Source organism: Mesoplodon densirostris, chromosome 16 (genome assembly GCF_025265405.1).
Source record: "Mesoplodon densirostris isolate mMesDen1 chromosome 16, mMesDen1 primary haplotype, whole genome shotgun sequence".
Classification (NCBI taxonomy): domain Eukaryota; kingdom Metazoa; phylum Chordata; class Mammalia; order Artiodactyla; family Ziphiidae; genus Mesoplodon; species Mesoplodon densirostris.
Window position 1 is genome coordinate 44,779,087 of NC_082676.1, and position 124,934 is coordinate 44,904,020.

The following is a 124,934-nucleotide window of genomic DNA, read 5'->3' on the forward strand; positions in this document are numbered from 1 at the left end:
TGGTCTATTCATACAGTGGAATATTATTCAGTCATTAAAAAAAGAATGGAGTATTGGTACATTCTACAATGTTTGTCCATGGACAAACCTTGAAAACCATGATAAGTGAAACAAGTCAGGCACAAAAGGTCAGATATTGTATGATTGCATTTACATGAAATGTCCAGAATAGGCAAATCTATAGAGACAGAAAATTGATGAGTGGTTGTCAGGATGGGGGGAGTGGAGAATGTGGAGTGACTGCTCTTGGGTATAGAGATTTTTTTTGGAGTGATGAAATGTTCTGCACAACTTTCTGAATATATTTTTAAAAAACACTAAATGGTATGTGATTTATATCTGGAAAAAAAAGAAAGAAAAATGGAAGTTGAAATTATGGGTGTGTTTGTAAAAAAAAAAATCTGAAAGGACACACAACCAAACTCCAAACAGTGATTACCTCTGCAGAATACGAATTACACATTTCTGCATTATCTGGAAGAGGGTGTATAACTTGGGTAATTAAAAAAAATAAAAATATTAAAAATACAACAGAATAGAGGAAGTGTATTTGTTTATGGGAAAGCAATACTGATACACTTCATATTCTCTCTGTTGTGAGGAAATCCTGCTCAACCTGCAAGGCCACTTCCAGTGTCACCGCCCTGGAGAAGGCTTTTGCAGTCAGATTACCCATAATCTACTGCCAGGCAGTTACAACTTGACAAGCTGACTCTTGATAATTAGATGATATTAAACAGTCTTTTTCAAATTCAGTTAAAATCAGGTAAGTCAGACTGATTTCTTTGATTCTCCGTACAGCAGTTTCAATTTAGAGCTAACCAAATTCTTTTGTTTTGTTCTAAAATTTAAAAAAGAATATACATTTTTTAAAATTTAATTTAATTTTTTTATTAGTTTCTGCTTTATAACAAAGTGAATCCGTTATACATAAACATCTGTTCCCTTCCCTCTAAAAGAATATACATTTTAAAATTCAAACATCACAGAAGTGTATAAAGTAAAAGGATAAAAACTCTAGAATAACCACGGTTACCAGTTTGGAGCCATACGTTCTTCATGACAAAAAATTATTAGTTCTAGTAGTTAACCATACAGGTTTTATCTGTTTGGAAAAATTATAATTCTCCTCTCACCACGGAACATCTAATCCAGAATTAATAGTCAAATTAGCCACCTCCAGTGTGAAGGTTTTCCTTTACACCAGCTTCAAATTTTAGATGCTTGAGTTAGGGCTTAAGTTTATAGGAACTTTAAGTGTATCAGTAGCAACGAATAGAACACCTGGGATGAAAGGATTCAGGAAACAATCTCAGAGTCTCCATTGCTTGCATTATATTAGTTTATGTGTATGTTTCAGCAGGTGGGTATACTCATTTGTGTATTTATCATGTTCTGGTTTTCAGTTTAAAAAAACAAAAGAATTATACATATATATAATATATATATATATATTTTTCCCCACTTCTTTTCAAGGTTTATAAGGCTGAGGAACTATAAAGTACAAGTAAGCTCCAAAGAGTCTAGGAAGTCAGGGGCCCAATGCAGGAGAGAGCAGGTGATTCTCCTGAAGAGCTGGGCTGCAAAGATCTCAGGCTGGGACCACATGGGGAAGGCCTGAGGGGCAGGATGCACCTTACACACACATACACACACACACACACCCCTTCTTCCCTAGTCATGTTCGCCAGCTGCCTTCATCATAACTGAGACTGTCAGTTCTCTGAGGGCCCAGATCCTCTGAACTGTCTCTCCATTCCATCCCTTCTGTTAGAACCTCCATCAGTTTTCACCTGAACAATTTATTGCCACTGCAGCTCTTCTTTCCCTCAGTCCCCTCCCCCTAGAGAACCCTCAGTCCCCTCCCCCTAGAGAAGGTTCTACCTCCCAGGTACTACCACAGTAGCCTTGAGAAACCTGAGCACGTCTCTCTCACGCTTTTAAACCTCTGAGGATTCCCCTTTTGCACACACAAGATCGAGTCCGAGTTCCTTGGTATGGCTTTCAGGGGCCTTGTTGCCTCTCTGTGCCCCATGGTCTAACCTACCGAATGTCTCCTCAGTGGGCAAACAGAACAAGCATCTAGAGAAAAGTTTATGAAACACAAAGTGCTGGCCATACTCACACCCCTTTCTGAGGAAAGCAGCTTCAGTAGGTGGTTTTTGTATGATGTCGTATTGGCTGCATCAGATGAACAGTGTGAAACAGATTCTGTTGGCGTGGTGATGGCTGACTGGACCTGAGGTGATGCCTGGGGCAAAGATGGCCACGGATAGACTGGCCCCAACAGATGCAGCTCTCTCCAGGATGGCTTGGTTGTTCCATTTATGAATTATTCCACACAGGGTCATGAAAATGGACTCAAACATATCACGTCACAGAGGAGTGACAAATGAGATCTCAGATTGGGAAGTTCCAGATTACACACAACCCATGCAACTAAGACTGAGCCAGTGGGCTGGATGCCTCAAGTCTGTGTGTCCTCTGTGGGGTAAAATGATCTTAATGATGTCTTATTTTTCCGTAGGTTCATCTGAAAACGACGAGAGAGAATTTTCTCTTGCTCCACTCAAGAGAGCAAACAGGACTTTGTATCACACTTTTTGGTATCTTCATCACTGCTCATTCCATGGTCCAAGCCATCACCATCTTGTGCCCAGATTTTTTTTTTTGCATCAGATTATTTTATATTTTTTATAAATATATCAATGCAAATAATACTGTAATCCATGTTCCCTTCTCCTCGTGCCCTAGAAGCAATAATTACAATTGTTTGAGTGTAATGATGTTTTTATATTTTAGTATGTATAAGTATCACAATATATATATCTATATATGTGTGATATTTATGACTTTTAATTGACATAAAATGATTTCAAAACTGTATAAAATGTTCTGCACTTTGGTAACTCAATATTATGTCTATGAGATCAATCAAAGTGAATATATATAATTCTGGTTTATTCATTTTGATAGCTGTATAATATTCCATTGTTTGGATATGCTCATATGCAGTCTTCCTTTTCTGATAGATGTTGAGTTGCAATGTTTCAGTAAAAATCCCAGTATATGTCTTTTTGTATATTCTTTATAAATTCCCTTATGGTATACCTCCAAGGATAAATTTTAAGTCATAAGGCATACACATCTTCAAAGACAATATATAATAATACCTGATAATAAATTGTCTTTCAGAGTAGTTATGGCAATTCTACCAATTCTCCTTTTCTTTATTTGTCAATATCTCACTTTTTTTTCCCTTGATGATGTTGTTGACTGAAAAAACACTGCACACAGTAAAAGCAGTGAGTTTTAGTTTTTGGGGTTTTAAAAATTTATTTATTTATTTATTTATTTATTTATTTAGGCTGTGTTGGTCTTCGTTTCTGTGTGTGGGCTTTCTCTAGTTGCGGCGAGTGGGGTTACTCTTCATCGCGGTGCGTGGGCCTCTCACTGTCACGGCCTCTCTTGTTGCGGAGCACAGGCTCCAGACGCGCAGCCTCAGTAGTTGTGGCACACGGGCCTAGTTACTCCGCGGCATGTGGGATCTTCCCAGACCAGGGCTCGAACCCGTGTCCCCTGCATTGGCAGGCAGATTCTCAACCACTGTGCCACCAGGGAAGCCCAAGTTTCAGTTTTATTGGCGGATCTTATTGAGAACTATGGCCCAGGAGACAGTCTTTCAGATTGCTCTGAAGAGGTAGGGGAGGAGCCAGTATATATGTGATTTTTTTGCCTGGGAAAGACATGTAGTCAAGCATACATCTTGGTAAAAGATTACTAATCTAATCATAAAACCCAGATATCTCAAGTTAATGATCTTAGTATTTTCTATGTCTGGGAAGATGCAAGAATCTGGGGTCACTGACATTCTCCCTTAGATATGCATCTTAATTATCTATATCCAAAACACAGAAAGCTCCACCTTACTTTTCTCCTTCTGGAATTCCCTTCCAGGTGCACTGTCTGTGGGCAACTGCAGTGGGTTGCAACTTAACCCTTATAGAACTGGAATGGTGGGGGGCAACATTCTTTGTTTACCTTGTAATGTCCAGTTTTGTCTATTAAGCCATATATGTAAATATATATATATATATATGTCTTATTAACTTAATTTCCCTTCTCTGATAGACCTAGTGGCAGGGCAGGAATAAAGATGCAGATGTAGAGAATGGACTTGAGGACAAGGTGGGGGAAGGGGAGGCTGGGACGTAGTGAGAGAGCGGCATGGACATATACACACTACCAAATGTAAAATAGATAGCTAGTGGGAAGCTGCTGCAAAGCACAGAGAGATCAGCTCGATGTATTGTGACCACCTAGAGGGGTGGGATAGGGAGGGTGGGAGGGAGGCTCAAGAAGGAGAGGATATGGGGATATATGTATACATATAGCTGATTCACTTTGTTGTACAGCAGAAACTAACACAACATTGTAAAGCAATTATACTCCAATAAAGATGTATAAAAAATTTCCCTTCTTTTACAAAGTTATAACAGATGATAAAGTAGGAGATTTAGATCACTGGCTTATTATAAAAAGCTATAGTTCAGGAACAGTCAGATGGAAAAATTGCACAGGGGAGGGTATGAGGAGAGAGTTTCCCTGCCCTCTCCAGGCACCTCCACATGTTCACCAAACCAGAAGCCCCTTGTGCCCAGATTTTGTGGCAGTTTCCTAACTAATGGGTCCTGCTTCCAACCTTGCCTCTGCTACAGTCAGAGGGGTCCTTTAAAAATATGTCAGATCACGTCACTTTCTTGCTCAAAACCTTCCAGTGGTTCTTCATGTCACTCAGAATACCAGCCAAAGTTCTCACCATGTCCCACAAAGGCTTAACTCATCAGACATCTCATCATCTGTTTGAGCTCATCTCCCTCCAGCTTACTCCTTTCCTGGCCTCACTGCTGTCCCGGCCCTTTGATCATCCATCACTCCTTTGCCTCAGGGCACTTGTTCTCCTGCAGGCTCCTTCCCTCATCTCCTTTGCACTTATAAACTGCTTCTACTATCTAATTTCCTTATTCATCCAGTTTATTGTCCATCTTCCCTACTGGAATGTAAACTCCACTTAGGCTGTTGTTGTTTACTGCTGTACGCCCAGTACCTAGAACAGTGCTTGGAGCAGAGTGGATAAATATTGAATCAGTAAATGTTTACTGAATGAATGAATGCTCGGGGCTGCCCTTGTCCCTAAGGATAGTTAAGAGGCTTTTGCTTTCCAAGGTCTAGGCTCTCAGAAGCAAAAAGCTGTATCATCCAAAACAGAGAGGTTGAAGGAGTTGAAAGAAGAGGGCTGGGGGCTTCCCTGGTGGCACAGTGGTTAAGAATCTGCCTGCCAATGAAGGGGACATAGGTTCGAGCCCTGGTCCGGGAAGATCCCACATGCCACGGAGCAACTAGGCCCGTGTGCCACAACTACTGAGCTTGTGCTCTAGAGCCCAAGAGCCACAACTACTGAGCCCCCACGCTTAGAGCCCATGCTCTGCAACAAGAGAAGCCACCGCAATGAGAAGCCTGCACACTGCAGCAAGAGTAGCCCCCGCTCACTACAACTAGAGAAAGCCCGTGGACAGCAACGGAAAACCAACACAGCCAAAAATAAATAAATAAAATAAATAAATAGGTTTCAAAAAATCTATTTGTTTTCATTTCAGGATGTTAATATCTATTTTTAAAAAAGAAAGAAGACGGCTTCCCTGGTGGCGCAGTGGTTGAGAGTCCGCCTGCCGATGCAGGGGACACAGGTTCGTGCCCCGGTCTGGGAAGATCCCACATGCCACGGAGCGGCTGGGCCCGTGAGCCATGGCCACTGAGCCTGCGCGTTCGGAGCCTGTGCTCCACAACGGGAGGGGCCACAGCAGTGAGAAGCCCGTGTACCACCACCACCACAACAACAACAACAAAAAACCAAACAAACAAAAAAAAAGAGGGCTGAGTTCCCAGAGCCAGGAATTTATTTAATGACTATATAGAATGACATAATACACTGGGGGCAGGTAAGCAATCTGTTGGCTCCTTCCAAACTGTGAACTGGAGAATAGAGAGAGAATTGGCCAGTTATAAGAGAGGGGAGGGCAGTTCAGACATTCATAGAAATATGTGTCATGAGAGATATAAATATGAGCTCCGTGAATGAGGAACAACAATAACTTGGAGGGCGGCATCCATTCCTAATGGCCTCTCTAGCCCCAGTCCACATGGACTCTCACGCTGAAACTTTTCTCTCCTGTGGCTCTTGGATGAATAAAATATTGACTAGGCAAGGGTGTGGCAGCAGGAAGCTTCTGGGCGCTCAGGGACCAGCGGGCCTCTGGCTGATGTAATTGGCATCAGGAAATACAGGCTGGGGCCTCCCAGCCTCCCACATGAATCCACCAGGCCCAACTGCCTCGAAACCCAAGACAAATCAGGGCAAAGTTCTCTTTTCAGATTCACACAGAAGATCCACTGGTGCAAATGCTGCTGGCTGCCATCAGCTGCTGTCTCCCGGCCCAGGCTCCTCACCCACGACTTCCTCTTGGGTGTATCAACACAAGCTGCTTTGGTCAGGATGGTTCTGACACAAGTATCTGGGTCACCGCAGGGCTCTTTCCCCTTCTTCCCACCTGCCAGGAGGTTAGGAGGAGAAACTCTCCAGAGGACGAGTTGAAGCCTCAGGGGAGAGGAGGTCACTAAGGCCACCACCCTATTCCAAGGCCCTTATGATCTCATGGCTAGGTGGGAAGGCCACCACCCTATTCCAAGGCCCTTATGATCTCATGGCTAACCTCATTCTAAGGTTCTAGAAACTCTACCTGGGTTTTCCCTTTACCTGGAGGGAGGGTTGAGCTGAACACACCACAGGTAGGGATCTTCTAAGGATGGCACCCCTTGGACATTCACCTGTAGTCCATGGGGCCCCCCATTGTCCCTGATTGACCTCACTTCGAGGGCTCCATTTCCAGCATCTGGGTGTGGGGTTCATTTTTGTGGCCAACAGAGCATGCAGTTCAGGGCCAGCAATCTGGGAATCAGTTCTGGGCCGTATTGTCTTGCTACGTTGTGCCAGTGAATCTCTTCACCTCTCTGGGCCTTGGTTCCTTCTTCTGTACATCGCCCAGACTTCCATGGGACTCACCAATCTGTGAGCTCAAATAGGATCATATTCATCTTCATACCCCCATGTTGTTGCTCTATGACCCCCACCTGCTAGTACAAGATCTCCAGCTTCCTGCAAATCTTCTGTGCTATTTCAGAAAGTCTCATTCCCTGGCGTGTAAGCTGCTCCAGGCTTCATACCTTGGCTGCTATAACCTAGATAATAGCCACTGTGTATAAGAAGGATCTCTACTCCCCTCTGACAGCTAAGACTTCATTCCTGGGTCAAGCTCATTGGCGTATGAGTCTCCCTCCACCTTCAGGAAGCTCCTCTGTTCCCTCTTGAAAAGGTCTTCTATAGGGTCACCTCAGAAGTTTTCCAGGCATGCCCGGTCATTCTTGAACTTCCAAAGTGGCCACAACCCAAGTTTGGCCTGTTTTGTGTACAATGAAGATATCAGTAACGCCTGCCTGATAAAATTTTTTCCAACAAGGAAAAATTTGTTAAAACAAGGAAAATGACTCCCTGCCATCACTATACCTCAGTGGGAAAAAAGAAAACATTTCCCATCTTCTCACTGGGTAGCTTGAGTCCATCTAGAAAATAGGTCAAGAGAATTCCCTGGTGGTACAGTGGTTAGGACTCCGCGCCTTCACTCCTGGGGGTCCAGGTTTGATCTCTGGTCGGGGAACTAAGATCCCACAAGCCGTGCCGCATGGCCAAAAAAAAAGAAAAAAGAGAAACAGAACCTGGAAGACTGGTTATTGTAGGATGTGTTTGCACTGTCTGAAGTGTTTGGGGGAATATCTAAATCATCAGGAAGGCCTCCTCCTAGGTCTCACGACCAATCAGACTCTCCTCAACCCCTTCTGCCGCCCCTCCTCCAGCTGAATATTCCTGAACCTCCTTCAGAAACTATGGGCGACTCCCTTCAAGGCTTCGGATGACTCCTTATGAATTTGGAGGGTCTTGGCCAAATCTCACATTGTGGTAAGTAATAGGAGCCCACTTGAACTGGCTAAAATTAAAAGAATAAATTTGTTTAAAGAATATCACAAAACCCTTAGGGGAACCCCCCAAAACAACTGGGTCTTCTGGGTAGCTGGAGAGGGCACCCCATCTTCCCCCATTCTTCCCTTCCTCTCTGCAGGCCACCATTCTCCGCATCTTCAACAAAGCTCGAAAAAGTTTGCCCTTTATTGACCAGCTCATCCCAACTTTATATATAGTTAATCGAAAAGACCATGGGGGCTAAGATCTCTGAATTTCCACGCTTTTAGGAGGGTGAATCTGATTGACCCAGCTAGAGTCAAATGTCAACCCCACAGTAACCAGCTGAGGCCAAGGGAACAGAGTCACATCCTAAATATAAACCAGCATCTGGCCACCTCCTCCTCAATCCCTGGGTGGGGAAGTAGTCCTCAAGCAGAGGTTGTGGGGCTAGGGTGAGGGAGAAACGCCGAAAGTTCTTTGTTTCTTGGGGTAAATTTCAGTCTTACAACATAATTGGCTCAAACTTTCTTTAGCCTCATGTCCCACTTTTTCTTCCTCTATCTCTCATCAGCCTATCCCACTTGCCTGAAATGTGCATTCCCCATCACCACGTGTCAAAATCTGCCCAAGATCTTCTCTAAGCCTTTAAAATAAATAAATAAATAAATTTGGGCTTCTCTGGTGCAGCGTTTGAGAGTCCGCCTGCCGATGCAGGGGACACGGGTTCATGCCCCGGTCCGGGAAGATCCCACATGCCGTGGAGCGGCTAGGCCCGTGAACCGTGGCCGCTGAGCTTGCGCGTCCGGAGCCTGTGCTCCGCAACGGGAGAGGCCACAACAATGAGAGGCCCGCGTACCGCAAAATAAATAAATAAATAAATTTATTTATTTATTTTTGGCTGTGTTGGGTCTTCGTTGCTGCGCACAGGTTTTCTCTAGTTGCGGCGAGCGGAGGCTACTCTTCATCGTGGTGCGCGGGCTTCTCATTGCGGTGGCTTCTCTTTGTTGTGGAGCACGGGCTCTAGGCGTGCGGGTTTCAGTAGTTGTGGCTCGCAGTCTCTAGAGCGCAGGCTCAGTAGTTGTGGCGCATGACAGGTTTAGTTGCTCTGCAGCATGTGGGATCTTCCCAGATCAGGGCTCAAACCTGTGTCCCCTGCATTGGCAGGCAGATTCTTACCCACTGCACCACCAGGGAAGCCTTTCTCTAAGGCTTTATGCCAACTTCTCCATGCCATACTTTATGATAGTTTCCACTAGAAGTGTAGTAAAAACAATTTCAGATTTGAAAGATCTCCTGAATATCACCTAATTCAACCCTCCCTCGCCTCACACAAGTCCCTTATGTATTACCTCCCACTAAATCTTCAACCAGGCCCCGCTCACACACCTCCAGAGCTGGGGTGCTCACGACTTCTCAAAGAGATCCATTGTGTCTCCGGCGTCTCTGCCTGTAGGAAAACGCTTTCTTGTATTACATGCCAATTTGCCTTCCTGTGACTTCCATGCTTTAGACTTGGTTCTGCCCTGTGGAAATGCCTAGGACTAATCTTTTCACCTTTCCACCCGGAAAGCCCTCAGAAATTTGGATATGGCTCATGTCAACCCTTAGTCTTCTCTCTTCCAGGCTGAACATCCTCAGTTATGTCCAATATTCCCCATAAAACAGTCTCAAGTCCTCTGACCATTCCAGGAGGAGCACATTTCAACTACCCTCCTAAAATCTGGTGCCTCAAAATAAATACAACAGGGATATTCAAGGAAATCTTTAAATTAAAAAAGAAGGAAGAAAATAAATTAAATCTCCAACATAATAAGAATTTGGTTATATCGATTAAACAAATCGATTTTAAACAATACTATGCAGCCTTTATCAAAATATGGTAGATTTACATATACTAGCATAGAAAGATTGTCATGGTAGGAAAAAAGCAAGTTATAGAGCAGTGTGTGTTACATCTTATTTGTCTGCTAGGCAGGAAGTCTGTCTTTCTCAGCTTCTCTCTCCCCCATCTCTCTGCCTCTTAAACATTTCTTTTTTTCGTGTATATATAAAACAAATTGGGGGGAAGATAATGACTGAACTCTGCATAGTTATTTCTAAATTCTAGAGATGTCTTGAGTTATTTCTAGAATATAGAGGATAAGGGATCTTTCATGCTATGATTGTTATGTCTGTAATGTTTTTTTGTTTTTCTTTTTGTAAAGAACACATATTACTTTCATAACCAGAAAACAACAACAACACTAATAAAGGATCTGCAATGCTTTGGTGAGCTCTGAATATCAGGGTGTTGATCTATTTCCTCCTTCACATTCTTTTCATTTATTCATTCAACCAACGCTCTCTAAGGCCTTCTCTGTGCCAGACCTGGTGCTGGGCCTTGGGCTCTTAGAGGCTAGTGATGTGTAATTCCACCTGTGAGAAGCTCATAGATGTCAGAGAAAACCTAGCATGATAAATGCTAGAACAGAGGAAATCACAGAGCTGAGGGATCAGAGTGGGGGGACTTCCTGGAGTCTTGAAGATAATAGTGTTTGTTGGCCATAAAGGGCTTTTGGGTGATTGAGAGCAGCCTTGCAAAGGCCTGGAGGCAGGGAGAGCTGTGCTGTCGTCCGTCCACCCCCTCCACCTTCTTCCCTCTAGTCCAAGCCACCACCATCCCTCACCATCCTCTGCAGCATTCTTCCCCTCCAGTCTATTCAACCTAGCAGCCAGAGTAATCTTTCAAAAACACAAAGGCAACCATGTCATCCCCCTGCTCAAAACTAATCTTGTGGCTTCCTCTTTCTATTAGGAGAAAAAGTCCAAAAATCCTCCACATGACCCATGACCCAGATCTTGCACTCAAGCCATCAGGAAATCTGTTGGTTTCAAAACATACCTTGACTCTGACTGCCTCTTACCATCTTCACTGTAGCCACTGGTGCAAACCACCATTGTCTCTCTCCTGGGAATGACCTGCAGGAGCCTTCTCACTGTCCCTCTGATTCCACCTCCCGAGCCCATCTGCCCTCACCTTAGGCAGAGTCATCATGTCAGTCCTCCAGTCTAAACCTTCCAGTGGCTCCTATCTCACCCAGAGCCAAAGCTAAAGGCCTTATAGTGGCCCACAGGCCCTGCATATCAGGCGTTTCATTGCCCCTCTGACATCACCTCTTCCAGCCCTTCTCTCGCCCAGCCACTGGCCTCCTTACTCTTTCGCCATCACATCAGGCGTGCTGTGTCTTGGGGCCTTTGCTCTGGGTGTTTCTCTGTTTGGAATGCTGTTCCCCCAGATGATCACATGACTCCCTCCCTCCTCATCTTCAAAACAGCTCTGGTGATCTCTATCTCTGCCTCAGAATCCTCCATTCCCCAAGTTCTGCCCTCACCCCGAGTCTCTTTCTCTCTCTGGGTCTTACGGCAGGAGTTCACTCACTAGGGTTTCTCACATTTGCCCCAGATACAAAGATGAAACTTCCTGGCATTTGGGATGGTGAAAGGTGGTTAAGAGTGTGAGAGCTGTGGCCATGAGTGTCATTTCTGAAGTCTTCTGAGGCAGAGCCTGTTGCTAGAAATCCCATGAGGCAAGTCCAGGAGAGGTGGGAGTTGGGAACTAGGGCTGAACCTGGCCTGGGTCAGGTCCAAGGCAGGGACCACCAATGGGGACACTGACCTGGGTGTCAGGCCAGAGCGGTGGGGACTCAGGCCGACAGGAAAAGTTTTGGACCTTTGGGGTTTGACTGCAGACTCAAAACCATAACAAAGTTAGATTATGTCAATCCTACAATGACCTGTGAAGCACTATGTCCTGTGCTACCTCCTCCTTACCCTGTGCCACATCTGTCTGACTTCATTACCTTTAACACTCCCTACTCACTATGCAGCAGTCACCCTGACCGCCTTGTTGTTCCTAGACCACCCCAGGTACACTCCTTCCTGCCCCAGGACCTTTGAACTTGCCAGTCTCTCTGTCTGAAACACTCTTTCCCAAATATCTGAATCCTTATTCCTATCTTCAGTCAGGCCTTTATTTCAAAGTCACCTTCTCAGTGAGGCCTTCCCTGACCACAATCACACAATACACACTCACATACAAGAATTCTTACCTCCTTCTCTCCAGACTTTATTTTTTCTCCTTAATATCTATCCCTAACCAACAAAGGATTGCTCTTATCTAGTGCTATCTCTCTCTTCATTAACATGTCAGCTCCACGAGGACAGGGATTGCTGTCTGTTGTGTCCACTGATATAGCTCCAATATCCAGTGCAGTGGCTACCACAAAGGAGGTCTTCTATACATATTTGTGAATGAACCCAGGGAGAGTCTCCAGCATCTATTACATGCCAGATATTTTTCAGCCATTATTTTATTTCTTACTAGAAATAAATGGGATGATCCCATTTTTGTTAAAAAAAAAAAAAAGTGTATATAATACACAGAGCACACACTATGTCGCTCCATACAGCCTGGAGGGAATGGCTGGGCGCCCCCTGGGGCCCATTGTGAGGTGGTGGCCCTCCATATAGCATGGGAAGAAAAATGTCTGAACTTAGCCCTGCTCCACTAAGGTGTCAGTAGCAATTCTCTCCGGGAGGAGGGATTTCAAGTGATTTTAACTTTTTTCCTTTTTACGAAGTTGCATTTTGTGATTTTTCTACAATGACAAGACAATGATTTTGTAACAAGTAAAATTTTTAATGGAGAGTGTACTGAGACTACTGAAGTATTTTCAGTGTACTGAAAATGCACTAAATGTATATTTTCAGGAATTCTCTGGTGGTCCAGTTGTTAGGACTCCGTGCTTCCACTGCAGGGGGCGCAGGTTCTGTTCCTGGTCGGGGAACTAAGATCCCACATGCCTGGAGGTGCGGGGCAGGCCCCCTCCCCAAAAAAGTGTACTGAACCCTAAAGTGTAGTGTTATAATTCTGAATGATTATCATAATGGAAAAAAGCCCCAAGGCTTTTGTTGTATGTGAAAATCAAATGGGGGTGGGTGAGGGGTGAGATAGGAGTAGGTGATTAAGAGGTACAAACTACTATGTATAAAATAAGTAAGCTACAGGATGTATTGTACAGCACAGGGAATATAGCCAATATTTTATAATAACTTTATTTTTTAAATTATTTATTTATTTATTTATTTATTTATTTTCGCTGCACCGGGTCTTAGTTGTGGCACACTGGATATTTGTAGCGGCGTGCAGGATCTTTAGTTGCGGCATGTGGACTCTTAGTTGCAGCATGCGTGAAGTATCTAGTTCCTTGACCAGGGATTGAACCTGGGTCCCCTGCATTGGGAGCACCGAGTCTTAGCCACTGCACCACCAAGGAAGTCCCCAAAATAACTTTAAATGGAGTAAATCTATGAAAGTTTTGAATCACAATGCTGTACACTTGAAACTAATATATTGTAAATCAACTATACCTCAGATTCTCTTATTCTTTCTCCCGTTGCGGAGCACAGGCTCCGGACGCGCAGGCTCAGAGGCCATGGCTCATGGGCCCAGCTGCTCTGTGGCATCTTCCCGGACCGGGGCACGAACCCGCGTCCCCTGCATCGGCAGGTGGACTCTCAGCCACTGCGCCACCAGGGAAGCCCTCTCTTATTCTTTAAAACCCTCTTTCTTCCCCTTTGCCTGCTCTCCCAACCCCACCTCCAGGCTTTTACCTTTGCAATCTTTGACCCAAATGGTAAATGTAGTTCAATGAATCTCTCAGTGAAAAAATAAGAAAAAGATAAAAAGGATGCTTTCGAAAGCTCATGATGCGGTCACAAGGATCCACCCAGGTGGATGGCCTGCACAAAGGCAGTTGAACTTGTCTTTCTGGCCCAGTAGGTTGGTCACTGGCCAAGGAAAATTCATGACTTTTTTTGCACTGGCCCAGGTGAACATTGCTCCCAGGTAGAAGTGACAGGGAGGGATATGGATGCAAATCTTCCCCCAAAAGAGTCCTGCTTCCTTGAGGGGCGTGGTAAGGGTTGTTAGTATTATCAAGGGGACCCCCGGAATGAGGGGTAGAGCACCAGCCTTCAGGTCAGACAGACTTGGGTTTGCAGTTCTCACTAGGTTGATTCCCAGCTGGTGCAAGACTCCTAACCTATCAGGGACCTCAGTTTCTGCATCTGTAAAATGCAGATAAGAAAACCAATTTCCTGGGGCTGCTCTGAGGAGGAAATGAGGAGATAAATAAATGCAAAATGCTCAGCACCATCATATGGCTCATCATATGTGCTCAGCAAACTGTATTGTATAAAATGATGTATTCATTCAACAAATGTTATTGCCATGTAAAGTGCTAGGGTGGATGAAACAGAGCAGCCCCTGCTCTGTGGAGCTTACAGACTAGTGGAACAGATAGTCATGGTGTAATCACACGAATAAAGAATTACAATTGCGCTAAATACTGAGAAGGAAAAGTCCAAAGAACTAAGAGAGCATATAACCAGGGGCAACTGATCTAGCCACTTTTTAACCCAGAAGAGGTGACTACAGACAAACTAGAATGTTTTTGTTTTTCCCTTAATGATAAGAGAATCCTTCACATATACAGTATGCTGAACGTTTTGCAAAGAACTTTTCGTAGATGAGATTTTCATATGATCCAAAGCAGAGATGATGACCCTCATTTTACAGAAGTGGAAACTAAGGTGTAGAGAGGTTATATAACTTCCTTAAGGCCAGACAGCTTATTGATAGCACACCCAGAGATCAGACAAAACCCAGAAGTCCTTTGCTTCCACATCTGTTGCTTTTTCAGTATATCATTTTTTTTAAATTCTGAAATACAGCATACTTTCTTCTTTTTAAAATGTTGAAATATAGTTTACTTACAAAAAGCATGGGGAAGTATATGTGTATGGTTTAAGGAATACCTATGTAACTACCACCCAGCCCAAGGAACAGAATTTAACATAGCTCAGAAGTCCCCTTATATACCCTTCCCCAGAAGTAACCCCTATGCTAAATTTTGTTAATCATTCATTCTCTTACCTTTTAAAAGAGTTTTTATCGGGGCTTCCCTGGTGGCGCAGTGGTTGGGAGTCCGCCTGCCGATGCAAGGGACGCGGGTTCGTGCCCGGGAGGGTCCCACCTGCTGCGGAGCGGCTGGGCCCCTGAGCCATGGCCACTGAGCCTGCGTGTCCAGAACCTGTGCTCCGTAGCGGGAGAGGCCACAGCGGCGGAAGGCCCACGTACCACAAAAAAAAAAAAAAAAAGGAGTTTTTATCATTTATGCATCTCAGTGATATATTATTGCTATTTATAAATGGCATCTTAGTTTATGTTTTCTATAGCTCTCTTCTTACTCCCAATGTTTTGTTTTTGAGATTATTCATGTTGATGATGCCTATATCTCATTTTTACAAATAAATAATATTCCATTGTGTGATTACACCACAATTTATTTGTGCACTCCCCTGCTAACAGACATTTGGATCATTTCCAGTGTTTTACCATTATAGATAGCTCTTCTTTTTCCTTTGGGAGATAAATGAATTTGTTTTTATAAAAAACTTTTGAAGATGTTATACGTTTTGTGAATTTAAAGTCCAGTCCCTACACCCACATTATCAGTACTGTATGATAGTAGGTTCTATCATTTATTTTGAGTTTACCATCAGCCAGGAACTGTGTTAGGAGATTTACACACATTTTAAAAATTTAATTCTCTTAACATTCTTATTTGATATGTATTATTATCTTCAGGTGAAAGGACTGTTTGTTTTTTGTTTTTTTGCAGTACACGGGCCTCTCACTGTTGTGGCCTCTCCCGTTGCGGAGCACAGGCTCCGGACGCACAGGCTCAGCGGCCATGGCTCACGGGCCCAGCTGCTCCGTGGCATGTGGGATCTTCCTGGACCGGGACACGAACCCGTGTCCCCTGCATCGGCAGGCGGACTCTCAACCACTGCGCCACCAGGGAAGCCCTAAAAAAATTATTTTAAGTTCCAATGTTAAAAGAACAAAAAGACAATACAGTGAAAAAATCTCCTGTCCCCTAACCACCTCATTCTCTCCCCAGAGGCAATCAAAATTACCTATTACTTATATAATAATTATTATAAGGTCTTTATGAGAATTAAATTAGTTAATATATGTAAAGTATTTAGAATCCTGCCTATTAGAACTGTAACTACTATCAGGATAATCACATCGATGTTTTCTCATTCTTTTTTACAGTTGCCTGATAGTCTATTATATAAATGTATCACTATTTTAATCATAGTTGATAAACATTTAAGTTGTTCCTGTATGTTTATAGCACAGCAGTAAATAACTATTATTTCCCACTCACATAGGTGAGTACATCTAAAGGATAAAGTTCTGCAACTGGAACTGCTGGGTCAAAGGTATTTAACACAGTTATAATTTTAATAGATATTGGCAAACTGCCCTTCATGAATACATCACAGATTCTCATATATATTAACTTAAAGAGATAGAAACTTTGGAATAGAATAAACCTAGGTAAGCTACTTTGTTGTTCAGATGAGTCAGCTGATGCACGGGAGAGGGAAAATGACTGGCACAGGCAGTTAGTAGTGGAAACAGCACCAGAACCCATGCAGATGTCTGGACTTCGGGTCTTAAATGCTTTAAAGTCCATGTTAACATTTCATTATTATTATTATTATTTTTAACATTTCATTATTTTGATGCTGCAGCTTGCTTATATAATAGTAGTAACTTAATAATTAATTTCTCACTATTCTTTCCGATTTTTCCCTGGGCTATTTTCCTACCCTGGATTGATCATGCGCGCTGTCTTGGACAATTCTGACCGGCTTGAGGTTTGCCAAGTGACCCATCTGCCCTCGTCTTCGAAAATGCTGGATTTGGTAAACTGCGTCTAGGGAAACAGAGCTCCGCCAGCCACTCCCAAGAGATCATTTAAATTACATCAAGGGAAATGAACCAAGGTATTTGTTCTGTAATGTCTCAGAGGTCAATTTCCCAAGCTGGTGGTTGATTAGTAATACATCTTTTAGACCAAAGGAAGCCCGCCTCTCGAGGGCAAAGTCATCATTGGTTGGTACGGCTGTCAATCACCAGGGGTATAAATAGGGGTTGCCGGCGGCTCCTCCTCCCGGACGGCCAGGAGCGCGTGGAGTGACGGCAGTCAGGCTGCGCGAGTCGTGCCGGGGAGGCGCTTTGCGGTAATATCTGACTGTTACTACTTAATAACTGGAGTGGAAAGTAAAAAGGACCTCTGCTCCTCTCTCCTCTTTTCCCCTCCCTGCCGGGCAGGCGTGATGGCGGAAGCCGCGGCGACGGTTGCCGGCGGAGAGGCGATGGCGGCGGTGGCGGCGGGGGAAGGCTCCTCGGGCCCGACAGGCTTGCCTCTAGGCCGGGGCTTCTCGAGCTACCGGCCCTTCGAGCCCCAGGCGTTGGGCCTCAGCCCGAGCTGGCGGCTGACCGGCTTCTCCGGCATGAAGGGCTGAGGCTGCAAGGTCCCGCAGGAGACGCTGCTCAAACTCCTGGCGGGACTGACGCGGCTGGAGGTGCGGCCTCCGCCGGGCCGGGGCCTGGTCGGAGGCCGTGAAGAGACGGCCCAGGAACCCGGCCTGCCGGTTAGGGCGGAACCCAGCCCAACCTTACCAACCCTCGGCATTGGGATGGACTCCTGCGTCATACCCCTGAGGCACGGAGGCTTGTCCCTGGTGCAGACCACCGACTTCTTTTACCCCTTGGTGGAAGATCCCTACATGACGGGGCGCATAGCTTGTGCCAATGTGCTGAGTGATCTGTACGCCATGGGCATTACTGAATGTGACAACATGTTGATGCTACTCAGCGTCAGCCAGAGTATGACTGAGGAGGAACGAGAAAAGATAACACCACTCATGATCAAAGGCTTTCGGGATGCTGCAGAGGAAGGAGGGACTGCAGTGACTGGTGGGCAAACAGTGGTAAACCCTTGGATTATCGTCGGTGGAGTTGCCACCGTGGTGTGTCAACCAAATGAATTCATAATGCCTGACAGTGCCGTTGTTGGGGATGTGCTTGTGTTAACCAAACCCTTAGGAACCCAAGTTGCTGTCAATGCCCACCAATGGCTGGATAATCCTGAAAGATGGAATAAAATAAAGATGGTGGTCTCCAGAGAAGAGGTAGAGCTGGCCTATCAGGAAGCCATGTTCAACATGGCTACCCTAAATAGAATTGCTGCTGGATTAATGCACACGTTTAATGCCCATGCAGCCACAGATATCACAGGCTTTGGCATTCTGGGTCACTCTCAGAACCTTGCAAAACAACAAAGAAATGAGGTGTCCTTTGTCATTCATAATCTGCCAATCATTGCCAAGATGGCTGCCATCAGCAAGGCCAGCGGGCGCTTCGGGCTCCTTCAAGGAACCTCAGCAGAAACTTCTGGGGGGTTACTGATTTGTCTGCCAAGAGAACAGGCAGCTCGCTTTTGTTCGGAAATCAAATCTTCAAAGTATGGAGAGGGCCACCAAGCCTGGATTGTTGGCATTGTGGAAAAGGGAAACCGGACAGCCCGGATCATTGACAAGCCTCGAGTTATTGAGGTCCTGCCTCGAGGATCCTCTGCTACCGCTCTTGCTCCTGAGAATTCCAGTACCTCCTCTGAGCCTAGCTTGTGAGATGGAATAGGGGAAGTTGTTTGGACTGTAGAGCCTTTGTACAGAATCATGGACAATTCTCAAGAGTTGATTTTAGGAAATTTCCAAAGAAGGCTGCCTGCATAATAGTTCCAGCTGCCCTTTGTAGGTGATTTGAATCAGCCCATCAAAAGCTTCACATTCCAAGGCCAGAAGTAACATTTTGGACTTTTGGGGGGTAGGTTTGTTAATCTCTTGAGTGGAAAAAGAGCAGAAAACCCTCTGTTTCCTCTTTCCAAGAGCAAGATGAGGCTACTCAGGTTTGAGAGATTTTTCTCAGCACAGGGTTCATTGATTTCTGCCCAGGGAGTGAGATTATTTAAAATTACATAGACACCAAAAATAAGTTGCAAGAAGAAAAACATTTAGATCAGAAGCAAATAAGTTTGGACCAGTACTGTTGATAAATCTAAATTGTTAAGGGAGATGAAAATGCAATGTCAAATTCTTTTTAGATTACTCTGAAATACTGGCTCTTTCCTACTCTGGACAAGAATTGAGCAGCTTGTCCAATGACTGGGAAAGGAGGACCTCCAACCACCTTACTTGGTCTCTGTTAATGACGTCTCTCCCTCTAAACCCCTTTAAGGACTGGGAGAGGCAGAGCAAGCCCCAGAGCCCAGGCCTTGGTGGACATTAAGATGTTAAATTCTTGTGCTGAAAATTCCTGGTGATTTAATCAATAAAGTGATTTCTAGTGAAATAAAGAGGATTTGGTTGAAAAATTCTTCTGGCTAATGTTTGTATCCTTGGAATTCTGAATGTTTTACAGTCTTATAAAATGAACCAACTGATACATTTAGCGTTGACAGTAAAGGACTCAAGAACAGGCATAAATCCCAAGGACTAGAGGGTGGGAAAGGAAATAGGTAAAGAAAGGTGTCAACAAATCTTGGAACATGGAAAGTAGGTGGAAGAGGGGTAACTGACTTAGAAGAACAGAGGAAGCCGAAGTATAAATGCCTTCAGAGTTGGGGAACACTAACAGGAAGCAAGGAGATAAGCTCTGAATGTACTAAGGAAGGTGGGGTCAAAGGGTGGGGATGAAAACGGAGATACTGGTTAAAAATTAATGCACAGGGCAATTAGATCTTTGCAGTTCTCAATCTTCTCCCCTGTGTCATACAACCAGGTGACTGCCTCTCACCTGTGTAGGTAAACGGAGGTTTGTTTTCTGGAAAATGTGAATTTAAAAAATACTGTAGGGCCTCCCTGGTGGCGCAGTGGTTAAGAGTCCGCCTGCCAATGCAGGGGATACGGGTTCGTGCCCCGGTCTGGGAGGATCCCATATGCCGCGGAGCGGCTGGGCCCGTGAGCCATGGCCGCTGGGCCTGCGCATCCGGAGCCTGTGCTCCGCAACGGGAGAGGCCACAACAGTGAGAGGCCCGCATACCGCAAAAAGAAAAAAAAAAAAAAATACTGTAAAGTCAGGGGCACCAGGCAGAGCAGAGGACAGGGAACCTCACCAAAAACAAGAATAAAGACAAAAATGAGATTGCCCAGCCCCCTCCCTCAGCTTAGCTATTAGAAACACTGTCCAGGAAGCTTATACCGCCCCTGCCTGGAGCAGGTGGAATATACTCCTCTGGAGAATATAAACCTGCCCAGAAAAAAGACCTATAAATACAAACATTTAGGGAGTCCCCGGTGAAAATTCCTGTACTGGGAAGCCTCCCAGTTGAAAAGCTTCACTCAAGCACATTCTTTTTAATGCCTCATTCTCAAATATGAGCAGGCAAGGATCACCAGATATTTGAGGCAAGCCTCCAACTTGAAAGGAGTCAAAGCAAACAAACTCAAGAAAGAGACAATACAGGGAGCAAAAGAATAAAAAGAGCAGAAATAAAAGAAGATAAAGTATCCATTAAAAGATAATAAGAGAGCAAAGCACTTAGAATATAAAAATTAGCTACGATCTTAAAATTCAGTAGATTTAGAAGGTAAAGTTGACATTTATCAGAAAGGAGACAAACAAAAAGATGCACGATAGGGAAAAAAAGTAGGAAAATCAGAGATGAACCAGGAGGTTCAACATCTGAGAAGAGTCCCAGAAAGAGGTAATAAAGCAGATGGAAGAAAGAAAACGATCAAAAAATAATACAAGAAAGTTTTCTAAAGTTTAAAATTGAGACTGTCACATGCCTTTTGAATTCCCAGCATTGTGAGTGGAAAAAGGCCTACACTCATTTTATTGTTAAATTTTAAAATGCCAGGGATAAAGAGACCCTAATAATAACAATAGCAAATTCTTACCTGGTACATAGTCTTTGCCAGGCACTGTTCTAAGTGCTTTTATATGTATTAACTCCTGTAAATTTCCAACCACCCCATTTTGCAAATGAGGAAGCTGAGGTGCACAGGAGATTGAGAAATTTATCCAAGGTTTCCCTGGCAGTCTCCTAAACAGCCTGGTTCCAAAGTCCATGCTTCTAATCATTGTGCTCTCCTAAATCTTCTGGGGGGAGGGGGAGATCACAAACAAAGGTTTGGTATCAGACTTCTCAACAGTGAATTGGAGGCTAAAAGACAATAAAGCGATGCTTTCAAAATTTTGAGGGTAAATGATCTTCTCTGTGTAATTCTATATTTAGCTACATTTTTCAAACAAATAGTATAAGGATATTTTTTAGACATGGAAGGTATCAAAGTGGTTTCATCCCATTCACTCTTTCTCAAGAAACTACTGGAAGATGTGCTCCAGAAAAACAAGGGAGCAAACGGAGAAAGAGAAAAACATGGGGTCCAGGAAACCCAACCCAGCACAGGTGGAAGGTGAAGGGAGCTCTCAAGGTAATAGCGGTCCAGCAGGCATAGGGAAGAACCAGCCCATGCTGGAGCAGAAGCCTGGAAGGCTTCCAGGAAAAGGAAAATGGAACTGATAGAGGACTGGTATGTTTAATTGTGTGATAAACTGTATTGGAAGGTTATCAGAAGATGTAAATAGAATTAGTGATAATTACATAGAAAATTAGCCCCCAAAAAAGAATGAGGCAGTTATCGACTCCAGCCAAAAATAAAACCTTGAAAAATAAACAAAATGTAATCTAACGACAACAACAAATAAATAATAAATAGATAAATTCAATCGGGTTTTCTCCTGCTCAGAGCTCAAAGCTCTCAAATAGCTTTCTACAAAATCCCTGCTTCGTCTTGTGACACTTCATCTCACGCACTCTCCCTACCTCTCTCACTAAACTCTAGCCCATTAGCCTTTCCATGGTGCTTCAAACAAATCAAGATCCTTTGTTCTCCGCCTGGAACCTCACCTCTATGCAGCTGGCTCACTCTTAGTCCTAATTCAGCTCAAATAAAACCTCTTCATAAAAGCCCTCTCTGACCTCAGCCAACACCCAGCTACTCTCCCAACTCATCATCGTATTTACTGGCTTCATAGCTTTTATCCTAATCTGTAATTATCTTGAAATTTTCTTAGTTTACTTTATAATTGTCCCTTTCTGCTTGTATGTAAGCTCCAGGATGGAAGAGGATGTTCTATATCCTAGCACTGGAACAGTGTCTGGCCCCCAGTTAGTGTTCAGAATATACTGAATCAGTGATTGAGTGAGGTATACACTGGGGACCCCAGCACCCTCTGTTTTCACACTTTCCTTGCTCTTGGTGTCTCCTAGTGGTGGAAGTTGGTACCACCAATCTCTTAAGACAAGGCTTTGGAGAAGAAATTTGGGCCTTGGTTCTGCTTATCAATTTACACAGCTCTCTAACTGGTTTATTTTCTTGCTTGGGGTGGGCAGTAGAAAAGGGCAGGAAAATGACTGGATGCTTCCCTGGCCTGGGTCCTCTTAGTTAACCTAGAAAGGGTTAGGGGTTGGAAGCAAGGTAGGCAACAAACTATTCCTTGGGGAGGGGCTGGGCAGCAAAATGGAGGTAGCAGGTAGTGGAGGTGACAGGCCACGGGTGGAAATCAGAACAGAATCACAGGTATAAACAGAGGTAAGAAAGGTGATGGAGGAAAAGAAAGAGGAAGAAAAGGAAAAGGGAGCCAAAGGAAGAAAAGAAAAAGGAGAGGAAATTGAAGGTAGAGAAAGAGAGAGAGGAGGATGAAAAGAAAGGACAGAAAGGCAGAAGGAAAGGCAGTGGCAAGGTGACCTCAGCAGATACCCAAGCACATGTGAGCTGCCTCCTTTACTCCTTTGTGGGGAGACATCTTTCAGTTGCTGAAAAGCACTGGGGAGTGCTGGTGAGCTTCAGCCTTCGCCTTTCTGGGTGATCTCAGACAAATCTCCTGACCTCTCTGGGTCTCAGTTTCCTCATCTGTAAAATAGGTGCAGCCATACCCACCTATGGCAGGCAAGTCATGGAGAGGATCCCATGAGACCTGCTCCTCTAAATTAATATTTATTAGATCGACTCAAGTACCAGGTCCCGAGGAAACAAAAGCCGGACACTGCTTTTGTTCTCCAGGAGACCCGGTCTAGGGGGAGATCTAGAACAGGAACACCAATCAGCCCCAAATTAAGGCAAGAAGTGGTAAGTGCCACGAGAGTGAGAGTGAATGAAGTGCTTTATAAAACCAAATTATGTCCTGGGAATTCCCTGGCGGTCCAGTGGTTAGGACTCTGTGCTTTCACTGACGAGGGAGCGGGTTCAATCCCTGGTCGGGAACTAACGTGGCCAAAAATAAATAAATAATAAAATAAAATAAAACCAAATTATGTCTTTTTGGAGGAAGTTTAGGAAGGCTTCCCGGAGAAGGTGGCTTTGAAGCAGGGCTCTACAGGATGGGTGGAATTTGGATTTGGCTATGCAGAGAAGGGGGATGGTCATTGCAGATGGAGGGAACTATGTGAGCAAAGGCAGGGAGAGTGGGGAACACCTGCTCAGCATGTGTGTGGGGGGATACAGCTGGATAAGTAGGTTGGGGAAGGACCTTTAAGGGTGTTGGGGACTCCCTGGCCTGACTGAGCTAGGCTAGAGGTTCCTAAAAGCCTCTGTCATGACTCCTCCTGAAAATTTTAAGAAGAAATATTTTTAATTATAGCAGCACCCTTTCTGCTGTCCCCCAGTTCAAAACCAACAAGGCCTGTGGATCTACCTCGAATAAGAACAGCGCTGCAGTAGATTCTTGGGATCCAGCCATGAACAAAATACATATTGTTCTGGTCCTCCTAGCACAGTTGTGGAGGGTCCTTGGAGGCCACCTAGGCCAGACCCCCATTATATAGAGAAATTGAGGCTCAGAGAAGAGAAACAATCTTCCCAAGAGCATTGGTAGATAGGTTCCCAATCACCTGACTCCTAGTTTCCCATCACACTCTGTTGTCTCTGGGACCTCCGAGTGGCCCAGTTTCCCCCACCCTGATACCACCTACCCAGCTTATGGGCTTCTGTTATTTTGCTCTCCAGCTGCTGTTGACACTTCTACTCCAGGGTTTCCCAAAGAGCCTTACTGGAACCAGTTGCATCTGTTTGGCTGTAGTGGGGAAGGTGGCCAAACTCCTGAGTACCAGAAGGGCATATGTGTGCATTTACACATTTGCCTGTTCCAGCCCGTCCACCCTGTCATTAAACATTTATTAGCATGCACTGGGGAAACACCTTTGGTTTGAAAAGACTAGGGCACCTAGTCTCTGGGGGGATAGGCTTCTAAAGGGCTAATCACAAATGTGGACCAAAAAGCAAGACCAAGTACACTGAGGCCCTAACTAAAGCAGAGAAGTCTGGTTGCCTAGATGTGACTGAGGAGAATGGAGGAAACTAACAGGATGTGGGGTGAAGGTTCAGGAAGAGCCTGGGATGAGAAGTCCAGATGATGGGGCCAATCATATGTTCATGTCTGTTCCTTCTCCCTCATGAAGGTCTCCCCCGTCCCCACCCCCAACTCCATGCCGTGCTGATGCTGAGTTTGGTTGGTCTTTAGAGGATGATGCCATTGGAGCAAAGAACTTGGATGTCCCTGCAGGATGCTTTGCAAGAGCTTTACAACTCAGCCAGGGAATCTTCTAGGGGAGATGGGCAGAGGCAGTCTCAGAGAAAGTGCCTCCTCCTTCAGGTCCGTCTCCAAGGACCATCTGACCTGGGAACTCTAGAAGTCCTGGAAACCTGACTCTTCAAAAATCTGAGATGCAGAGGATTCCTGAGAAAACTGCTCTCCAAGTGGTGTTTCATATTCCAGTAAGAGTTTGGGTTCTGGTCTGGAGAAGCTTAGCAAACACCAGGGAAGGTGCTAGGGGTGGTACTTGGTTCCTGAAACTTTCAGTACCCAGATCCATAAGGCAGTTCAATGCTCTGAACTTCAGACCTGTCTGTCCACCTGCCTGCTGGACATCATCTGGATGTTCTAGAGTCATCTCGGACTCGACGTGTTCCAAACTAAAATTCGTTATCTTCCCTTCTACCCCAACTCCCAGGTCTTCTGTGTCCTCATTTCAGCAAATGACAAAACTATCCATCCATTTACTCAAGCCAGAAACAAAGGAGTTACCCAGGACTCCCTCTTATCTCCCACACCCTATATCCAACTCCCATGTTGCCTAATCTAGCAAATCCTGTGCTCTCATTTTACCCAGCAGCTCAGCCGCATCAGACGTGCACTCGTTCTGGAACACTTTCCTCTCTTAGGCTCCGTAACTTCACACTCTGTCAATTTTTCTCCTACCTCACCTTTCTCTTCTGCTCAACTGCCAAATGTTGGAGTACCCCAAATGTTGGTCTCGTCTACCTAGATTCTTGTGCTAGTTATTCTTCTCCAATTCCCTGACTTTAGGAACTGTTTAAATGACTGAGACTACCAAATCTGAATCTCTAGCCCTGATCTCTCCTCTAAACCTTAGGCTCATAAATCTACCTGCCAATTCAATACGCGTCTTCAACTTGCTTTGTCCTAAAACACGCTTCTGATGCCTCATGTGTTCAATCCTGAACCTCATCTTCCACATCCCAGTATGAGTCACCATCCATCCACCAATTTGCTCAACACTCAAAACTTGTAAGCCATGCTTGATTCTACCCTTTCTCCCATCTCACTAGTTCAAAACCACCAAAGCCTACAGATCTATCTCCAAAATATGCATCCACCTCTCTTCATTTTCACCCGCCATCAGCAGTCCAAAGCACCAACATCTGTTGCTGGAAAACTGCAGTAACTCATCTCTCTGCTTCAACTCTTGCCCTCTTCAGTTCATTCTTTTTTTTTAAATATAAGGTCAAATTACATAGAATGCTACACTTTTTAAAAATATTTAGTTATTTATTTGGTTGCACTGGGTCTTAGTTGTGGCAGGCGGGTTCCTTAGTTGCAGCACGTGGGATGGAACCCGGGCCCCTGCATTGGGAGCGTGGAGTCTTATCCACTACGCCACCAGGGAAGTCCCCCCTTCAGTTCATTCTTAACACAGCAGTCAGAGGGCTCAGAAATACAACACATGATCATACGGCTCCCCTGCCTAAAATCCTCCAAAGGGTTCCCGTAATAGTTAAAATCCAAAATAAAATAAAATATGAAATAAAATCCATGGTTGATTGATCTGATCTAGCCTCTTTTTACTTCTCCAACACCATATCCCACCATTCTCCCCCTTGCTCACTGCATTCCTGCCATGCTGGAATTCTTTTTGCCTTTAGAACATGCCAAGCCTTTCCTGCTTTAAGCACTGGTGTTCTCTCTACCTAGTACTCTTGATTTTTCCCCTTGACTTTTACTCAGCTTAAATATCACTTTCTCAAAGACGAGTAACAACAACAAAAAAACCCAAAACAAACAAACAAAAACCCCTAAAAGTGGCTTGACCAATCAAGCAATTTAAAATTATTTATTTATTTATTTATTTGGCTGTGCCAGGTTTTAGTTGTGGCGTGCAGGATCTTCAGTTTGCAGCATGCGGGATCTAGTTCCCTGACCAGGGATTGAAGCCGGGCCCCCTGCACTGGGAGCATGGAGTCTTAACCACTGGACCACCAGGGAAGTCCCCCAATAAAGTGATTTATTATCTTATATAACCAGAGTCCTAAATCAGGGCATCTCTGTAACTTGTAAAAGTAAGTGGCTCAGCAATGTTATCAAGGATCCAGGTCCTTTCTGTCTTGCTACCTACCAGTCCCAGATTCTTTTTTCATCGTACTTATCACCATTTGAGACAATATGACGTAGGGGTTAACACAGACTCTGAAGCCAAACTGCCTGAATTTGAAACCTGGCTACCACTTTACTAGGTGTTAAGTTAAACTACTCAATCTCTCAGTTTCCGTATCTCTAAACTGTGGATGATTATTGTAGTATTACCTACCTCAAAGGGCTGACTTGAGGATTGAATGAGTTGCTGTGAGGATTAAATATGTAAAATGCTTAAGCAACCTAAATGCCCATTGACAAGACAAATGGATAAGGAAGATGCGGTACATATGTACAATGGAATATTACTGAGCCATAAAAAGGAACGAAATTGGGTCATTTGTAGAGACGTGGATGGACCTAGAGACTGTCATACAGAGTGAAGTAAGTCAGAAAGAGAAAAACAAATATCGTATGTTAATGCATATATGTGGAATCTAGAAAAATGGTACAGACGAACTGGTTTGCAAGGCAGAAATAGAGACACAGATGTAGAGAACAAACGTATGGACACCAAGGGGGGAAAGCGGCGCGGGGGGGCGGTATGAATTGGGAAATTGGGATTGACACATATACACTAATATGTAAAAAATAGATAAGTAATAAGAACTTGCTGTATAAAAAAAATAAAAATCAAAAAAGAAAAAAACTATAGATTTAGCAGGGCCTCCAAAAAATAAATAAATATGTAAAATGCTTGAAACAGCTACCCTACTTCTAGTTCATTCCTCAGGCTCAGCTGTATCCTGGAGACATTCCTGTATCCTTTTAATAAATTCCCCTTTCTCGTTTAAACCCTTCATTGCTGGGGTTCTCCACGGGGCTCCCCGCCATCATTTTGCTTTGGCGCCATCTGGCGCCCAAAAGGGAAGTGATGCGCCTGCGCTCTCCACTCTCTGCCTTTTGTCTCTTCCCTTGGTCGAATCTGGCACCTATACCTTTAAGATGCTTGGTCAAGACTGAAGGCTTCGGGGGCCGGCGCCACGGAACGCAAGCATGAAGTCCTCTTAGGTTGGTCCTGTCCGGGTAAGGGGCGGGCTGTAGCAAACTCCACGTAAGAAATTGGTCTTTCCTTCGGCTCCGCCCCCGTGAAGCAATCACGAACGCCTGTGATTGGTCAGGCGCTCTGGAGGCGGGGGCTCCGAGCTTGGCTCCAGGTTCTTCAGCAAGTCAGGGCTGCGGCGCGGTGGGCGGTATGTCCGCGGGTGGGGAGACGCGTGGGGATGCTGGAGGAGAGGGCACTGCTGCTGCCGCCCCCTTCAGCTTCAGCTCGGAACCAACGCTCGAGGACATGTAAGCCGTCCTTGCCCAGGCTGGGCTGGGGAGATCGCCCCCTTTCTCCCTCCGTTTGGGGAGGGTCCCTCCACGTGGTCGGGAAGAAGGCTAGCAGCTGTGCTCAGGTCCTAGCTCTGCTGGCTGACCCCCGCAGGCGAGCCTTCTAACCTCCTCCTCTGTAAAATGGGCTTAACAATGCACACCTGAAGCAGGGGACATACCGGAGTACGATGCTGCTTCTGCCCTGTCTCTGCCCTCCAGGAGCGGGAGGTAGGACGGTGGTAAATGTAGTGTTGAGAGGTGGGAGGCATTTCTTGCTGGAGGAAATCAAAGAGGGCTTCTTAGGGGAAGTGTCCTGGAGCTGTATTCTGTAAAATCAATAGGATTTAGATATACAGAGATAGGGATATTCCAGATGGAGGAAAACTGCAGAAGCAGCAGCAGGAGGTGGAAAAATGAAAAAGAAGGTATTATTAGATTTCGATAATTTAGGGTCTGTGTAAGGTCCCACCCATTTTATAGATGAGGAAACCAAGTCCCCTAAAGAGGAAACGACTTGCTTAGGCCACCCAAGGAATTAGTTGCAGAATCCCCCCTGATACCCATGCCCCCATTACATATCACTGAGGTACCTGCCAGGGCCCCGCATCTCCTCCCCCATCCCCTAACCTTGGGACCTGGACTTCCACCCCTTTCTCCTATTCCAGCCGCCGCCTCCATGCTGAGTTTGCTGCTGAACGAGACTGGGACCAGTTCCACCAACCTCGGAACCTCCTCCTGGCCTTGGTGGGGGAAGTAGGGGAGCTGGCAGAGCTCTTGTGAGTAGATGACAGGCTTCTGGAAGAGTCTGTGTGTTGGGGAGGGGAGGAGAGGGGAGGATTTATTTGACCATTAGATATCCCTGGATCCAATTTCCCCTCCTCACTACCAAGCTCTGTACGTGGTTGCTGGGCATACAAAGATGACTTATGTGTCCCTGCCCTCTAGGGGTGCCCAGTCTCCTGGGAGAGAAAGGTGTGAAAACAGCAAGGCAGGTCCAGGTCTAAGAGGGGACAGTGGTAACTGTCCTTTACCTCTGTCTCTGGGGTGGAAAGGCAGGTCTTCTTTAGAAGACCTGCCTATGGCATTCCAGACAGGGGAAGTTTACATTTGCAAAGGTAGTGAGGTGGGAAAGGGCAAGTTAAATTCAGGGAGAATATAAGATTCCTTCAGTGTAAGCTTCTTGAGGAAGAGCAAGGATTTTGTCTGTTTTGGTCTCTGGTGTATCCCAAGTGGCTGGGATACAATAGGCACTCAATATACTGTGGCTGTGGAGGACAGGGGTAGGATAGGAACACAGAATGATAGAATCAGGGCTGGGAAGTAATGGAGTTTGGACAGAACACCTGACCAGATTTGAATGGTAGAAAGGTCACTGTGTCTTCAGGGTGGATTGGATCCCCAAGAGAATTGGGTCAGGGGAGACCAGTGAGGAAGCTGGTGTAGATGAGGCAAAAGGTGGTGAGACCTAAGTCAGGGCAGTCACTGTGGGATGGACAAATGAGGGCACTGATGTGTGTGAGGGCAAGCCATTCGTTCATTACAGATTCATGACCACCATCTGTGTGCTATGTCCTCTAGAATCGAGATACGGCCTTGAACAAGATAGACACAGTTCCTACCATCACAGTGCAAGGAGACTGACAATAAATAAGTGAACTAATTTTAAAAGATGTGGAATTGTCACAAGTTCTATGAGGAAAGTAACACAAGGTGATGAGAAAGAAGGTAACAGAGGGAGAAGGCTTTTCTGAGGAGGTGACATCTGAGCTGAGACCTGAGTAACAGCCAGCCATGGGAAGGATGCGGGGAAGAGCATTCAAGGCAGAGGGAGCAGTAAGTGCAAAGGCCCTGTGACAGTTTGGCCTGTTTGCAAGGCAGAAAAGGCCAGAGTGGCTTTAGGTGGCGAGTCAGAGGGAGCATGGTGGATAATGACACTGGAAGAAGCAGGAGTCAGTTCATGCAGGACCTGGAGGGCATGGTAGGAGTTTGGATGTTATTCTAAGCACACCTGGGGGAGTTTTAAGCAGGGGAGGGACAAAATGTAATTTGTGCTTTTAAAAGATGGTGCAGGGTAAGAGTAGAAGATGAGTTAGAGGCTTCTGCAGTGGTCCAGGTCTAAGGTTTAGTCTGGGGTGGCAGTGGCTAAGGCCGGCAGGGGAGGAGTAGAATTGTGTCTCGATAAGTAAAATGTCCTTTTGGCTACTCCTTGGCTCAGATAGGGACACAGAGGTCTGGGTGAATCATCTGATGGGGTCTCTTCCCCACCATGAAGATTCCAGGGCCTAGCTGGGTTGACTTGTCTTTGGAGGAACTTCCTAGGAGGTGGGAGTTCATTGCTGCAAGGCCTGGGGTGTGCCCCTAAGAGAGGTGGAACCCATTGTCCTAGCTAGCATCTATGTGTGTGTGCCTGTCTTTGTGTCCTGTCCCCAGTCAGTGGAAGCCAGATGAGGAGCCTGGGCCCCAAGCCTGGCCCCCCAGGGAACGAGCAGCCCTTCAAGAGGAGCTCAGTGACGTCCTCATCTACCTGGTAGCATTGGCAGCCCGCTGCCATGTAGATCTGCCCCAAGCAGTTCTCTCCAAGATGGACACCAACCGGCGACGCTACCCAGTGCATCTGTCCCGCGGCTCTGCCCGCAAGTACACAGACTTGCCCCATGGGGCCACCTCTGAAAACCAGGCTGTGGGGCCTGCAGACCTTGCCTGTGAGTCCACAGGTCAGGCCTCAACCTAGAAACATGGGCACAGAACCTGCAACTCAGCACGGCATCTGAGGAGCAGAGGGTGCTCCAGCCATGCTACCTCATTCTAGTCCTTTCCTAACAGATCATGGGCCTGGGGGCTACCCTTCTTGAGGTCTGAGGCCCAAGAACCTCCAGTAGGTAGCCTCCTGGTTTTTTCTCTCTCAATAAAAGTTTTGGTTAGCAACTTCTGGATTCTTCCTGGGGCAGCTGGGGAGGCTGTCTGTCTCAGCACATGCTGGAGAGGGGTACCAGGGATACCAGTGATACCTGTGAGCCCAAAGCCCATGTTTCTCTATTATACTTCCCACCTGCAGAGCAGAGAGATCTGATTTCTAGTAAGTTCTCTGTCTGACCTCATGCAAGTAAGTCCCTTCCCCTTCTCTAAACAAGACTGGAGGCTTTATTTAGTGTTGGATGAGAGCCCAGATTCTGGAGCCAGGCTGTCTGGGTTCAAATGCCATCTTTGATACTGGATGATGTTCTGGATTATATTGTCATCTTTCTCCATTTCCTCATCTAAAATGAAAATAAGGGACTTCCCTGGTGGTCCAGTGGTTAAGACTCCGCGCTTCCACTGCAGGGGGCATGGGTTCCATCCCTGGTCGGGGAACTAAGATCCCACATGCCACGCAGCCAAAAATAAATTAATTAATTAATTTAATTAAATGAAAATAATGTTATCTACCTAATAGGGTTGTAAGGTTTAAGTAAGTTATTCTAAGTAGAGTGCTTAGGACAGTGTAAGTTTGCAGTTGTCATTATCTGTTTGCTTTTTCAACTCAAAACTTTCAGGGGCCCAGAGCAGGAAATTTCAACAGTTAAGGCAGGCATGGGCCTTGTCCATCAGGACCCCAGCCCTGTGAGAGCTCTCTGCCCCTCTCCCTTGGCCCCCAGCACAAATCAGGGTCAGGTCTGTCTGATATGAAGCAGAACAGGGCTTCCTCTCTTTGGGGGCTTGGACCCCTTAGCCCCCTCCTTCTCTCCCAAGGCCAATTTGCTTGTTCCACTTCTACACCTGAAGATAGTGTTGGGTGTGTATGATTCACCCGATGTGTGACCCCAGGCACATCACTCTTTTCAGAGCTACCCAGGGAACTAGCAGCCTGCTTCCTTCACAGGGTGAAACCTGATTCCACATCAGTAAAATAAAGCATTTTCCTTTACTGGCCTCACTCCTCTTATTAATGACGTCACTTCCTCTTAACCGGTGACCTCTCTTACTTCCTAGGTAAAAGAGAATCCATCAGATTGGAACTGCTTTAGCTTTATCTTCCCAAACCCTCCTTTCCTCTGCCCACCATTGATAGCAGGAGCCTTATCTTATTGATCTCTTATTTCATCCTGTCTCCTTGATCAATTATCTCCTCTCTCCTCCGTATAATCAAAGTCTTTTCCTTTCCATTAACCCTTCCCATTAGCACATAAAGCATACTTGAGGGCCTCCCTGGTGGTGCAGTGGTTGAGGGTCTGCCTGCCGATGAAGGGGACACGGGTTCGTGCCCCGGTCCGGGAGGATCCCACATGCCACAGAGCTGCTGGGCCCGTGAGCCATGGCTGCTGAGCCTGCGCGTCCGTCCGGAGCCTGTGCTCCGCAACGGGAGAGGCCACAGCAGTGAGAAGCCCTCGTACCGCAAAAAGGAAAAAAAAAAAAAAAAAAAGCATACTTGAGTCTCTTTGCTATTGACAAGACAAAACCAACAGAACTCCAGCTACTTCCCTCATGCTTTTCACAGCCAAACCTCTTGAAATGGAGCTACACCGATCCACTCTGCTTCTTCTCTCATTTCTACCCTAACCAACTAAACGCTGGCTTTCACCCCCCACCCCTCCACTGAAACTGTTCTCATCACTTTCCCTGAATTCATACACAGTGGACACCACAGCAGCATCTGACTGAGCTAAGTTTCCTCCATAAAACACTTTCCTCTAGATTTCCCAGACAAGACACTTCTGCTTTTCGACTTCTGGCTATTCTGTCACAGACTCAAGTTCTCTACTACCCTCTTCTGGATGTGGTGCCATGCCCTCCAGACCTGATATCCCCAAGGCGTTACTTCCAATTACCTCCCTGACCCGTCCACATTTACTTCACACTCAATGTGTCCAGATTGGGGTGTAACAATTGTTGCCACTTCAACTCTGGTCCTGCTCCTCATCCTGTGTCCCCATCTCAATGACACTGCCTACGGTCACCCAAGCTGAGGAATGAAATAAGCCCCATCTCTCCTTTCCCCACATCCACTTTAACTCCTATTAATTCTAGCTGAATAACATGCCATATGCCTCCCTCTCCTCTAATCACTCAAGGCTTCTTTGTGGCCTTGGAACCTTTAACCTGGCTTCCAGGGTCCTTAGTGGTCTGTCTCCTGCCAACGTCCTTGCTTGTTGTCCCTGCCTTCCACCCCAGAGGACACCTGCAAGCTCTAACAACTCTGGCATGCAGGTTCAGGGGTTCTCTCCATACGTCCCCAACCCCAACTCTCTTGACCTTAAGACCAGCTTAAATGCCACCTCTGAGAAGAGCCTCTCTAAACTCCAAGATTGCACTGAAGACCTCTCCTATCCAGCAACTTCCCCATCAGAGTTCCAATGACAAGGGACTGCACTTGCCTGTGTACTTGTCCCCACTGTGCCATTCACTGGCTGTCAGTACCTATTTACTCATCTGCAGAAATGGAGGTAAAAGTTACCTCACTTTGGGATGCTTTGAGGATGGAAATGAACTAATAATAATGTAGCACTGAAGTTCTTTAACCTAGTGCTAAAGTTTCCACTATTGCTTCTCTTTACTAGACCAAGTTCCATGAGGTTCATGCCGGCTCACTCAAAGCTCTGCAGAATGCAGTGCCTGTTGATCACAAATGCGCTAAATTTATGGACCCTTCTAGGCATGAGGTCATGGAGACATAACCAAGGGCCAAGCGTGGAATGACTCCACACACACACAAAACCAGTTCCTGTAACACTTTTGGGCTTATAGCCCCTCTTGACTCCATGACAATTCACCTAAATCACCTAAGCCTGGAGAGACCCCCAACTTTCCTAATTCACACCCCACCCACCTCATTCACAGGCACGGGTGGGGTGAGGATATAATACTTTATTCACTCTAACAAGGGCCGAGAGGATGTAATGAGGGGGAGGTGGGCGCGTTTCCAGGAACCCCGGTAGGGGATCCTCCCTGTCTCCCAGTTCCAGGGCAACCAGGCCCGCCGTCCCACCCTATCTGAGACGCAGGTGGCGGGGCGGGGAGTTGTCCAGGTTAACGCAGCCCCAGGTCGGGATACTAGCGTGCCCCTCCCCAGCTCGCACCCCGCGGAGACAAGAATGGCGGTTCAACTGCCCTCACAATCTGGGCAGCGCTCAGTGGCAGTGGCTCCGGCGGGTAGCTTGAAGTCCCGGCCGCAGCCCGCGCAGATATAGAGACGGCGCCGCATGTGCGCGCGACGGTGGCGGATGAAGTGCGAGCTGAGGCGGAAGCGCCGGCCGCACTCGGCACATGGGTAGGGCCGCTCGCCTGTGTGCGTGCGCGCATGCTCCGCCAGGTTGGAGCGGTGGCCGAAGCCGCGGCCGCACACGGCGCAGCGATGCGGCTTCTCGCCCGTGTGCACGCGCCGGTGCTTGGCCAGCGCCGAGCTCTGAGCGAAGCGCGTGCCGCAGTCGGCGCATGCGTACGGCCGCTCGCCCGTGTGCGTGCGTCGGTGGCGCGCCAGACACGAACTGCCGCCGAAGGCGCGTCCGCAGTCCGGGCACGAGTACGGCTTCTCGCCCGTGTGCACGCGCAGGTGCTGTGCGTAGTTGGAGCTCTGCGCGAAGCGGCGGCCGCATTGTGCGCATGCGTAAGGCTTCTCGCCCGTGTGGCGCCGCCGGTGCTGCCGCAGGTTCGAGGCGGCCGAGAAGCGCTTGTCGCATTCTGGGCATTCGTAAGGCCTCTCGCCCGTATGCGTGCGGCTGTGTTTGGTCAGCGCCGACTTCTGCGAGAAGCGCCGGCCGCACTCGGTGCACGCAAAGGGCCGCTCGCCCGTGTGTATGCGGACGTGCTTGGCCAATGTGGAGCGGCGCGCAAAGGCACGGCCGCAGTCCCGGCACGCGTGTGGGCGCGCCGGGTCCGCCGACGGCGCTGGCGCCTCGCTCGGGACCTGCGGGGAGAGGGGGGATAGGGGAAAGGTCAGCCCTGACCGAGAGGCTCGGGAGCCAGAGACCTGGGGCTCTGCCGGCTGCAGCCTCTACGTCCCCCGTTTGTACAGTAGGAAAAGCCACGGGGTGCGCCTCTCAGGACGGTTGTGCGCGTTAAATGAGATTAACATAAACGCACATATCACAATGCCTAGTGTAATTCTAACTATTCTTTATTAATTCATCCAGTATTTATTGAACGCGTACAATGTGCCAGACTCTGTTCTAGGAACTGGGGATTCAACATTAAATTTTTTTAAAAATTCCTAGTTTCAGGAAGAATGGATAAGGAGTGCTGGTATTGGAGGGGGTGCTGCAAATTTAAATAGGGTTGAGGAACCTCGCTGATGTCACATGAGCGAAGACCTAAGGAGGTGAGACAGCAGGTTCCAGAGGGAAAAGCAAGGCCCTGAGGCAGGAGTTTTCCTGTTATAGGAATGGCCAGAAAAGAGTAATCCATGGAGTGGTCCTGAAGGGGATATCTTAGCATAGGGCCTTGCATGTGAATGAGGTGAGGACTCAATAGAGATGTTAGACGGTTTTGAGCAAGGAGGGGAACAGATTAGACTCGTATTTTAAAAGGTTTCAGGGGCTTCCCTGGTGGTGCAGTGGTTAAGAATCCGCCTGCCAATGCAGGGGACACGGGTTCAAGCCCTGGTCCGGGAAGATTCCACAAGCTGCAGTTAAGCCTGTGAGCCACAGCTACTGAGCCCACATGCCTGGAGCCCGTGCTCCGCAACAAGAGAAGCCCACGCACCACAACAAACAGTAGCCCCCGCTCGCCACAACTAGAAAAAGTCCATGTGCAGCAACAGAGAACCAACGCGGCCAAAAAAAAAAAAAGAATGAAGGAGGGGAGGGGGCAGGAACCCAGTGAGGAGGCTACTGTACTGCAAGCCAGAGAAGACAGTGGCTTGGACCCAGGTGACAAAGTTGGGAAGTGAAGGTGGTGAGAAGTGGTCTGCTTCTGGATATATTCTGCAGTTTGAGACAGCAAATTTGATAGATTAGACATGAGGTGTAAAGAAAGGAGTAAAAATGACTCCAAGGATTTTGAGCTTAGCAACTGCACAGGTGAAGTTGCCATCTACAGAGCTGAGGGTGGAGGGAGGCACAAGCTGGTACCTACTATCCGTTTCTGATCTTATCTGCAGTTCTCCTTGACACATCTGGAGCTCAGGAGAGAGGCCCAGGCTGGAGATGTTAATTGGGAAGACATCAGCGTGGAGGTCGTTTTTAAAGCATTGAGACTGGATGAGTTCGCCCAAGGAATAGGCAGAGAGAAATGGGGGTGGCAAGACGAAAAGCAGCCAGCAAAGGAGACTGAGCAGAAGCAGCCAGTGAGGTAAGAGACCCAGGAGAGCAAGGTGTCTTAGAAACCAGGCCACCATCAAGTCCAGGCTCTCTAATAAACTTTCAAGAGCAAGCACCTATCATTTTTTAAGCTGCAAAAAAGGCAGCCAGGGTGAAACCCAAATACTATTCTGAGGCCTGAAATGAAAAAAATTCAAAAATAAGCCAGTTTCATGAGGTCTGGGCCTCTGGAGATAAAATCAGAAAAAGAAATGTTTTATAAGAGGCAGATGAAGGGAAAACAGTTTGTACTAACAGTAAAGAGGAATACTGAGGAAACATTGCTTCCTTCTTAGAAAAGAGAAGGCTCATCCTAGCAAAAGTGGGGTTGAATCTCTACTATGGACTAAGCAAATAGGATATTAATTCATGACCAAATGAAAAACCAGGCACATATTAAGGATAAGACAGTGTTAGCTTCTTTCTCCCCATATTCCATCTCCACCAAGTGGTTATCACTATTCTTCTTTTATAGATAAGGAAACGGGTTAAGAGAGGGTAAGTGACAACTAGGGAGTAGCGAGGCCTCTTCTTTCTGAAGTTGTAAGGAGGGCACCTTCAGGGCCTTCAAGATCCTTTGTTAGAAAGACAGTAGCTTTTTGGTAACCACCTCAGAAATTGGAAAACAAGGCAGTTTGGGAAACTGGTCACCAGCCAAGGGAACTCTGGCTTAAATACTATTATCACGATAATGATAATAGTGATAACATTACAGTGTAAAGATTCGGCAGCGCTGTGTTATGTACATTATTGTATTAAATCTTCCTGTCACGCTCCCTTGAGCCAGGCGTTATCTTTTGAGAAAACTGAGCTCAGAGAGATTAAATTCACAGAGCCAGTGGGAGTCAGGACTGACCTTAGAGCTCTCACCCTTAACCAGTAGGCTACACTGCTTCCCTGCACACACAGCACGAAGATGTGACAGCGGCTGGACTCCAAGTGCCTGGCACTCTCCAAGAGGGATTCAAGGTTAAAATACAACTTGATACTTTAAATCAAGAAACTCCCCACAGCAAATTCGGCACAGTCTGAATTCAAGGTCACACTTTCCAGTCTTGCCCTGGTTTTGACATCTATTGGGTTTATTTCATCACGTCAGCCATCGTGGAGAGAATTTTTCTCATTATATCTATATTTTTCTGGCCCGTTTTTCTTTGGCACCCTTCTTTAAGGTGACTTTGACCAGCCTGAGGACTTCCTTATGCTGGATTCACTATCTTGTGAAAAAGAAATTCTTCACACAAGTACCTTTGGTATCTCCAGCTCCAGGAGGAGGGGCCTTGGGTGCCCTAGGAAGAATCTTGGTAAGAGAGGCTGAGTCTAGCTCATTAAGACCCCAGGCAAGTCCCTCCCTTCCCCTGCCTCACTGAACCAAGGAAGGCAAGGGAGGCTAGGTGAGATCAATATTTCCCGACTTGAGGTATGCACATCACAGAATGCAAGAGGATTCTAAGTGTTATGTAGGCTAACTCTTAGCTTACTATGATCATTATGTATTTATTTTCATGGATATTAGAAAAACAACAGATCACATGAAACCCACAATTTCATCAGTATTATTGCTCAGATGAGGGGAAATTTATTTAACAAAACAATGTGAATCTATCTGAAGAAGAGCATTAAATAAATGAGCAAACAGGTAAGTGACTGAAGCTTGGCAAATGCCAGACTTACATGCCTTTTAAATTCTACAGCTGTTAGATTTAAAAATTAGAATACAGGGTATCTGCACTAGAACATGAGGGTACTAGGGGGATACATGTAGTATAAGAATATGATAATCCAAGTATTTAAAGTTAGTGATTTTGGGACTTCCCTGGTGGCGCAGTGGTTAAGAATCTGCCTGCCAATGCAGGGGACACAGGTTTGAGCCCTGGTCCAGGAAGATCCCACATGCCATGGAGCAACTAAGCCCGTGCGCCACAACTACTGAGCCAGTGCTCTAGAGCCCAGAAGCCACAACTACTGAGCCCACGTGCCACAACTATTGAAGCCCGTGTGCCTAGAGCCCGTGCTCCGCAACAAGGAAGCCACCGCAATGAGAAGCCCGTGCACTGCAACGAAGAGTAGCCCCGCTCACCACAACTAGAGAAAGCCTGAGTGCAGCAACAAAGACCCAATGCAGCCAAAAAATAAATAAATTTATTTTAAAAATAAATAAATAAAAATAAAAAATAAAGTTAGTGATTTTGTCTTCCTGCTTAAGGTGTTTTTGTTTTTGTCTTAAACCAGAGCAAACATTCCAGGTTTTTCCTCAGCCATTACTTTTCTAATTAATAACAATAACTACCATTTACTGAGCACTCACTATGCCAGGAAGTGCGGTAAGTGCTTTCCACCCATGTTCTTATTTTAAATTCTCACAACCCTTTGGGTTAGGCTGTATTAGCACCATTTTAAAATAAGGATATAAGACTCAGAAGTAAGTGACTACCAAGGTCCTACAGCTAATCCCTCGGCAGGGTCAGGGTTTACACTGGAAGTCTGTCATTGTCTAAAACACCTCTTCTCTCATAGAATGATGCAATTCTATCTCACTGACAAGTTTAAGGTTACCTACACAGTTTGTCTCCCTCACCCGGACTTTTTTAGCTGTCAGAATCTCCCTTCTTTTGAGTACAGAGTATAAAATACAATCCCTATCCTCTCCCTCATTGCTAAAGGAAGTGTGGTCCACAGACCAGCAGCATCACTGGAAACTTGTTAGAAATACAGAATCTCAAGTCCCCCCCATACCTACTGGATCAAACTTCAGTTTAACAAGATCCCCAAGTGATATGGACACATGTTAAAAATGAAGAAACCTGATCTAGGAGATGCACTACTCCCAGGGAAAGCAGGTGGGAAAGGTGAAGAGGGTTTTACAGGCTGAAAGACCACATGGGCAAAGTCTTCGAGGTGAGAAGGGTCAGGTGTGTTTGAAGCTGGGGCATGGGATGGGTGCTGAGTGACTAGAGATGAAGCCATGAGGTCAGACGATGAAGACCTTTGAATGCCAGGCGCAGGAGCTGAGGGAAACAGAATACCACTCAAGGTTTAATTTTAAGCAGGGAGAGACAGGCCTGGATGTACATAGAGCCCTCTGAGAAAACCCGTCTATTCATTAAAGATAGTATGGATTTTAATAGGCAGTGAGAGAATACTCCAGCTACTGAGTGCAGCATAATTAAGGCCTGTTCTGGACAATGACCTGCCATGGGACTGGGTGAGAGCTAAGAGTCACAGAATGTTGACACTAGAAGGAGCTTTGGAGACCACTATTTCATAGAAACCGAGACTCAGGGAGACCACACAGCAAGTTGATGAGCTATCTTGTGGGCACAGTGCTAAATCTTTGTGGGATGTGTGTGTGTAACTCTCATTTCCACCCTCCTCCAAATCCAATCACCCACATGATACTTAGACTGGATTTCAAGGATCTTACTTTCATTATCTCATTTTATAGATGAAAAAGCTGTCGAGGCAAAACTGGTAAATAGTGGTTAGGATTTGAGCCAATGCTTTTAACCGCTACACGATACCATTTAGAGTCTAGCTCTACAGCCTTCTCATGACTAGCCATGCCTACATCCACCCTTCCCATCCTTAGCTCCATCCAGTCCAATCAATGTTCCCCAAAACCCCCTTATTTCCATCTTCTCTCCCCTGCTGCCGCTACCTTAGAGCAGGCTACCAGCCATACCTGACCTGGTCTCCCCGCAGCAGCCCACGATTCTTCTAAATAGAAAATCTGATCATGTCTCTCCTCTGATTTGAGGCTTCTGATGGTACCGCATAACCTAACAGAGTATGTCCAAATTCCTAACCTGGCTTTCAACACCTTTTACTCTCTGGCCCTGCCTACTTCTCTGGCCTTATCTTCTCTGAGCATTTGCTTTTGTTGTTTCCTCATCCTGGAATGCCCTTCCTCCTCCTCCATTTGCCAAATTCCCACTAAGTTTTCAAGGCCCACGTCAAAGTCATTTCCATGAAGCCTTCCCCACTGCCTTGAGTTATTTGCCCTCAATTCTCTGTCTAGGCCTCCACATTCTAGGTTTCCCTGTTCACTCCCAGCCTCAGGATTCAGCCCAGAAAGGCCCCGATAAAAATGAGTAGAAAAATCTCCAGGAGGATGACCTAGCCTGAACTTTAGGGAGAAGAATGAATAATAGCAGCAAATACTTACATAGTGTTTATTATGTGCCAGACACAGTTCTAACTCTTTACACGTATTAACTCATTTAATCCTCCCAACCCCAAGAAGTAGGTGCTATTATGATTTCCCTTGTACCAGTGAGGAAACTGAGGCACAAAGAGGTGAAACTTGCCTAAGGTGACACAGCTGGTAAGTGATAGAGTTGGAAGTCTACCCTAAACTCTGGAGTCTGAGTTCTTAACTTATAGGCCAAAGGTGGAGACCAGGGGATTCACAGGGCCGGAAGAGGCAGGCTGAGCTAGGAGGATGGGCCAAGGAGGCCTGAGAAAACAGAACTAAACGGGCCACGGCAGTGAAAGCGCGGAGTCCTAACCACTGGACCGCCTGGGAATTCCCTAAATAGTTATTTTGACTGGAAGAGGAGGCCACAGCAGCCAGCCCCCTCCCCCTAGGGCCCACCACACCCACTAGGGGGCAGCAGAACTTTCTTTTTCTGGGAACTGGCGCCTGTGCAGGAAGAAATCAGAGGGAGCCTGGGCCCACAAATCTGGCCCAGGAGTCCTCCAGCTGGACTCAGGGCTGCTCTGGCTGTGGGTGGGAGTCCTGTAGGGTTTTGGGAAGTAGAACTATACCTAGTGGCAGTTAGGGTCTCTAATGGGTAAATCTAACTCATATTTTGATCTCCTTAAAACTCCTCTCTTTAAACCTTCAACACCCTTGTCAGTCTAACCCTGCTAGACATCAAGCTCCACGAGGAACCGAGGAGAGCGTTTACTCTCCAGCACCCAGCACAGAGCCTGGCACAGTAGGCGTGACATCTGTATGATGGCAGCATGGACTGTGGGACGGAAGGATGGGTGGCCAACCCTGAGAGTCAAGGGCAAGTAGGGACAGGATCCCTGGATTCTGTCTGAGGGAGGCTGGACCTGCACCAGGTTTAGGGGCGACGGGACCCCAGGGTGTGGGACACGTACCTCCTTGTTGTCCATGGGGATCTTGAGTTTCACCACTTCATACTTCTCTTCACCCTCATCCTCCTCACCCTTCACCAGCAGCACCATCTCTTCTTGCATCTCCTCCTCCTCCTCCTCCTCTGTCTGCTGTTCACCGGGCATCTTGGTGTCCTGGGGCAGGGAGCTGAGTCAGAAGCTCAGGACCCGCCCCCCCACCATGGCCCACACAAGGCGGTGCAGCCGTGGCTTCTCCTGTGATCTTCTGACCTTCTTCCCTCTATCCCAGCCCGGCCCTAGGCCCCAGCCCTATCCCGGGACCAGCTCGGAAGACTCTCGTTCACCCCTCATCCCGGCATTCAAGGCCCTGAACACTTCGAATCTCTAGCCCCAGTGAGTCACCACCCTCCCCGCGCTGAGTCACTCCCCGGTGCCTGGGTCCGCGGCCCGGAGCTCTAGGGCACGGGCTGGAGGCAGTATCGGGGCGGAGACCCTGAGGGGGTGCGCACTCACCAGCCGCAGGTTCAGGCGCTCGCGCTGCCCCAGGCCAGGGCGCCGGGCGGTTGGGCACTCTGCGACGCCGCGACTCCGGGGGCGGGGCGTAGGCGGGGCCTCGGTGACGACTGACCATTGGTCAGAATACCTAACCCCGCCCCTAGGGGAGGGGCCAGAGGACCCAGGCGTCCGGCCCAAACTGCCCCGGGAGGGTGGCGAGCCCACACCCAGTGCCTTCCGCTCAACCCCGACTCCCAAAGACCCCGGGCTGCACTACTCGGTGTTCAAGGTCCTCACAGTCCGGTAGTGACCTACCTTAAATGCTCGTCTCCTGCGGCCGGCTCGGAGATCTCAGCTGCGGCCAAGCGCGTCTGCTCCGCCCGAAATAGGCCACGTGCGCTCCCGCCCCTTCCTGGGCCTCTCGCTGGCGCCCCGCCTGGAGGGCGGACCCTGTTGCCTCCTCACCTCTTCTCTTCCCTCTTTTTGCCTCTTCTCCCATCTTTTCTCCTTTCGCAGCGTCGCCTTCACGGTCTCCTGGTCTCTGGGATATCTTGCTCCTTGAATACATACTTAACCAACAGCCACCCAAGCAACCGCTGCTGTTTGTTGCGTGGTGTGCCTCTTATGCGCCATCGTTATGCTAAGCCTTTTGCACAGTCTGATCTCGATCCGCACAAAGGTGGGTCCATTTCACAGATGAGCTAATTGAAATTTACAGATGAGCTAATTGAAGCTAACTGACTTGCCTAAGTTACACAGTAAGTGTTGTCACAGCATCCCCAGCAACCCAGTAGCCTAGGTGGAAAATTATAGCACACGGACCAGATCCAGTCCACAGAAGTATCTTGTTTGGCTCTCAAGTTTAAAAGTTAACTTCAAAAGAAGCACGAGAGGTCTTTTACAAAATTTAATTTCCAACATTTAAAAATTGAGATATTTCATGTAAAGATCTGTATTTTCCCACTTCTCTTGAAAAAGATACCTAATTCTCCCAATTTATGAATGGGGCAACGAAGATTCAGAAATGATGAAAGAGAAATTACATTCAGTAAGTGCTTACAATCCCTAGTTGTCTCTTTACAACAACCCTGTGGGGATCAGTCATATTACCTTCCTTTGACAAATGAGGGAACTAAAAGCTTAAGTAATTTGCTCAAAGTCACATAGCTGGTAAGTAGCCAATTCCAAACCTCATGCTCTTCCTGTTGCACCAAATTCTCTCTCAGAAATGAGGTTACATGAGGAAATTGGTAGCAGAGCCCAGAACATAATTTGGATGTTGGGATTACATCTGGTCAAAGTTTTGCTCTTCCTCAGAGCTGGGAAAAGGGGGTAAATGAGTGTGATACTCACCCTCAGGATCCCGAAAACCACTTTGATTGTGTTAATTCTCTCATCAAATATTTATTGAACCCTACTATGTGCCTGGCACTATTCTAGCTATTGGAGATGCAGTAGTGAACAAAAGAGACAAAAATCTTAGCTACCATGGCACTTCTCAAGGTGTAAAAAATGTCAACAAGTAAATAAGATAATTTCAGGTAAGGATAGGTGTAAGAAGGAAATAGGGCCAGATGATGCAACAGGGAGTGGCTATGGTTGGGAGCTTCTTTAATGTGGGCAGGGAAGGCATCTCTTAGGATATAATATATGAGATGAAACTTGAATGATGAGAAAAAGCCGTTTGAAAATCTAGATGAATGTTCTAGACAGAACTACAGAGACTTTAAGGTGAGATTAAGCTTGGCATGTTTGAGGAAAAGAAAGAAGGCTTGTATGGCTAGTGAGTTAATGGAAATGTAGTGTGGGAGCTGGAGAAGAGGCAGGCAGGGCCAGATTATGGCAGGAACTCTAGCGAAAGGCAAGGCATGCTTCCCCTAACTCAGAGAATCAGTGAGGAGACTCAGCTGGGAGCAGCGAAAGTCCCTACTGGAAGGTCGTCCTACTGTGGGAGGACTTTGGAACAGATGCTTGCAAAAGGGAACGTGTACAAGTATCTATCTGGAATCAGAGCTAGTTCTTGTTCTTGAGAGTCTCACAGTCTAGTAAAGAAGGTGATTTAAAAATATATATGTATATGATATATATATATATATCATATACATATGAAAAGGAAACAATAGGTGTTCTGGCAACTCCCTGGAAGGGAGTGGATATTGGGTGCAGGCCTCACCAAAGAGATAAACGTAAAGGGCCTTCAAAGAAGAGTGGGAGTTTGCCAGATGGACGAAGAGGTAGCAGTTTGTGGGACTGTAAACTCTCGTGAAGAGCACATCATGTTCCAGGGACATCATTCACCAAAGTATTGAGTGAGCCTTATTGTGTGCCAGGCCCCTTTTAGGACTGGGCGGTAGAAAGTTGAATTTGGAAGTCTTTATCTTACTTTTCACTATTCTGCATTTCACTATTTGCCTTCAGCCTCATTAGAAGTTTACTTGAGTTCTTGAATCCCAAGGACTTGGTGCATAGAACATGCCATCCGCCATCCCATCTCCCACCTCCTCCTTTCTTGGCTTGTTCCAAATCATTCTTTACGTCTTAACATAATTGCCACTTCTTTGGAGAGGCTTTGAATCATGTGGGAGTCTCTCCTGCATGTCTGCTTCCTGCATAGTCTTTACCACGCTTGAAAATATTTGTTCAAAGTCTAGCTTCTGCGTAGAAACTGAGGGCAGAAACTTTGTCTTATTCATCTTTCTATGCCCAGTACCCAGCACACAGTAGGTAATGCTGTTGAGTGTCTCTTTATCCTAAAGAAGCTCTCGATGTGTTAAGGGAGCTTAACACATCAGATGAAGGGGGTTCTAACCCAGGCTGGAGGTTTAGGGAAGGCTTCTGGGAGGAAGTAACACTTGAGGTGTTTGGATAGGTTAACACGTTGGGAAGGGGGGCATTCCAAGTTACGAGAACAGAATATTTAAGAAGCACGGGTCTGAAACCACACAAGTGGAAGGCCTTGAATGCCATCTAGGAGTTAAGTTTTATGGAGAGGACATGTGCATATACGGCAGGGTTTTTAATAGGGGAGTGAAGTGGTCAGATTTTACAAAGTTCACTGCAGACTAGCTTGGAGGCCGACCTGGTAGGGAGGTGAGACACGGCAACCAGCAGGGAGGATCTTACCAAAGACCCAAAGGCCTCCATTCAGGTCTATGGGTGTTTGTGTGCACTTAAGGACAGAAGCCGCTGAGAACTCCAGGCCTGAACTCAAAATTCTGGGATTTCGAATCTGTTTAACAACTTGGCAGGGGTGGGAGGACTGGGAGGAGCCGCGCTGCAGCAAGCTTTCATTGGTTTCTAAGGAAACCCGGCTGACGGTTAAGATGTCGCGAGAGCTTCTACCCGGGGACCGTTCCCGCACGCAAATTAGCTGAGACGCCAAGCCAGCGAAGTTGTAGGGAGTCTTGTACTTCATTTCTTAGATGGGTGAACCGCCCTAGTCTTTTTTGTCCCTGGCCAATCAGGTCAGTTCCTTTTTTCCTTTTCCTCCCTATTGGCGCCCTCCTCGGAAAAAGCTAGGAGTTGGGAGTCCTGCACCTAATGACGCATAGGTGGCTGGGAAATACGGTTGCCTTTTCTGGGGGATAGAGACATCCCCTTGGCCCTGCCTTTGGGCTATGCAGCCAAATGACCTGTTTCTCGACAAATAAAAAAAGGGTCGCAGGGAGGTGGGGTTTCCCAGAAGGCAGAACATCAGTGTCGGGGTCTTCTGAGCTGGTACCAATTCCTGCCGGCCACTTTTCTCCCGGTACCTGTCGCCATAGCAACAGCGCTCGCAGAACACTCGCCCCCCCCCACCCCCCACGCTCCCACCGAGTGTTTTTCCTTTTAAGGGTCGCGCTCAAGCCTGTGGCGTAGGTGGCTCCTGTGGGCAGCCAGAACTCAGGTCTGAGGCATCAGCTGACAGGCCTGGTGGCCGTTTTCTTAACCCGTTGTCAGCTAAAAAGCAGCTATGACAACCCAACTTCTTTATTTGACAGGGCTCAAAGAGAGCAAGCTTACAACATGGCTTGTGGGTTTTGCCTGTGGTGACCCTTCGGCACCTTTTTCACCCCTCACCACGCACACACGCACACACGCACACAAGAGTCCAAGCCTCAGACAAGAAGCAGTTTATTGGCGAGACACATGGAGATGTGGCTGTCAGGCCTTGGTGCTTCCCTGGCTTCTCCTCACCCCTGTACTGCCCTTCTCCCAGTGTATCTCTGCTGCCGTCCACGAGGACCTGAGCTTAGCATCCAAGGCAGATGACTGCCCTTTCTGCTGTCTCTGACCTATTCTGCCGTGTCCAGGTGTCAGGGCAGTTTGGGCTTCTCCAGGGCACATAGGTCTGGCCTCTCCAAGTGTCCTCTTCCTGGCTAAGACCACGTCCAGCAGCCTGAGGCTGGGTACTGCCTGCCTCACAACAATACTCTCACCATCAGTAGGGTGGTCAGGATGGCCTTGCCTCACTCTGTCACCCTAAACCTCAGAAGTCGCATTGTTGCAGCTCATAGGTCTAACAAACCCTGGTTCAGGATGCTGGTCTCCCAGGGGCAAGGTTGGGAGGGGTCAATTTACAGGTTAAGAGGCAGCAGGAATTTAGAGTTCTTTAAGGGCCCTCAGGCTAAGGTCAGTTTATTCATCAACAAATATTTATTGCCTACTGCATACTAGGCAGTGTTCTAGAAGCTGGGGGTATAAACCACACTGGCACGGTCCTGACTGAGCCCAGCTAGGAGTTTCCTGAGCTTCAAGGTCATTGTCTCCAAATCTCTATTGCTATCTATCCACTCCTTTCTCCCATTTGTTTCTTCCCCTCCTTCTCCCTCCCACCGCCTCCCAGGCCCTTTCTTCTCTGCTTAAGCGGCAGATACCCCCCCTTTGGTCTCCTGGGCCTCCACCCTCCCTGGACCCCATCATTCCAGTCCCGTTGGTGGCTCCTCTTTGAGGGGCCTTGCCTGACCATCCCCTGTCCCAAAGGGCCTCAAGACCAGGTGCCCACGCTGGTGCTTGATGCGGGCAGAACTGTCACCAAAACCCTTGCCACACTCTGCACACTTGTATGGCTTCTCCCCGGTGTGTGTGCGCCTATGTTTGACTAGATCCGAGCTCCGGGGAAACTCCTTCCCACAGAAGCCACACACGTGGGGCTGGCTGGGCCCAGAGGGCTGAGCCCGGACTCGGGATCGAGGGGCCGTGGGTGCCGGGCCAGGGGGATTGTGTGGCCTCAGGAGAGTGGATGGTGGCGGTGGCCGAGCCCGTTCACCACGGTGGGTGCGGAGGTGCTTGACTCGGGCAGAGCTGTCGGCAAAACCCTTGCCGCATTCAGGGCAGAGGTAGGGTTTTTCCCCCGTGTGTACACGATGGTGTTTCACCAGGTCCGAGCTTCGGCGGAAACCCTTGCCACACTCAGGGCACTTGTGGGGCTTGTCACCCGCCAGCGGTGGAGGTGGCTCCCCAGCCTGTGGGCCCCCAGGCTCCGGCTCCAAGCCAGGCAGGCCGAAAGGGCCATCACCCGAGTGCGAAGGGCTTCGAGGCGTCAGCGGGGGGCTGGTGCCGAGGGGAGGTGGGGGTGGGCTTGAGCTGGGGGGTGGGCTGGGGATCAGGGGGGCGAGGGGGTAGCCTGGGAAGCTGAAGTCCTGGGGCTCCGCGTGAGTGAGGCGGTGGCGGAAAAGGGTGGAGCTGAGGCTGAAGGTGCGGGCACACTCCGGACAGGCATGAGGCCTCTCGCCACTGTGGGTGCGGAGGTGCTTGACCCGGGCGGAGCTGTCAGCGAAGCCCTTGCCACACTCGGGGCAGAGGTAAGGCTTCTCTCCTGTGTGCACCCGCAGGTGCTTCACCAGATCTGAGCCCCGGGCAAACTCCTTTCCACACACATCACAGCCAAAAGGCTTGGGCCCCAGGTGACTGCGCTGGTGGCTCAGGAGGCTGCAGCTGAGCACAAATCTTTTGCCACAGTCGGTACAGATATATGGCTTGTCCTGGGCCTTAGGTCCCTGTGCGGCTGCCGTGGCTGCTCGAGATGGCAGCCGTCGGGGCACCACGGGCCGAGGGGGCTGCTCCCCACGGTGTGTCCGCTGGTGCTTTATGCGGGCAGAACTGTCACCAAAGCCCTTGCCACAGACCCCGCACTTGTAGGGCTTCTCGCCCGTGTGTGTCCGCTGGTGTTTCACCAGGTCAGAGCTCTGCCGGAAGCTCTTGCCGCACTCACCGCAGATGGTGGGGCGCTCACCAGCAGGGATCCTGGACCGAGGAATCTTTGGGGGGCCCTGGGCTGGTGGCCGGGCTCTGTAGGGCTTTTCACCACTATGAGTTCGCTGGTGTTTAATACGGGCAGAGCTATCCCCAAAGCCCTTGCCACAGACCCCGCACTTGTAGGGCTTCTCCCCTGTGTGGGTTCGCTGGTGTTTCACCAGATCTGACATCTGCCGAAAGCTCTTGCCACACTCGCTGCACACGGCAGCCCGATCGCTAGCCTGGCCCCAGCGTGGTTCTCCCAGGAGCCGAGGGCCTCTGTCCCGGGCCTGTGGTTTCCCAGGTCCCACTCTCTGGACCCACAAGTCATCCCAGGTCTGAATGCCTTCGGGTTTGAGAGAGGCATTTCCTACTTCATGACCTGGGGCCAAATCTTCCTCTTCCTTGAACCCCAAGTCATCCTCCTGTGGGGCATGTTCAAACTCATCTGGCTGAGAAATCTCCACGTTCTCACTCCCTAGACCTGGGGAAAGAAAAAGGAGTTGTAGACCCTGCCCTTTGGCTCAGCCCCTATCTTTGATAGCAACCTCCCCAGAAAGGCGTCCTTGACCATCTGTGGTTGCAAGGATCTCTCTTGCTCTCTCTCCTCTGAATTTCTGAAGCACTTATTATTGTCTGTGCCTCTCAGTAACAGTAACTTCCTTTTACCATGCCCTTCATATGTGCCAATAACTTAACCAAGCATTATTGAATCCTTGCAAACAATCCTATGAGGTAATACTGTTAACTACCCCCATTTTACCAACATGGAGACTCCGAGAATTTAAGTCACTTGCTCAAAGTGAGTTATAAAGTAGCAAAACCAGGTTTCTAACTCAGGTCTGTCTGATACTCAAGCCTGTGTTAAGCCCTACATTATATTGCCACTATTTGGAAAGCCTGGTATTTGCTAGTTACATTATATCTTTTTTATATTAGCCCAGTCTGTAATTTATTACTTCAATCATCTTGTGTGTACCTGAGAGGACCCAGACACACACCTGTCCCTCAGGATGGGTAGGAGAGATGAGGCACAAAAAATTATAATTGCAGGCTCAGAATAACTGTGCTGTCACGAGAGAGAGGAAATAAAGAGACAGGGCTGGGCTTTCACAGCAGAGAAAAGAGTAAACCATGGAAAGGGATGCTGAGACTAGATTAAGCATGTAAGATCTGGATTGAACACTAGGCTAAGCCTTTTAATTAGTAGCAGAAGGGAGCTAGGGAAGGTTTTTGTGAAGGGAGACAGGATTAGATCTGGACTTAGATCAATGTGGCTGCACAGTGCATCACTGGAGAGAAAAGGGCTGAGGGGAGGCTGCTGCAATTGCCGGGATGAGACAGAATGAGGCCTGAAGTAGGGCAGAGGCAGCAAGCCTGCTGATCACTGTCGGGGACGGGGAGGGAGTCCTTGAAATGATGCCCCTCAAGGCCTGGCGCATAGTAGGTGCTCAGAAACACTGGCTCCATCCCTTGGCTTTTGCTCCCCTCCTCCCCGCCCGCCCCCCCACCCCCACCCCCACCCCCACCCCCGGAAGCACAGTTCATGTCCGATTTTTCTGGGTCTGGGCCAGGCAGAGCCCAGCACCGGGGTCCTCACCCGGCCATTACCTGCCCACGGCGGTGCACCGCTTTGGCCCTCACCTGTGCGGGTGCCTCTCAGCTGCTCCCTGTCCTCTGAGCCACGGAGATCCGCGCCCCAGGGCCCCACCGAGCGCTCCATCGCCGGCACGCCGCCCTGAGCAAGGGGACAGACACAATTTCACGGTCACACAGCCATGTGCGGACGGCGGCGCCCTGCCCTCTGCTGGTCGGCCCGGGCACCGGGCAGCGTTCGGGTCCGAGGTGCGGGGCGCGGCTCCCGGTGATCCCCGCCCGCGCCGCCAGCCACTCTTGCACCTGCTGCTCCTTCCGGCGCGCAGCCGCTCCCCTTCTCCTCCCGCCGCCGCCGCTGCAGCAGCCGCCTCCGCCACCCCGGCGCCCTCCGGAGCTCCTCGGCGGGGCTCCGGTGCCCGCGCCGCCGACGGCTCGGGGATGCGGGCTCGGCGCCAAACGGGGAGGGGGCTCCGTCCCAGGCGTTCCCCTGGGGCGGCCGCCGGGGGCGGGGACGGGAAGCGGAAGCGCCGGACGGCACCCGGCCGCTCTAGGACCTTGGAGGAGCTGCACGCTTGTGGGGTCCGCCCGCGTCCTCCAGAGCTCTGTGGCCGGCGGGCAGCCGCGTGCCGCGGAGAGGGCTACTCTGAGCCGAGGACAGTTGCCCGAACTCGGTGGTATTAACCGTGTGCCTCCTGGTCTGGAGCTGGATGTGGTGGGCCGAAGACTTCCTAATTGTCGCTGTGTCGGGCCACCCGCGCCGAACTCCGGAGCTGGCCGACAGCGCCAGCCACCCCGGCCTAGAGAAACAAAGAGAGATCCAAAGGCCGACCCAGGGAAAGGGGTGGGGGAAAGACCAAGGCAGACAAAGGGCGGCAGAGGGCGGCGGAGACCCCAGATGGGGCGGGGGCGGGGCTCCGAGAAACGGGAAACAAAGCGGGACGGGTCGGCGAGGCAGAGGGCCGCGCGTGGGGGCTGGGGCTGGGCTGGGCTGGGCTGCGGGAGACCGAGGCAGTAGCGGGAGCTAGTGGCAGACGCCAGATAAATGCTGAGGAGAGTCAGGCCGAGGGACACAGACCTGGATCCGGAGTCGTAACCTAAGAGCCCTGAATCAGAGAGGATGCAAAGGCAGAGAGACAGAGACTGCAGCAAACAAAAACACAAGAGCAAAAGATTGGCCGCCAGAAACAAACACGTGTAGAAACAGATAAGAGAGGCATAAAGTCGTTGAAGCAGAGTCGGAAGAACTACAAGAAAAGGCAGGGAACCTGGAGAGAAACAGAGGCAGAGGAACGAAGAGTGAAACAGGCAGAGACAAAGAGAGACAGGGACACAAAGAAAGAGGCCATGGGGAGACTAGGGACAGGTCTACAACCCTACCAAGGGAGCCCAGGGAGAGGCTAAAACATTAAACCCCGTTTCCCAGCTTGATGGGGCCCTGGCTGGGGCTGTGTTCCAGTGGTCCCAGGGGTGTGATCCCCAGTATCTGTACTCTGGGCAAGGTTGCCTTTGGGGAGGGGGTGGGGTGCCTGTAAGTGTCTGCAGCCCATCTAATGATGGAGAGGGATAACCAAGGTTTGTATATTAATTAACATTTATTAGCACCTCAGTGATATGTCAAGAGTTTGATTAAAGAGATGAAACACGTGTAAGAGTTGTCCTTGGGGTGCTACCAGTTTAAAGGGGCAAGCACACAAATCATGATAAATAAGTCTAAGGGCGTGAGAGAGTTACGTTCACCGATTCAAGATAGTAGGAAGAGTTCTCATTTGTGGGAATGAATCTGTGGTTTTGTGTACCTTGTATGCATGAATGTTAGACACGGATAAACATGGAGCACAAATCAATCAACACATACTTATGGATCATCAACCATAAGTCTAGACCCTGGAAATACAAAGAAATCCCTCAGGGAGCTCTCTCTGCTCAGTAGAACATGGAGACATACAGATGATGTGACAGATTGTATACCAAGCTAATAAAGATGTGATAGGGATGTAGTACAGAGAGAGAGAGACCTATAGAGTTTAGTGGCTGTAGACACTGTCTTTAAGTTCATTCATGCAGTTTGACTCCTGACCTTGTCATTTGCTCCCATTTAACCTTGGGTGGAGAAGTTACTTCTGTTTCCTGAACTGTAAAATGGGGATAATACTTAATTTGAATGGTTGAGGTGTAAAGTAATTAGTAAAAAATATCAGTTATTACTCTTTGGGCTGAAGTGACCAAGGAAGAAGGTGGCATTTTTGAGCTGATCCTTTCAGGACGTAAGATTTCAGCCAAGTCCAGAGCCTGGCTGAAGTGGGCCTGAAATGAAGAACTCCAGGCAGAGGGAATGAAATGAACAATGGCCCACATACTAATTGCAAACCTACTATGTGCTAGAAGCTTGGGATCCAAAGATGATTAAGATCTATCCTCAAAGAGGAAGATAGATAATAGTTCTGTTTTAATGTGTCAAAACTTTACATAATAGGAAAGTAGTGGAAGCTGCAGATGAGATGGTAAGTTAATCATCTGTTCCACAAACATTTCCCGGGGGTCCAATATGTGCCAGGCACATGTGCTGGGAAACAGAGGTAAGAGGGTACCAAAATGGCAAAGAGCCAGCCCCTCTTGGAGGAAACCCCCAAAGGCTGGCCAGCCCACATGCCAGACTCACTTGGAGAGGTAGCTCTGACTTTGAGAAGACAAAACCTGGAGTTATTGGGCCTGAACCTGAACTCAGGTCTAAAGACATAGAAACCCTTCCAGGGATGTCTGGTAGGGCCATAGGTAGCTATGAAGATATGATGGAGAGATGAAAAAGAACTAATCCAGATGATTATTAAATGGGAAGACTGCTGGCTACCATTCACTGCCCCATAGGAAACTCAAGGTGGGATCTTCCTTTCTACAAAGAGGCCCCAAACCTTATCAGAGGAATGATTGGGCATAATTTGTTGGAGGTAATAAGCATGTAAATGGAATATTGTGTCACTGCTAATTCATATCATCTCTGCACTTAACCAAGCCAAGAGCCTTTTCTGAGGGCATTTATTAGTATGCACAAATGCCTTAAATATGTGACTTCCTTTGACTCAGTAATTCCCCTTATAGAAATGAGGCCCGAGGAAATGGTTGGACAAGTGCACGATGATAGCACCATAAACACAGTCATCCCAGCTCAGTGTTGTTTATCACAGGGAAGAATGGGAATCAGCCCGAATACTAAGCATCTAGAAAAATGATAATGTAAATGTGTATTTATGATCATAGACATAACATATAAGGTGACAAAAACAGGTTTCCAAAGTTATGTTATGATCCTAGTTTTGTGAATATATATTTATTCATATGTATAGGCATATGAGAAAATCTAGAAGGATGAAAATCAAAATGAGGATATATCATGGAATGATATTAGATGTAAAATTTTCTAACCATTTGCATTTGCTAATTTTTCCATGAGAATATGTATTGGTTATACAGTAAATAAATGAATATAAATGGCATTTTTTCTTTTTTTTTAATTGAGGTATAGTTGATTTACAATATTATGTAAGTTTCAGGTGTACAACATAGTGATTCACAATTTTTTTGTAAATATTTATTTCATTTATTTTCATTTATTTCATTATTTTCATTTATTTCATTTATTTTCCTTATCTTTTTGGCTGCGTCGGGTCTTAGTTGTGGCACATGGGATCTTCGTTGAGACATGTGGGATCTTTCATTGTGGCGTGCTGTCTCCTCTTTGTGGCCCTTAGCCTTCTCTCTAGTTGTGGCGTGCAGGTTTTCTCTCTCTAGTTATGGCACGCAGGCTCCAGAGCGCGTGGGCTCTGTAGTTTGTGGCACGCGGGCTCTCTCGTTGAGGCACGAGTGCTCAATAGTTGTGGCGTGCGGGCTTAGTTCCCCCGAGGCATGTGAGATCTTAGCTCCCTGACCAGGGATCAAACCCACGTCCCCTGCATTGGAAAGCGGATTCTTTACCACTGGACCACCAGGGAAGTCCCAGTGATTCACAATTTTTAAAGATTATACTGCATTTATAGTTATTATAAATTGGCTGTATTTCCTGTGCTGTACAATATATCCTTGTAGCTTATTTTAGTTTGTACCTCTTAATATCTCAGCCCTATCTTTCCCTTCTCCTTTCCCTCTCCTCAGTAGTTTATTCTCTAGATGTGTGAGTCTGTTTCTATTTTGTTGTATTCGATAGTTTTTAAAAATTTTTTATATTCCATATATGAGCGATAATATATAGTATTTGTCTTTGTCTGACTTATTTCACTAAACATAATACCCTCCAAGTTCATCCATATTGTTGCAAATGGCAAAATTTCATTCATTTTTATGGCTGAGTAGGTAGTATTCCATTGCGTGTGTGTGTGTGTTTGTGTATGTATATATATATATGTATATATATTTTATATATGTATATATAATACCACATCTTCTTTATCCATTCATCTGTTGATGGACACTTAGGTTGCTTCCATATCTTGGCTATTGTAAACACTGCTGCTATGAACATTGGGGTGCACGTATCTTTTTGAATTAGTGTTTTCGTTTTCTTCAGATATTTACCCAGGAGTGCTATTGCTGGATCATATGGTAGTTCTATTTTTAGTTGTTTGCAGAACCTCCATACTGTTTTCCACATTGGCTACACCAATTTACATTCCCACCAACAGTGTACAAGCGTTCCCTTTTCTCCACATCTTGCCAACATTTGTTATTTGTGGTCTTTTTGAATGATAGCCATTCTGACAGTTGTGTACATGTTATTTCTTAAATATTATTGAATAATTCAGGGAAGAGCTGATTAGAGTCTGAATCCAGGGCAGGGGCAAGATGGTGAAGGGTGTAGAGAGGAGGGGCCAATTTTTCTCATGGATAGAAAGGACTTGGTAACCAATTGGATATACTTGTGGAGAGCAAAGGAGGGAGGAGTTCAGAGTTTTAACTAGGATGGTAGGGCTGCTCAGCCTGGTGAGAAATGCAGGGGAAAGGGTTGTGGTGCAGGGGGAAGGGTATAATTATCCCTTCCCTTGGCTTCTCAAAGTACTCTGTTTATCTCATTACACTACATTTTTAGCACCAGTGCTGTGTGTCACACTTGCTTGTGGCTGTCTCTGTCTCCCCAGAGGGCGGCAACCCTGGCTGATTCACTCTCTGGATTCTCAGCAACTAATCCAGAAGAGCAGTCGCTAGATCGGAGCTAGTGAGTGGCACTGTTGCACCCCTCAGCTCATGTAATAGCAATAACTAGCGTTATGTGTGAGCTCATCTTTTATGCCAGGCACTGCTAAGAACTTTATATGTGTTAGATATATAATACTCATCATGTCCCGATGAAGTGAAATTATTAATGGCATTATTTAACACATACAGAAACGAAGTCACTGAAAGGTTAAAGATGCCCAAGGTCACACGGCTCTTAATTACTATATGTCTTTATAATCATGAAACTTGAACAACTTCTGTGAATTCAGTGTGGTGGGAGCGTCCAATCCCATATGGTAGATGAGGAAAGTAAGGCCCAGAGAGGTGATTTTTCCAAGGTTACATGAAAGGAGCCGTACTAGAAATGAGGTTGAAGTAAGGAAAAGGTGGTAGCATGGATGGATCTTAAAAGATAGCGCTGATTGAAAAAAATTAACAAACAAATACATATTAATATATACATATATAGCTATTTGTGTAAACATGTACTATGCACTGCACATTTTTCAAAATGTGTACAAACTAAAAAATTACACATTAAGCACATTAGAGTGGTTGCCTTAGGCTGAGGAGAGGAAATGAGTGAGCTATGAGGTGGTATAACAGAGCACCGCAGACTAGGAGTCTTAATCAAAAGATGTTTATTTTCTCATAGTTCTGGAGACTGGAAGTCCAAGATCAAAATGCCAGCAGGGTTGGTTTCTGGTGTGGCCTCTTTTCTTGGGTTGCAGACAGCCACCTTCTCACTGTGTCCTCTCATGGCCTTTCCTTTGTGCATGCGCAGAGAGAGATTGCTGGTGTCCCTTCTTATAAGGACACCAGACCTATAGAATCAGGGCCCCACCCTTCTGACCTCATTTAACCTTAATTTCCTCCTTAAAGGTCTTACCTCCAAATATAGTCACATTGGGGGTTAGGGCTCCAACACATGAAGTGGGGGGTAGGGGGACACAATTCAGTCCATAACAGGGGCTAAATGGGAAATAATAAATAGAACCATGAAGAATAGAGAAAGAAAATGGGGTTGGAGCAATAGGCAGGATCCAGATTGAGCAAGGTCTTATAGGTCATACTAAGGGGACTCGCTTTAAAGGTTCAGAGAGGTCACTCAGTTCATAAATGCTAAAGCTAGGGTATGTGTGTGTGTGTGTGTGTGTGTGTGTGTGTATATATATATATATATATATATATATATATATATATATTATATTGTATACATAACTGATTAACTCCAAAGCCCATGTCATCCGAAACCACTCTGAGTCCTGATAACAAAATATAAATGAGTGTATTTCATCTTACTATGAAAAAAATGGAGTTCAGAGAGGGCAAATGACTTGCCCAAGGTCACACAGTAAGTGGGAGAGCTGAGGTTTGGGAAGTTCTTTCTGACTCCAAAGCCAAGCTCCTTTTACAAGTTCTGCAGCCTGCCAGCCTTTGTCCCGGACTAACTTCAATCACTCACTCTTTCATGCATTCATTTATCTAGTATATTATTTATTGGCACCTTCTTTGTGCCAGGCCCTGTGCAAGACACCAGGGATATAGAAATTAGAAGACATGGTCCCTGTCCTCAGAAAACTCAGCCGGGAGTAGAAGAGACAGCCAGATAAGCAAAGGTGGGCATTGGAGGGGACTGTGAAAGGTGCTGGGGAGTCCAGAGGATGGAAAATGACTCTGCCTGGGGTGGGTGGGGAAGGTTTCATAGACGAGGAAGAAGAGCCCTTTGAATCAAACCCTAGAAAGATAAAGAGGAGTTCACCTGGTGCAGAAGAAGGTAAAGTTCAATATACACAGAGCCTAGGATATGGGCACTCACTAAGGGTGAGTGAAAGACGGTGTGATGAGGTCAGATGGGGGAGGCTTTGGCTGCCAAGTCAGGACTCAGAATTGATTCTGAGATCACTGGGAAGCCCATGAAGGGTTTCAAGCAGGGGAGTGCCTTGGCCAGGATTCTGAAGGACAGTCTCTCTGGAAGTGGTGTCCAAAGACCTGAAGTCCTTTTAAGAATCCAGTGCAAGAGCTGGCGAGGAAAATTGATTGCCCCTCCCACCCTCAATCTTTGTTATGGCTTTTGGTCCACTCAGACCCTTGGAACTTTTTTTTTAACCACCTCTGTCAAAGCCTTCATCTCACTTGCTAGAGAGACCAACCCACTTCCTTCCTCTCTGCTTACACCCTACCTCCCACCAGGGTGATGTGGTTACAATGGGGCTTGGAATAAAGGTGTACAGAGAACAGAGGGGTTGAAGCTTCCTATTGGGGTTATGGGCAAAGGTATACAGGAATTGAGGACCACAGCTGTTCTTGGTCTCGGCTTTTCCCACCTCTCTGGGCCAGTTTGAGCATTTCAGCTTCCTACATTGCCCGCCCCCTTGTTTGCCGCCCTCAACTTCCTGCCCCACCAGAGGAAGTGGGGAGAGACAGCAGGTGCAGCGACAGCTATCGGGGCCATGGTGAGTCTTTATGCCCAGGAATCTAGGCATCTCTGCCCCCAGTACCCAACCCCCAGGTTAGCCAGGTCAACCCACAATAGGTTGACTTCTCCTAGCCTCTGAGATCAGGTTATCCTGGGGGCCCTGCCTGCTGCCCCCAGCAGCCTCATATTGTCCACCCCCTGCCAACAGGACAAGGAGTATGTGGGTTTCGCCGCCCTCCCCAACCAGCTGCATCGCAAGTCTGTCAAGAAGGGGTTTGACTTCACGCTCATGGTGGCAGGTCTGGGGGTTTTGGAGAGGGGCCTGGCAAGGGGTCCTCAAGAGACCTTGGCTGTCGCCTCACCTGACCAGTTGGGCCTGTCTTGTCCACAGGAGAGTCAGGCCTGGGAAAATCTACCCTCATCAACAGCCTATTTCTCACCAACCTCTATGAGGATCGGCAAGTCCCAGAGGCCAGGGGTAAGACCCCCTCCCCACCGTGCTCTCCAGGCACTCTGACCCCCTCCTCCCATGTCCCTAGACTGCACTCTCTTCCTTTCCATCTGGGTTTCCCATGACATTCTGGGGGACTCAGGCAGCTCACTGCTTTTCTCCGAGACTCACTCTCCTCCCCTGAAGAATGGGTGGAGGCAACTGTGAGTCTGAGAAAGGAAATTAGTCCTGCCTCAGGCCCCTACCCAGCTCCCTGACCTCTCCCCATCCTCATAGCTCGCTTGACACAAACACTGACCATCGAGCGCCGGGGCGTGGAGATCGAGGAGGGGGGTATTAAGGTGAAGCTGACCCTGGTGGACACACCTGGCTTTGGGGACTCAGTGGACTGTTCAGACTGGTGAGGAATGGGGGAGGACCTGGGGCTCAGCTTCCCAATGTGGCTACTCTGTGGAGACTGAGGGGTCAGATTCTGGGCTGGTCTGCCCTGCCCTACCCCCCCACCCCCGCCAAAGGTGGGGCCTGTTTCTTGTGGCCTTGTGGCCCAAAGTGCCCTGTGCTTCCCGACATCTCACCTGCCAGTTTCCTCTTATGTCTTTGGTTGGAGCCAAAGAAACTACTTCCCACACCCACAGTCCTGGCTAGCCTTGTCCCCTTCCCTTGCTGTGGTCCCTGTTCTCTGACTTTCCGCTGTCTCCCCACACCCCAGCTGGCTGCCCGTGGTGCGCTTCATTGAGGAGCAATTTGACCAGTATCTTCGGGATGAGAGTGGCCTGAACAGGAAGAACATCCAGGATTCCCGTGTCCACTGCTGCCTCTACTTCATCTCACCCTTTGGCCGGGGGTCCGAGGGGCACCCTGGGGAGTTGGGACATTTGGGGAGGGCTGGAGGGGGAGTGTCTCTGTGCCCTGAAACTGAGCCCTGACCCATCCCTGGGTGCAGGCTCCGGCCCCTAGATGTGGCCTTCCTCCGGGCGGTGCATGAGAAGGTCAACATCATCCCAGTCATTGGCAAAGCAGATGCCCTGATGCCTAAGGAAACACAGGCCCTCAAGCAGAAGGTGTGTGCGGTGGCCTCTGACATTTGGCCTCACATGAAGCCAAAAGTCATGATCAAAATCGAACTCAGCTTTGACTCCTTTGATCTTGGGGTAGCCCTTTTGGAGCATGATGTGTCAGGCTAGACTGGAAGAAAGTTTCTGAGGAAGGTGGGTCATAAGCTGCCTAAGGAAGCCATGTCTCTGGAGGTTCGGAATAGAATCCCTGGGCTGGATGCTTGGCTAAGACCTGTCTGAGGCCAGGGGTGTAGACATAATGACCAATATTATCCTTCTGGCCCCAGGATGCTGACTGCCCCCACCCCAACCTTCCCACCTCCCTGTGTCTTCAGAGCCCTTTCCCACTGTTTCCGCTTATGCCTCTCTCTCCTGGTCTTTTGGTGTCTGCTCATCTTCAAAACTTCCCAGGCATCAGTCTTCCCATTAGGATAACTGTCTCAGTTTTTCACCATCTACGTCTCGGTCTCTCGTCTGAGATTTTGTTTTCAGTCATCCCGTATGTCCATCTTTCACCATCTCTGTCTTTCACGTCTTTCTCTCTTCCACCCCGTGTCTGCATCTATATCTCACTGTCTCTGGTCATGCAATGTCTGTGGTTCACAGTCTCTGTGTTTCTCACCATCTCTGCATCTGTCTCCTCCAAGATCCGGGAACAGTTGCAGGAGGAGGAGATCAATATCTACCAGTTCCCTGATTGTGACTCTGATGAGGATGAAGACTTCAAGAGGCAGGATGCGGAGATGAAGGTGCAGAGGCAAAGGAGGAAGGGGCAGAGAAGCCAGGGGAGGCGGATGTGGAGGTGGGAGCTGAGAAAGAGGTTTCTGCCTAAAGGGGGCCAACAGTGATCACTGACTCCTGCCCTCTAGGAAAGCATCCCTTTTGCCGTCGTCGGTTCCTGCGAAGTAGTGAGGGACGGCGGGACCCGACCAGTGAGGGGACGCCGCTACTCCTGGGGCACCGTGGAGGGTGAGTAAGGCCAGGAACGCATTGTGAGGCCAGCAGGGAGCCCAGGACGTCTCCGAGTCAACCGCACCCAACAGGTGAAGTTGGGGAGAGTTATGGTCCCGGGGGTCCTAAAAGTCAAAAGAGGGGTCCTTGGGCAGCAGACCCGACCCAAGCTCCCCGACTCTTGCCGGTCCGCCCCCCAGTGGAGAACCCACATCACTGCGATTTCCTGAACCTGCGACGGATGCTAGTGCAGACACACCTGCAGGACCTGAAGGAGGTGACGCATGATCTGCTCTACGAGGGCTACCGGGCGCGCTGCCTACAGAGCCTGGCCCGGCCTGGGGCGCGTGATCGAGCCAGCCGTAGGTGAGAGCCAGAGCTGACTCCTAGGTGCTTCCAAGGTTCCGCGCTCACCATCCATGACCCCGGCCTTCACCTTCTAGACCTCTCTCCCGGAGCCTTTCTTTCCCCACCCACTTTGCTTATGGCCCTAACCTGAAGGACATGGTCCCGCCAAACCCCAGGCCCTGCCTCGCGGCAGTGACTCACAACCACGGTTCTCGACTTTGATTCCTGTCCCTTCCCCCCACCCCCTAGCAAGCTCTCCCGCCAGAGCGCCACAGAGATCCCGCTGCCCATGCTGCCTCTGGCCGACACGGAGAAGTTGATCCGCGAGAAAGACGAAGAGGTGAGCAAGCACCTCTCTTTCTCCCAGATCAAGGCTCCAAATCCTCTTCGAAGTCCCTTTCTGGCCTTGCCCAGTCCCACCGCCTGCAATCTTTCCCCGCACAGCTGCGCCGCATGCAAGAGATGCTGGAGAAGATGCAGGCCCAGATGCAGCAGAGCCAGGCTCAGGGCGAGCAGTCGGACGCTCTCTGAGACCCCCGCCCGGACCCTACTTTACCTCGCCTTTGCCTTCAGTTGGTCTCTTGTCCAATCCTCGAGCCCCAGGCTGGCCGGCGCTTAATCCCGGAGCCCCAGCCTGTAAGGCCCGCCCTTGCAAGGGGTTAGCGGGCTAGCAGGCTCTCCCAATCCTGGAGTGTGTAGCCCCGCCTTTGGCTCCGCCCCGACCCCGCCTTGGCTCCGCCCCAATCCGCCTCGGCTCACCTAGAGAGCCAGAGCTTCCCTCCCATCCCCTAATTCTCCCAGCCCCTAACTCTCCCACCCGCGCCCCACTTCACTCAAACTGCGACTTCAATAAAAACTGAATTTCCCTGAGGCCACGCAAGTCTTCTCTTTCCCAGCGGGAATAAGCGGCGGGCGTAGCGGGTGGAACCGTTCCACCCAGGCCTCTGGGCCACTATTTATTCATTCATTTGCTGGGCACTCGTTTCGTGCCAGCTGGTGTTTCAGCGCAGCCTCCCACCTGAGCCCTGCTCACACAAACGCACTGAAGCCGTCGCGGATAAGAAACGAGACCAGTTCAATTTATTAGGAGTCGAGGTGGGGTGGTCGCACTGGCAGGAAGGCGTTGCCCAGCAGAGGCCTAAGAGGGTCCGCTACTCCTGATCCTTGGCGTCGCCATGCGTGATGACGTAGCATATGTTCTTGTAGTCTACGTTGCCGCCCACGTCGGGGGGGAAGGCCGCCCACATATTCGTGATCTGGGGAAAAAACGCAGGGGTATCTCCAACCGGTTCCTTACGTTCCCCTTCCCCCATCCCTCCACTTCTCCTAGGCCCTTTCCCCACTCACCTCTTCCGGGGAGAAGCGGTCACACTGCGTGGTAAGCAGCTCCTCCAGGCTGGAGAGAGGTGACAGAGATTGGGCTTCGTGATTCCTTTCCACTCCCTCCCACCTCATCCCCGTTGCCATTCCCAGTCTTGCCTTGAAAACCAGGGTTACTCTGGATTCCTCTTTGGTCTCCCAAACACTCTGGCCTCCCCCCTTTTGCCCTTCCCCCTGTGTGCTGTGAAAATTTAATCCCATCGCCACAGTCCTAATTTCTCCCTTATCTCTGGCAGTGCCTAACTCTTGGTAGGAATTTAAGGAGGCTTTCTGTGTGGGAGCAGCTGGAGGGTGTCACTTACAACTCCTTCTTGATGGTGCCCTTCCCCTCGGGGTCCAGGACCTTGAAGGCTCCAGTGATCACATCCTCAGGGTCGGCACCTGGGGGGGTCAGAGGGCACATGAAGCTGAAGGGTTGCTAAAGGGTCAGTCCCTGAAAGGTCTGGGGAGAGGCATCTGGGGGTTTGTACCCAGGACACTTCATTCACCTTTGAGCTTCTCCCCAAACATGGTCAGGAAGACAGTGAAGTTGATGGGCCCGCTGGCTTCCTTCATCATGTCATCTAGCTCCTCATTCTTCACATTGAGACGCCCTGGAACAGGGTGGGGGAAGCATGGAGTGGAGGGGGTCTAGGGGCCAGGTTATAATGCTTCCCATAAATTCACATCATCCCATCCTTTTTTTTTTTGTGTGGTATGCGGGCCTCTCACTGTTGTGGCCTCTCCCGCTGCGGAGCACAGGCTCTGGACGCGCAGGCTCAGCAGCCATGGCTCACGGGCCCAGCCGTTCCACAGCATGTGGGATCTTCCCGGACGGTGGCATGAACCCATGTCCCCTGCATCGGCAGGCGGACTCTCAACCACTGCACCACCAGGGAAGCCCCCCATCCATTTTTTATCTGGGTAGACTGAGGCCCAGGGTGGACCTGGCAGGGCTGGAACCTAAGGCTGCTGAATTCCCAGGACTCTGCAGCCTTGAATCTTTACAGGTGGAGTAGGCTCACCCATGGCTGCGAAGGTGTCCCGCAGGTCTGCCTTGTCGATAATGCCATCACGATTCTGGTCAATTACTGTGAAGGCCTGTGGAGGGCCAGGGTAGGGAGAGGTTAGGTCCCCCATGGCCAGGCTTCAGCATCCTTACTCTAGGCAGATCAGATTCTGAGATTCTGGCCCCCAGCCAGCCATCCACTTACACTCCAAGCAGGGAGGAGAACAAGGAATTCTAAACCCTTCCCCTCCCCCCAACAGGTGCACATTCCAGGGAGGGGTGGGGGAGGGGCAGCAAGGGGAGCCTTTGGTCAGCCTTCAGTCTCCCTTCTCCCCGCACTTACCTCCTTGAACTCCTGGATCTGGGTCTGATCGAACATGGAGAAGACATTGGAGCTTCCGCCCTCTGCCACTGCCTTTCTCCTGGCCTTCTTGGGTGCCTGAGGGATGAGGGTTGGGCAGAGGGGTTCATGGACCAATCCCTACTCCTCTCTAGAGGCGTTGGATTAGATTCAGGCTTCTTTGAGTCCATTCTTCTAAAGCAACTCTTCTGGCTCTAGGCTTCCCCTTCCTTATGACCTCTTTGCTGAGGAGACCTGCTGCGGTTGTACCCCCGAATTCCTCTGTGTAGCCCTCAAGTCCCCATCCTTCCATCCTACCCAACAAGTGGAGTGTACCTCCCCTTCTCAGTGCCCTGACCCTGCCTCCTCTGAGTCCCAGACTTGCTGTGTGACCCTGATCACTCACTCACCTGAACCTCTACTTTCTCATTTATAAAATGGGAGTGGGAACACTTGTCTGGCTGGTCCCGGGGGTTTTAGGAAGAGGGAGTGCAGGACGGCATGGAGCATGCTTTGAGAGGGACTGGGCTCCTGCGAGTGGAGTGTCTAGGCAGATTATCCTTGGTTGGATCCTTTAGGGCATCATTCTGTACATTCCCCATTAGTGATATCAAGAAAGGGAAGATTCATCTTTTTTCCTCTTGCCAGACTGGGAACCAGCTACTTTCTTTCAAAGGATGAGGCCGCCCTGAGGTCTGAGGGATCTGGGCAGGGGCTGGGGGATTCTCACTCACCATGTCTTAGGTCTCCTGGGGGCCAGGCAGTGGCTCTGGCTGGAAAGGAGCAGAGAGTCAGCCTGGGGCGGTCCCTCTGGAGTTATATAGTCCTGCCCCAGGGAGCCGTTAACATACCAGGGTAACCTTAGCCCTGTGGGTGCCCACCCCAGATACCAAAATAGCCCAGCTCAGGGCCTCTCCTTTCTTGGGCTGGCAACAGCTGGAGCCCAGGGAGGGAGGGAGGAGGGAGGGAGTCTTGGAATGCAGGTATCACTAGGACCTGGGCAGGAAGGGATGTTCTTTTTCCCCAAAGGAGGCCGGAATGTGCCAGAGTTCAGAGAGGGCCCAGGCTGAGACACAGGACTAGGAAAGAGATGTACCAGGCTCCTGTACGCCTGTGTGGGGTGGGCCCAGATTTAAACCCAGTAAACTTATTGAGTACCTACAGTGTGCCAGGCACTGGTCCATGCTTTGCAGGTGCACTTTGACAAACACAGTCCCCCCCTGTGTTTGTCTGTGAACTGTTGGAGTTCACAGTCAAGGGTATGTATATGTGGGGGTAGTGACAGAGGTTATAGGTGGGAGAGAGCTGCCTGGGGAAGCTGAAGGATCAGGAAGTCTTCTACATCCCCTTCAAGAAGAGGGGGGATTTTGTGAGGAAAGATGTGGGGCATGGAATCACTAGGTATGAAGAGACTAGACAGCCTGGAGCAGAGAGCCTGCTCTGTGACCTTGGGCTTTGTGCTCCAACTCCCTGGGCCTTGGTTTCCCCCTCTATAAAATGGGGACGTAATTTCCATCCCACAGAACGTGTGGAGGTGAACACTATTTGGAAACAGTTAGTGAAGTATAATCATTATTTTTATTTTTATTTTTTGGCTGCGCCACATGGCTTGTGGGATCTTAGTTCCCCGACCAAGGATCGAATCTGGGCCCTTGGCAGTGAAAACCTGGAGTCCTAACCATTGGACTGCCAGGGAATTCCCACAATCATTATAATTAATATTCAGGCCCTGCCTTGTTAGAACTTACAGTCTAGCTGTGGAGACAGGGTAAATGCAGAAAATGACAAACCAGCTGGTCAGGAGTACAGAAGTAGAGGACATAGCAGCCCTATCTAGGAGTATGGGAATGACGTTATGAAGGCTGGTAGAAGTGAGTCAAGTGAAAGTGCAGGAACAGAAATGCTAAGTGGTGGGCACAGATGGGCAAAGGCCTGGAGAAGTGAAAGATCAGAAGTGTTCAGTTCACCAGAATTGGGATGGGGCTTGAGCAGAGGATACAAGGGGCTGGACATCAGATACCGGAGGGTCTTCAAATGCCACGCTGAGGGCTGAGACCTTGGGAGCCTTGGAAAGGTTTGAAACAGGAGAAGGACATGGTCTAGTGTGAGTCTATAATCACTTTTTTGGATACTGGTGTGAAAGTTGGAACTCAGAGGAGGGGAGTCAAAGCCACTCCTCAGTGGCTGGGATGGCCAGTGGCTTCTCTCTCCAATCTGGGCAAGAACCAGCTAGGCTGACTGTGTGACTTTGAGGTATGCTCTCCCACCCCTCTGAGCCTCGGTGCCCCAGTCCATTCTGTACAGTGGAGGTCTGCGGAAATTGTGGGTGAGGAAGCCCCAGGAGGCCCAAGGTTGGCAAGGACACCCGTGTCTCCTCCTCCTCCTGTTCCCTCTAGGACCTGATGTCCTGAGGAAGTCTCCTCCTCCCCTCCCCCTCCTCCAGCCTCATACCAATGCCTCTAAGACATTTGCTTTTCTGGTCACTGGGGTCCAGGCACCTGTTGTCTCTAAGAAGAGAGACAGAGCCACCCTAAACTTAGCAGCTGCCCTTGGCCTCCTGCACTGGCCCCTCCCTGCCTCAGTCGACAGCTGCCTCACCTTATACGGTTACCATGGGGGTCCAGGCCCAGGGAGGAGCCCACTTATTACTGGGTTCTGGGAGGGGAGGAGGACTCCAAAGAGGGCGATGGGGGAAGTGCTTAGGAAGCTTGGGCCAGATGGAAAGTGGAGAAGTTGAGGAGGAGGAGATCGGGAGTGGCATATCTCAGACACTGGAGTTCACAGGATCTGAGTCTGAGCTGGGATTAAGGAGCCTCAGAGAACTCAGCAACCAAGTAACTGGGAAGCTGGGAGCTAGGCCTGACTGAAATTTCAGGATGGTGGACTTTGTATGGAAATTGGAGCCCTCCTGGTGCTGAATCCTGAATCCTGGACCTCAGGGGAATGAGGGCCAGAGAGAGGAGGGGCTGGTAAAGTCAGGGCTTTGTGTTTGTGGTCTAGGGTAGCCTGGAGGGCTCATGAGATTGGGGTCTGATTTCTTAGCAGAGAATGAGGAGCACAGAGGGGTGTATCGATGAGGAGAGAGGAGTTGATGGAATGGGTCCTGGATCCCCAAAAGAATAAGAACACGGATGTGGGAATTCATGGTATTGGGAATTCATGATTTGGGGTCTGGGATCCCCACTAGAATGGAGGGGGCACTCAGAGGATGAGTTCCAAGGAACTGGAGCCCAGATCCTGGGGAAGAGCTCAGATAGAAGGGGCTGAGGAGAGGGACTTGGGGATTGGGATACCCACAGGAAATGGTGGATCCAGAGAGATGAGTCACTTATAGGATTTGGGGGCTCTGGTTATAGTCGCCTGGGATTTGTTGCGGGCTGGGATGAGAATTAGAGGCTGAGTGAAGGGCGAGAGTACCTGATCAGAGCACTGGATCAAGTGCCCTGTGGTGGGCTTGGGAGCTGAATAGAGAATGGGCCCCACGAGAGGACTCAGGCAGGGCAGCGTGGCGCTCTTATTGGCTAACGGTTGCACCCATGTCCCCGGTCCCCGCCCCCTCTCCGCGCCGTCCCCAACTGTCACCCCCACCTCCCGCGCTTGTCTCCGGTTGTCACCGACATCCCTGGCTTGGCACTGCCTGCTGGCAGCACCCCTTCCCTTTGGATGCTGCATTGGCTGAGACAGCTGTCTATCTTCCTCCTGTTGCTAAATGAGAGAATGCATTCATTGGCTGACAAGGTAAATTAATCGCAAATTTGACCCTCCCTTCCCAGCTGTCATTTCTTCCTGACCTTCTTGGGAGACCCAAAGAATCCCTCAGCTCCTATCGACTGCGGATGCTGTCTGTCACCGCCCAAATGGACATCACTGTCTGTCAATTTGACCTCCGCCTACTCCCCTTTTCATTGGCTCCCTTTTAACCATTCCTATTAGGCAGGCCCGCCTCTTCTCGCACAGCACCCGCCTCCTTCCACAATAAAGATGGCTTTCACTCTTCAGCCATCTTTATTGGCCAGGAGGTTCATCTTCCTGCTTTTCTATTAGTTACTCACTTCGTCCCGCCTCCCCCTGCCTTCACTCGCCCTCTCATTGGTTTTACAACCTCCGCCTTCTCTGTTTCTTCTTCCCAAATAACCCACCCCCTTCCCACCTCCAGCCCCACCCACACTTCCAACGATTGGCAGAAACCCAGTTCTCTCTCTCCTATTATTCGTCCAAGCCCTCTGACGAGGCGGGAGAAAAAAGGAGCGCGATGGGGCCCCCCGCGCGCAGGCGTGAAGCGCCGAAACGCTGGTCTCTTGGACGGCACCGGGGCTTGTGCGCAGGCGCGAGGTGGGCCGCTCGCCCGAAGCGGGAGGGAGGGGGTGGCAGCGAGAGTGCGAAAGGGGGGAGAGGGCGCGAGCGAGACCCCGGCGCCTGGCGCCCCGGGACCCGTGCCCCGGCTCCGCGCGCCGGGTGGCCGCCCGCGCGCCAGCAACGACCCCGGCGCGCGCCGGGCCGCGCCCTTCGCCCTTTCCCCTTCCTCGGCGGGCGGTGGGGAGCGGCCTGAGGGGCGGCGCCTTTTGCGGCCGCCGCGGCGGGGGGATGTGAGGGGCGGCCCGCGGTCATGGAGACGGGCCCGGCGCCCCTGGTGGCCCCGCCGCGCCGTCATGGCGCCCCCGCGGCCCCGTCGCCGCCGCCCCGCGGCTCCCGGGCTGGGCCCGTCCTGGTGGTAGCTCCGGGGCCGCCAGTGACCACGGCCACTTCGGCCCCGGTCACCCTGGTGGCCCCCGGGGAGGCGCGGCCCGCATGGGTACCGGGTCCAACCCAGACCTCGGACTCGGCCCTGGCCCCCGCCCCGACAGTCACCGACAGCACGGAGGTGGGGCTGACTCTGGAGGCCTCACCCGAAGCCCTGAGGGCGCAGGTCTCCGACCCAGAGCCCTTGGTGCCCGAGGCTGTGGCAGGAGCCGAGAGGTCCATGGCTCTGGCCCCAGGGGCAGACTCTCCGAAGACGGAGGAGGCCAGAACCTCACCCGATCCTGGGCCAGGTACCCTCACCGGGACCTGCACCAGGACCCCTTCAAGAACGGCTCCTGGGGCCCTGACCGCCAAACCCCCGCTTGCCCCCAAGTCGGGAACCACAGTGGCCTCAGGAGTGACTTCACGGGTTGCAGCAGTGACAGCAGGACAGGTGACAAGTGGACATGGAGCTGCAGCATCAGCATCAACAGGACAGGCTCCAGAGGACCCCTCAGGGCCTGGCACAGGCCCTTCAGGGACATGTGAGGCTCTGGTAGCTGTCGTGACGGTGACCCCAGCTCCGGAGCCTGCTGAAAACTCTCAGGACCTAGGCTCCACGTCTAGCCTGGGACCTGGCATCTCTGGGCCTCGAGGGCAGGCTCCAGACACTCTGAGCTACTTGGACTCCGTGAGCCTCATGTCTGGGACCTTAGAGTCCTTGGCGGATGATGTCAGCTCCATGGGCTCAGACTCGGAGATAAATGGGCTGGCCCTGCGCAAGACGGACAAGTACGGCTTCCTTGGGGGCAGCCAGTATTCGGGCAGCCTGTGAGTACCCAGTGGGCACCCAGCGGGCCTGCTTCAGTGAAGTAGAGGTTGCAGGGTGGGGGGATGATACACCTTGCCCACACTCTCGCTGCCCATCCTCCTCTGAGGATCCACGGGGTGATTAGTGGGAATGGGAATGCTTAACAATCCATATCATGCCTAGAGCTTCCTGAGGTTTGTGTGGCACCAGCGTGTTAGGGTTTGAGGCCAGGTATCGGGAGTTCTGGGTTTGAGCCTAAGCCTTGCCTTTGGTGTGTGTGTGCCCTTGAGTTCGTGCCTTCCACATATGAGTTAGTGCCTCGCTTTCCTCCTCTGTGAAGTGAAAGGTTGAATGAGATGATACCTCAGGTTGTCCCAGCTCCTTGATGGGAAACTCCAGCTACAGGTCAGATATTCTGGAGGGTTGGCTGGACAGGGGTTCTGGTAGAGCTCTTTGGTTCCTTAGGGAGAAAGTCTGGAGGGATGCAGGCAGCTCCCTTCCCCCATAGCCCTAGGTCTGATGGGGTGGTGAGGTGGGGAAGTCTGTTTGATGGAGGAGAGACTCTGAAGGTAGGGCCCCTCTGTGCAACAGAAGAGCAGTCTTGTGTTTTCACTGAAGGAAAGCGGGTGGAGGAGGCCTCTTCCCCATTTCCTCATCTCCCCAGCCGGGCTTACTCTTTCCTGGTTCCCTCCAGGGGCCTGAGTCACTTCTGAGGTGAGGGTGTGATTGCTTCTGACTTCTTCCTTCCCCCTCTTTGGATCATTGTTCCTGTACCCCTTTAACCTGCTGGTCAGTTCAGTTTACAGCACTGCCTGAGAACCCCCAGTGCCGGGCCCTGTGCTGGGTACTAAGGATAAAATAATCATTTCAAGGTGCTCATCATCTAGAGGGAGAGACAAATACTTAAACAGTTGGTTTCAATATAATATGTTAGGTTTAGCCTGGAGATCATCACAGGGTTTTGTGAGCAGCTAGGGAAGGGATCTTTTGCCCAATCTGGGAATTCAGCTGCACTGATCTGAATTGTGAAGAATGAGTAGGATTTAGTCATGGCTGTGCATGTTGGGGTGAGGGGGACCTGCCTGGTGTTGGGGGGAAGCCCTGTGGGAGGGATTATAGTCCAACAAAAAAATCAGAAAATCTTCGAGTACCAACATTCTTGGTCCTGTGTGGGGAGGGCAACTTAAGTTTGACCCTGGTGCTTTCCCATGCATGAGGGATGCATTGCTGTACCTAATTTATAGATGAAGAAACAGGATTAGTGCAGTTGAGTGAATTGCCCCACTCAAATAATTTGGATCTGTGTGACCAATGGCACTCTCCTCAATACTCTGCTGCCCTGAGGAACTTGGATTGAATTGGATTTTAGTGAGCCCCTCTTGTGTACCAGGCACGGTGCTGGGTGCTAATTCTCTGCTTTTAATTTTGTCTCTCTAAAATCCATCTTCCATGCTGGCAGAATCTACTTCTGAGGCAAGGCTGACTGTGGCACACGTTACCTTAAAAGCTGTTAGCAGCTCTGCACTGTCCACAGGATAAAGTCCAAGCGCTTTAGCCTGCGCACAGGCTCCTTATGTTCTGGCTCTGCCAGCCTCTCTGGTCTTCTTTTCCACCGCCTTCTCACCATGCACTGTGTGCTGTGGTCCTGTTGAAGTGATTGTAGTCTTTCTCCCTTCATACTCAGGCTGTACTGTCAGCCAGGAATACCCTTCTCCTGGTCTTTCCCTGCCATGTTCTACTCAGTTCTTCATGGCTTACCTCAGATGTCCCTTCCTCCAGGAAACCTTCCCTGCTACCCATTGCCCCTACTCCGGTTAGGTGCCTCTTCTGTGCATCTTTGTCATTGCATTTCCCTCACATATTGCAATTATCTCCCCTGCTAGCTTGTGACCTTTTTTTTTTTTTATTTTTTTTGGTGGTGCGCGGGCCTCTCACTGTTGTGGCCTCTCCCGTTGCGGAGTACAGGCTCCGGACGTGCAGGCTCAGCGGCCATGGCTCACGGGCCCAGCCGCTCCGCGGCATGTGGGATCCTCCCGGACCGGGGCACGAACCCGTGTCCCCTGCATCGGCAGGCGGACTCTCAACCACTGCGCCACCAGGGAAGCCCCGCTTGTGACCTTTTGAGGGCAGGAAAGGTATCTTACTCTTCCTGGCCTTTAGTAGAGTTTGGAATTGCCTTATGATAGAGATTAATGAGAAATCACCTTTTTTTTTGCGATACGCGGGCCTCTCACTGTTGTGGCCTCTCCCGTTGCGGAGCACAGGCTCCAGACGCTCAGGCTCAGTGGCCATGGCTCACGGGCCCAGCCGCTCCACAGCATGTGGGATCTTCCCGGACCGGGGCACGAACCTGTGTCCCCCGCATCGGCAGGCGGACTCTTAGCCACTGCGCCACCAGGGAAGCCCGAGAAATCACCTTTTAGTTTAAGGAGCTTCTGGGACAAAAGAAACTAACTTTAAACCTCCCATGTAACAGTCCTTTATATACAGTTTCTCAATAGTCCTCTCATAACTTTGTGATGTAAGTGGTGGCATTCCTTTTTACATTTATAAGGAAGAGACTTAGGTTATCACTTGCCAAGACTCCCCAGCTTCTAAGGGACAACTGGGCTTTGAGCTCAGGTCTGTCTGGAAACTCAAGCTCTTTCTTCCATTCCACTCACCTGGTACTGGCTCCTACAACTAACTGTTTCAAGACTGATGGGGTATCTTGAGTGCGAAGCTCTGACAGAACAGTGAGCAAACAGTGCAAGGAGAGCTTCATTTGCTTGGGAATGGGGGGTGATTTCAGGGAGGAGGAGGTAGCGGAAATTGCAGAGGTGCAAGGGATCTTGAGTCTGGTAGAAGGAAACTCAGTTGCTTCTAAGGGGACAGGGAAGTATGTTTGTTATGTATTTTATTTTATGGATAATAATTGCTGTTACTTACTGAGTCGCTGCTATGTGTTATCTCATGTAACCTCTTAGGTAGATAACTGTTTTTCTCTCCATCTTACACATGAGGAAATTGAGGCTTAGAGAGTGACTTGCCCAAGGCCACACAGTGAATAGGTGGCAAACCTAGAACTTGAATCCAGGTCTAATGCAAAGTGTAGCTTTTCAGTATTCCGTGCTCTCTCCCCAAACTTGTATGTGTCTGAAATGGGATTTGAACACAGCCTCTGTATAGCCATCCAACATGAGAATGCGATCTCTGTGCAGAGATTCCAAGGAAATTCCATTTAGCGTGGTGAACTAGGACCTTGGATGGCCAGAATGACCAGACGTCCTAATGTTTGGTATTGGTAGCTCACAAAATGCTTTTATGGTCTGATCTCTCATTTTTGAGCTTGGGGAGGTGGCTTGCCTCAGTTCCCCCAGCAATCTAGGTTTTATACTACTGCTACTGACCTCTTCCATACTCCCCATATCCTCAGAGAGAGCTCCATTCCTGTGGATGTGGCTCGGCAGCGGGAGCTCAAATGGCTGGAGATGTTCAGTCACTGGGATAAGTGGCTGTCACGGCGTTTCCAGAAGGTTTGAGAAGGCTGTGGTGGGCAGGGCAGTGGACATGGTGCGGGTGGGGAGGATAGGGTGGGCCCATGTGCTCTGGGGAAGCCCAGGAACCTGATAGTATCTGCTCTCCGGACCACGTTGGGGGTAGGTGGTACTTGGGCCTGGGGGGAGGAGTAGCTTTAAAGATAGAAGGCCAGGCGGGGTCCAGTGGAGTGAAGCCTATGGGATGTGGGACGAGTGTCCCAGGGAGCCCAAGGACTGCTGGGGAAACTTGGAGGCTGTGCCTGCCACTGAAGCTGTTCCCCTGCCTGCCACTCTGCCTTAGGTGAAGCTGCGCTGCCGGAAGGGGATCCCATCCTCCCTCAGAGCCAAGGCCTGGCAGTACTTGTCCAATAGCAAGGAACTCCTGGAGCAGAACCCGGGCAAGTTTGAGGTGCGCACAGCTCCAGGGTGTGGGGACGTGTGACAGGGTCTGTGTGAAGGGTATCATCAGTTCCCCCAGATCCTGAGATAATCTCAGCTGTCCCACTGCAGGAGCTGGAACGGGCTCCTGGGGACCCTAAGTGGCTGGATGTGATTGAGAAGGACCTGCACCGTCAGTTCCCTTTCCATGAGATGTTTGCTGCTCGAGGCGGGCATGGGTAAGGCAACTTGACTGTGTGAGTCAGTGGTGGATACAGGGCTGGGTTGAAAGCAGTTCTTGCCTTCCAGAACTTCTACAGGAGTGGTCCTTAATGGATTGAGTGTCTAGCCATGTTGAAGGAAGTCTCCTGGGAGGGAGACTCTGATTCAGGGTGATGGGGGTGGGGTGGGGTGCTGGTGAGGGGAAGGGGAGGCACATCAAGGGCTCACTGAAGAGGTTGCATTTGAACTAGGTTTTAAAGGGTAGATGGGAGCAGAGCAAGGGGCAGGTTTTTCCTGGCTTTTGGGGGTTATGTCAGCTGTGTCTGGGCAGTGGGCTTGGGTAGAGCTGAGGCTGGAAAAGCAATTAAGGGCCCTTAAATGCTGTGCCCAGGCCCTTCGATCTTTGTTCTGTCTGCCCGGCTTCCTCACGAAGGCTTCCTAGTAGTGTGCGATGTTTTTAGGTGCTTCTCAGCTCCTTGTGGGAGCATGTGGATGGACATTTTTTTAACAGTAAGTTCATCCTTTCAGCAAATATTTGTCAAGCGCCTGCTATCTGCCAGGTACTCTTTTAACTACAGATGACAGCTACCCCCTCAGAGCTTATATTTTAGTAAGGATAGACAATAAATAAAATAAAGAATGAAAGTATGTTGTATGTACAATGGTGGTAAATAGAAGAGTTTAAAGCAAGAAAGGGGAAAAGAGAATGTGAGCCGAGATGGGGTTACAAGTGACCTGATCTGACTTGTGTTTTAAAAAGATCATTCTGGGACTTCCCTGGCCGTCCAGTGGTTAAGACTCTGTGCTTCCACTGCAGGGGGCATGGGTTTGATCCCTGGTCAGGGAACTAAGATCCCACATGCTGCACAGCGTGGCTGGAAAAAGAGAAAAAGGATCATTTCTGGCTGCTGTGCTGACAATAGACTATAGGAGACAAGGGCAGAAGCAGAGAGACCAGGTAGACTATTTCCATAACCCAGGAAAGAGATGATGATAGATAGACCAGGATGGTAGCTGTGAAACTGGATATATTTTGAAGGTAAAGCCAAAAGAATTTGCCAGTGGATTAGATGTGGAGTGTGTGTGTGTGTGTGTGTGTGTGTGTGAGAGAGAGAGAGAGAGAGAGAGAGTAGTTAAGGAAGACTCTTAAGGTTTTTGGTCTTAGAAACTAGAATAAATGGAGTTGCAATATGCTGATATGGATGGGAAAACTGGGGGGAAAGTAGGCTTGAAGGGATATCAGCTCATTTTTGGAATGTGAAGTTTGAAATACTCACTGGATATCCAGATGGAGATGCCAAGTAAGCTGGATGTACAATGGACACAACATCCAGGGAGAGGTTTAAACCGGAGACAGATTGGAAATTGAGAGTTGTCAGGCTCTACATGGGACCAGATCTCACCCATGGGACTAGATGAGGTCATCAAGGCAGCAAGTGTAGATACGAAAGGAAGCTGTTCAAAGATTGAGCCCTGCAGCTCCAACATTTCAAGAATGGGAAGATGAGAAAGAACCTGTAAAGGAGTCTGGAAGAAGCTGGTGAGGTAAAAGGAAAACCAGGAGAGTGTGATTCCTGGAAGTAAAGTGAAGAGGGGTTTCGAGATCAGCTGTATGAAATGCTGCTGACGGGTCAAGTAAAGTGAAGTCTGCAAATCGACCTCTGGATTTAGCAATGTGGAGGTCATTGGTGACCTTGATAAAAGCAGTTTTGTGTGGAGCAGTGGGCTAAAGCCTGACTGGAGGATGGGAGGAAAGAAATTGAAGATAGCAAGTCTGTACTGTAGGTGGGTTTGGCTGAATAGGTAGGAAAGAAACGGTGTGGTATTCAGAGGGGAAGGCTGGGTAGAGAGAGGTTTTTGTTTGTTTGTTTTTTGGCCATGCCCTGTGGCATGCGGGGTCTTATTTCCCCCGACCAGGGCTCGAACCCACACCCCCTGCAGTGGAAGCATGGAGTCTTAACCATTGGGCCGCCAGGGAAGTCACAAGAGGTGTTTTTTTTTTTTTAAGCTAGAAGAAATGACATGTTGGTATGCCAGCCTCTGTAGTTAGAGAAAAATGGATGACGCACAAACAATGGGAAGGTTGCTGGAGGGATGGCCTGTGTAGGCGAGAGGGGATGGGACCCAGTGCCCAAGTGGAAAGGCTGTGGTTGGCCAGGATCACAGATAGTTCACCCATAGCAACAGGGGAGAAGGCAGGGGTACAGAAGCAGGCAGGAGGCTGAATGTAGCATGGGAGCTTAGGGAAGTTACATGTTTATTTTAATATATATTAGATGAAATAACTAGTATATCAAACCTGTCATTTCATGGACGTTATTACAAAGTGGAGAAAAAAAAAATAATAGTGGGGTGGTGTGCAGATAAAGCACAAATGAAGATCACACTTCAGTGACTGAATTTTGAGAAACACTACTGTAAGCAGTGGTCAGGAGTGTGTGACTGGAGGCAGGGAGAGGGTCTGGGAGGTTGTTATATCGTCCTGGTTAAGAGATGAAGGTCTGAGCTGCTCAGTGGCTGTGGTGGCGGAGAGAGGGAATAGACGTGAATAAAATTCAGAAGGTAGTGTTGATACGACTTGATGATTAGCTGTGGGGAGTGATGGAAGGCTCGCTGTTTTCTGATGTGGGGCTGAGGGGATGGGATTCCCACACACAGCGATGAGGCACCCTCAGGGAAGAGGAACAGATCTAGGGCAGAGAGTTTATTCTTTTGGATGCAGAGACAAGAGAAAGGTCCGAGGCACAGCTGGCTTCCCAAGCCTACACCGAGAACCAGGGCTCTGCCCGGGGGTGGGGGGGACTGATGAAATCCAGACAGATAAGGCAGGGCCTGCCCTGGGAGAGTGCCTGCTCTGGGGCAGTAAAAGCATTCAGACAGTGCCAGAGGAGGGTTGATGCTGTTGAAAAGCTTCCTGAAGAAGATGACCTTGAAGATTTACGGGATCGGGGCAGACAGAGCACAGCCTGTGTGGGGACATGGGTGGGGAGCACGTGGGTGTGCAGGCAAGGGCGGAAGCCTAGAGCCTGGAACAAAGCTTAGGTTATGGTCTGAGTCTTTGGCTTAAGCTTGATAGGCAGGATTAGGAATGTGGATAGAGGTGTGTGGTGGTAAATCTCTGGGGTTGATCTGCCACGGGATATAGGGGGGCTCTGGGCAGGGTGCGGGTTAGTTTGGGGGCGAGAGCTCCCAACTCCTGTGACTTTCCTCATGGTCTTTCCCCATACCCACAGGCAACAGGACCTGTATCGAATCCTGAAGGCCTACACTATCTACCGGCCTGACGAGGGCTACTGCCAGGCCCAGGCCCCCGTGGCCGCAGTGCTGCTCATGCACATGCCTGCTGAGGTCAGCAGACGCTGGACCTGGTTGGGGAGGGGCTGGGAGGATCTTGGCCTGCAGTGGTGATGGGGGAGCTCCCTCCTCCCTGTTTCTCAGGCCCCATCCCTCCCTCCTTGTTCTTGCCCTTCTCAGCAAGCCTTTTGGTGCCTGGTGCAGATCTGCGACAAGTACCTCCCCGGTTACTATAGTGCAGGGCTGGTGAGTGTCTGGAGGCTGGGTGCAACTGGGGCTGTGACTTTTCCCCAAGACTGCAGGGTGGTCCTTGTCCTGCCCCACGCTGTACCATTCTGTCCCTCTGTTCTGGGCCTCTCTCACTGAGGTGAGGATCCCACTTTGTGGATGGGTACTGACTACCAGGGCCGGTTCTACCCCAAGGGTCCACAGCAGGCCTCTTCTCATGGTTTGTCCCACTTCCAGGAGGCCATTCAACTGGATGGAGAAATCTTTTTTGCGCTGTTGCGCCGGGCCTCCCCACTGGCACATCGGCACCTGCGACGGCAGCGCATTGACCCCGTGCTGTACATGACAGAATGGTTCATGTGCATCTTTGCCCGCACCCTTCCCTGGGCTTCAGTGCTACGTGTCTGGGATATGTTCTTCTGTGAAGGTACTTCTGTAGCCATTCAGGCCATGATGGGGCTGCGGTTTCCATGGTGGCTGCCAGAGGGTGGCCTGCTGACAGAAGGCTTCACTGGAAGCTCTCTTGGGGCTGGAGAAACTGAGGCCTGATCTTGTTGGCTCTGCCACCAGCCCACAGCTTGCTTTACCTCCCAGGAACCTAAAACCCATGGCAGCTTGTTTCCCTTCTTGGGGCCTCAGCTTCCTCATTTGTGAGGTTGGCAGTAGACAGGGATGGGGGCTGTGAGTCCCTCCTAAATGGGACAGGCTGAGATCCCGGGCTGATCATCCAGCCTCTCTTCCTTGGACCCTGCAGGCGTCAAGATCATCTTCCGGGTGGCCCTGGTGCTGCTGCGGCACACACTGGGCTCTGTGGAGAAGCTGCGCGCCTGCCAAGGCATGTATGAAACCATGGAGCAGCTGCGCAACCTGCCCCAACAGTGCATGCAGGAGGACTTCCTGGTGCATGAGGTAGGTCCTAGCCTTAGCATACCTCACACCTGCTTTGGCCCATCTCCATCCCCAATCTTGTTCCGGTACCTGTTTCTTCTCCATCTAGGTGACCAACCTCCCAGTGACAGAAGCACTGATTGAGCGAGAGAACTCGGCCCAGCTCAAGAAGTGGCGGGAAACCCGGGGCGAGCTGCAGTATCGGCCCTCACGGAGACTACACGGTTCCCGGGCGATCCATGAGGAGCGTCGGCGGCAGCAGCCGCCCCTGGGCCCCTCCTCCAGCCTCCTCAGCCTCCCTGGCCTCAAGAGCCGAGGCTCCCAGGCAGCTGGAGGGGCCCCCTCTCCACCCCCTCCTGTCCGCAGGGCCAGTGCTGGGCCTGCCCCAGGGCCTCTGGTCACCGCTGAGGGACTGCATCCATCCCTTCCTTCGCCTACTGGCAACAGCACCCCACTGGCTCCCAGAAAGGAGGCCCGGAGGCAGGAGAAGGAGCGGCAAAAACAGGAAAAGGAACGTGAGAAGGAGCGGCAGAAGCAGGAGAAGGAGCGGCAGAAGCAGGAGAAGGAGCGGCAGAAGCAGGAGAAGAAGGCTCAGGGCAGGAAGCTCTCGCTGCGTCGGAAGGCAGATGGACCCCCCGCACCCCAGGATGGCGGGGACAGGTCCTCAGCATCAGAGGCCCGGCAGGATGCTTACTTCTGACGTCTGCCCTGGGGCTGGACTGCAGGGCCCCCTCTTTTTCCCTCAGCCAAGAGCAGGCCTTGGCCTGGGGTGCTGCTCCCGGCCCCCTTGGCAGGCTGTCCCTCTTTCTGAGGAAAGTGGCTTGATTCCCCGTCTCCTTGCCAGCTGCTGACCCCTGCACGGCCAGGACAGCCAGAGTACGTGGGGTAGCTGCATTTCCCTGGGGCAGCAGCGAACAAGTCTGGACCCCTCACCTCCAGTTAGGCCCAGCTGGGGTCTCTGTCACTCCTGCCCCGATTCCCTCTGGGATCCCTTCCCAGGTGCTGTCCTGATTGGCCTTTTGTCACCACAGGGGTGACTTCTGGCGATGGGAGTCAGCAGTTTTCAGATTCTTACACTCCAGTCACTCCCCTTACCCATGAAGTGGAGCTGGGTTCCTTTTCCCATCTTCAGTCCTGCCTGTCTCCCCCCACTTCCTGGCGGGGGCCCAGGCTCTTCGTGTTCTCCTTCTGGACATCTCCGTGTTGTAATTATGTACGGAGGACCCGGTTGGCCCAGGGTGGGGGTGTTCACTCTCTTCTGTCCTTTGGTTTTCCTCCACCATGTTCTTGCACGCTGGTTTATTTAAGGGGACATGCACTGGAGGAGGAAATGTCCCCCACTTCCCCACCACCACCCTCCTTGCTCTCCTTCCTCTTCACCTACCTTTCTCTGTATTCTCAGGCCTCCCCTGCTTTGTCTCACCAGGGCTCCCACCTTTCACCTTGTCCCCTTCCAACCCTCCAGCCCCTACCTGGGTAAGGGGTCTTCCCTTGAGCTCCAGGGGGTGGAACCCAATGTTTACATTTTCTTCTGTCTCTGCCCCCACCCTGTGCGGCGCTTTGAGGAACCGGAAAAGAACCTGCTGTTGTACCTGGGCCTGTCTCCTGCATTGTTTTTTTTTTTTTTTTTTTTTGCCGTACGCGGGCCTCTCACTGTTGTGGCCTCTCCCGTTGCGGAGCACAGGCTCCGGATGCGCAGGCTCAGCGGCCATGGCTCACGGGCCCAGCCGCTCCGCGGCATATGGGATCCTCCCAGACCGGGGCACGAACCCGTATCCCCTGCATCGGCAGGCGGACTCTCAACCACTGCGCCACCAGGGAGGCCCCTGCATTGTTATTTGATGAAGGGGGTTAGAATAAGGACAAGGAGGGAGGGAGTGACGGAGCTAGTCAGGATCTGGGTGTCTCTTGAAGCAATCGGCTGGTCTCCTGGTCTCGGCAGGTAGGTACCTTTTGGCCTTTGGTCTATTAGTCACTCATCAACAGACAGTGGTTGAGCTCCGCTTCACCTCTGCCTGGGATCCGCTGCCTCCGTTGTTACTGGCCTCCTGGAGCCGTCTGTGCGCCGCCTGTAGCACCTGGATCTCCTTCCCAAAGTGCTCGTGCAACTCCTGCAAGCTGGAGAGGTACTGCCCTCTCTGTACTGTGGGGAGCCACAGTCCTCTGGGGGTGAGCTGGTCTGTTGTCCAGCTGCCTGGCACAGCTCCTGGTGCTGGGCCTCCAGGGAGCGTAGCAGCACAGCCAGGCTCCCAGCTTCTGGTTTTCTGCTGCCGGCTTGTAGGCCTGCCCACCTTCTACCCCTGGGGTCAGGATGGTAAAGGTGTAGGGTTCTGTGGCCCCAAGGTGTGGCTCCACCTGGCAGTTCTCTAACAGGATGAGGCTCAGGGGTGTGTGGGCCAGCCTGGTGTTCCAGGTAGAAGAAGAGGTTTCCCCGGAGGATGAACCAGCGGTGCTGGTAGCTGGTATTTCTGGCCCCCTTCTTTAGTAGGATGCCCTCCCGGTCCACAGCCTGTGTTCTGTACCCACGGAAGAAACTGAGCACGGGCTTGTGGTGCAGTTTCATGGTTGTCCAATCTGGGAGGAAACCCTAGGGGCAGGAAAAAGGAGGGGTGGTCCATCTGGTTATCCTAGGGACCGCAGCTGCCCCCAGTGCCTTCCTCTGGCTCCAGTAGGCTCTTTCTGGGCCCAGCCTTGGCCTACTGGGATTCAGACTCTGAGTATCCTCAAGAGGTAGAGGTCTTGTACCCTGAGCAGTGGGACCTACTCCCACTTCCCAACCCCAACTCTGCCCCTTGGGACAGGTTACAAAACCTGGGCAGGGGCTGCTGGGCTGGGGTCCTGTTTGGGGGGGTGGGGCACGGGTATCCACTACTGCCCCTTTCCAGGCCTACCTGGGATGAGGGCACAAGGGGCCTCTGGCCTCGGTACTGGGCACAGGTGCCACTGCCACCTCTCCTATTATGGCTCTTCCCACCTCAGAAACCAGGAAATCGCCCAGGGGGTAGGCGTGGGGTAAGTGACTTCCCCTGGGTCCTAAAAGGAGCTGGGTTGGGAAAGTACGCCAGGAGAACCGAGCAACCCCTCTGGGACAAGAGCAAGGCCGCACCTCGAACTAGGAGAGGGCGGACAACGGGACGCTGAGAGTAGGAAGGCAGGATCTCATGAGATGATGAAAGGCGCAGAGCCAGCCCTGGAGAAAACGAGACTCAACCGGGGAAAGGGAAACAAGGGCAGGGACCCAGCGGCCCTGCTGGGACTTTGTCCCTCCATCGTGACTCTGGGCGCCCCTTTAGGTACAGCGCGCTCCGCTTTCTCCCCAGAGCCTCTACTGCTGTAGGAGGGAATCGAGACCACTTCCGGCCATCCCTCTCGTCCGATCAGGGTTTAGGCGTTCATACGTCCCCTCGGCTCGCCGTCGTCGCCCCACACGGCTCACGTCACTTCTGGGAGGGGGTGTCTTTCCCCGCTCAGCGCGTACGTACTTCCGCCCGCCCCTTCAGTTAGTCCTCTTAACACGAGTGAAGCCACTTCCGGCCTTCCCTGGCGCCTTCCACAGTTCTCTTCCGGGTGATGGCGGGCGGGTGCCCCGGATGTAACCTTGGCGAAAACCAGTCTCCCTGTATTCCCCCACCTTTCCTGGGTCTTTAGGTGAGCGCGTGCCGGCTGGATTGCTGGAGTTCTCGTGGCTCTGCCGCCTCTTTGATTTGTACACAGCCCAGGACAGTTGGGGGTCACCCCAGGGAGTCGGGAGCTCGGCGCAGGGAGGAGCGGGGCTGCCAGGGTTCCAGGTCCTGGGTTCGCCGGGGCCCCGCGGGCTACGAGGAAGCTGGAGGTGGTTGAGCGGGTGTCTGCTCTCGGAGCAACGTCGCGCCCAGGACTGCGGGGGCCGGGAATGGTGGTGGTCGCGCGAGGGAGCGCGTCTCAGCGGGGGCGGGGTGCCCGTGGGGAGCTCCTCCGCGCGTCCACCTCTCCATCCCCGCTCCAGCAGCTCTTTCGGATGCCAGACCAAGTCCTGGGGGCCTCTTGGCTGCCAGCTCCCCTTTCGGCCCCTGATTCTGTGCTCCCTCCCCTCCCAAACTGGATCCAGTACCGACCAAGGGAAAGATTTGTTGTGCGGGAGACCCTCTCGCGGTGAGTATTCTCCTCACCCAGTTCCTTTAATCTGCACCCTTTTCCTTGGCTCAGCTTGAGAAAGGCCCCTCTGTCCAGTCATGCCAAAGAGGAAAGTGACCTTCCAAGGCGTGGGAGATGAGGATGATGAGGATGAAATCAGTGTCCCCAAGAAAAAGGTGAGGGGGCCAGATTCTTGCGTTCTGGGGAGGAGTGAGAGGAGGAAAAAAAGCTAGAAGGCAGGAGGGAAATCTGGAGGGACAAAGGAAAGGTGGAAAGGGCTAGCTAGCTTTTCTATGTGCTCTGAGAAATGGGTTTGCAGGATTTTCAGTTTGAGTCTAGATCCTAGAGTATTTTGAGTAATAGCCAGTAACCTGCATGTCTCTCGATTTCTGACTCCTGCCCACAGTTGGTGGACCCTGTGGCTGGGGCAGGAGGTCCTGGGAGCCGCTTCAAAGGCAAACACTCTTTGGACAGCGATGAGGAGGATGATGATGAAGGGTCCAGCAAATATGACATCCTGGCCTCAGAAGATGTAGAAGGTGAGCTATAGCCAAGAATTGACTTTCCGCTGGAGGAACAAATAGGGGCTTCTGAGGTCACAGAGCACAGGAGGCTCCTGTCTCTTTTTTGCATTCCTAGCATGGGACGCCTGTGTCTTTGGTGCAGGTCAGGAAGCAGCCACACTCCCCAGTGAGGGAGGTGTGCGGATCACACCCTTCAACCTGCAGGAAGAGATGGAGGAAGGCCACTTTGATGCTGATGGCAACTATTTCCTGAACCGGGAAGCTCAGATCCGAGACAGCTGGCTGGACAACATTGACTGGGTGAGGTCCAGAGGCTGGCATGGCTGGGCCTGGGCCTTGCTGGCAGTTTGTCAGAAATGAAACCCTTCCATTTTCACGTTGCAGGTAAAGATCAGGGAGCGGCCGCCTAATCAGCGGCCGCCGTCAGACTCAGAGGAGGAGGATAGCTTGGGCCAGACACCAATGAGCGCCCAAGCCCTCCTGGAGGGCCTTCTGGAGCTGATGTTGCCAAGAGAGACAGTGGCTGGGGCACTGAGGCGCCTGGGAGCCCGAGGAGGAGGCAAAGGGGGCAGCAAGGGACCTGGGCGGCCCAGTTCCCCCCAGCGCCTGGACCGGCTCTCCGGGTTGGCTGACCAGATGGTGGCTCGGGGCAACCTCGGAGTGTATCAGGAGACAAGGGAACGATTGGCCATGCGGCTGAAGGGGTTGGGGTGCCAGACCCAGGGACCCCGTGACCCCACAGTCCAACCCTCCCTGGACATGTTTGCTGAGGAAGTGGCGGAGGGGGAGCTGGAGACCCCAACCCCTGCCCAGAGAGGAGGTAAGATTGAAGGGCAGAGGAGGGGTGTTGTGGGCAGGGGCAGGCCCCTTGATGCCCAGATGGCTCTGCCTGTTATTTTAGAAGCAGAGTTGCCCGGAGATGGTCTGGCCGATGTGATGTGGGAATATAAGTGGGAGAACACAGGGGATGCTGAGCTGTATGGACCCTTCTCCAGCACCCAGATGCAGGTAAAATCCTTTCTTCTTCACTCTGCCTCTTCTCTCCCTCCCCCCACCCCATTAGTCCTCCCCCAGCTCTGCCCTCTCTTCTTGCAGACCTGGGTGAATGAAGGCTATTTCCCGGACGGTGTTTATTGCCGGAAGCTGGATGCCCCCGGCGGACAGTTCTACAATTCCAAACGGATTGATTTTGACCTCTACACCTGAGCCTACTGAGGGCCGAGTTTGGTGGCCCCTTCTTTCCTGGATTTTGCGGAGGAGGCCCCGGCTGCCTTAGGCAGTGAGGATATTGGGAGCCACTTTTCAGTTAACTTCCTTTTCCCAATAAAAGCCTTTAGTTGTATATTAGGGCCTTGGCTGGGCTGATGGCCAGAAGTCGGGAACGTTTTCCAGACCCCTTTGGACTTGCTTTGGCCCTTGAGTGTTTCCTCTCATGAAGTTCCTCCTTGGGAGTTTGTCTCTGGTCCCTTGAACCACTTCACCTTTGTTTACCAGTCTTTGGGGCAGAGCTGGGCCTGTCAGGTGTCCTGTGGCCTCCCAACCTGGACTTTGTTCACCATCTAAAAATCTCTCCACTCACATGCCGTTCTCCAGAATCCTCTGGCGGTTCTTGTTTTGCTGTTCTTAGGTCTTTGGCTTTTAAGACCTAAGATGCTCTGCCTTTCAGCCAGTGCAGGACAGAGCCCCAGAAGTGGAGACTTCAGGCCTGGAACGGCTGGGACACCTGTTGGGAGTGAGCAGGAAAGCTGATACTCACTGGCTCCCCACTGCCTCAGCCTTCTTAGAAGTGGATAGAAACGGCCTCTTAGGTAAAGTCTAGACTCAATGTTGGCACTTGAAGGACCTTCCAAGGGCACCTGGGCCAGTCATGCTTTGTACAGGCACGTAGATGGGCAGTGTCTCACTGGAGGTTACACAGCACGTCAGAGGGCGGGCCCAGACCCAGTGGGCTCCCTTCGAAGACCTTTCTTGGCACCAGGGCTTTTCTCTCTGGCCTTGGAAGCCTTGTGGCTTACGTTTCCTGGGCTCCCACAATGTGTCTGACACTGGTTAGTGCCTTGAGGGAACTGAGAGAACTGGGCTGGTCCCCTCCCAGGAATTCATAGTCAGGGGGAGGGATTGGGAGGAAGACTGATACGCATAATTGTATAGTCTGAACCAAACACCTTCCACCTCCCACCGGTGCTGCCTTATGCCTCTTCTCACTCACACCAGTTAGTTCTCCACCTTGGCTCTCTGTTGGAGTTTTATGGGGAGCTGTAACATCACTCCGCAGAGATTCTGAATGAATGGATCTAGGTAACGGCCTGGTGTTTGGGGCTTTAAAAAGCTCCCAGGTGTTTCCCACGTGCAGCCAGGTGGAAAACCACTGGGCCTGACTCCAGGACTGAGGTTACACTTGGGGAAAGGGGCTGTTTCGTGGACCCTGCTGTGGTGGAGCTGAGCATGGGTGTGGCCGGGGCTCTGGTGGAGTCTTACCTATGGGAGAGTCAAGCACCAGAGCCATGGGGGCAGATGGGAGGGTGGAAGGAGTCAGGCTTGGAACTAGGAAAGGCTGGAGGGCAGCGTGGGGATACTTGATGCTCTAGTGAGGCACCCAGCTTATATAATAATTAACTACTATAATAATTAGGCCCATTCTAGTGCCAGCCCAGACCTGGATTTCATTGACTTCAAGATGCCTTCAGTTGTAAGATGTCTTACTTTATGTGTCAGTTAGAAAGAAAAGCCTGCGCATTGCAGTTGTAAGATGTCATTGGTTCAGAGCTGCCTCCTGATTTCAGAAATGTTTCAAAGTGAAAAACAGATGTCTTAGAACCAGTGAAATACAGTGTTCACGTTTATATCCCCAGTGACCGACTCATGGGAGGTACTTAGTGTTTGGTGAATAGATGGACGCCATGGGGGGCAGTTCCCCTGGATGTCCCAAAGGCACCCCAGGCTCCACAATCCAAAGCTGGCCTCACCTTCCCCACCCGTACAGCCTCCTGTGTTCACCTCCCCGAAGACACCATGTGTAGGCAGAATAATGGCCCCCAGAGATGACCACTTGTGAATATATGACTATATGGCAAAAGGGACCTTGAAATGTGATTATGTTAATGACTGAGATGGGGCGATTATTCTGGATTATTGAGGTGGGCCCAGTGTAACCACAAGGGTCCTGTTACATGAAAGGGACTGAGGCGGGTCAAAGTGAGAGGGAGATGAAGATGTTATACCCACGGCTGGGTTTGAAGATGGAAGAAGGGGGCATGTACCGAGGAATGCAGCAGCCTGTAGAAGCTGGAAAAGGCAAGAAAACGGGTTTTTCCCAGAGTCTCCACAAAGACATGCAGCCCCACTGTGGGTTTTAGCCCAGTGAAAACCATTTTGGACTTTTGACCTCTTCTAGAACTAATAAAATTGTGTTGTTTTAAGTTGTTAAGTTTGGGGTCATTTGTTATAGCCTCAATAGGAAACTAACACTCCATCCAGCTGAATGCCTCTCCTTCATGAGCATCATGGAGCATCATGAAGCATCAGTAAATTCTCTCTCCCTTCACCTTGTCCCTATTTCAAGCCCCTATCAACAACTCCCTTGCCTTTAATTTTTATATAAGCTTTGTATATCTTAGAATAGTTTTGTAGATTAACAGAAAATTTACAAAAATAGTACAGAGTTCACCCAGCTTCCCCTGTTAACATCTTTCAGTAGTACATTTGTTACAACCAGTGTACCAATGACCTTGCTATTTTTAAACAGCTTTATTGAGGTAGAATCCACCCATTTAAAGTACCATTGTTTTTAGTACATTCACAGGGTTGTGCAACCATTGCTACAATCATTTTAGAACATTTTTCTCTAAAAGAAACCCCACCTGTCAGCAGTTCCTCCCTATTCCTCTCCATCCCCCCTCACCCTCCAGTCCCTGCCAACCTCTAATCTACTTCCTGTCCCTGTAGATTTGCCTATTCTGGACATTTCCTACAGATGGAATCATACCATACGTGGTCTGTGTTTTCTGTGTTTTCTGCTTCTACTTAGCATGTTTTCAAGATTCATCCATGTAATGTGTAACAGTACTTTATCTTTTTTATTGTTGGCTAACATTCCATTGTATGGATGGATTACCGCTCACTAAACCTCACACTTTATTTATATTTTACTAGCTTTTCCCTAATGCCTCTCTTCTGTTTCAGTGTCCCGATCTGGGACACTGCAGGACATTTAGCTGTCATGTCTCTTTAGCTTCCTCTGTTCTGTCTGGTCCTCAGACTTGTTTTAACTGACCTTGACCAGTTTGAGGGGTGCTGGTTAGGTATTTTGTCAAATTCCTAAAGTTTGGGCTTGTCTGGTATTACCCCCATGATTAGATTTGGGTTATGGGTTTGGGGGAGGAAGAGCACAGAAGTGAAGTCCCTTGCCTTTCACTGAAACTTTTTTTTTTTATAGGCATCACTTTTTTAAATTTTAATTTATCTTTGGCTGTGTTGGGTCTTCGTTGCTGCGCGCGGGCTTTCTCTAGATGCAGCGAGTGGCGGCTCCTCTTGGTTGTGATGCGCGGGCTTCTCATTGTGGTGGCTTCTCCTGTTGTGGAGCACGGGCTCTAGGCACGTGGGCTTCAGTAGTTGTGGCTCGTGGGCTCTAGAGCGCAGGTTCAGTAGTTGTGGCGCATGGGCCTAGTTGCTCAGCGGCATGTGGGATATTCCCGGACCGAGGCTCGAACCCATGTTCCCTGCATTGGCAGGTGGGTTCTTAACCACAGGACCACCAGGGAAGCCCCTCACTGAAACTTTTAAAGGCTCCGCATTGCCCTCAAAGTTCAAAAGCTTGAAGCTGATAGAAGGTTTTCCATGGCCTGGCCTGAGCCAGCCCCTCCGCCTCCACAGCTGCCTTTGCTTTCCTTCCTCCCGGCCTCCCCCGACGCCAGGCTCTAGGCTCCAGCCTGCTCCCAGAACAGGACAAATAATTCACTTCTCCAGCCTGGCCAATGATGCCCTTCTCTCTTTTCAGACTCTCCAGGGAGACCAGTGACTATGTCTGTCGTGCCTTAGCTCTAGGCCTCCTTTTCCTAAGGGCTTCCTGACTCCCACTCCCACCTCCCAGGTTGGTCAGCATTTCTTCCACAGCACCCAGTAGCACAGACGTCTGATGCAGCACCCAGAGCGGTTTTCCCTGGCCTGTGTTCACCAGTTAGCCTGAGACAGGGAATCAGTGCTGATGAATGAATAGGGAATGAGCCATTTCTTTCCCCCTCCTGTGTGTCAGGGGGACAGTGCCTTCCTGAGCCAGACTGGGGAGTGGGAACCTGTGGGGCTGTTTGTTGCCCCAGAGGGGGTGAGGTGTGACCTGGATGGGCAGTGTACAGGTGTCTAGACCCAAGCGTCCCCCAGAGGGGCAGGATGGAGGGGTCTTTAGGGTCATTCTAACTCCTGGGGGTGTCACTGAGCCGTGGGCAAATTTATAGGAGGGGTTCAAGTTCAAAGCTGCAGGTGTCATCACTGCATCTGGGACACCAGACCCTCTGAAATGCAGCCTCTTGCCTTTGGCAGGCCATTTTCCAGAAGAGTAGCGAGAGTGGGGGAGGGTGAGTCTAGACACTCCTGGTGGAGGGCTGGGGTATCACTCTGCCCTGGGCATCTGGTGGGACCCTGGGGGAGACAAGGACTGGGAAAGAGCCCAAAAGGAGTTAAGATTAATGAAGAATCAGGATCCACAAAGCCTGAGGAGTTTGGGCACCTTCACACCTTTGACACACCTGCCACCCGTTCCAGACCCGCCCGGCTGGCTGGAAGTCTCATTGCACAGTCACTGAACCCCAAGCTCCCAGGCAGTGGAGAGACCTGAACCTGGCAGCTTGCCTTCCACTCTGCTCCCAGCCAGAACCAAGCTGGAGCCCTGGAGATGCCAAGCTGTTTCTGGTGCTGAGACCTGAGAGGAATTCCTCTCAAGGGTGGATTAATTAATTAATTAATTAATTAATTAGCACACCCCGCGGCTTGCAGGATCTTAGTTCCCCGACGAGGAACTGAACCCATGTCCTCAGCAGTGAAAACGTGGAGTCCTAACCACTGGACCGCCAGGGAATTCCCTCAAGGGTGGATTTAGTAGCAGATGTTTTGCGCAGGATTCCAGGGTGGATAATGTACCTTCAAGTCAGTAGCCATTTCTGAACTCCCTGTGGAAGCTGGGCTGCCCCTGGTCCTTTTTGGCCATTCCCCAAGTTCAATGATACACTTTCATTGTGGTGGGTTCACCATTTCCCAGACCAGCTTCAACCTCCTCCTGGGGGAGCTTCCCAGCACACATCTCCAGCTGGCTGGCTGGGGACTGCTGCTGCCCTGTTCTCTAGGAGGCTTGTCTGGCTCAGCCTGCCCTGTAGGTAAGACCCCATCTCCCTGTGTAAATACTGCATGTGACAAGTATGTAAAACCTAGCTGCAGACGCTGATGCTGAGATTTGCTTAGGCAGCCTCTGGTTTTCCTGTTCTGATGCTATCTATCATCTTTGTTCTCACTTTACTGTTCTCCACCCACTACGCCTCGTATCTCTACCCCGAGTATCTCTGCAGCTCTCAGCGGCATCAGGCCCTGCGGCTCCCATGCCCTATTTTGGACACATTTCTCTGTCTCAGCCTCTTCACACTCACTTGGACACAATGTGGGCTTTTGACCTCTGGCCGAAGGGCGCTGCTGCCTCTTATCTGACCCAGACTTCTGAGGCTAAACCCATCTCTACTTAATAAGAGAAGAGGAGGGTGTTTGACCTTTCTTTTTTTTTTTTCCAGTTGTGTGGGGTGAGATAGGGGTAGAGGATTAAGAGGTACAAACTACTATGTAAAAATAAGTAAGCTAGTGGTTAAGAATCTGCCTGCCAATGCAGGCGACACAGGTTCGAGCCCTGGTCCGGGAAGATCCCACATGCCGCGGAGCAACTAAGCCCGTGCGCCACAACTACTGAAGCCCGCGTGCCACAAGTACTGAAGCCCACGTGCCACAAGTACTGAAGCCCACGCACCTAGAGCCCGTGCTCTGCAACAAGAGAAGCCACCACAATGAGAAGCCCGCACACCACAACGAAGAGTAGCCCCTGCTGACTGCAACTAGAGAAAGCCGCGCGCAGCAACAAAGACCCAATGCAGTCAAAAATAAATAAATAAATAAATAAATAAATAAATAAATAAATTTAAAAGAATAAGTAAGCTACAGGATGTATTGTACAGCACTGGGAATATAGCCAATATTTTATAATAACTTTAAATGGAGTAAATCTATAAAAGTTTTGAATCACTGTAAGGTACGCCTGAAACTAATATCATATTGTAAATCAACTATACCCCAATTAAAAAAATAAAGTGACAGGCTGGTACTCAGATCCTCTTATTCTTTTTTTTTTTTTTTTTTTTTTGGCCATGTTGCAAGGCTTGCAGGATCTTAGTTCCCCAACCAGGGATTGAATCCAGGCCCTTGGCAGTGAGAGTGTGGCGTCCTAACCACTGCACCGCCAGGGAATTCCTGACATTCCCTAAGTATCTAAATAAGTTAGAAATATTATGTTTAATCTTCCCGACTACCTACTATTTAGTTACATATTTTCCCCATCTTGCTGATGAGAAAAATGAGGCTTAGAGAGATGAGGTAAACTGACCTGCGCAATATGGCAAAGTCTGAAAATGGTAGAGTCAGGATTTGAACCCAGGCCTGTGTGATCCTAAAGTCCAGACAGAATTTTTGGTGAGCTGTCTGTTCCAATTTATGGCCTATTTTTATATTGGGTCTTTTTTTTTTTTTCTTTTTGCGGTATGCGGGCCTCTCACTGCTGTGGCCTCCCCCGCCGCGGAGCACAGGCTCCGGACGCGCAGGCCCAGCGGCCATGGCTCACGGGCCCAGCCGCTCCGCGGCATATGGGATCCTCCCAGACCGGGGCACGAACCCGTATCCCCTGCATCGGCAGGCGGACCCTCAACCACCGCGCCACCAGGGAGGCCCGGGTCTTTTTTTTTTTTTTTTTTTTTTTCTTTTTGCGATACGCGGGCCTCTCACCGCTCTGGCCTCCCCCGTTGCGGAGCACAGGCTCTGGACGCGCAGGCTCAGCGGCCATGGCTCACGGGCCCAGCCGCTCCGCAGTACGTGGGATCTTCCCGGACCGGGGCACGAATCCGTGTCCCCTGCATCGGCAGGCGGACTCTCAACCACTGCACCACCAGGGAAGCCCAAACTGGGTCTTCTTATTGAGTTGTGAGACCTTAATATATCTCAGATACAAGGGCTTTTTCAGATACATATTTTGCAAATATTTTCTCTCAGTCCATAGCTTTTCAGTTCATTTTTAAAAATCAGTATCTTTTGGGGCTTCCCTGGTGGTGCAGTGGTTGAGAGTCCGCCTGCCGATGCAGGGGACACAGATTCGTGCCCCGGCCCGGGAAGATCCCACATGCCACGGAGCGGCTGGGCCCGTGAGCCATGGCCGCTGAGGCTGCGCGTCCAGAGCCTGTGCTCCGCAACGGGAGAGGCCACAGCGGTGAGAGGCCCGCGTATCGCAAAAAGAAAAAAAAAATCAGTATCTTTTGAAGAACAAAAAAATTTTTAATTTCGATGAGTTCAATTTGGTAATTTTTTTTCTTTTATAGTTTGTGCTTTTTGTGTCCTATTTAAGAAATCTTCATCAAACCCGGGGTAACTAAGATTTTCTATGTTTTCTTCTAGAAGCTTTATAGTTTTAGCTTTAACATTTGGGTTTATGATACATTCGACTTAGCTTTTGTATATGATTCATTTTTTTTTTGCATATGGCTATCCAATTGTTTCAGCACCATTTGTTGAGAATATTCTCCTTTCCCCCATCGTATTGCCCTGCCACCTTTGCTAAACATCAATTGACCACATATATGTTCATCTTTTTCTGAATTATTTATTTTATTTCATTAATTTGTATGTTTATCTCTACACCAAAACCATGTCTTGATAACTGTAGCTGTTTAGTGAGTCTTGACGTCATGTAATGTACTTCCTCTTTTTCCTTTTTAAAAATTGTTTTGGCTAGTCTATGTCTTTGGCTTTCTATATAAATTTTAGAATCAGCTTGTCAGTTTCTCAGAACCTTGTTGGGATTTGACTGGGATAATGTTAAGTCATGTAGAATTGATATCTATTTCTTCCTAATAATATTTATTGATATTATTGAGTTCTTCCTTAAATATTTGGTAGAATTTACCAGTGGAGCCATCTGTGCCTGGAGTTTTCTTTGTAGGAAAGTTTTTTTCCTTTCCTGAATGTTTCCATTTATTACCTCCAGTTTATGGGGAATGTGAAGGAATTCAACTGACTTTACAATGTCACCAGGAAAGAAATGCTGGAAACCTGAGGGTGAATCCTTTTTGCTTCCAAATATTTTGAAAGTTGGCTCATGTAGAGACAAAAACAAATACAACAACAGCAAAAAACACACCCCAAAACCCTCCAAACCAAGAAATTTTGTATGATGAAAGAGTATTTCTGGGAATGAAAAAGAAAAAACTTTGCCTCTCAATGCCTAGAGGTCTGTGCTAGTTTTGAAGATAAAGCTTTTATTTTAGGCACAGTGCTCAAATTAATTTCATAGGAAGGTTTAACTACAAATGGTTTCATTAATTATGTAAGGCTAATTCGAGTTTTCTTTTTTTTTTAATATGTATTTATTTAGGCAGCGCCGGGCCTTAGTTGCGGCACGCAAACTCTTAGTTGTGGCATGCATGTGGGACCTAGTTCCCTGACGAGGGATCGAACCCAGACCCCCTGCAATGGGAGCACGGACTCTTACCCACTGGATCACCAGGGAAGTCCCCAGGTTTTCTATTCTTGAGTGAGCTTTGGTAGTTTATTATTATTATTATTATTATTTTGCGGTACGCGGGCCTCTCACTGTTGTGGCCTCTCCCGTTGTGGAGCACAGGCTCCGGACGCACAGGCCCAGCAGCCATGGCTCATGGGCCCAGCCGCTCCGTGGCATGTGGGATCTTTCTGGACCAGGGCATGAACCTGTGTCCCCTGCATCGGCAGGCGGACTCTCAACCACTGCGCCACCAGAGAAGCCCTGGTAGTTTATTATTTTTAAGGAATGTTTCCATTTCATCTATGTGGTTGAATTTACTGGCACAAAATCATTTATGGAACTGCTTTCTTTCTTTTTCTTTTTTCTTTTTTTGCTGTGCAGCTTGTGGGATCTTAGTTCCCTGACCAGGGATTGAACCCAGGCCCTCGGCAGTGAGAGTGTGGAGTCCTAACCACTGGACCATCAGGGAATTCCCTGGGATTGCTTTCTTAATTTCATTTTTGAATTGTTTATTGCACTTTGCATAAGTCATTCTACTACCTTCTGATCTCCATTGTTTCAGATGCAAAGTCGACGTATATCAGTATTGATGCTGCCCTACACATGATGAGTCTTTTGTATTTGCTGCTTTTATGATTTTTCTTGTTGTCTTTCAACAGTTTGGCTATAATGTGTCTGACCATGGATCTTTTTGTATGTATCCTACATGGTATTCATTGAGTTTCTCAGATTATTTTTTCATCAAATTTGGGAAGTTTTTGGCTATCGTGTCTTTTTTTTTCCTTTTCCCTGATAAAGTACTTTATGTTACTAGTTTCTACTAAGACATATTCCATGAGCAAAGTGATTAAGATTTTGGTTTCTTAGTCAGATAGTCCTGAGTTTGAATTCCAGCTTTGCTACTTATTAGCAGCAGACAAGTCACTTCATTGCTTTGTGTCTAGATTTTTGTTTACCGGTTTATTATACAGAATACTATAAAGGATATAGATGAACACCCAGATGAAGAAGTACATAGGGCAGGGTCTGGAAGGGTCCTGAGCACAGGAGATTCTGTCCCCATGAAACTGGGTGTGCCATCCTCCCAGTATGTAGATATGTTCACCAACTGGGAATCTCTGCCATTGTTTCTTCAAATATTTTTTTCTGCCCTTTTCTCTTTTTCTTTTCCTGTTGGAACTCCTACTATGTTTATGTTGGGACACCTGTTGTTCCATAGATAACTGAGCAAAGACTTATTTTTTTAAAAATATATTTATTTGTTTATTTATTTATTTAATTTATTTATTTTGTCTGCTCCAGGTCATTGCGGTGCACAGGATCTTTAGTTGAGGCATGCGGACTTCTTAGTTGTGGCATGCAGGTGGGATCTAGTTCCCTGACCAGGGATAAAACCAGGGCTCCCTGCATTGGGAACACAGAGTCCTACGCACTGGACCACCAGGGAAGTCCCACGACTCATTTTTATTTCCCTTTTCCCTCTATGTTCTTCAGATTGGATAGTTTCTACTGACCCATCTTCAAGTTCACTGATTCTATCATCTGTCATCTTAAATCTGTTGTTGAGTCCCTTTAGTGAATATTTCACTTCAGTTATTATTGTTACTTTCAACTCCAGAATTCCTTTTTTTTTTTTTAATGATGGGAGTATGGTTTATTAAGCTGCACCTTAGTACAGGCGCTGGGGCTTGCCCATGGTGCTCTTAATGTATAAAGCCCGGATGTTCTGCCAATTTTTCTTGAGCAATGACACCAGGAAGTTGACAGCTAACTGTATGTTGTACACAAGCTCATCATCTTTCACCTTCATGTGGCCAACAGCCACTGCCAGACACAGTACCTTTTTTATCTGGAACTTGATCATGGACTTCACTTCATCAACTTTGGCCTTCATGTTCTCATTGTGGGTCAGTTAGGAAGGGAACTTGCCAGACTTATTCAGGCCTGGGCCCAGGATTCATGGGATCCACTTGATCAGAGACTCTGAAGCCAAAAACGCATCATACTTTTTGGCCAGCTTCTTGACCAGTTTCTTATTCTTGTTGAGTTTCTTCAGCACCTTGATGTCCATTTCCAGAAGTTTTTCATCATTCCAACAGACACTCTGTACCCTAACTAAAAAACTCCCCATTCCTCTCTCCCTCCAGTCCCTGATAATCTCTATTTTTTCTGTTTCTATGAATTTGCCTATTCTAGGTACCTCATATAAGTGGAATCATACAATATTTGTCCTTTTGTGTCCAACTTATTTCACTTAACATACTATTTTGAAGGTTCATCCATGTTGTAGCATGTATCAGAACTTTTCTTTTTAAAAAAATACATGATTTCTACCCCCTTATCAAGATGATCTATTTTTGATTCATTGTTGTCGCACTTTTCTTTGAATCTTTGTTTTGCTGTCACACTTCTTTGTTTAGTTCTTTGAACATATTTATAATAGCTACTTCAAAGACTTGGTCTATTGAATGCAACATCTGGGGGCATTCAGAGACAACTTCTACTGATTACTTTTTTCCCCTGAGTTTGGACTGGATTCTGATGCCCGCTAAAGGTTATTGTTGTCATGGTATGTTTGTTTGTTTAATAATTGGCCTAGGCAAAATCTGTGAAATCTGCCTCCTTCATGGTGTGTGACCACTGATCTTTCTACCCTGTTTTTTGTGGGTTTTTAAAAATTAATTAATTAATTAATTTTATTTTTGTCTGTGTTGGGTCTTCGTTGTGGCATGCGGGCTTTTCATTGCAGTGGCTTCTCTTGTTGCGGAGCACAGGCTCTAGGCGCGTGGGCTTCAGTAGTTGTGGCACACGAGCTTAGTTGCTCCACATCATGTGGGATCTTCCTGGACCAGGGCTCGAACCTGTGTCCCCTGCATTGGCAGGCGGATTCTTAGCCACTGCACTACCAGGGAAGTCCCTACCCTGTTTTTAAAAAGCCTTTTTTTTTTTTCTTTAATTTTAAAGTTTGGGTTCCTAGGTAGACCTCTGTGTCAGTGTAGCTTAATGGTCAGCCAATTATTGGATGGAGGTTGTACTCAGTTACTTTGCGTCAGTGAGAATTCTGTCCTCTGCCAATGGATCTGTGTGTGGGTAGGAGAGCACAAAGTTCCAGCCGTTTTCAAGTTGGCCCCAGCCTTACTTTCCACTGAGCCCTTCTGAGTCTTCTCTGTACATGTAGCCCCAGGGTTAGCCAAGCGTGTAAGGGTGGAGCGGGCCCTCTGCCCTCTGCGGCAAATGCACACAGCCTCAGCTAGGAGTATGCTTGCCTCGTCCACAGCCACAGCATCAGGCTCTTCACTTGCATGCCACATATTTAGCTACATATCGGCAACGTCGCTTGGCATGGGCATTGTCTGGGTCTCTAAATCCAATGAGTCCCCTTCAGCAGTGAAGCTGCTGGTCCTCAAGACCTGCCTCACCTTGGCAGAACATATCAAGCTGGGAAGGGGGCAAGATGGAGCAACCCCAAGCAAGAACACCACAGACTCTCACTGTTCTAACTCAGAGTTGAGCAGTTTTCAACCCAATTTGCTTCTTGGATTGGGGTATGCCTTTGGTTGATTTCAGAGCCCTGAAGTGGCTGTTTTGTCTAGTTTGCCCAGATTTACAGTTACTTTTGAAGAGAGGATTTGCTGACCTCCTCACTCAACCATAGGTGGAAATCTCCTCCTCCTTTTTTTGGGGCAGGGGTAGCTGTGCCACACAGCATGCGGGATCTTAGTTTCCTGAACGAACCCGTGCCCCCTGCAGTAGAAGCGTGCAGTCCTAACCACTGGATCACCGGGAATTCCCAGAAATCTCCTCCTTTAAATATTTTGAACTTTGTTCTGGTAAACAGTTATGTTACTTGGCCAAGCAGTTCCGGGGAGTCTTAATGCCTTGGAAACAGTTTGATTCTTTCAAGACTTGCTTTTACAATTTGTTAGGACCAGAATAGCCTTTAGACTAGGGTTAATTTGGCCCCCATGCTGAGGCAATGCCCTTCTGAATCCTCTACCAGATGCCCATGTGTTTGGAGGTCTTTTCACTCTCCCCAGTGGGACCAGCAGCTACTCCCACTCTGCATGAGCCCTGGGGATTTTTCCCCTGCTCAGTACTCAGCTGAAGTCTCATGGCAACCCTCTGCCAGGGTCCAGAGTTCCTTCTTGGTACAGTTCCCTCCTTCATTACTCTGCCCTGTGAATTCTGATTGCCGTGGCCTCCACAAATTCTCAATGTCTCCTCCTCAACTCAGGGAGACTGCTAGAGTCTATTTGGGTTCTCTCTTCCTGTGCTTCCTGGGAATTCTGTCCCAGAGAAGAATAAACTAGGGCACAGAGCTCACCATCCTGCACTGCCTGTTGTCCAGTGTCTGAAAATCCTAGATTTGGGGTGGCTTTTTACTTGTTTATGATAGGTAGGTATATCCAGCCCTCACTACTCCATTGTGGTCAGAGCCCCAGTCAGGCTCTCAGATTACACTATGCTGCACCCCAGCCCAGCCCCACCTTGTGCCCCAGTATCAGTGGCAGAAGAGGCGGTAAACAGCAGCTTCTGGTTTTCTAGAAATGTCTCCAAAGTTCTCCATGGAAGTCAGCAGAAGGGCCCATTCTCTGTGTTCATGAGCACCCATGCAATGTGGGTGAGAGGCAGGCATGGGGGAGCAGGGTGGTGGAAGGACCCGGGCCTTGAATGTCATGGCCATGGGCTTTTTACTGAATTCAGGTAAGGCTGCTCATTGCTCAAGAGTCCAATACTTAGAGACAAGTGTTGCATAAAAGGAAAGATAGCTTTATTGAGGAAGCCAACAATCCTGGGGAGGAGGTGGACTCATGTCCCAAAGAACCACTCCCCATTCCCCAAGTTTTGCTTGGAGATTATATAGGGAAATGAGGAAGGGGCTACATGCTGAGGAGAGGGTTGCAGGGTGCATGATCGTTTTGTGGACATTTTTCTGATTTGTTGGCAGTGAGGTAACCGGGCGTCAACATCATCAACCTTCTGCTTCCAACCGGTCCGGGGTCAAAGTTCTTGGGGCAACATACAGTTAACTTCTTCCACCTGGTATCTGCAAAAGAGCTCAAAATATTATCTATAGCCCTTGAGGAGGAACTAAAGGTCCTTGACTTTGTTTAATGCCTAAACTATTATTATTTTGTCTTGCTTGACTATTTTCCTTTGTGTCTGCATTTTCTCATTTCTCTGACTAAATTTATTCTTTGGAACTTGGGGAAGGCCAGAAAGCTAAAGTTTTTCCATAGGAAAGAGGCAGGCACAGGATGGGCAAGGGGCAGGGAGCTGTCCTGGGAAGGCCCCATAGGGTCCTGCTCAGTTACAGGCTCCCTGCAGTCCTTCTGCCACCAACTATACTGGGATTCACGAGGAGGCAGGACATGTAACATCTACCTGAAACCCACAGGAGGTTTGTCTTCTGGGGAGCAGACTTTGCTCTGAAGTTGTCTTGGTGATAATAATAATAGCCTACATTCATTAAGTACTAATAATGTGCATTTAGGCACTAGGCTTAATTGTACATACATTAGTCCTCATGATAACACGGGGGCAGGGTGTACTATTGCTCTTCAGGTGTGTTAACCTATCAGTAGCCGGAATGTGGGCCCTTCTGGAGTTTCCTGAAGGAGTAGCCAGAGTGCCTGGTGTGGGGGTTACTGGAGGGATTTCTTGGGCCAGTGGCTCTTTCTAAATTTTTTTTTTTTGGCCACGCCATGCAGCATGCAGGATCTCATTTCCCCAGCCAGGGATCAAACCCGCGACCCCCTGCAGTGGAAGCGTGGAGTCTCAACCACTGGACCACCAGGGAAGTCCTGGGCCAGTGGCTCTTTATGTAGAGGTACAGAACTATTCCAGTATCTTAACAATTGGAGAGATGCACCAGTGTGTGCCGACTCGACTTTTGTGGGGAATCTCAGGAAGACACTGGTCTTTGCAAGTTCCAATGTGAGCAGTAAATGGCAGGGCACCAGCATGACACTGCCTGGGGTGCCATTACTGTCAAGGCTGCCTGTGGATCCCAGGTCTGCGACAGAATAGGAAGCTTGGCAGGTTTGTTATCGCCTGTCCTAACAAGGCCCTCAGGCCTGTGTTTACTGCTCACAGCACATCCCCCACCCCACATGCCAGTCACAGTGAGTTGCTTCCACCAACTTCTACACCAGAGGCTCCTTATTGCCTCCAGGCCTTTGCTAAAGCTCTCACCTCTTCCTGGAGTTCTCTACCCTCTTCTCTCTGCCTGGTTCACTTCTATTATTCATCCTTCAGGTACAGTGAATGTATCTCTTCCTCCAGGACGCCTTCCTTGATCCTCAGGTTTGAGTAGGGGCTTCTGTCATGTGGTCTCATAGGTCTGTGCTTCCCCTTCGTAACTCTTGTCAATGGCTGCAGTAAGTTCCATGAGAGCCAGAAACCATGCAGAGCCCGTGTACCTCCAGCACTGAGTGCCATGCCTGGCACACAGTAGGTGCTCAATAAATATTCATTGAAATGGTTTTGAAGAGTGGTCTGAGATGGAGGCCAGGCCGGCTTATAACCCAGCAGTCTCAGCAGATAGATAACAGCCCAAGAGAGGAAACTGAGACCTGGGGTCCAAGGGACCATGAAAAATTGAGAATTGGGATTTTGTTTATCCATGAATTAGTTGATGGACATGTAGGTTGTTTCCACTTTTTGGCAATTAGAAATAATGCACATTGTGAACAAGTTTTTGCATACGTATAAGTTTTTATGTTTTCAGTTCTCTTGGGTATATACCCAAAAGTGGGATTATTGGGTCATATGGTTATAAACGTTTAGTATGTAAAGAAACTGTCAAATTTTTCCAAGGTGGCTGCACTGTTGCATGTTCCCGTCCTCAGTGCATGAGGGTTAAACATTATGTCTTCTTTTTTTTTTAGGAATTCATTTATTGGACTTCCCAGGTGGTGCAGTGGTTAAGAATCCACCTGCCAATGCAGGGGACATGGGTTCGAGCCCTGGTCCGGGAGGATCCCACATGCCGCAGAGCAACTGAGCCCGTGTGCCACAACTACTGAGCCTGCTCTCTAGAGCCCACGAGCCACAACTACTGAGCCCGCACGCCTAGAGCCCATGCTCTGCAACAAGAGAAGCCACCGCAATGAGAAGGCTGCGCACCGCAACAAAGAGTAGCTCCCGCTCACCACAACTATAGAAAGCCCGCATGCAGCAACGAAGACCCAACGCAGCCAAAAATAAATTAATTAATAAATTAAATTTTAAAAGAAAGTACATATGCCAAAAAAAAAAAAGAATTTATTTATTTGGTCGTGCCATGCAGCATGTGGGACCTTAGTTCCCTGACCAGGGATCGAACCCATGCCCCCTGCAGTGGAAGTGTGGAGTCTAAACCACTGAACCACCATGGAAGTCCCTAAACATTATGTCTTGAATACCTGTTAGAATAGTTGAGAACAAATGACAGTTTAAACTGGATTCCCAAATATATAAACCAGATAAAAGTGCCTTGGTTCTGACGGATGTGGGGGAAGGTAGGTCAGTCAGCCCAGCAGGAAACAGAGTCTAACTCAGCTGGTTCTAGAGCAGTGCTGTCCAATAGAACCATCTGTCATGATCAGATTTCTATATCTGCACTGTTCAAAGTGGTAGCCACTATCCACATTGGCTACTGAACACTTGAAATGTGGCTAGTGCAATGGAGGAACTGCATTTTAAGTTGTATTTAATTTAATTATTGTAATTTAAATTCAAATACCTACATGTAGCCAGTGGTTATTATATTGGACAGCACAATTCCAGGGGCTTTAATATAGGGACTCCTGGTAGAGATACGTGTATGTTTAAAGGAAGCTACTAAGAGGACTTCCCTGGTGGTGCAGTGATTAAGAATCTACCTGCCAATGCAGGGGACATGGGTTCGAGCCCTGGTCCGGGAAGATCCCACATGCCATGGAGCAACTAAGCCCATGAGCCACAAATACTGAGCCTGCTCTAGAGCCTGCAAGCCACAACTACTGAGCCCGCATGTTGCAACTACTGAAGCCCGCGCGCCTAGAGCCCGTGCTCCACAAGAGAAGCCACCGCAATGAGAAGCCCGAGCACCAAAATGAAGAGTAACCCCCACTTGCCACAACCAGAGGAAGCCCGCGGGCAGCAACAAAGACCCAACGCAGCCAAAAAAAAAAAAAAAAAAAAAAAAAAAGAACCTACAAAGACTGTTGCCCCCAAAGACTAAAGGAGAAGAGGAAGAAATAGTGTCGCTGAACCCCAGTGAAAGCTGGAGACGTAGAGGAGGAGGTAAAATTCTGATCATCAATTCCAGTGTGTGTGTGTGTGTGTGTGTGTATTTGTGGTTTGGGGAGCTCCATGCCAGAAACGGGGACAAAGGTCAAATGTATATTTTTTATTGCAAATCACAATATCCCAGGAGGCCAGCTCACAGATGCTATAGACATGGGTAGGGAGATAAAGCCACTGCCAGAGGCCTGATCCAGAGCAGGGAAGAAATGTCTTGACTCTCTTCACTCTCCCTCTGATCTCCAGGCTGTCCTACCTTTAGCTGAACCCAAGTGGGAGCCAGAGGGCAAGGGAGCCTCCAGGGCAGAGAGCAGGGCAGAGAAGGGATCTGGCGAGGGCAGATGTCAACCAGCCCAGGGTGACAAGCCCCAAAGCACCACCTCTGAACCCCAGGGTGGAACTGTGTCCTAGGTGGGACAAGTCAAACTGAATAAATTCCTGGGGTAGGGGCAGGAGGGAACCCTTGGAAGTCATATGGCTTCCATATTCTTAATGGCTGAGGCAGGAGATGAAAAATAAATTAAACTCTGTGCCAGGGCTTGCCATAAGCTGAGTGACCTCACTGATATTTTCTTGTTTAACCTTATAACAGTCCTGGAGAGATGAGCACCATTACCTTTAATTTAGGATTGGGATGAGGGCAAGTAGTTGGTGACAACTATTGGTGACATTCTTCCAGACTGGAGGAAGGCTGCAGGGGTGTAATACTGAGTACTCCACTAATTGTTCCGGGGCTGGGATGGATCCAAAATCATGTCTTAATGTTCAATGTCTCCAACTTTCATAATCTAGTATTTTGATTCCTACCACCTCTGGCTTTGCAAAGCACACAGATCTGCCCTGTCTCCGTGTGTGGGAATCCCATCAGACCTCCAGGCCCAACCTTGGACTCCTGATTCTCTAGCTGTTCTCAAAGCTCAGCTGAGAAACAACCGAGGGCTTCGGAACCTGAATGAACACCAGTTAAATCCTCTAAATGTCCTAAATTATAGCCCTGGCTCAAATTAGATCAAAAGAAGCTTATATAGATGACTCTAAAGGAGTATTGAAAGATTCGAACTAGGACCTGGTTTTTTTTTTAAAAAACTTGATTTTATGATTTTTAGTTTCCTTTTTTTTTTTTTAAAGGGTCTTCGTTTCTGTGCGAGGGCTTTCTCTAGTTGTGGCAAGCGGGGGCCACTCTTCATCGCGGTGCACGGGCCTCTCACCATCGCGGCCTCTCTCGTTGCAGAGCACAGGCTCCAGACGTGCAGGCTCAGCAGTTGTGGCTCACGGGCCTAGCTACCCCGGGGCATGTGGGATCCTCCCAGACCAGAGCTTGAACCCACGTCCCCTGCATTAGCAGGCAGACCCCCAACCACTGCGCCACCAGGGAAGCCCTAGGACCTGGTTTTGAATGCAGATTCTACCCCCTTACTAGCCGTGTGATCTTAGGCAAGTCACTTAAACTCTCTGAGCCACCATGGCCCTCTCTGTAACTGGAGTAACACCGATCTCACATGTCAGTTCTGGTCCTCTTCTGTTAATCAACACTCACTCTTGAGGTGAGCTCATCTAGACCCACAGCTTTAAACACCAACCAAATGCTGATGGCCCCCAAATTTACACCTTCAATGTGGGTCTCTTCTGGGAGTTCCTTACTTGCTCATAGAGAATTGCTTACTTGAAACCTCCACTTGGGTGTCTAATAGGCATATCAAACTTAGCATGTTTGATCAATTCTATATCTTCTCCCCCAGACCTGCTCCATCCCCAGCCTTTCCATATCAGAAAACGACAATTTGGTTCTTACAGTTAGTCAGGCCAGAAACCTTGGTGCTGTCAGATCCCCTCTCTCACACCCCCATATCCAATATGTTAAGAAATCCCATTGGTTCTACCTCAGAAGATAGTCAGCAGCTGACCACTTCCCTCTCATCGCCCATCATCCTGGTTCCCTAACCCTAAACCTAACCCTAATCTCTCACGTGGGTGCGGGAGCTCCCACCCTTGCCACACCCCCTGCCACCCCCCATAGTCTGTCTTCTAGGCAGCAGCCAAAGGCCCTTTTCAAAGACAAAGCCCCCCAACGGCTCTCCACTGCAGACACACTGGCTGCCTTGTGGTTCCCAGAACAGCCAAGCATGATCTGGTTATAGGGCCTTTGACTTGGCTTTATCCTCCATAAGAGCAAACACTATAGATTTGTCTAGATTCTGTCTCACCTCAGGAGACTGTCACCTCCAGGGGGACAGGTGACAGGTTCATAATTATAAACTATGCCTGACACATGGTTAGGGTTCAACAAGTATTTGTGGAATAAATGAACAAATTAAATAACCTTGTAGGTGGATCCCTTATTCCCACTTTAAAGGTCAGGAAAACTGAGACTCAGAAATGTGCCTAAGGGAATTCCCTGGTGGACCAGTGGTTAAGACTCCATGCTTCCACTGCAGGGGGCCCGGGTTTGATCCCTGGACAGGGAACTAATCCTGCAAGCTGAGTGGTGTGACCAAAAAAAAAAAAAAAGAAAGAAAAAAGAAAGGTGCCCAAGTGCACACAGTTAATGACATGGATTCAGGTTAGAATGTCTGCCTTCAAGGCCCAGGTCCTTACTCATGACTGATGCATTGTCGGTTGATGTCATGGACATCAACTTACATGAGGGATGTTCTCACATGAAAATTAATTTTATAAGTGAGTGCCAGGAAAACACTGACTCCTCTGAGGAACGACTGTGTTTCTTCCTCTTTGACTAGGAAAACTCATCATGTAAATTGTCCCTTTAAGGGCCAGCCCCAGGAAGCTCATAGTCAAATGTGAAGTGGGTTACTCTATTTGCTCTTTCTTAGGCTTGGAATATTTCCTCTCATTTTTGTTAACTTCACCAGTTTTTTAAAATTTTAATTGAGATATATTGTCTTATAACATGATATTAGTTTGAGGTGTACAACATAATGATTTGATATTTGTATATATTGCAAAATCATCACCACCCTAAGTCTAGTTAACATCCATCACCACACGTAGTTTTGTCTCTTGTGATAAGAAATTTTAAGATTTACTCAGCAACTTTTAAAAAGGCAATACAACATTATGAACTGTAGTCATCATGCTGTATATTACATTCCCAGGACTTACTTATTTTATAACTGCAAGTTTGTACCTTTGACCCCCTTCACCCATTTCACCCACCCCTGACACCCCCGCCTCTGGCAACCACCAATCTGTTCTCTGTATCTATGAGGTTTTTTGTTTGTTTTTTATTTTTAAGATTCCACATATAAGTGAGATCATCCAGTATTTGTGTTTCTCTATGTTTCACTTAGCATAATGCCCTCAAGGTCCATCTGTGTTGTCACAAATGGCAAGATTTCCTTCTTTTTTTATGGCTTAATAATGTTCCTGTATATAAGTATATACATCTCTCTTCCCCTCTCTCTCTCTCTCTCTCTCTCTCTCTCTCTCTCTCTCTCTCTATATATATATATATATATATATATATATATATATATATATATATAAAACACTTAGGTTGCATCAGTGTCTTGGCTATTATAAATAATATTGCAATGAACATGAGGGTACAATGTATCTTTTTGAGTTAGTGTTTTCATTTCCTTTGGGTAAATACCCAGAAGTGGAATTGCTGGATCATATGGTAGTTCTATTTTTAATTGTTTGAGGAACCTCCATACTGTTTTCTATACTAGCTGCAACAGTTTATATTTCCATCAATGGTGCACAAGGGTTCCATTTTCTCCACATCTTTGTCAACACTTAGTTCTTGTTTTATGATAATAGCTATTCTAACTAGTATGAGGTGATATCTCATTGTGGTTTCGATTTGCATTTCCCTCATGATTAGTGACGTCGAGCATCTTCTCACGTGTCTGTTGACCATCTGTATGTATTCTGTGGGAAAAAGCATATTCAGATCCTCCGCCCATTTTTATTTTATTATTTTTTATTTTTTAATTTAAAAATTATTTATTTATTTATTTACTTATTTATTTGCCTGTGCTGGGTCTTAGTTGCAGCATGCGGGATCTTTAGTTGAGGCATGTGAATGCTTAGTTGCAGCATATGGGATCTAGTTCCCTGACAAGGGATCGAACCCGGGCCCCGCTGCATTGGGAGCATGAAGTCTTAGCCACTGGACCACCAGGGAAGTCCTTATTAAAAATTTTTTTTTGGCCACACTCCATGGCTTGCAGGATCTTAGTTCCCCAACCATGGATTGAACCAATGCCCCCTGCAGTGGGAGCGTGGAGCCCTAACCACTGGACTGCCAGGGAATTCCCCACCTATATTTTTAAAATTAATTAATTAATTTATTTATTTTTGGCTGCCTTGGGTCTTCATTGTTGCATGCGGGCTTTCTCTAGTTGTGGCGAGCAGGGACTACTCTTCATTGTGGTGTGTGAGCTTCTCATCGCGGTGGCTTCTCTTGTTGCGGAGCATGGGCTTTAGGCACCTGGGCTTCAGTAGTTGTGGCATACAGGCTCAGTAGCTGTGGCTCGCGGGCTCTAGAGTACAGGCTCAGTAGTTATGGTGCATGGGCTTAGTTGCTCTGCGGCCTGTGGGATCTTCCCAGACCAGGGCTCGAACCTGTGTCCCCTGCATTAGCAGGTGGATTCTAAACCACTGCACCACCAGGGAAGTCCCCGCACCCATTTTTAAATCAGATTTTTTTTGGTTTTACAATGTAGTTGTATGATTTCTTTATATATTTTGATATTAAACCCTTATCAGATATATGATTTGCAAATATTTTCTCCCATTCTGTAGGTTGCCTTTTCATTTTGTTGATGGTCTCCTTTGTGCAGAAGCTTTCTAGTTTGATGTAGTCCCACTTATTTATGTTTGTTTTTGGTGTCAAGTCCAAAAAGTCATTGTCAAGACCAATGCCAAGGAGCTTATTGCCTATGTTTTCTTCTAGGAGTTTTACGGTTTCAGGACTTACCTTCAAGCCTTGATCCATTTTGTATTATTTTTTTGTGTATGGTGTAAGAGAGGGGTGCAGGTTAATTATTTTGCATATGGCTGTCCAGTTTTCTTAACACCATTTATTGAAGAGACTTTCCTTTCCCCACTGTATATTCTTAGCTTTGTTGTAGTAAATTAATTGACCATGTTTTGTGGATTTATTTCTGGGCTCTCTATTCTGTTCCATTGATCTATGTGTCTGTTTTTATGCCAATGCTATACTGTTTTGATTATTTTATCTTTGTAATATAGTTTTAAATCAAGAAGTGTGATGTCTCCAGCTTTATTATTCTTTCTCAAGACTGCATTGGCTCTTGGGGTCTTTTGTGGTTCCATGCAAATTTTAGGATTGTTTGTTCTGTTTCTGTGAAAAATGCCACTGGAATTTTGATATGGATTACATATAATGTAGATTATTTTGGGTGGTATGGACATTTTAACAATATTAATTCTTCTAATCCACGAGCATGAAATATCTTTCCATTTTTGTCTTCTTCAGTTTCTTTCATGAATGTCTTACAGTTTTCAGTGTACAGATATTTCACTTCCTTGGTTAAATTTATTCCTAGGTATTTTACTCTTTTTGATGCAGTTGTAAATAAGATTGTTTCCTTAATTTCTTGTTCTGATAGTTTGTTATTAGTGTATATAAACACAACTGATTTTTTAAAATAAATTTATTATTTATTTATTTTTGGCTGCGTTGGGTCTTTGTTGCTGCACACGGGCTTTCTCTAGTTGAGGCAAGCAGGGGCTACTCTTCGTTGCGGTGCGCGGGCTTCTCATTGCAGTGGTTTCCCTTGTTGTGGAGCACGGACTCTAGGCGCATGGGCTTCAGTAATTGTGACACGTGAGCTCAGTAGTTGTGGCTCACGGGCTGAGTTACTCTGCGGCACGTGAGATCTTCCCAGATCAGGGCTTGAACCCACGTGCCCTGCACTGGCAGGTGGATTCTTAACCACTGTGCCACCAGAGAAGTCCCCACAACTGATTTTTGTACATTGATTTTGTATTCTGCACTTTTATGAGCTAATAAGAGGCCCACAGAAGGGGACAGGTGGGATTCAGGGCCCACTGATCCAGCTTTCATAATGCCTCCAGGATCCCTTGCTGTTTGACTCCATTCTCTCCACCCACAACGTTGTCAGCATCCTAGGGCTGGTTCTTCTCAGAGTTGTAGGATGTGTCTTTAATCATGGCTGGTGGGAAAGAGAAGTCATTTCCCTTATATTTTGTTTTTGTTTCTGTTTTAAGGAAGAACTTTTGAACCTCATGAAGCTTGCATCTCAGTGGCTAGAATGGGGTCACATTCTCTTTCCTGATCTAATCGTGGATGGAGGTGGTGGTAGTTACTTTAGATTAATTAGACTTTCTCCTGGAGCTGAAGGAGGGGGTCAGTGTCCCTGATGTGCAGTGGCCCTGATGAACAAACTGGGGTTCTATTAGAAAGGAGGAAGGCAGGATGGATGACAGGGTTGGTTCGTCTGCGTGCTTTCTTTTCATGTTTCAGTGCTTTTTTGAATGTCTGGTATTTCTTTAATGTCCGTTCATACTTTGGAGTGAGCTAATAAATAGCTAACTGGGGCTTTAGCTACTGGAGTAGGGCTTCCCAGTTTGAAGACCGAACTTACAAATTTTTCCTTTTTTTTTTCTTTTGAGAAAAAACCCTTGAATTAGCATCAGACTTTTCCTCAGCAAAATCAAGTATTCAGATCCTAAAAGAAAATGAGTCAATGACTTCTAGGTTCTAAAGAAAATATTTTTTAGCCTACCTATAATTCTATATCAAACAAATGTGAGAATAAAATAAAGACATATTAGGGTGCAAGATTATTTAGAAAGTTTAACTTCTCAGGAAGATCACTGTCTTAGGAAGTGACTTGAGGATGTGCTCCAGCAAAAATGAGGAGATAAGCCAGGAAAGAGGAGGATGAGAGGTATAGGAAACAGGGGATCTCACTTGAGAGAGAAATAACCACCAGTCCCAGCATGAAGCTGTACAGCCATAGGGAGAGGCAGGGGGACAGATAGGCCACTCAGAGCAAGCAACTAGGAAAAACAATTAGAAATTCTAGGAAAAATTAAAAGATATATAATTAAGGGTGGGTAATCATAGTAAACTATTGGTTGTGCACTGAATAACATTTATATAATCTTAAAAAGGAAATAAAATTAATAGTTTTCCATTTTTAGACTCAAACTCTGGACCAGACAGTGCTGATCCTGAATTTCTGAGATGATGGAAATATTCTACCTCTGTGTTATCTAGTATGGTAGCCATTAACCACATGAGGTTTTTGAGCACTTGAAATGTGGCTGGCTAGTTGCTACCAAGGAGCTGAATTTTAATTTTTTTTTTTTTTTTTTTTTTTTTTTTTGCTGTGCCATGCAGCTTGAGGGATCTTAGTTCCCTGACCAGGGATTGAACCAGTGCCCCTGTAGAGGAAGCATGAAGTCCTAACTACTGGACTGCCAGGGAATTCCCTAAATCTTTTTTTTTTCTTTTAATTTGAAGTATAGTTGATTTACAGTGTTGTGTTAGTTTCAGGTGTACAGCAAAGTGATTCAGATATGTATATTCTTTTAAAAATTCTTTTCCGGGCTTCCCGGTGGCGCAGTGGTTGAGAATCTGCCTGCCAACGCAGGGGACACGGGTTCGAGCCCTGGTCTGGGAAGATCCCACGTGCTGCGGAACAACTGGGCCCATGAGCCACAACTACTGAGCCTGCGCATCTGGAGCCTGTGCTCTGCAACAAGAGAGGCCATGACAGTGAGAGGCCCACGCACCGCGATGAAGAGTGGCTCCCGCTTGCCACAACTAGAGAAAGCCCTCACACAGAAACGAAGACCCAACACAGCAATAAATAAATAAATAAATAAATTTATTAAAAAAAATTCTTTTCCATTATAGGTTATTACAAGATATTGAATATTGTTCACTATGCTATACAGTAGGTCCTTGTTGTTTATCTTTTTTTTTTTTTTTTTTTTTTTTTTTTGTGGTACGCGGGCCTCTCACTGTTGTGGCCTCTCCCGTAGCGGAGCACAGGCTCCGGACGCGCAGGCTCAGCGGCCATGGCTCACGGGCACAGCCGCTCTGAGGCATGTGGGATCTTCCTGGACTGGGGCACGAACCCGTGTCCCCTGCATCGGCAGGCGGACTCTCAACCACTGCGCCACCAGGGAAGCCCTATCTATTTTATATATATCAGTGTGTATCTGTTAATCCCAACTCCTAATTTATCCCTCCCCCATCCCTTTCCCTTTTGGTAACCATAAGTTTGTTTTCTACGTCTGTGAGTCTATTTCTGTTTTGTAAATAATTTTATTTGTATCATTTTTTTAGAGTCCACATAAAAGTGATATCATATGATATTTGTCTTTCTCTGTCTGACTTATTTCACTTAGGATGATAATCTCTAGGTCTATCCATGTTGCTGCAAATGGTATTATTTCATTTTTTTTTATGGCTGAGTAAGATTCCATTGTATACATATACCACATCTTTTTTATCCATTGAATTTTAAATCTTAATGAATTTTAATGAATTTAAATTAAAACAGTTCCACATGGTTAGTGGCTGCTGTATTGGACAGTGAAGCTCTAGACAATGCAAAGAAGAGAATGCAAGTATTAGCTACTTTAAGCATTATAAAAGTAAATGTAGGGACTTCCCTGGTGGCGCAGTAGTTGAGGGTACACCTGCCAGTGCAGGGGACACGGATTCGAGCGTGGTCTGGGAAGATCCCACATGCTGTGGAGCAACTGAGCCCGTGCGCCACAACTGCTGAGCCCTTGCACCACAACTACTGAAGCCCACGTGCCTACAATCCAGGCTCCACAGCAAGAGAAGCCACCACAGTGAGAAGCCCACGCGCTGCGATGAAGAGTAGCCCCTGCTTGCCTCAATTAGAGAAAGTCCACACACAGCAACGAAGACCCAACGCAGCCAAAAAAACCCCAACATTTGAGTACTTACAAAAAAAAAAAGAGGCAACAGGCCCAAATGGAGTCACTTGTGTTAAGCTGAGTCACCAAAACCAAAACTTAATACCTAGCCTAATTGCAGTTTCAGCTGCTCCCCCAGGCATGGAATTTTAAATTAATCAGTCTGGAGCTTCTTCTTTTTTTTTTTTTTTTTTGTGGTACGCGGGCCTCTCACTGTTGTGGCCTCTCCCGCTGCAGAGCACAGGCTCCGGATGCACAGACTCAGCGGCCCAGCTCACGGGCCCAGCTGCTCCGCGGCATGTGGGATCTTCCCGGACTGGGGCACGAACCTGTGTCCCCTGCATCAGCAGGCAGATTCTCAACCACTGCACCACCAGGGAAGCCCAAAGGAGCTTCTTTTTTTTTTTTCCAATTTATTTTATTTATTTATTTTTGGCTGCATTGGGTCTTCGTTGCTGCACGTGGGCTTTCTCTAGTTGTGGAGAGTGGGGGCTACTCTTTGTTGCGGTGTGCAGGCTTATTGCGGTGGCTTCTCTTGTTGAGGAGCATGGGCTCTAGGTGTGTGGGCTTCAGTAGTTGTGGCTCGCGGGCTTAGTTGCTCCGCAGCATGTGGGATCTTCCCGGGACCAGGTCTCGGGCCCATGTGCCCTGCATTGGCAGGCGGATTCTTAACTACTGCACCACCAGGGAAGCCCAGCCTGGAACTTCTTGATAAACACTAGTGAAGTAATTTCCTTCAAAAGACCCTTACCTTTCCTGACCGCTGCCTCTAAGGGAAGATGTCCTCACCTAACATAATCCTTCTTTTCTTTTGCTGATCACCTCCTCATCTCACCCCACTTCTGCCTATAAAAGCCTTCCATTTGTACAGCCCCTCAGAGAGCCTTTCTACTTGCTAGGTGGGATGCTGCCCAATTAATGAGTCATTTAATAAAGCCAATTAGATCCTCAGTTGAATTGTGTTGTTTAACAGGTCGCTGGCACTGTTCCCAGTGCACCCCGTGTCCTAGCTCACTGAATCCTCAGGATGAGGCTAACCCTTCTCACAGATCAGCAACCTGAGGCACAGGAAGGTGACATTTGTTGCCCAGGGTCACACACTCAGTCAGTGGCTGAGCCTGGGTCTGGCCCCAGGAAGTCTGGCCCCAGAGTTCCCTCCCTTAACCACTGTGCCGCCACACATGACAGCTGATACTGAAAATGACCATGGAGAGTTATTATACTTACAGCAACAAAAACAACTTTAGTTACAGTTACAAAGAGCCTAAAAAGAGGGATGTAGCTGACCTGGGAAGTGGGACAGGGCCAGTGGGTCAAATGCTCTCCTACTGGAGCTAGAAACTAGTAGATTAATGGCAGGCAGGATGGATACATAAAAAAAATAGCAGAATTAGCATATCGTTGAGGGTTATGGACCCACGAGAAGAGCTGAGACTAAAACAAATTAAAGGGATTAAAAAATGGTTCCTTTCCAGGACCATGACTTGGGAGGGAAAGGGGAGGAGTATTACCATTCATGATAAACACTCTGTGCTTGTAATATGCGATACTTCGATAAAAATTAAGAAACCATTATGTTCAACGATAGATTAGTACATAAACACCTCTCTGACCAGAATGAAATTCCCCGGGGTTGGGGGGTGGCCAATGGCTGCCTGACTTGTCAATCCTGTTCCTAGAGAGGGTTGTGGATGGGAGGAAAAGGCCCCAGGCCTTGGGGGATCAGATGGGACAACACAACGCACCTCTTTTAACATCAGCTATTGTTTATTAGGCTCTTACTAAGGGATTCCACCCCCCCCACACACACTATCTAACTTAATCCTCCCAAGAACTTTGAAAAATAGTATTATCATCCTTATTTACAGATGAAGAAACTAAGGCAAAGAGATGACATGACTGACCCAAGGCCACACAGGGGCATGGAGGTCTGCCCCTCAGAGACCTGCAGGAGGTCAGAGCTGAAAGTCCAGACCCTAGGGAGGGAAGAAACATCTTCATGGAACATGAGTCGGTTGCCCCACTGTTGCACCTGCAGACCTCTGATGATCTCCTTCCTGGAGGTCTGTGGTCTGGGTGAAGCCTTCGCAGTTTCAGGTACACCCAGTGCTCGCAGTGCCCCACCCCTGCCTGGTTCCTTTCTGGTCCTTGCCTTCAAGGCAAGGTCACCCGGCGCCCTCTTCCTTCTCTCAGCCAGAGAACTCCAAGTCAGCCAATAAACATCACGGAGTGCCGACTGTTTACCAAGCACTTTCAGTGGTACAGCAGCCAACAGACACACACGCATGCTCTCGCGGGGCTTACGCTCCAGTGGGGGTAGAAAGACAAAACAAAATAAGAAAGTAAATGAGAAGTGCCATAGAGAGAAAGCAGAGGTGGGAGCTGGGTAGTGCAGGCCAGGGGGAAGGGGTACAATTTTAAATAGCCAGGCAAAGCCATACTAAGAAGGTGACATTTGAGCCATTTAGCTATCTGGGTGAAGAGCCTTCCAGACATGGCCACAGATGACGCAAAGTCCCCAGGGCTCGGATTCTCCAGGGATGAGATGGAGGCCTTGGTGGCAGGAGCAGAGGGAATGAGGACTAGAGGGGAGGGTGGGTCAGACTGGGTGTGGTCTTGTGGTCCATTTTGAGGACTTGGGCTCTGAGTGGGGTGGAAGCTGTCTCAGAGCAGGGGACAGATGGGATCAGATGTTTGATGTGGGATCAGATGTGGCTAAGAGCCCGAAGCAGGCGAGGAAAGACAAGGCTTAGGGCAGGGGGACAGCAGTGAAGGTGGAGAAGAGTAGTCAGATTCTGGATCTTTTTATTTTTTAACATGTTTTTTTTTTGGCCCCCCCTCACAGCTTGTGGGATCTCAGTTCCCTGACCAGGGATGGAACCCGCACCCTTGGCAGTGAAAGTGCAGAGTCCTAACCACTGGACCGCCAGGGAATTCCCAGTATGTTCCTTTATTTTGAAAATTTTCAAACACAGAAAAGTCACAAGAACAATACAGTTAATACCCATAGGCCCTTCACATGGCTTCACCATTTCTTTTTTTTTAAACGTGTCCTTTAGTTAGATGCCCGAGCACATAATAGACAGGTGATGGAATTACATTTTCAGTACGGCATCTGGATACATCTTTAAAACTCTGTAGTTCTCAGAAGGTTTGTCTGGGTCCTCTTTGTTCCTGACTTTGGGGAAATATAGGACCCCATTCAGCGTTTTTGTTAAAGACCACTAACTAGAAACCTTTTTTTCTCTTCTTTTATGAGCACCTGAGGAGAGATTTGAGATTTGCAAGATATGCATTCTTGCTTTTTCATTTCAAAGTTGAGTGCTTCTCAAATATCAGGTCAGGTGCTAAATAAATAGAGGGAAATGGTGGCTCAGGAAAATGTTAAGATTTATTAGATTACTGGTTTGTTATAAAAGTGTATAACGCAGGAACAGTGAGATGGAAGAGGCGTATAGGGCAAGGTCTGGGGGAAAGGGGCGGAGCTTCCACGCTCCCCCCCCATCTCTCCTGCATCTGTGTTCATCAACCTGGAAGCCCCCTCACTTCATATTATTTTGCCACATATGTGTTTTCTCTTCCATTTTTAAAATTTTTTATTGTTATTATTGTGTGTGTGAAACATTTAAGAGGAACTTGCTGCATAATGCACCATCACTCCTACATTCTTCAAACATGTATTTCCTGCAAACTAGGAATATAATTATAACATACTTATCAAAATCAGGAAAGTTAATGTTAATTCAACACTATTATCTACTCTACAGTCTATTCGAATTTTTCCAGTTATCCCCACGGTGTCCTTTATAGCATCTTTTTTTCCAATCTAGGATACAATCCAGGATCCCATACTGCATTTATTTATCTATTTATTATTTATTTATTTAATTAATTTATTTATTTTTTAAGGTCAAGTCTTTATTTATTTATTTTTTGGCTGCATTGGGTCTTCGTTACTGCGCGTGGGCTTTCTCTAGTTGCGGCGAGCAGGGGCTACTCTTCCTTGCAGTGCACAGGCTTCTCATTGCGGTGGCTTCTCTTTTTGCAGAGCACAGGCTCTAGGCATGCAGACTTCAGTAGTTGTGGCGCATGGGCTCTAGAGCGCAGGCTCAGTAGTTGTGGCGAACGGGTTTAGTTGCTCCGCGGCATGTGGGATCTTCCCGGACAAGGGTTTGAACCCCGCTCCCCTGCCTTGACAGGCGGATTCTTAACCACTGCGCCACCAGGGAAGCCCCCCATATTGCATTTTTAAAAATAAATTTATTTATTCATTTATCTTTGGCTGTGTTGGGTCTTCGTTTCTGTGCGGGGTCTTTCTCCATTTGCGGCGAGTGGGGGCCACTTCTCATCGCGGTGCGCGGGCCTGTCACCGTCGCGGCCTCTCGCGTTGCGGAGCACAGGTTCCAGACGCGCAGGCTCAGTAGTTGTGGCTCACGGGCCCAGCTGCTCCGAGGCATGTGGGATCTTCCCAGACCGGGGCTCGAACCCGTGTCCCCTGCATTGGCAGGCAGACTCCCAACCACTGCGCCACCAGGGAAGCCCCCGGAAGCCCCCGGAAGCCCCCGGAAGCCCCCATATTGCATTTAATTATCATGTCTCTTTACTCTTTTAAGATGTGGAAGAATGTCCCAGGCTTTCTTTGTTCTTCCTGACACTGACATTTTTGAAGAGTATGGGCCAGTTGTTCTGTAAAATGTCTTTCAGTTTGGATCTGCCTAATATTTCTTAATGATTAGATTGTTTTGCATTTTTTGCTAGGACAGAAGTGATGTTGGTTCCTTCTCAGTGCATATCATATCTGAAGCCTCCTGTTGTTGGGTTGCCCCATCGTTGGTGATGTGAACTTTGATCACTTGGCTTAAGATGGTGTCTATTACTTTTCTCCACCATAAAGTTGCTACTTTTCCTTGGTGATGAATACATAGCGTGTGGGGAAAGACTTTAAGACTAAAAATATCCTATATGCACCCCACACCTCGCTGCTCCAATTTCACCCAATGTTGTTGTTGTTGTTTTTAATTTGGCTATGCTGGGTCTTAGCTGCAGCATGCGGGATCACGTTCCCTGACCAGGGATCGAACCTGGGCCCCCTGCATTGGGAGCGTGAAGTCCTACCCAATGTTTTTAAACATCCATTCTTACCTGAATCCATTATTATTATGGTGATTGTAAATTGGTCATTTTAAAACTCTACATTCTTCTACAATTATATGTTAGGTTTCCACTTGTAGAAGAACTTTCCCTACACTCTTTCCTCCCTTCCACCCGCTCCCTTCCTCCTTCACTCTGTGTCTCTCTCTAACATTTTCAGAATCAGTATGAACTCATGGGTTCTTTTTTTATTCAATGCTTTAGTTGATCACAGCCGTTATTCATTCTGATGCTCAAAGTGTCCCTGCCTTGGCCATCAGGAACTCCTTCAAGCTGGTTCTTTGTCCTTTGACATGTTTCCATCATTCTTTGAGCACTGCCTTACTTTTCTGATGCAACGAGATGTTCCAGGCTCTTCTTTTCTTCCCCCTGCTTATTTATTTATTGAAGTATAATTGACCTACAACACTGTTAGTACCAGATGCACAACATAGTGATTTTATATTTCTATACAATACAAAATTTATCAACATGATAAGTCTAGTTACCGTCTGTTACCCTACAAAGTTATTACAATGTTATTGACTATATTCCCCATGACTCTTTGATTTTTGTAACTGGAAGTTTGTACCTCTTAATCTCCCTCACCTATTTCATGCACCCCCACCCCTCTGGCAACTACCAATTTGTTCTCTGTATCTATGAGTCTGTTTCTGCTTTGTTATGTTTGTTCATTTGTTTTGTTTTTTAGATTCCACATATAAGTGAAATAATGTGTTGTCTTTCTCTGTCTGACTTATTTCACTAAACGTAACACCCACTAGGTCCATCCATGTTGCCACAATGGCAAGATTTCATTCTTTTTTATGGCTGAGTAATATTCCATTGTATGACACTTAGGTTGCTTACATATCTTGGCTATTGTAAATAATGCTGCAATGAATATAGGGGTGCACATATCTTTTCTTTCTTTTCTTTTTTGTTTTTGGCTGTGTTAGTTCTTCGTTGCCGCACACAGGCTTTCTCTAGCTGCAGCAAGTGGGGGCTAATCTTCGTTGAGGTGCGCAGTCTTCTCATTGCGGCGGATTCTCTTGTTGCAGAGCACCGGCTCTAGGCACGTGGGCTTCAGTAGTTGTAGCACGTGGGCTCAGTAGTTGTAGCTCATGGGCTCTTGAGTGCAGGCTCAGTAGTTGTGGTGGATGGGCTTAGTTGCTCTGTGGCATGTGGGGTCTTCCCGGACCAGGGATCAAACCCATGTTCCCTGCATTGGCAGCCGGATTCTTAACCACTGAGCCACCAGGGAAGTCCCCTCATTGCAGTTTTGATTTGATTAGTGATGTTGAACATCTTTTCATGTGTCTGTTGACCATCTGTATGTCTTCTTTGACAAAAATGTATATTTGGGTCCTCTGCTTATTTTAAATCAGATATTTTTGTTGTTGTTATTGAGTTGTATGAGCTCTTTATATATTTTGCGTGTTAATTCCTTATCAGATATGATTTGCAAATATTTTCTCCCATTCTGTAGGTTGCCTTTTCATTTTGTTGATGGTTTCCTTTGTTCAGAAGCTTTCTAGTTTGGGGCTTCCCTGGTGGCACAGTGGTTGAGAATCCACCTGCCAATGCAGGGGATATGGGTTTAATCCCTGGTCCGGGAAGATCCCACATGCCGCGGAGTAACTAAGCCAGTGTGCCACAACTACTCAGCCTGCGCTCTAGAGCCGTGAGCTGCAACTACTGAGCCCACATGCCACAACTACTGAAGCCCGTGTGCCTAGAGCCCGTGCTCCACGACGAGAGAAGCCCACGCACTGCAATGAAGAGTAACCCCCGCTCGCCGCAACTAGAGAAAGCCTGCACGCAGCAACGAAGACCCAACACAGCCAAAAATAAATCAATAAAATAAATAAATTTGTTTAACAAACAAACAAACAAAAAGAAGCTTTCTAGTTTGATGTAGTCCCACTTATTATTTTTGCTTTTGGTGTCAAATCTAAAAAGTTATTGTCAAGACCAATGTCAAGGAGATTATCACCTATGTTTTCTTCCAGGAGCCTTATGGTTTCAGGTCTTACATTCAAGTCTTTAATCAATTTTGAGTTTACTTTTGTATATGGTGTGAGAAAGTAGTCCACTTTGTTTCTTTTGTATGTAGTTGTACAGTTTTCCCAACACCATTTATTGAAGAGGCTGTCCTTTCCCTATTGTATATTCTTGACTCGTTTGTCATAGATTAATTGACCATATAAATGTGGGGTTTTTTCTGGGCTCTCTATTCTGTTCCATTGATCTATGTGTCTGTTTTTATGCCAGTACCATACTGTTTTTTTGTTTTTGTTTTGTGGTACGCGGGCCTCTCACTGTTGTGGCCTCTTCCGTTCCGGAGCACAGGCTCCGGATGCGCAGGCTCAGCGGCCATGGCTCACGGGCCCCGCCGCTCCGCAGCATGTGGGATCTTCCCAGATTGGGGCACGAACCCATGTCCCCTGCACTGACAGGTGGATTCGTAACCACTGCGCCACCAGGGAAGTCCTATATGCAGTCTTACAAACATTTTTGTTGATTTTCTTTTTAATTAAAAAAATTTTTTTAACCTCCAATTACTTTGCAGCCAATTATTCCTACTTTTCTGTTTGCAACAGCAAAATGTTGAAACAACCTAATGTCTGACAATGAAATGTTTTCCTTCCTTCCTCCCTTCCTTCCTTCCTTCCTTTTGTTCAGTAAAAAAAAGAAAAGCAAGGAACATTATGTATAATAAAATCTAATACTGTAAAAAAATACATGTGTATATGCACATATACCCTGTTACCAGGGTCTATCTGGTGGCGTTGGTTCGGAGCTTTTTCACTTTATGCACTGCTGCCTGGTGGGAGAGGCAATCCACCCCAGCCCCGAGCTTCCCTGCACACTCTTGCTGATATGCCACCAATACAAGGTCCTGGCCGCTCTACATCCAGGCCGTTTCTCAAGGTTGTGTTTGCAGTGAGTAACGCTGAGGGATGAAGTAATGTCTCCCTTCAGGACAAAGAGCAAGCTTGCTTACCACCTACTCGAAAAGAAGGAAATTCTCCAAGCTCAGTGTTCCTCAGCTGCCGGGCAAGCCTCTCCGTTGTCACCCCTGTGGGACTCAGGGGGGCAAGTGGAACTGAAGCAGACGGTGCTCCTGCTGTTTGCTGAGCAATGAGTAGTGGATTCTTATGTGTGTGACCCAGGAGTCTCACGTCTTTGTCAGACTAACTCGTTAGCTTGTGAGTGGGGTACAGTCCCAGGCCCTGACATTGGCCTGTTTCAATCATCTATCATGTACATGCATTATTACTTTTACAACATAAAAATCAGTTTTGATTTTTTTAAAAGAAAGGCAAAAAACCGTACACATACTGAGAGTCAAAGCTTACAAATTAAAGGAAAGTAAGAAAATATCAAACACCCAAAGAAGAAAGTAAAGAACTCTCTACTCATACCTACCCAGTGAAACTTGTTAATACCTCAGTGAATACCTTTTCAGACTGCCTTCCATGTAGATTAGTCTCCTGCAAAAATAAGATCATAGCATATACAGTGCTTCATAACCACCTTGATTTAGTCAGGCAGTCCACAACTGGGGGCCATTGTAGTGACCTACCCCCCGCAAGCTTCTTGAGAAGTCAAGAGCCCACCAGGGATTTCACACAGCCTGCAAAGGCTTCCACTGCCCCAGCCAGAGTCGAGGGCTTCCTCTTGCCCTGATACTTCCTGGGAGCTCTTGGGGCAGAAGAAGTGTTAGCCTTGGGTGCTGGCCTAACAGCTTCGGGACCACAAAGGCAAAGGAAACCACCTTCCCCTCCCATCTCCTCCTCCGCACCCCCTGGTTCTCAAGCATGCATTTCCACCACCCCTGCTCTGACACATATCCCTATCCCAGCTTCACGGCTTTCCATCCCATTTTCCAGAGGAGACCCGGGAATCCCCATTCCAGACCCCGCCCACCATCCCCACCTGCTTCAGCTGAAACCCCAGAGCCCCCGCCATCATCTCAGACCCTGAAAGAGTGAGTGATGCCTCTCTCATCACAGGGCAATGTAGGAGCAGGGCGGGTGGGGCAGGATGCTGGGGTGGGTGGAGCCAGGGCCACTTCCTTTCCCCTTGGGGCCCCTCCACCAGTCTTGCTTCAGGAGTTGGAGCAGCCTGGTCCCAGCCCTGTGCCCTTATCCACTGAGCTGGTAAGTGGTGTGGCCTGGTGGGGCAGGGGCTTCAGTGGAACTGGGAATGTGCCTCTGGCTTGAGAAGACCTTGATAGATAATGGGAAAAGAGGACGAGGAGCCCTTGGGGCTGAATGGGGACAGCGCAGGCCAGGAGGGGGTGGCTGTTGCTGGAGCGGGGGCTGCCAACGCCCAAGGGGGCCTATGGGGTAGATTCGATGGGGGAGCTGCCAGAGTCTTGTTATTTCTGATACTAGTAAAAGCAAGGGTGGAAAAAGCCGTTGAACCGCAGAGTTCGGCCCGGCAGGTGGCAGGGAAGTGGGCAGGAGGGGAGGGCCTGGCTAGGTTCTCCCCCGCCGCCCCCAGCTCCTTATGTATTCTATTTCTTCAACTTCCCCACCCTCAGGTCCCAACTCCTGCTCATGCCTGTTGCTTTGGAAATGATCCTGTGTCTCCTCCTCTTCGGGAGCGTCTGGACCCAAAACACAAGCTCAGAGTCTCCAGATGGCACAATTACTTTGCAGAAGTTGGAACCCACAGGGTCCTCTGTTTCTTTGGTCTCAAATATCTATGAGACCACAAAATTCAACTCAATGACATCTAATTTTGCAACAACCGAGGTCGCTACGACAGATGACAGCACTGAGCACAAGATCTTCCCGCCTTCCTCAACTCCCTATACAGCCAATGAGGTTTCCTCTCCTGGGACTTCCATTGCTGCCAGCAGGGGCCCTCCTGTAAATGAGTCAATACTCTCCCACAAAGATTCGGCCAAAAAATTATCAATGCCCCTGGAAATCTCTAATGCAACCAGTATACCTGCTGTCCCAGTAATGAAATCTACAGGATTCCACACTACGACTGGTGAAACCATGGCAACTAGCCCTCTGGAGACCTCCAGTGGGACCAGTGGACCCCCTATCACCACAGCAACTAGCTCTCCGGAGACCTCTGATGGGACCAGTGGACCCCCTATCACCACAGCAACTAGCTCTCTGGAGACCTCCAGTGGGACCAGTGGACCCCCTATCACCACAGCAATTAGCTCTCTGAAAACCTCCAATGTGACCAGCGGACCCCCTGTCATCATGGAAACTAGCTCTCTAAAGACCTCCGAGGAGACCAGTGGACTTCCTGTCACCATGGCAACTACGTCTCTGAAGACCCCCATGGGGACCAGTCGCTCCCCCATCTTTGGAGTAAAAATATCCAGCCCAACGTCCTCCACAAGCATAAGCAGTAGGTCCTCCACAAATTCAGGTTGGGGGACAAATGGCACCTTGCTGGTAGCTGTGCTTGTGGCCCTGCTGGTGGTCATTGTCCTCGTGGCACTACTCCTGCTGTGGCGCCAGCAGCAGAAGCGGAAGACAGGAGTACTGACACTAAGCAGGGGTGGAAAACACAACGGGGTGGCAAATGCCTGGGCTGGGGTAGCCCAGGTGTCTCATGAGGAGGCCACGACAATAACAGAGGGAGTGTCTGGGGGTAACAATGACTCTGGGGTCCCCCAGGGGGAGGTGTCTGGCCAGCGGCCCACACTTACCACTTTCTTTGGTAGACGGAAGTCTCGCCAGGGCTCCGTGGCGCTGGAGGAGCTAAAGCCTGGGCCATCCCCCAGCCTAAAGGGGGAGGAAGAGCCACTGGTGGGCAGCAAGGATGAGGCTGCGGAGACCTCTACTTCTGATGGGCCAGAAGAGAGAGACGTGGAGGCCCCTTAACGTTTGAGAATAATAAGACTGGAGTTCAGAATCGTTCCCGCTTTCATCACCTTCCCTCCTGTCATCACATCCAGCCTCATCATCACCCAGCATTTTCACCCAGCACCCTTTGGATTTTCACCCAGCATCTTCACCCTGAATCCTCATTCAGCTCTTCTAGCCAGCAGCCCATGCAGCACCCACACCCAGCGCGTAGATCAGGGCTGACACCCACTGAACCCTTGTAGATTGAATGAATGAACTTTTCTCATCAACCCCTACTTCTCCCCATCACATTTTCTCCACATTTCTGTCCTTGAAACCAGCTGCTGAGTCTCCGTAAAGGCCAAACTTCCTTGACTTAACGTTTTCTCAGAGGATTCCCCAGGAATACCAGAGACTGGGAAGAAGAAGGAAATGGCAACCCAGCAAACTCTCACCTTAGGATTACTCTGGAAAGTACATTTGGCCCCATGGATTAGGACAGTCCTACTGGCTCAGCCCATGAACTGCCTTTAACTCCAGGCCCCAGTGCTCTGTGCTAGGCCATCCTGGAGCATGGGCTGGGTGGTGTCACCCAGCTGTGGTCTCAGGTGTGTCTGAGACAGCCCCTGGACCCTAGGCTGGCCCACGGTCCCAGCCACCACATTCTCCCCCAACTCTGGACCGAGGCAGCCAGAGGCTTCAGCTGTTTCTCCTCCCAAGAGCACAGGTGAGAAGAGTTTCTGGGCAGATGTAGTTCTTAGAAGTCTCGGCATCTGCGTGGGTCCACTCATGCATTCAGTTTGTGTGCAAGAGGCGAGGACTTGGTGATGCTTGTGAAGGGCAGTGGCGAGTACAGATTGGTGAGGGAGGGGGCAGGAAGGGCTGCAGAGGCTGAGGAGACGCCGCCCTCAGGAGGTGCTGAGAACATAGGCGCCCTCGTCTTTGCCCCGATGGGGTGGAGGTGGAAGATTTAATTCCGTCTGTGGCAGGGCTTGACAGAAAGACTGCATGTGTGACCAAGTGTGTTCTTCAGCTCAGCCGCTACGTCCCTTCCTCAAAGCACCCCCCCACTCTCCCACACTCCCCCCCCCACCACTCCCCAGCGCACACACAAGAGTACCAGGTCTTGCTGATGCTGTTACAAGTTTAATGTGTTTGTCTGTATCCCCTCTTCCATTCTACAAGGAGGGTCAGTGAGAGAGTGAGCTGTGACAGGCCTCCAGAACCAGGGGCATCCCTGTGGCTCTGGGATGGAGAGGAGGGGACAAGACCCAACTGTGCTGTCTCTGAGACCAGCCCAGGCCAGAACCCAGGGCACCGCATGGACCAGAGGCCGTTGGTATTTCCCCAGGGCAAAGAGGAAATTTGCAAAGAGGAAGTTGTTGAGTCAGAGGAGCAGTGGATGAGAGCAGATGCATTGACCTACAAAAGGAGAGGCCACGGGACTCCATGAGAGCGTGACTGCTAGGTGGTTTGGATTGGAGGGGACACCAGAGGCTGGGAAAGGGCCCCCAGGTGGGTCAGTTCATGGGGGTGTGGAGGAGGGGTGAGGAGAGAAGGGGCGGAAAGTGGCCACGGATCCGCCCGGAGTTCTGCCACCCATGCCTGGGCGAGCTGGGGTGGAAATCCAGCCTTCACCACGCAAGCCTGGGCGCCTTTTCTTTTTCTTTCTTGGACGTGCCACACAGGCACAAGTGGTCTTAGTTCCCCGACCAGGGATCGAACCTGCACCCCCCACCCCGCTCCCGGCCAAAATAAATAAATAATAAAATGTTGAAAATACTAATTTTGTCCTGACAGTAAAATAACATTTTTCTTCTTTTGCAAAACTACCAACACATTCTAGTTTCTTAAATAACAGGATTCTCTCTCACACACAACCATATACAGTGTATTATTCTTCATCTTATATTTTAAAATGCATGTTTCTATTTTATTTTCTAAAGTACACATTAAGATCACGGTTACAAATACAGCTTTGTCATCCAGTGCAACCTCCAGATGGAAGAAGGATTTGGATGGGGACGGTCTTGAGAAGTCTATTAATATAATTCACTTTTGCAGACAGGAAAAGGGCCTCAGAGCATGGTTCTATGGACATTTCATTTCTGAAAATGGACATTTACACCTCATTTTCCTCTGCATCCGTATTTCTGCTCCTGTTCTGGGGAGGTTGGGGGTTGAGCCATTAGCCATCAGAAAACCCAGGGTATTTTGGAGACCATCTACATGTCCCCAGCAATGAGCTGCCAATGGGTGCCTGTGTGCCTTAGCCCCCTGGGGTGCTTAGCATCTGCCTGCCCAGCTAGTGGCTTCAGGACAGCCTAGCTGGACCATGCCCCAGATCCCCAAAGCTGCCGGCCATGGAAAGGGCCACATACTCACTCCTGCGTTTGCGCACGCTCTGCCAGAAGCCTGCGCACACCCGTCCTGTCCCCCCCAACACACATTTTGACTTCCCGCCAAACTCCTCTCAACCATCATGATGTAGTTCAAATGTCACTGCCTTTGCGAAGCCGCCCTTGCTTCCTCCATCCCAAACAGATAGAGTACTTCTCCACTCTTACAGCACCTTGCGTGACAGTACAAACAACTGGACTGTAATCATGTGAAGGTGTCTCCCATTCATTAGGGTGTAGCCCCTTCAAGTCCACCTGTCATCTTTGTGGCTCCAGAGGCCAGAGCCTGGCATGTCTACCTACTATGTGTTTACTGAACGGAGAGGTAAATGGATTAATGAATGAGCAAACAATGGTTTTCAAGTAAACCATGGCAAGGTCAGACCTGTCCTTTGAATGAAACTGGCATCCAGGAGCATGGCCTGAAGGCAGTGGGACCTGAGATGGAAGCATTAGTCTAGTTCAAGTTAGATAGAGTGGGAGTCTGGCCTAAGGGGAAAGAAGAGGTCAGGCTTGAAATATATTTATTCAGAGAATAAGATTTTTAGAACTAATTGGCTATTGAGGTGATGGGGGAAGAATGAGGTTAGACTCTTAAAGTTTCTATCTTGGAAAATGGAGGAGATGCTGACATCACTATGTGGAAATGCAAAGAGGTGAGCAGTCTGGGGGGGAAACATGAGTATTTATTTATTTATTTATATTTTGGCCACACCGCGCGCTTTGCAGGATCTTAGTTCCCCCACCAGGGATTGAATCTGGGCCACAGCAGTGAAAACGCTGAATCCTAGCCACTCGACAACCAGGGAACTCCCCATGAGGGGTGTTAGAAGTAGAGGCCTGGAAGTTGCAAGGGAAGTCAGAGCTGGAGATATAGATTAAGGAGTCATCTGATGTTAGATAGCAATTTAAATAACGGCATTGGTGGATAAATGCATAAACTGTGTAGAATGAGAAAAGGAGAGAGCTGTGGAGAGAAGCTTCATGTGTTAGTCAGGGCAGGCTAACTGCTGTAACAAACAACCCCCAATTCTCAGGGGTAGAGCTCAAGAGAAGCTTTTCCCTTGCTTATGTAACAATTTAATGTTGGCATTTGGAGGGTGACCTTCCATGAGGTCATTCAGGGACCCAGACTCCTTCCATCTTGTGGCTTTGTCATTCCCAGGGAGGATCATGGGAAGACTAGAGCGACATGCATCACTTTTGCTCACATTCCATTGGACAGAATTCAGTCATATGGTGGCCTCCATGCAGAGGAGGCTGGGAAATGTAGTTTAGCTTGTGCCCAAGAGGAAAAGAGGAACAGTCCCGCCACACTGAGGGGACACCACAGTTTGAGGGCTGCCTGTAGGAAGAAGGACCTGCAGGAAACAGAAAAGAGCCTTTAGGAGAGAAACCAGGAGAAAATGACGTCTGGGGGGAAACAGGGAGAAATAGTTTGGAGAAGGGCTGTCAGGAGCTGACCTGGACTAGAGTGAGGCAAGCAAGGCAGTAAGGTGCAAAATGGAGCTTGAGAGTGAGGCCTTCTTCAGTTTTGTGCCCCAGGACCCTTGCTTGCCTCACCCAAGTCCAAGTCCTGGCAGGGTCACATGCTGCAGAGGCAGAAATGGGAGAAGGCTGGGAAGAGGCCAGTGTCTGGCAATCAGTGGTCCCAGAGACTTTAGCAAGTGGTTCTGATGAAGAAATGGAATCCCCAGCACTTCTGGGACAGGAACTTGCCTGAAGTCACAGTACAATAATTGGCAGTTTCCTGGTTTTCTTGTTCAAAAGCCCGGCTCTGATCTACTCAGGGCCCTTAAAGTACCTTGGGAAGAAGGAAGAGAAGGAGAGTGCCTATTTGTTGAGTTTCTACTCTGTGTCACCCGCAGAGTTTTTTCACTTGATTCTCAGTTGAAGCCATGAGGTTGGTGTTATCCCATTTTACAGCTAAGGAAATGGAGGAGCAGAAAGAGGTAAAGAAGTATTTGAGATAAAAAAGAATGGAAGTAGGATTTCCCCAGTGCACCATCAAAAACACTCTCCAGCCATCACAGGGAGCACACCCTGAGGCAGGGTCAAGGAGGTTGGGTGAGTGGAGAGAACAGGGCGGCGGCTCAGAAAGGAGAGGACTTCTGAGGTATGTGACTGAGTGTCCTGGAGGCCAGAGGGAGCCCCAGAGAACCAGGGCAGGGCCGGTCAGGGCTGGTCAGACCGGCCCCTCCCCCTCCCCCTCCCACCCCACCCCCTCTCCCAGTCTCCCGCCTCTCCAAACACTAGACCAAGCAGTGGGCACACCAGTCGGCCAGCTCCAGGCTGTCATGGACCCTGAAGGTAAAGAAGCCTCCCAGACCTCTCTCCCCTGTATCCCTACATCACCACCTGCCCCTCTCCTGCCCATCACCCATCCCATCTTATCTCCGTCCCCATCCCCCCCCTTCCCCAAGACCAAGTCTTCGCTGGTCTCTAACTACTCTCTTACCCCTCCCCCATCTCCCTCCAACCTCTCTGAACCCAAGCACTCCTTTCTGCCCTGCAAAGACCTCTTCTCACCCTTCTTTATTCTTCTACGATAGGTCCCCAAGTGAGCTCTGGGGAAGAAAGGGGCTTGAGCCCCAAGAAATTCAGGGGTGGCCTGGAGTAGGCCATGTCTCCTGGGGGCTGAAGGGGCCAGGCAGTGGGAGGCTGGACCTGGAGCAGCTCTGGACTTTGCCCCTCACTAGCAACTCCGGAGGAGTGAGGCAAAGTCCTGTCCCATCTGCCTCGGGGTGGGGGAAGGGAGCCTGAGTCCTGTGATCCCAGTGATTCCTGTGCATGTGGGGAGTGACGTTGTGAAGGAGGCTGGATGCAGGATGATACGGGCCAGGCTCTGGAGTCAAAAGGCTCCTGTTTGAATCCCGGATCCACCAGGAACAGACTGTGTGTCCTTGAGCAGGTCACCTGATGTCTCAGAGCTTCATTTCCTTGTATTGCAATATCTGCAAAATGACAGTAATAGTTCCCTGCTCACCAGGTTGGGGATGTGGGCGGGAAATGACATGAGCATGGAGGGCTCCCTGC

The 124,934-nt window shown here is 48.8% G+C and overlaps 9 protein-coding genes and 1 pseudogene across 18 annotated transcripts; 6 read left to right on the plus strand and 4 right to left on the minus strand.

The window, feature by feature from the left end:
- Positions 1–17,149: 17,149 nt before the first annotated feature.
- Positions 17,150–19,412, plus strand: SEPHS2 (selenophosphate synthetase 2). The gene has a single exon (XM_060120504.1). The coding sequence runs from the start codon at positions 17,312–17,314 to the stop codon at positions 18,665–18,667; it is 1,356 nt and encodes a 451-aa protein (XP_059976487.1). The 5' UTR covers positions 17,150–17,311; the 3' UTR covers positions 18,668–19,412.
- An 8,504-nt stretch (positions 19,413–27,916) lies between these two features.
- On the plus strand, positions 27,917–31,235 carry DCTPP1 (dCTP pyrophosphatase 1). Its single transcript, XM_060119856.1, has 3 exons — positions 27,917–28,046; positions 28,736–28,846; positions 30,501–31,235. Exons 1-3 carry the CDS (start codon positions 27,949–27,951, stop codon positions 30,799–30,801), a joined length of 510 nt encoding a protein of 169 aa, XP_059975839.1. The 5' UTR covers positions 27,917–27,948; the 3' UTR covers positions 30,802–31,235.
- Positions 31,236–33,896: 2,661 nt separating this feature from the next.
- Positions 33,897–42,324, minus strand: ZNF771 (zinc finger protein 771). Of its 2 annotated transcripts, none has more exons than XM_060119855.1 (3): positions 42,236–42,324; positions 41,450–41,599; positions 33,897–34,950 (listed from the first exon to the last, which is right to left on the minus strand). In XM_060119855.1, exons 2-3 carry the CDS (start codon positions 41,588–41,590, stop codon positions 34,147–34,149), a joined length of 945 nt encoding a protein of 314 aa, XP_059975838.1. In that variant the 5' UTR covers positions 41,591–41,599; positions 42,236–42,324; the 3' UTR covers positions 33,897–34,146. The 2 variants fall into 2 exon arrangements, with proteins under 2 accessions (XP_059975838.1, XP_059975837.1); XM_060119854.1 differs by lacking the exon at positions 42,236–42,324 and adding an exon at positions 41,939–42,012.
- A 3,693-nt stretch (positions 42,325–46,017) lies between these two features.
- ZNF48 (zinc finger protein 48) lies at positions 46,018–60,823 on the minus strand. 2 transcript variants are annotated; one of them, XM_060119853.1, is made up of 3 exons: positions 60,718–60,823; positions 49,781–49,874; positions 46,018–48,620 (listed from the first exon to the last, which is right to left on the minus strand). In XM_060119853.1, the coding sequence occupies exons 2-3, from the start codon at positions 49,857–49,859 to the stop codon at positions 46,819–46,821; spliced, it is 1,881 nt and encodes a 626-aa protein (XP_059975836.1). In that variant the 5' UTR covers positions 49,860–49,874; positions 60,718–60,823; the 3' UTR covers positions 46,018–46,818. The 2 variants fall into 2 exon arrangements, with proteins under 2 accessions (XP_059975836.1, XP_059975835.1); XM_060119852.1 differs by lacking the exon at positions 60,718–60,823 and adding an exon at positions 50,036–50,274.
- On the plus strand, positions 57,391–60,980 carry SEPTIN1 (septin 1). The gene is made up of 11 exons (XM_060079208.1): positions 57,391–57,449; positions 57,534–57,655; positions 57,748–57,834; positions 58,084–58,207; positions 58,517–58,651; positions 58,751–58,868; positions 59,510–59,611; positions 59,732–59,831; positions 60,014–60,179; positions 60,411–60,501; positions 60,606–60,980. Exons 1-11 carry the CDS (start codon positions 57,391–57,393, stop codon positions 60,690–60,692), a joined length of 1,191 nt encoding a protein of 396 aa, XP_059935191.1. The 3' UTR covers positions 60,693–60,980.
- A 332-nt stretch (positions 60,981–61,312) lies between these two features.
- Positions 61,313–66,328, minus strand: MYL11 (myosin light chain 11). Its single transcript, XM_060077842.1, has 8 exons — positions 66,287–66,328; positions 63,604–63,642; positions 62,873–62,968; positions 62,546–62,621; positions 62,030–62,134; positions 61,844–61,922; positions 61,509–61,557; positions 61,313–61,417 (listed from the first exon to the last, which is right to left on the minus strand). Exons 2-8 carry the CDS (start codon positions 63,604–63,606, stop codon positions 61,313–61,315), a joined length of 513 nt encoding a protein of 170 aa, XP_059933825.1. The 5' UTR covers positions 63,607–63,642; positions 66,287–66,328.
- Positions 66,329–67,249: 921 nt separating this feature from the next.
- Positions 67,250–78,518, plus strand: TBC1D10B (TBC1 domain family member 10B). Its single transcript, XM_060077878.1, has 9 exons — positions 67,250–68,419; positions 71,815–71,914; positions 72,219–72,326; positions 72,428–72,534; positions 75,751–75,865; positions 75,992–76,057; positions 76,277–76,466; positions 76,794–76,948; positions 77,037–78,518. The coding sequence occupies exons 1-9, from the start codon at positions 67,476–67,478 to the stop codon at positions 77,625–77,627; spliced, it is 2,376 nt and encodes a 791-aa protein (XP_059933861.1). The 5' UTR covers positions 67,250–67,475; the 3' UTR covers positions 77,628–78,518.
- Positions 78,519–80,377: 1,859 nt separating this feature from the next.
- CD2BP2 (CD2 cytoplasmic tail binding protein 2) lies at positions 80,378–84,991 on the plus strand. 8 transcript variants are annotated; one of them, XM_060078532.1, is made up of 7 exons: positions 80,378–80,401; positions 81,113–81,216; positions 81,447–81,579; positions 81,707–81,864; positions 81,949–82,384; positions 82,466–82,572; positions 83,231–84,991. In XM_060078532.1, exons 2-7 carry the CDS (start codon positions 81,139–81,141, stop codon positions 83,381–83,383), a joined length of 1,065 nt encoding a protein of 354 aa, XP_059934515.1. In that variant the 5' UTR covers positions 80,378–80,401; positions 81,113–81,138; the 3' UTR covers positions 83,384–84,991. The 8 variants fall into 8 exon arrangements, with proteins under 8 accessions (XP_059934515.1, XP_059934511.1, XP_059934516.1 ...); XM_060078528.1 differs by lacking the exon at positions 80,378–80,401 and adding an exon at positions 80,473–80,575; XM_060078533.1 differs by lacking the exon at positions 80,378–80,401 and adding an exon at positions 80,473–80,575 and having other exon boundaries at positions 81,955–82,384.
- Positions 84,992–93,026: 8,035 nt separating this feature from the next.
- On the minus strand, positions 93,027–93,428 carry LOC132476377 (large ribosomal subunit protein uL1-like; annotated as a pseudogene).
- A 24,293-nt stretch (positions 93,429–117,721) lies between these two features.
- Positions 117,722–119,948, plus strand: SPN (sialophorin). The gene is made up of 2 exons (XM_060078815.1): positions 117,722–117,837; positions 118,224–119,948. The coding sequence occupies exons 1-2, from the start codon at positions 117,722–117,724 to the stop codon at positions 119,533–119,535; spliced, it is 1,428 nt and encodes a 475-aa protein (XP_059934798.1). The 3' UTR covers positions 119,536–119,948.
- Positions 119,949–124,934: the final 4,986 nt, after the last annotated feature.

What these genes read in the sequence shown, in the direction of transcription:
- SPN (XM_060078815.1), top strand. Translation starts at nt 117,722, where the DNA reads ATGCTGGGGTGGGTGGAGCCAGGGCCACTTCCTTTCCCCTTGGGGCCC. An exon ending in TGCCCTTATCCACTGAGCTG is followed by an intron (nt 117,838 to 118,223) that starts GTAAGTGGTGTG and finishes CCCCACCCTCAG; the next exon opens with GTCCCAACTCCTGCTCATGC.
- TBC1D10B (XM_060077878.1), top strand. Translation starts at nt 67,476, where the DNA reads ATGGAGACGGGCCCGGCGCCCCTGGTGGCCCCGCCGCGCCGTCATGGC. An exon ending in AGAACCCGGGCAAGTTTGAG is followed by an intron (nt 72,327 to 72,427) that starts GTGCGCACAGCT and finishes GTCCCACTGCAG; the next exon opens with GAGCTGGAACGGGCTCCTGG. An exon ending in GGATATGTTCTTCTGTGAAG is followed by an intron (nt 76,467 to 76,793) that starts GTACTTCTGTAG and finishes TGGACCCTGCAG; the next exon opens with GCGTCAAGATCATCTTCCGG.
- MYL11 (XM_060077842.1), bottom strand. An exon ending in AGATCCAGGAGTTCAAGGAG is followed by an intron (nt 62,622 to 62,872) that starts GTAAGTGCGGGG and finishes GGCCCTCCACAG; the next exon opens with GCCTTCACAGTAATTGACCA. An exon ending in GGACACCTTCGCAGCCATGG is followed by an intron (nt 62,135 to 62,545) that starts GTGAGCCTACTC and finishes ACCCTGTTCCAG; the next exon opens with GGCGTCTCAATGTGAAGAAT.
- SEPTIN1 (XM_060079208.1), top strand. Translation starts at nt 57,391, where the DNA reads ATGGTGAGTCTTTATGCCCAGGAATCTAGGCATCTCTGCCCCCAGTAC. An exon ending in ATCTCACCCTTTGGCCGGGG is followed by an intron (nt 58,652 to 58,750) that starts GTCCGAGGGGCA and finishes CCCTGGGTGCAG; the next exon opens with GCTCCGGCCCCTAGATGTGG. An exon ending in CGTGATCGAGCCAGCCGTAG is followed by an intron (nt 60,180 to 60,410) that starts GTGAGAGCCAGA and finishes CCCACCCCCTAG; the next exon opens with CAAGCTCTCCCGCCAGAGCG.
- DCTPP1 (XM_060119856.1), top strand. Translation starts at nt 27,949, where the DNA reads ATGTCCGCGGGTGGGGAGACGCGTGGGGATGCTGGAGGAGAGGGCACT. An exon ending in GAACCAACGCTCGAGGACAT is followed by an intron (nt 28,047 to 28,735) that starts GTAAGCCGTCCT and finishes CTCCTATTCCAG; the next exon opens with CCGCCGCCTCCATGCTGAGT. An exon ending in GGGGAGCTGGCAGAGCTCTT is followed by an intron (nt 28,847 to 30,500) that starts GTGAGTAGATGA and finishes TCCTGTCCCCAG; the next exon opens with TCAGTGGAAGCCAGATGAGG.
- CD2BP2 (XM_060078532.1), top strand. Translation starts at nt 81,139, where the DNA reads ATGCCAAAGAGGAAAGTGACCTTCCAAGGCGTGGGAGATGAGGATGAT. An exon ending in GGCTGGACAACATTGACTGG is followed by an intron (nt 81,865 to 81,948) that starts GTGAGGTCCAGA and finishes TTCACGTTGCAG; the next exon opens with GTAAAGATCAGGGAGCGGCC. An exon ending in AACCCCTGCCCAGAGAGGAG is followed by an intron (nt 82,385 to 82,465) that starts GTAAGATTGAAG and finishes CTGTTATTTTAG; the next exon opens with AAGCAGAGTTGCCCGGAGAT.
- ZNF771 (XM_060119855.1), bottom strand. Translation starts at nt 41,590, where the DNA reads ATGCCCGGTGAACAGCAGACAGAGGAGGAGGAGGAGGAGGAGATGCAA. An exon ending in TCCCCATGGACAACAAGGAG is followed by an intron (nt 34,951 to 41,449) that starts GTACGTGTCCCA and finishes CTCTCCCCGCAG; the next exon opens with GTCCCGAGCGAGGCGCCAGC.
- ZNF48 (XM_060119853.1), bottom strand. Translation starts at nt 49,859, where the DNA reads ATGGAGCGCTCGGTGGGGCCCTGGGGCGCGGATCTCCGTGGCTCAGAG. An exon ending in GCTGAGAGGCACCCGCACAG is followed by an intron (nt 48,621 to 49,780) that starts GTGAGGGCCAAA and finishes TTCTTTCCCCAG; the next exon opens with GTCTAGGGAGTGAGAACGTG.